Source organism: Tachyglossus aculeatus, chromosome 9, assembly GCF_015852505.1.
Source record: "Tachyglossus aculeatus isolate mTacAcu1 chromosome 9, mTacAcu1.pri, whole genome shotgun sequence".
Lineage (NCBI taxonomy): Eukaryota > Metazoa > Chordata > Mammalia > Monotremata > Tachyglossidae > Tachyglossus > Tachyglossus aculeatus.
The window spans coordinates 26513016-26657194 of NC_052074.1; the positions used below are offsets into that span (position 1 = coordinate 26513016).

Genomic DNA, 144179 nt, shown 5'->3' on the forward strand with positions numbered 1-144179 from the left:
GGGACCGTCTCTATATGTTGCCAACTTGTACTTCCCAAGCGCTTAGCACAGTGCTCTGCACACAGTAAGTGCTCAATAAATGCGATTGAATGAGTGAGTGAATGAATGAACTCCTCTGGGCCTCATTTCCTCACTTCTAAAATGAGGATTAAACACCTCTTATCCCTCCACTTTTGACTGTGAGCCCCGTGGGACTGTGTCTGACCTGATTATCTTGCTATCTACCCCACTGCTTAGTACAGTGCCTGGCACAGAATAAATGCTTAACAAATATTACCGCTAAAAAAAAGGCAATACCAGTCAACCATAGTCACTCCACATTCCAACAAATATTGTCCCTGATATGCTTTCTAGACTGTGGGCTCATTGTGGGCAGGGAATGCATCTGTTTGTTGTTGTATTGTACTCTCCCAAGTGCTTAGTACAGTGCTTTGCACACAGTAAGTGCTCAATAAATATGATTGAATGAATGAAAGAATGATATATTGGATTTTTGCTGGGAAGGCCAGTATCTCAGTCATTTTTTTAAATGGAATTTGTTAAGCAAATTCCTCTTCTTCTGGATTAGAAGAAGAGGAATCGTCATTCCTCTTCTTCTGGATTAGAAGAAGAGGAATCGTCTTCTTCTGGGTTAGAAGAAGAGGAATCATCTTCTTCTGGATTAAAAGAAGAGGAATCTTCTTCTGGATTAGAAGAAGAGGAATTGTCTTCTGGATTAGAAGAAGAGAAATCTTCTTCTTCTGGATTAGAAGAAGAGGAATCTTCTTCTGGATTAGAAGAAGAGGAATCTTCTTCTTCTGGGATTATAACCCTGTGTTCTATCCACTAGGCCATGCTGTTTCTCTGGCACATAGTAAGTACTTAACAAATACCTCTGAAAGAAAAAAAAATATGTCCGGACTATTGGGCCGAGAGGTGGTCAGCCATATAACCCAGACGTCCTTGCTGTTGATGAGGAAGGTAGGATAGTAGGAGGAGGAAGGCCTGTTGGGGATTGGAGTTTCACTGCTAACCTCAGCCCTGGAGTGGGGTTATTATGCATCGTCAGTGCAGTGAATCAGTGGAGAGACCTAGCCTAGTCCCTGACTACAGAGCCCACTGTTGGGTAGGGACTGTCTCTATATGTTGCCAACTTGCACTTCTCAAGCACTTAGTACAGTGCTCTGCACACAGTAAGTGCTCAATAAATGATTGATTGATTGACTGATTACAGAGATACCCTCTCCTACGTATACAAACACAAATACATAGGGGCTGGTAATAATTATAATAATTCAGGTATTTGTTAAGCGCTTACCATGTGCCAGGCACTGTACTAAGTGCTGGGGTGGATACAAGCAAATCGGGTTGGACACAGTCCCTGTCCCTCATGGGGCTCACGATCTTGATCCCCATTTTACAGATGAGGTACCTGAGGCCCAGAGAAGCGAAGTGACCTGCTCAGGGTTACACAGCAGACATGTAGTTTCCAAGTGCTTAGTGCAGTGCTCTACGATCGAATGAAGTGGCGGGGCTGGGATTAAAACCCATGACGTTCTGCCTCCGGGGCCCGGGCTCTATTCATTATGCCATGTTGTTCCCAGCAGACACGCATGTTTTATCAAAACTCTTTCTGAAGCAGTTTAGACTGTGAGCCCTATGTGGGACAGGGACTATGCCCAACCTCATAACCTTGTATCTATCACAGTGCTTAGAACAGTGTTTGCTACATAGTAAATGCTTAACAAATACTGTTAAAAAATAAACAAGGAAACAAAAAATAGTTCCATGCCTTCCTTCCCAGAATTCCAGCCCCTGCATGGCATGCGCCTAGCAGCCTGAGCCCAGGGACCAAAGTCATTTTATCAGTCCACCAATTCATGGTATTTATTGAATGCTTTCTGTGTGCACAGCACTATACTAAGCGCTTTGGAGAGCATAGTACAATAGAGTAGGTAGACACAATCACTGCCCATGAGGAACTTACAGATAAGAAGGGAAGACAGACATTAAAATGAATTCCAGCTGGATAGGTGCATAAGTGCTCTGGAGCTGGGGGAATAATAATAATAATAATAATGATAATGGCATTTATTAAGCACTTACTGTGTGCAAAGCACTGTTCTAAGTGCTGGGGAGGTTACAGGGGATGTAGGCAAGGAGTCGGCAGAGAGAAAGATGCACGGTGAGTTGTTTGGTGGTAGAGGAGTGAAGTATGTGGGTTCGGTGATAACAGGAAATCAACGAGGTGGGATATGAAGGGGAGAGTAATATTTGAAGGGGAAAGTAATGTAGAAAGGAGAAAATCCCCCTGGCTTGGGGTCTCTTCACTCAATAAGTACAAATTAATAATCATAATTGTGATGTTTGTTAAGTCTTTACTATGTGCCAAGGACTGGGGTAGATACAAGGTAATTAAGTCACAAAGTAATAACCATAATTGTGATATTTGTTAAGTCATTACTATGTGCCAAGGACTGGGGTAGATACAAGGTAATTAGGTCACAAAGTAATAATCATAATTGTGATATTTGTTAAATCTTTACTATGTGCCAAGGACTGGGGTAGATACAAGGTAATTAGGTCACAAAGTAATAATCATAATTGTGATATTTGTTAAGTCTTTACTATGTGCCAAGGACTGGGGTAGATACAAGGTAATTAGGTCACAAAGTAATAATCATAATTGTGATATTTGTTAAGTCTTTACTATGTGCCAAGGACTGGGGTAGATACAAGGTAATTAGGTCACAAAGTAATAATCATAATTGTGATATTTGTTAAGTCTTTACTATGTGCCAAGGACCGGGGTAGATACAAGATAATTTGGTCAGATGCACACCAGTTCTGTAAGGGGCTCACAGTCCGAGAGTGAGGGAGAATAGACATTGAATCTCCATTTTACAGGTGAGGAACAGAGAAGCTAAGGGACTTGTCCTAGGTCGCACAGCAGGCAGATAATAATAATAATAATAATAATAATGATAATAGGTGGCAGACCCGGGATTAGAACTCAGATCTCCTGACTTTCACGCTCTTTCTGCTAGGCCATGGTGCTTCTCAAGGGAAGAAGGCACCTTGCTGCTCCCCAGTGTATAAACATCCTGTTGTCCTGCTTCAAACTAATATCGCCTTCCGCTCAGGATGAGGAGCTGAATAATACGTTACAATCACAGCTCCGGAGTGGGGAAAACAGGAAACTCCCAAGTGCATGGACACCATTATTATAAACAGCCTTCGAGCCGCACCTCTTCTCAAGTGAACCAGGAGTTTCCTCTGTCCTTCGAAATGGCTTTCCATTCTGAAGAGTCACTTACTTCACAAGAGTATGTCCCCCAGGAACATGCACTAGAGTAGCGGACCAGAGCCTCTTGCTCCATGCTCTCCCAGCTCAAACCAACACTTATCCTCTCCTAGATCTTTTCTTTATGGTATTTGTTATGCATTTTCTATGTATCGAGCACAGTTTTTTTTAAACAATATTTGTTAAGTGCTTGCTTTGGGTCAAACACTGTTCTAATCGTCTGGATACGTACAGGTCAATAAAGTCAGATCCAGTCGCTGTCTGGCATGGGGCTTATAGTCTAAGCAGGAGGGGAAAAAATGTACTGACTTCTCCATTTGCAGTTGAGGAAACTGAAGCACAGAGAAATAAGTGACTTCCTCAAGGTCACAGAGCAGGCCGGTGGAGATGGTAGGACTAGAATGCAGGCCCATGTTTTATCCACTTGACTTTCCTGAGCATTTCATGAGCCAGCCCTTTTTGGGAAGTGGTGGGATTGTTCTGAGGTAACAGAATAATAACACAATCTGAGGGATTTGCTAGGCCCTTACTCAGTGCTACGCCTTGTAATAAATATAATGCAATCAGGTCAGCAGATGCCGTCCCTGCCCGACATGGGGCTCACAATCTAAGAAGGAGGGAATCCTTTCTGAAGAATTGAGCTCTAGGTTGTTGGGATTTGTTGTCTAAGAATGCTTGGGGGACAGACCTTCCAGGACTAAGGTTCTCCATTTCACTTGTCTGAGGAGAGCCAGGTTTCAGATGAACAGCCTGACGCAAGAGAGAAAGAGGCGGAGAGGCACAGAAAGGAGAGAAAGAGGGAGAGAAAGAGAAACAGATATAAAGAGGGGGGAATAAAAAGAGAGCAAGAGAGAGAGAGAGGAGGGGTAGATGCCAGGAATGCTGTCCTCCTTATTCAAAGACTAGACGGGACAGACAGGAAAGAGTGGGCCTAACCAGTGGGATTTATTAAAGAGAAGGGTCTTGAGGGAACAGGCTCCAGAGACAATATCCTTCATGGTCGCCGTTACCATTTCTGCCCCCATCCCCGCCCCTGACCTGTGCAGTGTGTTCTAGGTGGGCCATGGCGTCACAGGACTCGGCTCCTGCCAGAGAAACCCTCACTCCTCCAGTCGGGAACATGGTGGAACAAAAGGGCAGGTCAAGTGACCAGTGGAAGCCAGGGTCACCCCATCCCTCAGCCGGATCAGGAAGCTGACTGCATGAATAGGTCTGGCTTGGGACCCTAACAAAACAAGGACCAGAATGGGTTTCCGCCTCCCCCACATGAGGCGATAAAAATATCAGGGGGCCAAGTGGCTGTTGCTTTGCCATCCATCACTTTGGAACATTTCCATTCTCCTCGGCGGTCCCCACCTTCCCTCCCACAGGATCGCACAAAGGCCTCTCGGCCGCCATTTCATCTCCTTCTCCCTGTGGGAACAATAGCCCGGAATCTGAAGCTGCAAGGGTCAAGGTCAAGGCATCTGCCATCTGAGATGAGATCCTCAGTGGAGATGCCCCTTCTCCCTAGCCTACTTTCCAGGGTAGGGCAAAGTATTTCATTCTCTGTCTCACAGATGCTAAATGCCCATAGAGTGCCTCAGTTACCTCATCTGTAAAACAGGGATTGAGACCGTGAGCCCCACATGGGGCAGGGACCGTGTCCAATCTGATTTGCTTGTCTCCACCTCAGCGCTTAGTACAGTGTGTGGCACATAGTAATTGCTTAAGAAATACCACAGATATTATTATTATCATTATTACCTATAAACTAGATGCTCTGAGTGCTTAGCTTATCCTCTGCTTTCCCAAGAGGTGAAAGTTGTAGGAAGTACAGTTGAATGATTGTTTTAAAATGGTATTTGTTAAGCCATTGCTATGTGGCAGGTACTATTCTAAGTTCAGAGGTTGATAATCATTATAGTAATAATTACTGTGTGATCTGTTAAACTCTCACAATGTTTCAAGCACTGTACTGAGCACTGGAGTAAATTCAAGCTAATCAGGTTGGACACAGTTTTCACACTGTTTTCCACTGTCACTCTTCGGTTGCGGCCGATCTCCTCTTGTGGATGTGGCCGTATAGGATTCAACCCATCAATCAATCAATGGTTTTCATTGAGCGATTGCTGTGTGCAGAGCACTATACTAAGTGCTGGGAGAGCACAAGCTTACTGTATGCAGTGCCCAATACTAAGCACTTGGAAGAGCACTATACAAGCCAGCTGGCCAGAAGGTGAATTTTCCCTAGTAACGTCGTGATGGGATCATTCATTCAATTGTATTTATTGAGCTCTTACTGTGTGCAGAGCACTGTACTAAGCACTTGGGAAGTCCAAGTTGGCAACATCTAGAGACGGTACCTACCCAACAGTGGGCTCACACTCTAGAAGGAGACAGACAACAAAACAAAACATATTAACAATATAAAATAAATAGAATAAATATGTACAAATAAAATAAATAAATAGAGTAATAAATATGTACAAACATATATACATATATACAGGTGCTGTGGGGAGGGGAAGGAGGTAAAGTGGGGGTGATGGGGAGGGGGAGGGATCAGAGGAAATGAACTGTCACTGGATGACGTTTGCATCATCTGAGAAGCAGGTGAGAAGCAGCGTGGCTCAGTGGAAAGAGCCCGGGCTTTGGAGTCAGAGGGGATGGGTTCGAATCCCAGCTCCGCCACTTGTCAGCTGGGTGACTTTGGGCAAGTCACTTAACTTCTCTGTACCTCAGTTACCTCATCTGTAAAACGGGGATTAAGACTGTGAGCCCCTCTTGGGACAACCTGATCACCTTGTAACCGCCCCAGCGCTTAGAACAGTGCTTTGCACATAGTAAGGGCTTAATAAATGCCATCATGATTATTATCACTGTCTGTCCAATGATGTTATCTTGTTTTCTTGGGAAGGAAGGGGGGCAATTGGGGATTCAGTGCCTGTTCAACCTCCCACTTGGACTACGAGCCCCATGTGGGACCTGATTATCTTGCATCCAACCCAGTGCTTAGTACAGTGCTTAACAAATACTACTATTATTATTATTATTCTATCATTATTAGTGTCTTTAAAAAGGAAGATCAGCTAGACATAGATAGGCATGGTAATAGTGCCCTCTGGCGTCACAAAGAGATCATCATCATCATCATCATCAATCGTATTTATTGAGCGCTTACTATGTGCAGAGCACTGTACTAAGCGCTTGGGAAGTACAACTTGGCAACATATAGAGACAGTCCCTACCCAACAGTGGGCTCACAGTCTAAAAGGGGGAGACAGAGAACAAAACCAAACATACTAACAAACTAAAATAGAATAGATGTGTACAAGTAAAATAAATAGAGTAATAAATAGAACTGTGGTGAGTCTCTTACTCCAAAGCATTTATCCAATAGTTTATAATAATAATAATAATAATGGTATTTGTTAAGCGCTTACTATGTGCAAAGCACTGTTCTAAGCACTAAATTCAGGTTAAATGGTGAAAGCGACTAAATGATCCAGTAATTGATCCCGTAGGTGTCCCACCCAGTTCATAGTAAATATTACTCCTGCTTACTCTTAATCTAGTCTGTTGTAGTGTACTCTCCCAAGCACTTAATACACTACTTTGCACACAGTAAGCGCTCATACGATTGACTGAATGAATGATCTGTAAGCTCCTTGTGGGCAGAGATCTTCTATACCTATCCTTGAGTGTTGTAGTTTCCCAAACCCTCAGTATAGGTCTCGGCAGGCAGTAAATAATAATAATAATAATGATGGCATTTGTTAAGCACTTACTATGTGCGAAGCACTGTTCTAAGCGCTGGGGGGGAGATACAAGGTGATCAGGTTGTCACACGTGGGGCTCACAGTCTTAATCCCCATTTTACAGATGAGGGAACTGAGGCTCAGAGAAGTGAAGTGACTTGCCCAAGGTCACACAGCTGACAAGTGGCAGAGCCGGGATTCGAACCCATGACCTCTGGCTCCGAAACCCGGGCTCTTTCCACTGAGCCACGCGGCTTCTACGTATTTATTTTATTTATTGAGTAAATTTATTGAGTAAATGCTCAATAAATGCCACTGATCAGTCAATTGATTCTTTAGGAATATAGGGTGGATGTGACAATAAGCTTTCCTTTATTCTTTTTTTTCCTGGAGTGTGAGAATCCAGGTAAAGGTTCTTCAGATTATTTGGGACCCAGTAAAGCCAGAATTAGAACCCAGGTCCTTCTTACTCCCAGACCTGTGCTCTATCCACTAGGCCATACTAGTTCTCTTGTCATAATAAAGCTCGACCCAAGATGTTGAGCCTGGGAGTCCGAAGGGCCTGGGTTCTAATTCCAGCTCTGCCACTTGTCTGCTGTCCGACCTTGGTCAAGTAATAATAATGATGGCTTTTATTAAGCATTTACTATGTGCAAAGCACTGTTCTAAGCACTAGGGAGGTTACAAGGTGATCAGGTTGTCCCGGGGGGGCTCACAGTCTTAATCCCCATTTTCCAGATGAGGTAACTGAGGCAAGAGGAGTTAAGTGACTTGCACAAAGTCACACGGCTGACAATTGGCAGAGACAGGATTTGAACCCATGACCTCTGACTCCAAAGCCCGTGCTCTTTCCACTGAGCCACTCTGCTTCTCAAGTCGCCTAACTTCTCTGTTCCTCAGTTATTCACTCATTCAATCATATTTACTGAGCACTTACTGTATGCAGAGCGCTGTACTAAGCACTTGGAAAGTACAGTTATCTCAATCTGATGATCTTTTATCTACCCCAGCACTTAGTACAGTGCCTGGCACTTAATAAGTGCTTCACAAATACCATTTTTTTAAAAAAAGCTCCTTAATCCCAAAGTCCTATGAATTCAGGGGCCATTCACTTCCTGATCTCTGTTTTCCTCATTCCCACGCTCGGAGAAGCAGGTTCTTTATGTATTCCGGCTTCCCAAACCTGTTACTTCCTTTTTCTTGCTACATTATCCAGTCATCCAAGGAAAAATAAAGCGAGGTAAGTTAAAGCTAGATATTGCCATGGCTTAGTACGGTCGTTATCATTATCGTCTATCATTTTTCTGTCTTTGCAGCACTGTCCTCTAGTAAGTGTTTCAGGAAATGTCTGTTTTGGAGCATTGTTCCTTAATTGCCTTTTTGGTTTGCTCTTTTGACCTCAGGAAGCAGCATGGCCTAGTGGATAGAGCACGGGCTTGGGAGTCAGAAGGACCTGGGTTCTAATCCAGACTGCACCACTTGTCTGCTGTGTGCCTTTGGGCAAGTCACTTCACTTCTCTTTGCCTCATTTATCTCATCTGTAAAACAGGGATTAATCAATCAATCAATCGTATTTATTGAGCGCTTACTGTGTGCAGAGCACTGTACTAAGCGCTTGGGAAGTACAAGTTGGCAACATATAGAGACAGTTCCTACCCAACAGTGGGCTCACAGTCTAGAAGGGGGAGACAGAGAATGAAACCAAACATATTTACAAAATAAAATAAATAGAATATATATGTACAAGTAAAATAAATAAATAAATAAATAGAGTAATAAATATGTACAAACATATATACATATATACAGGTGCTATGGGGAAGGGAAGGAGGTAAGATGGGGGGGATGGAGAGGGGGACAAGGGGCAGAGGATTAAGACTGTAAGCCCCATGTGGGACATGACTGTGTCCAACCTGATTAGCTTGCATCTACCCCAGTGCTTAGTGCAGTGCCTGGCACATAGTAAGTGCTTAAGAAATATCATTTTAAAAAGGAGTAACAGTAGCGATCAGGAACACTTAAATGACACCCCTCTCCCTGAAAATAACCCTGGGTTCTTGGAGAAGGTGATGGGAAATTATGGGGCCCAAACTGAGGAAATCACATTCTGTAAGGACCAGGGACCAAAGAAGGGAAGTTGATATATAGCCAAGGAAGCTGCTTCTTGCTCCCTAAATCCAATCCCTTTACCTTGTGATGGTAGAATTTGGGAAGGCTTTAAACTCTGAATTCTTGAGGGAAATCACTGGTTGTGTTTAGGGCTTCTGGGAATAGACTGGAATGTAATTTTTGTTGGTTTCAGGCTCAATCAGTCCCTTGCCCTGTGCTGACTTTGCGAGGTGATTCAGGCCTTCAAATGAGTGCCTTTTTTTTTCTATTGGTATTTTCTTAAGTGCTCACTATTTGTCAGGCATTGCACTAAGCACTGGGGCAGATACAAACTAATCAGATTGGACACAGTTCATGTCCCATATGGGGCTCACAGTCTTAATCCCCATTCCACAGATGAAGCACAGAGGAAGTGAAGCAACATAGCCTAGCAGACAGAACACAAGCCTGGGAGCCAGAAGGACCTGGGTTCTAGTCCCGGCTCTGCCACTTATCTGCTGTGTGACCTTGGGCAGGTCACATCACTTCTCTGAGCCTCAGTTACCTCATCTGTAAAATGGGGATTAAGGCTGTGAGCCCCATGTAGAAGAGAAGCAGAGTGACTCAGAGGAAAGAGCACGGGCTTGAGAGTCAGAGGTCATGGTTTCTAATCCCGGCTCTGCCACTTGTCTGCTGCGTGACTTTGGGCAAGTCACTTACCTTCTCTGTGCCTCAGTTCCCTCATCTGGAAAATGAGGATTACGACTGTGAGCCCCATGTGGGACAATCTGATTACCTTGTATCCCCCAGAGCTTAGAACAGTGCTTGGCACATAGCATTTAAGAAATGTCATCATTATTATTAAGCAGTGTGGCTCAATGGAAAGAGCACAGGGTTTGGAGTCAGAGGTCATGGGTTCAAATCCGGGCTCTGCCCATTGTCAGTTGTGTGACTTTGGGCAAGTCACTTAACTTCTCTGGGCCTCAGTTACCTCATCTGTAAAATGTGGATGAAGACTGTGAGCCCCCCATGGGACAACCTGATTACCTTCTATCCTCCCCAGCACTTAAAACAGTGCTTTGCACATGGTAAGCGCTTAATAAAATGCCATTATTATTATTATTACATAGACTGTAAACTCCCTCTGGACTGTAAACTGTAAACAGGGAATGTCACTGTTCATTGTTGTATTGTACTTTCCCAAGCACTTAGTACAGTGTTCTGCACACAGTAAGCACTCAATAAATACGACTGAAAGAATTGAATGAATGAAGGAATGAATGACAGGGACAGTGTCCCACCTGACTTTCTTGTCTCCACCCGAGAGCTTAGAATGGTGCCTGGCACGTAGTAAGCCCTTAATATTCATTCAATTGTATTTATTGAGCGCTTACTGTGTGCAGAGCACTGTACTAAGCGCTTGGGAAGTACAGGTTGGCATCATATAGAGACGGTCCCTACCCAACAACAGGCTCACAGTCTAGAAATACTTAATAAATACCATAGCAAAAAAGAATGGGAAATGACTGGTGAGGCAACAGCTGGGAGGTGTAGAGAGGACAAGAGAAATCTTTGTTAGTTTGAAATAGATGTCATTCAGGAAACTTCATTTCAATCAATCAATCAATCGTATTTATTGAGCGCTTACTGTGTGCAGAGCACTGTACTAAGCGCTTGGGAAGTCCAAGTTGGCAACATATAGAGACAGTCCCTACCCAACAGTGGGCTCACAGTCTAAAAGGGGGAGACAGAGAACAAAACCAAACATACTAACAAAATAAAATAAATAGAATAGATATGTACAAGTAAAATAAATAAATAAATAAATAGAGTAATAAATATGTACAAACATATATACATATAATACACATATACATATAATGAATATATACATATTCATTTGTATATGAATATGTATTCATTCATTCAATATATACATATTCATTTGGGGCTGGGATCTCTCCTGAGGCCCTACAAGCTTGTGTTGAAGGCAGGTTGGTCTGACACCAATGTCTAGAAAGTTCAACGAGTCATTGTGATTGTCCGTTTGGAGTAAAACTAACCCCCTCCCCAGCAAAAGATGAAAGTGAAGGAGAGAATCATTTATTTTCTCCATCTTCCAAGATAGGGTCTCAATGGAAACTGCAGCTATCAGAAGTGAATAATACGATCACCTTCCTATTCTAATGAAAGTTTCTGGATCAGCTTCAGGATCCATCTGAGTGCTTCGATCTCGTTCTGTTTCCTCATACTCCCAACTTTAGCTATTATTGTGAGTGGTGTGAGCCCGTTGTTGGGTAGGGACCATCTCTATATGTTGCCAACTTGCACTTCCCAAGCGCTTAGTACAGTGCTCTGCACACAGTAAACGCTCAATGAATACGATTGAATGAATGAATGCTTCCCTGGGATTCTTGCCCCACCTCACTTGAATGATAAATAGCAAAGGATATTTTAGTTCATGACACCTACGTGATGTGATGGTCTTCTGAGTTTTAAAAAGTAAAGATTCCCCCAGTAGATTCTCAGGATTTCGACCTTTGTTCTTGTCAGGCTTGTGGCCATGAGATGTTTAGGGGCAGAGATCAATCGATCAATAAATCAGTTTTATTTATCAAGTGCTTACTGTGCTGTGCTTACAGCAGAGTTGGTAGACATGGTCCCTTCCCATGACGAGCTTACAGTCCGGAGGGAGAGGCAGGATTTCATCTAAATGAATTACGGATATGTACACAAGGGCTGTGGGGCTGAGGGAGGGGTGAATTAAGGGAGAAAATTCAAGTTCAAGGGCGATGCAGAAGGAAAAGAGGAAATGAAGGTTGGGTCAGGGAAGGCCTCTTGGAGTTGATATGCCTTCAGTAAGGTTTTGAAGGTGGGGAGTGTAGTTGTCTGTCAGATTTGAAGAGGGAGGGTGTTCCATGACAGAAGCAGGATGTGGGCAAGAGGAAGGCGGCAAGATAGAAGAGACCTAGGTAAAGTGAGTAGGTCAGTAGAAAGTTTCACTTGCATTAGAGAAGTAGCATGGCCTAGTGGAACGAGCTGTGGTTCTAACCCTGGCTCTGCCAATTGCTTGTTGTGTGACCTTGGACAAGCCACTTCACCTCTCTGTGTCTCAGTTTCCTCAACTGTAACATGGGGACTAAAACGGTGAGCCCCATATGGGACAAGGACTGTCCCCAGGACTTAGTAGAGTGCCTGGCGTATCGTAAATGCTTTACAGACACCATAGAAAAAGTAAAATGAGATGAGCTTACTGTCTAGAGATGATGCCACTGACCCGGTTGTTATTCAGCATTCACGGCTGTGGCAGGAGTCCTTTGATCTGGGTCTAGATGAGAAAGGTATCTGATGCAATTCTGCAACAAATATAGGACTATTTAATTGCCAAAATTAGGCAGTAGCCTTCCCTGAGGGGACCCTAAGACCACAGGGAGAACCTCTGAGAAAGGTTTGGAGATGAGTTCAAGAGAGGGGTTGCTATTTGGACCTGTCCCAGTGTGGAAAGGTGGAGTAGCTTCAGGGGGCCAGATAGACATGGACCCTCATCTCCCTTTTCTCTGTGTCACCTATGCATTTGGATCTGTATACCCTTTAAACACTTGATATTCACCCCACCCTAAGCCCCCTCTTCTCCCCGGTTATAGGGCTGTTTTAAAGCTAATCAAGGTTATTATTGTGCGAGTCAAGAAGACTCTAAGAGTAGTTGTCAGGCAGGAGAACTATTTAGAGGGAGACTTTGCGCTGCTGATTTCGGCCATGCGGTTACGGTTCTGTGAAAAACCAGACTATGAGAAAGTCTGTCTCATGACAGCAGCCTAATAGGGTACAGGAAGAACTAACCCACGGCCATCAAGCTTTTCTTCTTTAACCTGCACTACCACCGCCCTCACTACGGCCTTTTTTCCAGCTGGACAACTTGGTCTCCCGGAACCATGATGTACCCATCTTGGTTGAGTTCTTTTGGGACAAGATTTAAAAGGGACATTTTTTCCATCTCCAATGACCTTTCCCTGAGAAGTTTCCTTATACAGCCCTCTTACCTGTTGTGCTTTTTGGTCTTTCCCTCTGATAATTGCTAGAAGAGAAAAAAGTTGCTTTTTCTTACTTCTTTTCCCCCGAGTCCCAAGACGCCGCCTTAAATGGAGGCCACATTGTTGTTGCTGGGGTTTTTTTTTTATGGTATCGGTTAAGCGCTTACTATGTGCCAGCCACTGTACTAAGCTCTGGGGTAGATATAAGACAATCAAGGTTGAACACAGTCACTGTCACACAGAAGACTCACAATCTCAACCCTCGATTTTACAGATGAGGAAATAAGGCACAGAGAAGTTAAGTGATTTGCCCAAGATCACACAGCACACAAGTGACAGAGTGGGATTAGAACCAAGGTCCTCTGATTCCCAGGCCCAGACTCTTTCCACTAGGCCATGCTGCTTCCAATAGCTTGGTTTCTTTTCCACGGCCAAGAGCTCATTTAATAGGAATTCCCTGCAAGGAGACTATTTCAGTGCCCATTGTCCATGCTACCTCTATGTCTCTCCTCTAGAGGATCTGAAACACTTTACCTCTCACCTTCGCAAATCTCTTTTTGCCATATTTTTCTAGGAGTCTCCAACTAGGTCACCTAAGGTAATTGAGAAGAATCATTCACTAAGGTTGAAGCTAGAAGACACAATGGGAAGGATACACAGATAGCCACTCTTCATTCTTGGGGGACTAGGAATAATAATGTAATTTGGTACCCAGCTCTCTCCTCATCTCAGTAAATGTCACTCTGTACTTCTCACATCAGAGGAATGGCTAACAAGAGAAGGAATTGGAGAGTCTGGTCTTCTCTAACTGTGTCACTAGTATGCTCCACACAGGCTGAGGGTATCCTTCTCTGAATACCGTCAAAGTTAAGAGAGCCACAACCAAGAAATCTCGCAGCACAACTGGTTAGATGCGAAGTAGGAAAGTGGTGGCATCAAGTTGAACTCTCAGAGGAAGGAAAGAACTAAGATGAGCATTCCAAAAGCTCTGGCAGATGGCCTCAGCATCAGAACATTTTGTACAACTAGGTAATGATTACCCAACACAACTCCTCAACAGACACAAAATCTCTCCAGTAGGGCAATCGAAGTTTCAGAAATGAATTTCCCCCCACCACCGCCCCCGACAACCCCAAAGCATCATCACACCCACTTAGCCTGTGAGCCCCCTTCTAGACTGTGAGCCCACTGTTGGGTAGGGACTGTCTCTATACGTTGCCAAGTTGTACTTCCCAAGTGCTTAGTACAGTGCTCTGCACACAGTAAGTGCTCAATAAATACGATTAAATGAATGAATGAATGAGCCCGATGTGGGACAGGGGCTGTGTCCAACCTGATTAAGTTGCATCTGCCCCAGCACTTAGAACAGGACTCAACATAGAGTGAGTGCTTGACAAATACCATAATTATTATTATTACATTAACTTTGGGGAAGAATCAGTGAGTCTGGAGAAAGCACTACTATTCATTCTAATGTTTTTAGAACCTGCGTGGTCTTCCCAAGTGCGGTGAAACTAGTGGCCTTAAAATCCTGAGTAGAGCTTCTGCTTTGGATTTAGCCTTGTTCTCCTCAACGTGGGGAGAAGATTCTGGTTTATAGAGACATAAATAAATAATAATAATTATAGCATCTGTTAAGCGTTTACTATGTGCCGACCACTGTTCTAAGCACTGGGGTAGCAACCAGGTGATCAGGTTGTCCCATGTGGGGCTCACAGTCTTAATCCCTATTTTACAGAGGAGGTAACTGAGGCACAGAGAAGCTAAGTGGCTTGCCCAAGGTCACAGAGCAGACAGTGGCGGAGGCGGGATTGGAACCCACATCCTCTGATTCCCAAGCCCATGCTCTTGTCACTAAACCATGCTGCTTGAGCCAAGACTTAATAACAATAATAATAATATTAACAATAATAATAATTCTGCTATCCGTTAAGCACTTACTATGTGCCAAGCACTGTACTAAGCACTGGGGTAGATACAAGATAATTGGGTTGGACACACCCCTTGTCCCACATGGGGCCCCCAGTCTTACTCTCCATTATACAGCTGAGGAAACCGAGGCCCAGAGAAGTGAAGTGACTTGCCCAAGGTCACACAGCAGACAAGCGGCGGAGTCGGGATTAGAACCCAGGTCTTCTGAGTTCCGGGCCCATGTTCTTTCCACTAGGCCATGCTGCTTCCCCTTTGGGAATGATCCACATTTTCAGTATGTGTGCTCAGCAAATTTTGAAGTGTGAATACTCCAGGTTCAGTCACTTCAAGGTAGGTGGGGAGAGGATTTCCTAGGTATTGTTCTCTAAACACTGTGGTTGGGCTGCTACTATGAAGAATGAGGTCAAACCACTTTGCTCCTATAAAAAAGATGCCTCAGGAATGAAAAATTCCCTCCTTATCATTCTAATGATCAGACCAGAGACCTGACCATTCTGGACTTCCATTACCTTCTCAGCAACTTCCTTGATCCCAGCTTTCTCACTTTCATTCTAAAATATTCCAGTTTTCTATCAATCAATCATATTTACTGAGCGCTTACCATGCGTAGGGCACTGTACTAACTGGTTGGGAGAGTATAAACAACAATTCCTTCCCTTCCTTCTTTTCTCCTTTAGCCATTTACTTCATTTTTCAAAACACTCTGCTACATCCCCTGCTCTAATAGCAGGTGTGGTATTTGTTAAGTTCTTATTTTGTGCTCAGCACCGTACTAAGTAGATTCAGGATGAGCTAATTGGACACAGTCCCTGTGTCACATGGGGCTCACAGTCTAAGAGGGATGGATAACAGGTATCAGGTGCATTTTATAGGGATTGTTACAAAGAAGGTAAGTGACTTGCTCAAACATACTCTGGATGCAAGGAGCTTAACAGGATTAGAACCCAGGTCTTCTGATTTCCAAGCCCATGCTCTTTCCACTAGACTATGCCACTTCTCATAATAAATTAACCTTTGTCGTTTCAGTCTCCTTCATTTCCTCTCTTGATTCACTTTGTTGCTCTGCCCGCACAAATATATTTCCTCTTGAACTCCCTTAATTCCTTTTCCCCACCCTGTCATGTCACCTTCTGTCATTCATTCATTCGATTGTATTTACTGAGCACTTACTGTGCCAATCTCATATAATAATAATAGTAATAATAATGGCATTTATTAAGTGCTTACTATGTGCAAAGCACTGTTCTAAGTGCTGGGGAAGTTACAAGGTGATCAGGTTGTCCCACAGGGGGCTCACAATCTTAATCCCCATTTTACAGATGAAGTAACTGAGGCCCAGATAAGTTAAGTGACTTACCCAAATTCACACAGCTGACAATTGGCGGAGCCGGGATTTGAACCCATGACCTCTGACTCCAAAGCCCGGGCTCTTTCCACTGAGCCACGCTGCTTCTCATTATACAAGGCCTTCCGTATAGCCAAAGAGCTACAGATGAGAGCAGAAAACAAATGAAACCAAGATGATAGGGAAACCCGAAATCTGTTATTATTTTGGTGATATCTGTCTGCTCCTCCTGATGCTTCTGTTCTCCATTTCTCTTCTAAAACTATAGGCTACCCATCTTCCAATTCTGGCGCCAGGCCCAGAGGACTGTGGAAATTCAATATGGAGAAAGGAACAGGACACAAAGGGCTCTAATGAGGAGACCAAACTTGAGGAACAGGCTCTTGCCTAATGATGACTAAGGTTTTTTTTACATTAGAAACGAGGGGATTATCAGTCAGAAACCCAGGGGGCTGGGGGAGAGAGGGAGGCGGAAGAGGGAAGACGGGGAAATTTCGGGGCCACAGAGGATAAGGCTCACATCTCAGCATTTCCCAGAAAAGGAGTTTGAATGAATGTTTGGCTAAGTATTGGCTCAGCCTATTTCTCTACACGACACGCAATGATCTTCCCAGCAGGAGAGTAACCTAGAAGGGGGAGAGACGTCACGTCGCAGTGTCTATTCATCTTGGAGGCTCACCTGAGTGAGAACACTCAATACTTTCCAAGCCACATAATAATAATAATAAAAATCATGGTATTTGTTAAGTGCTTACTACGTGCCAGGCACCATACTAACCCCTGGGGTGGATACAAGGAAATCGGGTTGGACACAATCCCTGTCCCACAGGAGGCTCACAGTCTCAATCCCCACTTTACAGATGAGGTAACTGAGGCCCAGAGAAGTGAAGTGACTTGCCCAAGGTCACACAGCAGACAAGCGGCAGAGCCGGGATTAGAATCCATGACCTTCTGACTGTCAGGCCTGTGCTCTATTCACTAAGCCATGCTTTTCTCCACACACACTGCATTTGTGAGAGTAGAAGTCAGAAACTTGGCAATTCAATCATCTATGTGTTAAGACCTATGGAAATCTCTCTTTCCATCAATCAATCAATCAATCAATGGTATTTATTGAGCACTTACTGTATTCAGGGTATTGTATTAAGCATTTGTAGGAGCAGAATTGATCCCTACCCTCAAGAGTATCCTTGACCACTCATGCTAGAGAACTTCTTCCATCACTTTTTTCAGTTCCATTAGTGACATTTTCCAAAGGAGGAAAGCGACATCCAGAAGGTTTGAGAAGCTTTCCGTAGGTTGATTTCAGAAATATAATAAAGTGCAGGATTGTTGCTTCCATGATCCTGCTCTGAGCCAAACCCCACTGCCTTTCATGGCAAGCATTTGGTTTTATATCAATTTTACTAAGATGCTTTTCTGTGTGTGCAGGTATGGCTGCATTAGAGTCTCGCCTACACATACAAGAATTTAAAGACATACCCAAGGTTACAGCCACCCCACGATCAGTGAATCAGTGCTATTTATTGAGAGTTTACTGCGTATAGAGCCTTTCTCTTGGTAGTGTACAACAGATATATACCAGTCTGAGGCATCGCCGTCATGATCTGATGCCTCAATAATCCAATGCAAGGTGCCAAAGCAGATAAAAACATTATTGATCCCTTTCCAGTGAAAATTTGGGCACTAAAAAGTCATGTATCAATTTTTAAGAAAGCAGATGAGTTTCTAGAAGTGATAGAAGAAGTCCTCAGCAGAAAGAGGGGTCCAGAGGTTTGCAGAGGTATTCAGGAGTTGGCCTGCTATAATATTATTTATGAAGACAAGATGAAGGCTGTTGCTAATCTAAATCGAATAAATTATACACTGAAATAAAAAAAGTTACTACATTTGGCAGAATAAGTTTCAGCTTTCACAACCTCCTGCAGTGATTCCTATTCCTCATAGACTGTGTCCAACCTGATTATCTTGTATCTACCTCAGCGCTTAGAGCAGTGCTTGGGTCATAGTAAGGGCTTAACAAGGATCATAAAAATGGTTTCTACAGTGATGTTATGCTTTGAATTACATTAAGAAAAATCAGACTAGAGTCTACTGATGCCTCTAGCAAATAAAGGAATTTCACATTACCTTTCCAGGGGATTTGGAGCAGATCTTAATTTATAACATGTAACTATATTGGAAAATAGACTCCCCAATATAGGCATTCATGATACATCCACTTTTTATAGGAAGCAGCATGGCCTAGTAGAAAGCACCCAGATCTGGGAGTTAGAGGACTTGGGTTCTACTTGTGTGCTGTGTGACTTTGGGCAAGTCGTTTAACTTCTTTGTGCCTCAGTTACCTCATCTGTAAAATGGGGGCTAAATTCTAATCCTCCCTATTGAGCCAGGGAGCCCCATCTGGGACAGGGACTGTGACAGACCCGATTATGAACCACAGCACTTAGTACAGTGCCTGGTATGCAGTAAGCCCTTAACAAGTACCATTAAAAACACACACATACATCATAGCTGCATTGTGGGGTACGATGCTTTGTGCACAAGGAATTGCTTAATAGAAATTATGAGTACAGTGCTCTGCACACAGTAAACGCTCAATAAGTACAACTGAATGAATGAATGAAAGAGGAAACTTGATCACCTTGCGTCTTCCCCTCCCCACAGCACCTATATATGTATATGTTTGTATGTATTTATTACTCTATTTATTTTATTTGTATATATTTATTCTATTTATTTTATTTTGTTAATATGTTTTGTTTTGTTGTCTGTCTCCCCCTTCTAGACTGTGAGCCCGCTGTTGGGTAGGGACCGTCTCTGTATGTTGCCAACTTGTCCTTCCCAAGTGCTCTGCACACAGTAAGCGCTCAATAAATACGACTGAATGAATGAATATTATTTGTAAAACGTAAATGACAAGTATACAAGAACATAATCCACGTCATTGTGGCTTAATAATAATAATAATAATTTTGGTATTTGTTAAGCGCTCACTATGTGCAGAGCACTGTTCTAAGTGCTGGGGGGATACAACGTGATCAGGTTGTCCCATGTGGGACTCACAATCTTAACCCCCATTGTACAGATGAGGTAACTGAGGCACAAAGAAATTAAGTGACTTGCCCAAAGTCACACAGCTGACAAGCCATAGAGCCGGGCTTTGAACCCATGACCTCCGACTCCCAAGCCGGGCTTTTTCTACTGAGCCACGCTGCTTAGTGGATAGAGCATGGGTGTGGGAGCCAAAGGGACCTGAGTTCTAATCATGGCTTTGCCACATGTCTGCTCTGTGACCTTGAGAAAGTCACTTCACTTCTCTGTGCCTCAGTTACCTCATCTGTAAAATGGGGATGAGTGTGAGCCTCATTTGGTACTGGGACCATGTACAACCTGCTCCACTCGTATCTACTCCAGAGCTTAGAACAGTGCTTGTCATATAGTAGGTACTTACCAAGCATCATAATTATTAATTATTATTATTACAGGGTCAGATAAACGGCTCATTCTCTCTCCCAAGAGAGGCGGCGGGGGTTTGGAAATATTATGTGAAAATTGCCCTCTCTGATTGTCTTGGCTATACCATTCAATATACTTATATTTTTTCACCCCAAACCTTGCCTCAATCAATCAACAGTACTCTATGCAGAACCCTGTACTAAGAGGGTGGTAGTGCGGTCTAGTGGATAGAGCATGGCCCTGGGAATCAGAAGGACCTGGATTCTAATCCCAGCTCCGCCATTTGTCTTCTGCATGAACTTGGGCAAGTCACTTAATTTCTCTGTGACTCAGTTACCTCATCTGTAAAATAATAATAATAATAATAATAGCATTTATTAAGCGCTTACTATGTGCAAAGCACTGTTCTAAGCGCTGGGGGGTTACAAGGTGATCAGGTTGTCCCACGGGGGACTCACAGTCTTCATCCCCATTTTACAGATGAGGGAACTGAGGCCCTGAGAAGTGAAGTGACTTCCCCAAAGTCACACAGCTGACGGAGCCGGGATTTGAACCCACTACCTCTGACTCCAAAGCCCGGGCTCTTTCCACTGAGCCACGCTGCTTCTCTGGGGATTAAAATGGGGATTAAGACTGTGACCCCTTGAGAGTCATGGGCTGTGTCCAACCTTATTAGATTGTATCTGCCCCAGCGATTAGTATCAACCAATCGATGGCATTTATTGAGTGCTTACTATGTGCAGAGCACTGTACTAAGTGCTTGGGAGTGTGCAATACAACAGAATTAGCAGACACGTTCCCTGCCCATAACGAGGTAGCACCGTGCCTGGGGCATTGTAAGTGCTTAATTCATTCGATCTCATTTACTGAGCGCTTACTGTGTGCAGAGCATTGTACCAAGAGCTTGGGGAAGTACAACATACCAATACACAGACACAATCCCTGCCCACAACGAGCTAACAGTCATGAAAAAATTGGGTCTGGCAGGTGCCAAAATCTTCACATGGGATTGACAACAATGATACTTTGATTTTTTGGAGCATTTTTTTTCCCAAAGCACTCACTCTCGCATGATTTAACTTGGGAGTTAGTGGATTCATTCCAAACTCTTCTGGGCCCAGCAAGCCTTTAAAGATGCTAGACGAAGGCTATGTCATGTTCCGACGCTTGTCTCTTACCTCTCTACACACATTTGCAAAGCAGGAAGTCCAGCACTGTATATATTCAGGGTCTGAAAAGGCAACATCATTCACCCTCAAATTTTCCAGAAGCCTTCCAAGAACTCCTTCTCTGCCATAAAGGTACCGTGCTGATTATCTTCTATCTAACCGAGAGTCCGTAAGGTATTTGACATACAGTAAGTGTGATTGTTGATCATTTATTTCAGTGAGCTCTACCTCCTCTCCACAACAGGGGCTTTTATTAGAAATTTAATTCACTAAAGAAATCTGCAGCCTGCTTTCCATCAAATTGACTAAATAATTCCAGGGCTATTATTTGGGAGATTTTTAATTTTTTAGTAGTATGCAGTATGGATTGTCAGTGCATTCTGAAAATTGTAACTCTTCTTTTGTTGGGCAGACATTTCTCTAGCTAAATATGTTTAAATGATTTTTTTTAGGAGAACTGAGTAAATTTAAAATGAGAAACACTGCAGCTTGATGAAAGAATCACACAGAAGTGTAGGGATACCGATAAGTCATTCGTTACCGGCAATTGTAACCGTATCTAATTCAGAACAGAACAGTTTTTTTGGATGGACTCAAATTTCTGTGATGAGCTGAATTCAGATCAAGCTAAAGTCACGACTGCTAATTTTAAGCCCTTAATTTCAAGCTTATGGATTGTAAACATCAATTTGAAACGGGCAGGACAATATCAGAAAAACAAACCTTTCAAAAATGCTCAGATGTGCCCAGATTTCATAAGCGTTCAAGATTCTTTGAGCCCTTTCTGCAATCAACTTGTGATTAAATATCTTTCTTGCAGGGGCACACAACGGTCGCTAACCTCTAGTTCCTATCGTGTAGGGAATTAAAGGGAAGCAGTCTTTTTAAAAACGATAGATCCTTTTCGTGACTCCAGATCAAGCAAGTGCAGAATCCAGTTTGCACTGCACCTGAACCCAGGTAACTTAAATATTACCGGATGGGCTGTTCTGGACTCATTTTTCCTGTCCCTCATTGCCAAGGTGACGATTATACATCCATGAGAAACACCTTGTAATGTGAGCTAGAACTAAAGAGCCAGAGGCGATAAGGCCATTCTGGAACTACAATCCTCACTTTATGTAATCATCTCTAGTAATTACCTACTCGATATGCCTTGCAGCACTTTAATAACTAAAAATAATTCCTGGGAAGTTCTCTTTGACAGGCTGAGCTATTCATTTCATTCCACTGAATTGTAAGCAAATTGAGGGCAGGGAGTGTGTCTACTTAATGCTACTGTACTCTCTCAAATGCTTGGTACAGTACTCTGTACAAAGAAAATGCTCAGTAAATACCACTGATGGATTGATAGAAGAGCTTTTTGAGCAAGCGCCACCCCACCGTGGGCTTCTAGACTTTAAGTCTGGTGAGGGTGGGGAACATAACTATCAACCCTGTTATATTTTACTTTCTCAAGCACTTAGTCCAGTGCTCTGCATACAGTAAGCACTCAAAAAATATGATTGATTGATTGTGCCTTTAGTTCACCCCCATGGGAGGAAGATGGATTGTCATTTCCCCTGACAGAATTTATAAGGCCCTTCCTTCTCTTCTGAAGGTGTGTCTCTTGGCTCCATAAGCAGCCTCCTTCCTGCAGTGTGTATTTGTGAATGCAAAACCCCTCTGAGAGGCAGAGTGGCAGGGAAAAGAGGGTGGCAAAAAGCAAAAAGCTACCGGGTTCACATGGGGAAGGACAGAAAGGATGGAGGGCAGAGCTCCACGTTGGAAGCAGCATGGCCTGTGAATAGAGCATGGACCTGGGACTCAGAAGGACTTGGGTTTTAGTCCCGGCTCTGCCCTTTGTCTGCTGTGTGATGTTGGGTAAGTCACTGCACTTCTCTGTGCCTCAGTTACCTCATCTGTAAAATGGGGATAAGAGTGTGAGCCCCATGTAGGACATGGACAATGTCCAACCTGATTACCTTATATCTACCCCAGTGCTTAAAACATGCTGGCAAATGTGCTTAACAAATACCTCTGTTTTTTGGAAAAAAACAACGAGGTTCTACTCTTTAAGAGCTGCTTCTTTCTTGAATCCAGAACACCCAGATAGATTTCCACCCTAGCGGTCTGCCAGTTTTCAGTCGGGAAGCCAACTGAAACATTTTCTTTCAATACCCACAATGTTCCTTGTTTTCCGTCACCACTTTCCAGCTCACTGTTCTGCAGAGTATTCTATTGTCATCCAATCTCCCCAGAGCGAGCCTGTGTTCAGGCAAGCATACCTTAAAAAGGAGCTTTTTTTGTCAGTAGTGGTGATGAGTTGCACTGAGTCTTCCACACTTTCTTATTTCATCCCCCTGTGACTCACACCACAGGTTGCTAGTAGATAATACATAGATTCTTGGATAAACAGATAGAGGAGAGAAACATAGACAGATAGACCCCTATATTCCCAAGGGCTGAGCACCCTTCAAAGTCAGCATGCAGATGGCTTTAAATTTGTCTTCTAGACTGTTGTAAAATTATTATGCTCAGCGTGGTAGAGACCAAAAACTCTGAGACCATTTGAGGGAATTGCATGTTCTGAAATCAGTCAACTAGAAATAGTGAGATAAATAAAGTGATATATGGTGCCCATCCTAGGAAATACTGATTCATTCTAATAGTAATAATGGTATTTGTTAAGCACTTAGTAGTATGTGTCAAGCATTATGCTAATCTTAGGGTTAGAAGGACAAAAATCAGGTCTGATACAGCCCCTGTCCTACATGGACTCAGAATCTAAGAGGGAAGGTGAAAAGGTACTGAATCCCCATTTTGCAGAAGAGGAAACTGAGGTACAAAGGAGTTAAATGACTTATGCCCCAAAACAACAGCTGGCAAGTTGGTTCTAAATAATAATGATGGCATTTGTCAAGCACTTACTATGTGCAAAGCACTGTTCTAAGCGCTGGAGGGGGGTACAAGGTGATCAGGTTGTCCCACCTGGGGCTCACAGTCTTAATCCCCATTTTGCAGATGGGGTAATTGAGGCACAGAGAAGTGAGGTGACTTGCCCAAGGTCACACAGCTGACAATTGGTAGAGCCAGAATTTGAACCCATGACCTCTGACTCCCAAGCCCGTGCTCTTTCCATTGATCCACGCTGCTAAACCCAACTCTGCCACTTGTTTGCTGTGTGATCTTGGGCAAGTGACTTAACTTATCTGGGCTTCGGTTCCCTCATCTGTAAAAGGGGGATTAAATCCTCCTTCCTCCGATTTAGACTGCGAGCTCTATGTCACACAGGGACAACGTCCAACCTGATTATCTTGTATCTACCTCATCTGTAAAATGGGGATTAAGAATGTGAGCCCCTCACCGGACACGAACTGTATCCAACCTGATTAGCCCCAGCGCTTGGAACAGTGGTTGACATATAGAAAGCACTTAACAAAATACCATTTTAAAAAAAGTGGTAGAGTGAGGATTACAATCCAGGATTCCTGACAGACCGTCCCATGCTCTAGCCGTGCTGCTTCTTAGGTACTGATGGGCCCCATCTCCATCTCTTCCTACCGTATGACAGCACAAACCTAAGAAAAAAGGAATACCAGGATCACAGATTTCATTCTCACTCCGGGCTTAATTTAACAAACTTTGGACTTAATTTAATTCTATGATTCCCCCTTGTGGCAAAGACAAAGCTAAGCAATCCCATCCCAAAGCTGCCGCAAATTGGGTTTTCCTCTTAACGAGTGCAAAGACTTGGCCAAGAGAGAGTGGAGGAGAAAGTTGAGTCCAGATAGAGTTCTTTGGTTTCGAGGACAGGACCAGTATCATCACATAAACCTATATTTATTGGGCCTCATTTTTGTCCCTCCCACTGCCAGCATCTTGCTCTCACCCTCCCAAATGCCTGGAACTCCCCACCTTTGCATATCCAACAACAAAACTCTCTCCATCTTCAAAGCCCTTTGGAGATCAAATCTCCTCCAGGAGGCCTTTCCTAGTTCATTCATTCATTCAATCATATTTATTGAGCACTTACTGTGTGCAGAGCACTGTACTAAGCGCTTGGGAAGTACAAGTTGGCAACATATAGAGATGGTCCCTACCCAGTTCCCCATAGCACGGAAGTACAAGTTGGCAACATATAGAGATGGTCCCTACCCAGTTCCCCATAGCACTTATGTTCACCCCTTATATTCTCCCCCATCCTTAATTTATTTGAGTGCCTGCCTCTCCTGCTGGACTGTAAGCTCCTTCGGGACAGGAATTGTATTTTTTGTACTTTTCTAGGGTGGGTACCATGCTCTGTACATGGTACTTAATCAATCAGTCAATACACATTTAATTTATTTGAATTTGAATGTTTGTTCCCCTTGAGACTGTGAGCTTCTTGTGGGCAGGGAACATGTCTACCAAAGCTGTTGTATGCTCCCAAGCACTTAGCACAGTAAGCTCTCAATAAATGCCACTGGTTGATTGTCTGCTTGCTGTGTAACCTTGGGAAAGCCACTTAAGTTCTCTATACTTCAGTTTCTTCATCCATTAAATGGGAATAAAATCCCTTGGGACTGTGAGCCCCAAAGATAACAGGGACACTTTCTGACTTGATTATCCAACTATCTTGTATTTACCCCAGTGCTTAACAATAATAATAATAATAATGGCATTTATTAAGCACTTACTATGTGCAAAGCACTGTACTAAGCACTGGGGAGGTTACAAGGTGATCAGGTTGTCCCATGGGTGGCTCACAGTCTTAATCCCCATTTTACAGATGAGGTAACAGAGGCCCAGAGAAGTGAAGTGACTTGCCCAAAGTCACACAGCTGACAATTGGTGGAGCCAGGATTTGAACCCAGGACCTCTGACTCCAAAGCCCGAGCTCTTTCCACTGAGCCACGCTGCTTCTCTGTGAAGGACTCATAATACAGTGTATTAATACTTAATACAGTGTAGGACTCATAATAAGCACTTAAATATCACAGCTATCATTTTTTTTTAGAGAAGACGTTTCACATAATGGAAAGAGCACATCCCTGAGAGTCAGAGGATCTGGGTTCTAATCCCACTTGAACGTTGTTTGACCTTGGGCAAGTCACTTAACATCTGCAGCGTGGCTCATTGGAAAAGAGCCCGGGCTTTGTAGTCAGAGGTCATGGGTTCAAATCCCAGCTCCACCACTTGTCAGCTGGGTGACTTTGGGCAAGTCACTTCACTTCTCTGTGCCTCAGTTCCCTCATCCATAAAATGGGGATGAAAACTGAGAGCCCCACTTGGGACAACCTAATCACCTTGTATCCCCCTCCAGCGCTTAGAACAGTGTTTTGCACATAGTAAGTGCTTAATAAATGCCATTATTATTATTATGTGTCTCAGTTTCCTCAACCGTAAACTGGGGATAAAATCCATTTTCTCCCTTCCCTTAAACATATTATCTGACCTGATGATCCTGTATCATATCCCAGTGCTTGGCCCATACTAAGCCCCAATCAGCTCACCCCATCCTACCTCACTTCACTCATCTCCTACTACAGTCCAAACTGCACACTCCACTCCTCTACCTCCAGTTTATCCGCTGTGCTCCAATCTCATCTATCTCCCCGCCAACCCCCTACCCACCCCCTCCCCCTAGCCTGGAACTCTCTCCCCCTCCACATATGCCAGACCACCACTGTCTCCACCTTCAAGGTGCTATTAAGGTCACATCTCCTCCAAGAAGACTTCCCCGATTAAACCCTCTCTTCCCTGGCTCTCTCTCACTTCTGCATGGTCTGAAGATCTGCCACCTTTGGACATCTGATCTTCACCCCACCCCCCAACCCCGCAGCACCCAGGTACATATCTTTAAATTACATATTATAAAGTACTTATTTATTTATATCAATGTCTGTCTCCTCCTCTAGATCCCCCTCTCAAGGTCACACCTGGAGAGTTTTCAGTACTCTACCAGTCCCGACTAGGGGAGGGAGAGTCAAGCAGAGGCCTACCTATTCCATTCCTAGCTTGGGCAGTGGCTAGCGAGTGGAAGGCAATCTGCTACAAGTCAAAACCCACCCGTGCTGGGCAGCAGCATCACGGGAGAGAGTCAAGGGCGGAGACTCAAGTTTCCTGCATGGAAGGAGGCAATGGTAAACCGCTTCCATATTTTTACCAAGAAAACTCTACGGATACACTACCAGGATGATTGCAGGTGGAAACCAGGGTGCTTTGGGAGAGATGTGGCCGTGGTGTCACTATGGGTCGGAAATGACTTGACGACGTGAGACAAGACAAGACCTCCTCTAGACTCTAAGCTCATACAGGCAGTGAAACCTGTTGTACTGTAGTCTCTCAAGGGCTTAGTACAGTGCTCTGAACACAGTAAGTGCTCAATAAATACCACTGATGATTGATTGACAAGTAGATACTACAATTATTATTATCATTATTCAACACCAACGTCATCAAGAGGCTTCTGTTCCCAGGAGGGGCCGGCCACTGGACGCATGTCATTGGAGGCCAATCCCCAAGATAGAGGACAAAAGACGTGGCTTTTTCCTCTCTTTCAGAGATGGGTCCGTGGCCTATGCTGGTTTTTCTAGCCGCCGTCCTGCAACCGTCCGGTGGAGAGGTAAGCAGCGCAACCAAATGGATAGACCGTGGGACTGGGTGTCAGAAGGATCTCGGTTCTAATCCTGACTCTGCCAGTTGTCTGCTGTGTGACCTTGGGCAAATCACTTCACTTTTATCAGGCTCAGTTCCTTCATCTGTAAAATGAGGATTAAGGCTGTGAGCCCCATGTGGGGCATGGACTTTGTCCAACTGGATTAACTTCTATCTGCCCAGTGCTTAGAACAGTGCCCGGCCACAAAGCAGGAGCTTAATAAATATGAGAATTATTATGATTATTATTTGCCATTCTTTTTGCACCTCATTCCAAAAAGATATGTTGTGGGCCAGGAATGTGTCTGTTTATTGTTATTGTACTCTACCAAGCTTTTAGTACAGTGCTCTGTACACAGTAAGCGCTCAGTAAATATGATTGAATGAGTGAATTAATGAATATGTCTGAGGGCCTCTGGACATCATCCCTGTATTTCCGAGGGCCAATCCTTGAGGATTTATCAGCTGCTTAGTAATCAGTAGGCACTCAGAGAAAACTCATTTACAGGTCAGATTCCCCCCTAACCCTCCCGATAATATTCCTCTGCAGCCACAGGGCTGGAAGATGATGTGCCATCAGATACCATCTCGATAAGCAAATCCAGGAGCAGATGTACTGATGACCGGGAATCTTGGAGGTGAAAAAGGAAAAAGTCCTTGATATCTTTGCATCTGGAGTGTGGGAAGGAAAAACGGGGGAGATGAAGGGATGCCTTCCACAATCAATTAACTTTTATCTGCTATCTAATTAGAAATTCAAAGCATTTCATCCACATCCCAGATTCCAACTCCTTTTAGGAAGAGGAAAGAGAGGTACAGAGTGGTACAAATGTTCGGTTGTTGCCTTGAAAGTTACGCACAAGTGAAGAAGCCCCGTCCCGCGTCGTTTGACCAACTAGGCACTGATCTGAGGTTTGAACTACATGGATAAAACTGCTGGTGTTGATCTGATCTGTGGTTTGGTTGTTCCCAGGACAAACAGTAGCACTAGCAGTAGTAATAAACAAATCATAGTAATAATAATAATAATAATAATGATGGTATTTGTTAAGTGCTTACTATGTTCCAAGGTAATCAGGTTCCCACGTGGGGCTCACAGTCTTAATCCCCTTTTTACTGAAGAGGGAACTGAGGCACAGAGAAGCTAAGTGACTTGCCCAAAGTCACACAGCTGATAAGTGGCAGAGCCGGGATTAGAACCCACGACCTCTGACTCCTAAGCCCGGGCTTTTTCCACTAAGCCATGCTGTTTCTCAATATTATGCCATATCGAATCCTCCTCCAAGCAGGAGATGATAGGAAGGAACAATAGGGTAGTACAGCAGAGTTATGCTGGCTCCCTCCTTTGGGCATAAAAGAACTGAGAAAGACCACACACACACCCTGAGCTATGTAATAATAATAATAATGGTATTTATTGAGAACTTATGTGCCAGGCACTGTACTAAGCGCTGGAGTGGATACACGCAAATCAGGTTGGACACAATCCCTCTCCCATATTGGGATCACAGTCTCATTCTGCATTTTACAGACGAGGTAACTGAGGCCCAGAGACGTGAAGGGACTTGCCCAAGGTTACGCAGCAGACAAGTGGCAGAGCCGGGATTAGAACCCATGACCTCCTGACTCCCAAACCCATGCTCTATCAACTATGTGATCCTGGTAAAACCCGAACAGAAGCTCTTCTAGGTTGGCATTTTGATACATTACTATTGAATTTACCTACAAAAAGACAGTGCTATCTAAATCAACCATTATCATGCTGTGTCTACAGCTCAGGTCATTCCTAAATCAACCATTATCATGCTGTGTCTACAGCTCAGGTCATTCCTGAAAGTATTCACTCTGTCTGTCTCAGGCCAAATCGAGACATAACTCTGACCCCCCAGGACCCAATTCTAGCATCAGAGTCCATTTCCTGGGAGAAGACGGGAAGATTACAGAGCGTTCTGCTCAAAGTAGAGGTGGATGGACTCATCATTGTATTTTTTTTTCAAATAGGCCTCACCAGGCTTTTCTGCTTTGTCCACTGCCAGTCCAGAGACGCAGAATACAATCGTCCAAAAACACAACTTCATAAGGCAAAGCGTGTCGCCCACGGCCAGCAATATGTTGATGATGGTAAGACACATAGCACGGGGAATCAATATAAATCCTTCACCGCAACCTCGTTTAAATTCCCTTAGCGACATTACGGAGGAGCAAAGAGGGAACTGTGTTTCAAGAATCATCATTGCAGTTCAATGTAGTGGAATAACATTGAGAGAAAATGCACTGTGCCAGATCTGGGTGGGAGTAGAATGAGTTCTTTCTCCCCTAGTCCTTCGTTTGTGGAGTCAGAACCCATCATTTGAATCGCATTGCACTGCTTCTTATTCAGGTGAGGTAACGTTTCAGGTACACTGCACCTGCCCGTTTATGTATGATACAGAATGTGCAGTCCTTGAGGCCTGGGTAGATTCAGATCGTCATAATGATAAGAAACCTGATTCATAGAAGACTGGGTGAATCATGTGATTCATCACTTCAAACACAACAGAAGTGGCTTATTCCCACTCAGGTGTCATTACAAAAAGCTCTCGGAGTGTTTCCTCACTAGCCCCTCACCTCTTTCTGTCTCCCGGTGGAAAGTCCCAAGCGCTTAGTACTGTGCTCTGCACACAGTAAGCGCTCAATAAATACGATTGAATGAATGAATCATCATCATCATCAATCATATTTATTGAGCGCTTACTGTGTGCAGAGCACTGTACTAAGCGCTTGGGAAGTACAAATTAATGAAGTGGTTCTCTTACCTGTGAAAAAATATACCAGCACTTTGGCTGTAAATGTCTCCAATCTCCTTCGATTCCAGTCATCCTTTGGGAATAAAACTGAATGGGAGTTGATGAGCAAATATCAGAAGTTAGACCCAAGAGAAACGAGGTGTGTTCCCCTGAAAAGGGACCCCATTTTGACCCCTAAAAAGTCAAGAATGACTGCAAGGAGAAAAATACTGAGAAGTAAACCAAAGCTCCCGGTTATGTGGATGTTACTGAATCAGACCGTGGTTAATCTCCTCCTTCTCTTCCAGGCACATCCCATCTGCCCCTACCCAGGGGCCCAGACTATTGTGAGGAATAAGTAACTGTTGGGTGTGCTCTACATTGTCTCTAGACTATGAGCTCACTGAGGGAAGGGAATATATCTAAAAATTCTGTTATATTGTACTCTCCCGAGTGTTTGGTATGGTGCTCTGCACACAGTAAGCGCTCAATAAATACAATTGACTCACTGATCAGAGATTTTTTGGTGCTACAGAAGTCCGCTTCCAGGGACTAATAATAATAATGATTGTGGTATTTATTAGGCACTCATACTCTGAGACAAGCACTGTGCTAAGCACTGGAGTAATAAGATTGGACATAATGGAAAGAGCAAGGGCTTTGGAGTCAGAGGTCATGAGTTCAAATCCCAGCTCTGCCAATTGTCAGCTGTGTGACTTTGGGCAAGTCACTTAACTTCTCCGTGCCTCAGTTACCTCATCTGTAAAATGGGGATTAAGACTGTGAGCCCCACATGGAGCAACCTGATCACCTTGTAACCTCCCCAGCGCTTAGAAAAGTGCTTTGCACATAGTAAGTGCTTAACAAATGCCATCATTATTATTATTATTAAGTAGGAGGGACAACAGGTAAAATGGAACATTGATTCCAGGTTCTTTTCCCTCTAGACCTTAAGATGGAGACATAGTAATAATAATAATAGTAATAATAATAATAATTGTGGTATTTGTTAAGCATTTACTATGTGCCAGGCACTGTATTAAGCGCTGGTGTGGATACAAGCAAATCAGGTGGGACGCAGTCCCTGCCCCACATAGGGTTCACAGTAGCAGGGTGGCTCAGTGGAAAGAGCACAGGCTTGGGAGTCAGAAGATGTGGCTTCTAATCCTGGCTCTACCACTTTGCTGTGTGACCCTGGGCAAGTCACTTAACTTCTCTATGCCACAGTTACTACATCTGCAAAATGGGGATTCAATCCCTGTTCTCCCTCTTAGACTGTGAGCCCCATGTGGGACCCGATTATGTTGTATTTACCCCAGCGCTTAGTACAATGCTTGACACAAATACCACAATCATAACTCTTCCTCTCCTTCAAAAGGTTCAGTTGATAATTTCCCAAACACCATTCTCAACTGAGGGATCGAACTTTAACTTCTGGGGCTTATGATGCAGGTTAGCAGATTCAAAGACAGGGGTGCCTAAGTCTGTTCTTAAAAGAACAGAAACAACTTCTAAATGTAACAAAAAAAAAAAACCCAAAGCAGCTCTAGAGAGCCAAACAGTGAACTTGAACAAGGGTTCCAAGGTTCATATTCTTATTCAATCTTGCTTTGTTTCACCAAGGAATGGAATCCTGAAGCAGCCAGGAATGCACAGATATGGGCAGAAAAGTGCAAGATGGCCATCAGCCCCACCAAGGACAGAACCACTGGTGGTAAGTGAAACTTCCACGCATCGATCACACCAGGGCATCTTATCCAGTCACCCTGGCCAGGAGATGTTGTGATTTCTTGGGGCCTCAAGAAGCCGGACCTCACCTTGCTCCCACCCAACGGGATTGTTACTGCATAATACAGCTCTCCTCCATAATTGGAGTATTTGTCAAATTCATTCATTCATTCAGTCATTCAATCGTATTTATTGAGCGCTTACTGTGTGCAGAGCACTGTACTAAGCGCTTGGGAAGTACAAGTTGGCAACATATAGAGACGGTCCCTACCCAACAGTGGGCTCACAGTTTAGAAGGGGGAGACAGAGAACAAAACAAAACATATTAACAAAATAAAATAAATAGAATAAGTATGTACAAATAAAATAGAGTAATAAATACGTACAAACATATATACATATATACAGGTGCTGTGGGGAGGGGAAGAATGTAAGGTGGAGGGGGTGGGGAGGGGGAGGTAAGTAAATGCTTACTATATGCCAAGCTCTGTACTGAGCTCTGGGGTAGCTATAACATACGCAGAGCTGACACTGTCCCTTCTTCATGGCGTTCAAAGTCTCCATCCCCATTTTACAGATGAGGCAACTAAGGCACAGAAAAGTGAGGTCACACAGCAGAGAAGTGGCAGAGCTGGGATTAGAACCCAGGTCCTTCTGGCTTCCCCCTTGTCCCCCTCTCCATCCACCCCATCTTACCTCCTTCCCTTCCCCAGAGCACCTGTATATATGTTTGTACATATTTATTACTCTATTTATTTATTTATTTATTTATTTTACTTGTACATATCTATTCTATTTATTTTATTTTGTTAGTATGTTTGGTTTTGTTCTCTGTCTCCCCCTTTAAGACTGTGAGCCCACTGTTGGGTAGGGACTGTCTCTATATGTTGCCAACTTGTACTTCCCAAGCGCTTAGTACAGTGCTCTGCACACAGTAAGTGCTCAATAAATACAATTGATTGATTGATTGATTGATTCCAGGCTGGTGCTCTATCCACTGGGCCACACTGCTGCTTAATAATAATATTAGTAGTAATAATATTAACAACAATATTAATGATCATAGTATTTGTTAACCACTTATTATATGCGAGGCACCATACTAAGCGTTGAGGTAGATACAAGATAATCAGGTCCCACGTGGGGCTCACAGTCTAAGTAGGAGACAGAACAGGAATTGAATCCTCATATCGCAGATGAGGGAACTGAGGCACAGAGAAGTGAAGTGACTTGCCCAAGGTCACACAGCAGACAAATGGCAGAGGCAGGATTAGAAGCCAAGTCCTCTGACTCCGAGGCCCAAGCTTTTTCCAAGCTGTTGCTGAAGTTTAAGATGAAGTTATCGCTTTCTGCATGATGGAAGCCCAACTACAAAGGGTGAGCAGTCTAGGCCTCCAAGTCCCTAGCTCCCCATTTCCTCACCCCAAATCTGCAGGGGCCACAGAGAAGAATCACTGTGTTTTGCTTCTCTGCTTCTTCCTTTCTGGCCGCATATGGGGAGGGATGGGAGTGCGTGGCTTCTGTTTGGCTACAGAATCCTTTGATGGCCAAAGTGCCAGCTCATCCTCGTCTTGTCACTAACATTTTTCTGACATGTCTCTGTGTCTGAAGTCTGTCTTATTTTTGTCTTTGCCTCTGCCTGCCTTGATCTTGTTACCTCACTCAATCTTAAGATTTGGGTGCAACTGACAACCCTGCTCCCCAGAGACCCCACCCCAAGTTCGCCCCCAAACCCCAGACTCTCCCCCTCCCAACTTCTCATCCTTCCCGTCACTTCCTTTTAGACAAATCGCCTCCTTTTCTCCTCTTTAGAAACCATCTGTGGTGAAAATATATTGGAGTCCAACTACACCACTTCCTGGAACGACACCATCTTCTTCTGGCAGAAAGAGCACCTCAATTTCAAGTACGGGCTGGGAGTCATCAAACCGTACAGCGAGATTGTCAGCTACACTCAGGTATGGATGGGAGATTTGAATCCCAGTCTACCTACGGCTCTCTGCAAGGGGAACAAGACCAGAGGGAATCCTGATAGACAGCTGGCTCACATGGGTAGCGAAGACGAGGGCGGAAGCCTGCTGGGTTACGGAGCTATGGCACGGTGATCTGGTTACTTTGGCCGCGCACGGATTCAGCTCTTAAAAACTCTCGGAGATATCTTGCATCTCTACCCTCCTACACACATGTTGCTCTCTAAGCCTCAGAGGGAACACATTCGGCAGGGATGAGAGAGGCCAAATAGTTCCGGGCAAACAACTAGCACAGGTTTTTGATCCGTAATTATAGCTGCAATGTATTTATTTAGATTAACGTCTGGCTCCCGCTCTAGACTCTAAGCTCTTTGTGGGCAGGGAATATGTCTACCAACTCTGTTATACCATAGTCAGTCATTCCTGTTTATTGAATGCTTATTGTGGGTCGCGCACTGTACTAAGTGAATGGGAGAGTATAAAGCAACAATAAACAGACACATCCCCGGCCCACAATGAGCTTACAGGTTACAGCGGACAGAAAATTGCTCTCCCCTACTTCTAAGCCTTAATGAAGGCACATCTCCTTCAAGAAGCCTTCCCCGACAAAGTCTTCCTTGCCCCTTCTCCCGCTTCCTTCTGCGCCGCTCTTACTTGCTCCTTCATTCATCCTCCTCCCATCCCCATAGCACATATATGCATCTGTATAAATCTATAATTTATTTATCTATCTATTTATTTATATTATTGTCTCTCTCCCCCTCTAGACCGTGAGCTAGTTGTGGACGGGAATGTGTCTGTTTGTTGCTATACTATACTCTCCCAAGCATGTAGTACAGTGTTTTACATACAGTAAGCACTCAATAAATACAAATAAATGAATGAATAATAACTGTGGCATTTGCCAGGCGCTCAGCATGACCTAGTGGATACGGCATAGGCTTGGGAGTCAGAAAGATCTAGGTTTTTTATCTCGGTTCCGACAGTTGTCGGCCATGTGACTTCCCACGCGCTTAGTACAGTGCTGTGCACACAGTAAGCGCTCAATAAATGCGATTGAATGAATGAATGAATGAATGTGACTTTGGGCAAGTCACTTGCTTCTCAGGGCATCAGTTACCTCATCTGTAAAACGGGGATTAAGACTGTGAGCCCCATGTGGGACATGGACTTTGTCCAACCTGCTTAGTTTGTACCTAGCCCAGTCCTTGGCACATAATAAGTGCTTAACAAATACCATTATTATTATCACTGTCGTTATTATAATTATTATAATTTATGCCAAGCCCTGGGGTAGATACAAGCTAATCACACCAGACACAATCCCTGTCCCATATGGGGTTGGCCGTCTAAGGAAGAGGGGAGAACTGGGATTTTCCAGATGAGGAAACGGAGGCACAGAGAGGTTAAGCAACTTGTCCAAGGTCACACAGCAAGCAAGTGGCAGAGCAGGGAAAAGAACCCAGGTCCTCTGATGCCCTAGGACGTCCTCTTCCTGCTCGGCTACGCTTTCAACTGGAAACCTTCCAGAGGGAAAAAATCCTGAGCCATAAACTCTCCTCAGACTGTGCTTTCAATTGAGGAGACTAGCTAAGCTGAGTGTAGGCACTCAGTGGGTAATGTCTGTTGTGTGCTTTTTCCACAGATGATTTGGTACAGTTCTTACGAGATTGGCTGTGGCGTCGCCTACTGTCCTTCAAGTCTGTACAAGTATTTTTATGTCTGCCATTACTGCCCAGCGTATGTATCAACTGTAGGAGAGATGATAAGATTACCTGAGGTGGTTGCACCCTTTCTCCTTTAACTGGCTTGCCTAGTCACACCAGGGAAGGAGAAAGCACTCGATCATTTTGGAAAAGAAGAAAGAAATTGCATTTACAAGGGCGGTCCTGAGCTAGGCGGCCAGAGATGTCGGAGTTAAAGTCAGGGGTGGCTGCTAAGTTTTTAAAAACCAAAAAGTTTCTAGAAAACTAACGGTTGGGAGGCCAGGGCAGGGTGAGCTGACGTTGCGTTTATTGTTATATTGTACTCTTCCAAATGCTTAGTACAGTGCTTTGCACAGAGTAAGCCCACAATAAACAGGCCTGAATGAAGAATGAAAGAAAGCTGACTTACCTAGTGAATCCTCAGCACACAAAATTAAACACAAATCAGTAAACAGGAAGTGATTCCCACTAGATTGTAAGCTCCTTGTGGGCAGGGAGTGTGTCCATTATATTGTTATATTGTACTCTCCCAAGGGCTTATTACAGTGCTCTGCACTTAGTAAGTGTTCAATAAATACGATTGACTGGCTGACCAGGCTGAAGCTGCGGAGCGGTCAGCAATCCGGCAGCTGCTGCCTCTAACCTTATTTTGGCTAACCGCCAAATAAGGAGACCATCATCGTATTTTGGGGAACACTAAATTGGTCAGGAGGTGAGGTGAGGGACCTTCAGTGGGGCCAGACTGAAAAGTCACTAAAGGGAAAAGGGGGATGGGGGAGAGAGAAAGAGAGAGATGGGGAAAGGGGTGGGGAGGAGGAGACAGAAAGACAGCGATAGGGAGAAAGAAGGGACAGAGAAGTGGCAAGGTGGGGGATAGAGAGAGGGAGAGAGATAGGAGAGGGAGAGAGATAGGAGAGGGAGAGAGATAGGAGAGGAAGAGAGATAGGGAGAGAAGGGGAGGCATAGGGGAAGAAAAAAGGGAGAGAGAAGAGTGCAGGTGGAGGAGGGAGAAAGAGATGGGGAGAAAGGATGAGAGAGAGGCAGAGATGAATGGGGGAAGGGAGAGATAGAGGAAGAGAGACAGGAGAAATAGTGAGAGGAGCGAGATAGAAAGGGAGGGAGAGAGGAGTAGAGAAAGCAGGGGAGAGAGGGAATTTGGGGGAGAAAGATAGATGGGGAACAGAAAGAGGGAAAGAAAAAGAGAGAAAAACTGTACGCTTGTTATGGGCAGGGAATGTGTCTGTTAATTCTGTTATGTTGTACTTTCCCAAGTGCTCAGTTCAGTGCTCTGAACATAGTAAGCATTCAATCAATACGAATGAGTGGAAAAGAGATGAGAACAGTGGGGAAAGAGCCCAGAGAAGAGGACAGGAAAAAGGATGGGCAGGGTATGCGAATAAAGAGAACATAACAGGGAAACAGAAACACTCAGGATCTGGTGTGATGCACCCAAATATGCACACCCACAGTCACATACATGCAAACACACACACGTGCATACAGATAGGTATGATCGTATGTCTATACACACCCAGTCTCGCTCTCATACAAACCCAAAGACCCAGGCACCCAGAGTCCCATCCACAGGAGTGGTAGAAATGTGGTACTTACTGAACACCCTCTGGGTACCAGACACTGTACTAAATGCTTGAAAGAGCAATGAAAGCACAAGGAATATTCCCTGCCCCAAGGCATTTGTATAAACTCAGAGGTGCTCACCCTTCGTGGGGAGGAGAGGAATAATAATAATAATGATGATGACATTTATTAAGCACTTACTATGGGCAAAGCACTCTTCTAAGCGCTGGGGTGGTTAAAAGGTGATCAGGTTGTCCCACGGGGGGTGGGGGGGCAGGCTCGCAGTCTCCATCCCCATTTTACAAATGAGGTAACTGAGGCCCAGAGAAGTTAAGTGACTTGCCCAAAGTCACACAGCTGACAAGTGGCAGGGCCGGGATTTGAACCCACGACCTCTGACTCCAAGGCCCGGGCTTTTTCCACTGAGCCAAGCTGCTTCTGAATCATCACAGGGGATAGTGTGTTACTTCAAGGCATACATACATGCATCACCCTGTGTACTGTATTGTCATTTGCAAGTTGAGGGCTGGTAATGCATGAGCACCCTTTTCTTGATTCATTCCTTTTGATTTCTAGAGGGAACAAGCAGGACATGTTGGCTTTCCCTTACAAAGCTGGTGCCTCTTGCGCTGACTGCCGGAAAAATTGCCACAATGGACTGTGTAGTAAGTTTAGAAATACATCATTCCCTCTCAATCTCTCTCTAACCAAAGCATGGCCAAGCAAAAATCCGAGATGTGAATCGATTTGACTCTTGGCTGTACATGTCTACCAACTCTGTATAGTACTCACCCAAGCGCTTAGTACAGTACTCTGAGCATAGTAAGCGCTCAATAAATGCTACTGAATGACTGACTGACTGCCTCTTCCCAAATGTTTGCCCTCTCCAATGGAGTTGGATCTGAAATCAATCCATTGATCAATCAAATTTATTGAGCTCTTACTAGGTGCAGAGCACTGTACTAAGCACTTGGGAGAGTACAGTACGACAGAATTAGCAGATACGTTCCCTAACCATACTGAGCTTAAAGTCCAGAGGGGAAGACAGATATTAATATGAATGAATAAATAATTCATATTATATCATTTAAAGATATGTACGTAAGTGCTGTGGGGAGAAAGTACTGCCTTGGGCATCTGGATTCAAATTCCTTTGGCGCTATTAACCAAACAGTTGGGATGCTTCCACCTGCAGAGATAAATGTGCTTGAAAGATGTATTCTCTTTGGATCTATCCCAGGGGAAGAATCGGAATGCTAATGGACCACAGTGCAAAATGTCTCTCAGTTCTTAGGGCAGGTCTTCCACTATTGGTAGCCGAAAGCAGCTATCACTACCAGGACTACTTAATTCATCTTCCATTCCAGCAATCGGCATCATGAACTGCTAAAGCAGTAGCCCTCCCTTCATGTGAACTAAGCCTTTATGTAAAAAATGGGGGTAAACCCGTGGTAATAATAATAATAATAATAATAATAATAATAATAATAATAATGGCATTTAGTAAGTGCTTACTATGTGCAAAGCACTGTTCTAAGCGCTGGAGAGGTTACAGGGTGATCAGGTTGTCCCATGGGGGGCTCACAGTCTTCACCCTCATTTTACAGATGAGGGAACTGAGGCCCAGGGAAGTGAAGTGACTTCCCCAAGGTCACACAGCTAAGTGGCGGAGTCAGAATTCAAACCCACGACCTCAGACTCCAAAGCCCGGGCTGTTTCCACTGTGAGGTCTGTATTTATCCCAGCACCCAGGATTTTTGGGATGCTTCGAAGCAGAATGCAGGGGGAAAAAAAAGATCAAGTACTTAGTTTTCCTGAGATACAGGACGTTCCTGGTGGAGCGTGCACGGTCCTGGGAGTTAGAAGGACCTGGGTTCTAATGCTGTCTCTGCCAACTGCTTGCTGTGCGACTTTGGGCAAATCATTTAACTTCTCTGGGCCTCAGTTTCCTCAATTGTAAAATGTGGATTAAACACCTGTTCTCCCTCCTACTTAGACTGTGAGCCCCATGCAGGACAGGGACTGTGTCTGACCTAATTAACTTGTCCCTAACCCACCGCTTAGAAAAGAGTTCACACATAGTAAGAGCTTAACAAATACCTTAATAAAATGCTTCAAGCTTATCATTTAAATGGCAGAAAGGCCCTCAAATTGCATAAGATTTGCCACTTGCCCCTGTGTGGTTTAGTCTATAATAATAACAATAATAATAATAATAATAGCATTTATTAAGCGCTTCCTGTGTCTATGCTGCCACCAGATTCAAGATGGCTTAATCTGCAGTCTCCCTGTTCTTCGAGAACAGAGTTGTGAAATAGCTCTGGGCTCAGCTTCAGTAGTAGTAATGGTACTTATTAAGTGTTTACTGTGTGCAGAACACTGTACTAAGTACTCCGAAAGAATACACAGGTGGGAGTTAGGCATGGTCTCTGTTCCTTGGCAGGGGTTCACAATCTAAAATCTGGAAATTTGAGTTCACATCCTACTATTCCTGGGGATTTCTGCTTCAAGAAAATTCGGGGGGTGGGGGTGGGGGGAAGTGTTGGCCTAATGATTTTTAAGGTGGGAACATCATTTAAGTCGCTGGACACTTCTGGATGCAGTGTCTGGCTACCACTGATGAGTCTTTGGTATGGATGCAGCAAATGTCAGCAGATGCCACTAATTGCCTTTTTCAGAGCACAGCAGGAAATCCACTTTTGGCGCTCAGCTCTGCTTTTCAGAATCTTGGTTTCTGTCACCCCTTAGCTGTGAGCCTCAAAAATTAGTGCCAGATGCAGAGGGGGCCAGAGGTACAGCGAGAATTCTGGATACACACACTTCCTAGTACAGAATATAATAATAACAACGACAATAATAGTAACAATAGCAATGATAATTTAAGGGCTTACTATGTGCCAAGCACTGTACTAAGCACTGGGATAGATACAAGACAAGCAGGTCCCACATGGGGCTCGCAGTAGGAGGGAGGTAGTGAATCCCCATTTCACAGATGAAGAAAGTGAGGCACAGAGAGGTGAAGCGACTTGCCCAAGGTTACACATAGCAGATGCATGGCAGAACCCGGATCAGAACGCAGGTCCTTTGACTCCCAGGACCCTGCTCTTTTCAAGTCTCCGATCAAAAAGTTTCACTATTCACTAAGTGGCAATTTTGGAAGGCCATTATGTAGGAGTATAAGGGACAGAGATCATGTCTAATTACCAACTGTGCAATCTCTCTCCAGTGCTTAGTACAGTGCTCTGCACACCATAAGCGCCTAATGAGTACTATTATCTTTACTATATACTTATAAGTGGAGAAAAGCTGCAAAAAATCCTCTAGAGTCAAATTTTCTCCTAGAGTTCTTCCTCAGTAGCAACTTCTCTGGTGAACAGTGAATTCTCCAGTTATATCACGACTGGAATTATCCGTAAAATCTCAGAGAAGTTCTGTATTTCTGGACTTAGCCCTAGAGTGATGGTCGCTGAATATTTCCCACGCGATCAATAAATAATGTGAACTTTTCCATTGGGGTTGGTGGAGGTGAAAACAGATCTTGAAGAAAATTAATGGGAAAGAAAATCTATATGCACTAGTGATGGAATACATACATGATATTCAGGAAAGGAAATAACGTGCAGAAATATGTAGAAACTGTCTTCCTTTAAGAGGTTAACATTGCTGTATGCTTTCTTTCAGCAAATGCTTGCAAACACACTGACAAGTTCTCCAACTGTGGTCCACTAAAAGAAAAACTCACCTGCAACTTCCCCGCAGTCAGAGAAAATTGTAAAGCTTCTTGCCAATGCCCTTCTGATATAAAATAGATGAAGTTCTGAGTCTCTGCCATTTCAGACGAGCATTGTCTTGGAGCAAAGATGGGATCTGTGCTTTAAGAAGCAAAATAAAGCAAGTCTCCTTGTGCTGTCAGTCTGGATTTTTTTCTGGGTGAACCTGAAAAGAAGTTGTAGTCCCTTTTTTTTACTCTGCATCGTTCATTCATTCGATCGTATTTATTGAGCGCTTACTGCGTGCAAAGCACTATACTAAGAGCTCGGGAGATTGTACAATATAACAACAAATAGACACATTCCTGCCCCAAATGAGCTCATCGTATGTGTAGTCCTGCAAAAATATTAATAAATCTCCCTCTTGGGTCACCTTTATACATGAGTGAGTGAAAAAAGACTTGTATCCCCATGACCATCATCATCATCTCTCCTTTTGCTTTCCAAAAACTTTCGCTTGACATTTTTAGCAGGTGAATTCAGACTGAAGAATGCATCTGCTTTATTGTATAATAAATTCTGGCTTGCTAGCTTTTGCTAGTGCTTTTTTTGATCACTGGAAATCCAATAAACTTCTTTTCTGCCTGTTCCAAACCCCTTCGGTCCTAAAGGTAAGTAAGCATATTTTCTGGGGCTCAAAGTGGGACAAGGGTGGAGCCCAAATTTTTAAGGGTATTGGGGGAGAAAATGCAGCGAAAGGAGACAGACAACAGAGACAACGAGAGATTACCAGAGAAACAGGCAAAGAGAGTCAGAGGCAGAAATTCTGGTAGGGACAGGACCAAAAGATGGGCAGTTTAAAGGAGACAGAGAATGATGTGTAATGCAGGATTAATACACACAAACACAAACACACAAATGAAGGCAACATAAGGGTGTTCCACTTGCAGCCAAGAGTATTGGCAGACTCAGACAGGGGCCAGCTTCAGAAAGAAAAGGACCACCCATCTTCAAAGGTGCTATTCAGAAGGAGGAGCAGGCAATGGGGTAGACTCACGACTCTGAAAGGATTTTCCATCCGAACTTTCAAAGCCCTGCCCTTTTGAGGTCCACTAATTATAAGGTGGTTTCTGTGGCATTTGTTAAGCGCTTACTATGGCCAAGCACCGTACTAAGCTCTGGGGAAGACGCAAGATAATCAGGTCAGATCCAGTCCCTGTCCCACACTGGCCATTAAAATTGTCAGTAGATTGCATGTGTCATTATGATTATTATTATTATCATCATTATTATACTTGTCAGGTGCATATTATGTGCTGAGCACTGTACTTGTGGTGGGGTAGATACATGATAATCAGACTGGACACAGTCACAGCCCCACACAGAGTTCACAGGATTCATTGTACTCTCCCTAGAGCTTAGTACATTGCTCAGCAGACAGTAAGCGCTCAGTAAATATGATTAATTGATTGATTGAACCTAGGCACTCTGACTTACAGGACCAGATACTTTCCACTAAGTCAAGCTGTCTCAAGTTTCCATGGACCTAACGAGTAACCTTGCTTCGTTATAGTAGAAGAGCATCTCTGTCTAAAATTAGGAATTCAATGCTTTCTGCAGAAGATGAGGGAGGAAAGGGGCTTAAACCACATCCTGACTGTTCCAAAAACGAAGCTGAGATGTGTTGCTCCCTGTTCCTCTACAGGATAAGCTCGCTGCTGGATTTTCAACTCCTGGAGGGCAGGCATCATAGCTTTTATCTCTACTGTGCTCTTCCAAGAAGAACTTGGGTATTTGTTAAGTGCTATGTGTCAGGAACAGTACTAAGCGCTGGGGTAGATACAAGCAAATCAGGTTGAACAAAGTCCCTGTACCAATTAAGAACTTGGGTATTTGTTAAGTGCTATGTGTCAGGCACTGTACTAAGCGCTGGGGTAGATATAAAGGAGGCCTTCCCAGAATGAGCCCCCTCCTTCCTCTCGCCCTCCTCCCCCTCCCCATCCCCCCGGCCTTACCTCCTTCCCCTCCCCACAGCACCTGTATATATGTATATATGTTTGTACAGATTTATTACTCTATTTATTTATTTGTTTGTACATATTTATTCTATTTATTTTATTTTATTAATATGCTTTGTTTTGTTCTCTGTCTCCCCCTTCTAGACTGTGAGCCCACTGTTGGGTAGGGACCGTCTCTAGATGTTGCCAACTTGTACTTCCCAAGAGCTTAGTACAGTGCTCTGCACACAGTAAGCGCTCAATAAATACGATTGAATGAACGAATGAATGAAGCAAATCAGGTTGAACAAAATCCCTGTGCCACATAGGGATCACGGTCTTCACCCCCGTTTTAAAGATGAGATAACTGAGGCACAGAGAAATGAAGTGACTTGCTCAAGGTCACACAACAGACAAGTGGCAGAGCTGGGATTAGAACTCAGGTCCTCTGTTTTTTAGGCTCACGCTCTTTCCACTAGACCGCACTGCTTCCTGAGCATTTAGCGCAATGCTCTGCACACAGAGGGCTTTCAAAAAATACTATTGATTGACTGAACCCTTTGATAGGAATCCTCTGCCGCATCTTGCCAGTAGGCTTTGAAACTGCCTAGGCTAGACTCCTATCTGATCTCAACAGCTGAGCAAGGTTGTGTCATTGGAGTTTTCTCACACTTATCTTGTCTCCTGCAAGGTCTTGTTCATGGGTGTGTCAAAGCAGATATGATTTTATGGGTGTGGGAGGGGTGTCGCCTTCTAAACTATTGGAACTCAACTTTCCAAGTGTATCTTCCACTGTTTGTTTTTGATATCCATGACGGTTCCCTCTGTTCCATGCACCATTTTTCCATTTCTCCTCTACTTAATGCCGGTGAACCGAAAGTGCAGAGGGGAATCAATCAATCCATCATTCGATGGTATTTATTGAACACCTACTATGTGCAGAGCACCATATTAAGCAGAGAAGCAGCGTAGCTCAGTGAAAAGAACACGGGCTTTGGAGTCAGAGGTCATGGGTTCAAACCCCGGCTCCTCCAATTGTTAGCTGTGTGACTTTGGGTAAGTCACTTAACTTCTCTGTGCCTCAGTTACCTCATCTGTAAAATGGGGATTAAGACTAAGGGACAACCTGATCACCTTGTAACCTCCCCAGCGTTTACAACAATGCTTTGCACATAGTAAGTGCTTAATAAATGCCATCATCATCATCATCATCACTTGGGAGAATACAATACAACAGAATTAGCAGACCCTTTCCCTGCCCATTACTAGCATACAGAGCCTAAGTTTTAAGACGCTAGCTTATAATAGGCATCAAGTTTTATTAGTTTCTCTGGGGAAAAAAATGCATTTTTAGGCTCTAAATCGCTTAAAAGAGGACACCTGTCCAGACCCTCAAACAGCAGAGACTTCTCTGAGTTCGCTAGAAATGAGGCACCAAATTAACAAAATTTGACCATTCCATCCCTTCACTTTCTTCTCCAACAGAAAATCATAAAAATGACATAAATATCCCGAAAATGTTCATCACAAATATCCCCAAAATGTTCATATTTGCCGACAAACAGTACCAAAAAATGGGCTGCTCTACATCCTGCAAGCAGGTTTTGAGGCTTTAATTCAGCAGAATTCATTCATCCATTTATTCAATCATATTTATTAAGCACTTACTGTGTGCAGAGCTTGGGAAAGTACAGTACAACAATAAAGAGTGACCAACCCTGCCCACAACGAGCTGGAGAAATCTCAGTTATGAATTTTAAGGCCCAATTTCATCTGTATTCAATGAATTAGAAACAATGTGCCTAATCCTTGGTTGTTCTTAATAATCATTAGTTATTCCTTCCTGTACTTCTGTTGTCCTTCAATCGATGTGGGCCTCTCCTGTCATCTAGTGGATGGAGAATGGGTCTCCTCTAATGACGGGATTATGTTTTTGCAGAACCCAATGTGATACAGAACCTAAACTGTAGCATTCATCCCATATCCGATGTCCTGTGCACACAGACATAACTGTTTCTTCTGACCCAGCATACCACTGCATCCAAACTGATGCAGACTGCCCAAAGTTGTACTTCCCAAGCGCTTAGTACAGCGCTCTGCACACAGTAAGCGCTCAATAAATACGATTGAATGAATGAATGAATGAATATTTCATCTTTCTGTCCACCACTCCTGCCCCCGACCCAACAAACTGCAGATTGGAGAAAGATCAAAAAATCCAACACCAAATGACCAACATCCAAATAATAATAATTGTGACATTTGTCAAGTGCTTACTACATATCAAGCATTGGGATAAACAAGATAATCAAGTCGGACACAGACTCATTCAATGTGTTATTATGATCCTGAAGTAGGTTCCCAGTTTAGACAACTGTTGGGGTGAGATCATAGGGCATTGTCAGGCCTAGAAAAATTAAGAGGTTCTCCTATTAACCACCAAGACCACTTTTTCCCTATATTTAATAGCAAGATCAAATCTTGTTTCCCGTGAACAAGGGAGGACACAGAGTCCTGCAGGAACTTTCTCAAACAATTCCATTCGGGTTTGCGTTTCTCACACAACCTGAGCGTGCCCAAAGCATCCTGGTCGACTCCCAAGTGGCTGAGCATGTGCGTGACGGAACGGGCTTTGAAAACGGAAATGAATATTTATACGTGCGAAACCTCGGGTAACACTGAAGCATTCTTACCTCACTGAGGGTCTCCCATTCAGCAGGCTCGTTATCTGGTCTGCAATCGGCTCAGGAGCCTTGCACAGTTTAAGGGAAAAGCCACGTGCAGAAAGAGAAAACTTGCTGTCATCTCAGGTAGAGACCCATGTTTCCATAACTTCTTCCACATGAACTGTGTGGCCCAGCTAGGGTCAAACTGGTGGTGAGGAAATCATAAATCCACTCATCTGAGGTGGCAATCTTGGCCATTGTTGGGATTCCCGTGATTTAGAAGCTGTTTCCTGTTCATTGAGAAGTTTGCAGGGAATATAACGAGGGGGTTACAAGAACAGCTTCCTTTCTGCTTCCTCTCAGCTCCCAAAACACAATCTACTGGGTCCCTACAGTCCTGAAAGTCCAAGGGCTGGGGACAATGTGCCCATCCACGTTGTCCAGTTACTCCACAATAATTCCACAGGAAACGGAACTGGAGATGGGGAAGTGGATCAGGGTACAGTTTGAGGCAGGGAAATCATTCCAACTTTAGATCCTGGAGGTTGGCTTGTGAGGAACGAATGACCACCTAAGTCAGAGGTTCTTGGGCCCACCCTGGTTGGCATCAGAGTTTCTCTCCACCTGTGAAAAAAATACCTTATCATCATCAATGGTGTTTATTGAACACTTACTGTGGGCAAAGCACTGTACTAAGTGCTTGTGAGATTACAATATAACAACAAACAGACACATTCCTGCCCACAACAAGCTCACAGTCTAGAGCTTTCAGACACCAGAGTCCTTGCAGTCTGTCTTCTATTAGGCCAAGGAAGTGTTAGAGTTACGTTCACCGTCGGTAGCTTTCTCTTTGGCTGAGAAGATGGCATAATGAGCCAAGGTCTTATCCCTAGAGAATTCCGGTCTCACTGCTTGAGCTGTTTAGAAAATCCTGAGGACAGATTTGGGAATCCTGGGCCCCCAGATTGGCCAAGGTAGACCACCTTTTCCCTATCCCCACTGAAGGACTTGGACGTTTGATCCTCACGCTCCTTAGAAGATTCTGTAGTCAGACCAAGCCACAGGAATTTATTTTGGGGCTTGAAATTCCTCTCCATTCCTTTCTTTACAGTATTTGTTAAGTGCTTATTATGTGCCAGGCACTGTACTAAGCGCTGGGGTAGATACAAGTTAGAAGCAGCATGTCAGAGAAGCAGTATGGCGTAGTGAATAGAGTACGGGCCTGCGAGTCAGAAGGCCACGGATCTAATCCCGGCTCCGCCACTTGTCTGGTGTGTGACCGTGGTCAAGTCACTTCACTTCTCTGTGCCTGAGTTACCCCATCTGTAAAATGGGGAATGAGGCTGTGAGCCCCACGTGGGACAGGGACCGCATCAAATCCAATTTGCTTGAATCCACCCCAGCACTTAGTACAATGCCTGGCACATAGTAGAGAAGCAGCCTGGCTCAATGGAAGGAGCCCGGGCTTGGGAACCAGAGGTCATGGGTTCTAATCCTGGCTCCGCCACTTGTCAGCTGTGTGACTTTGGGCAAGTCACTCAACTTCTCTGTGCCTCAGTTACCTCATCTGTAAAATGGGGATTAAGACTGTGAGCCCCACGTGGGACAACCTGATTACCTTGTATCCCCAGCACTTAGAACAGTGCTTCGCACATAGTAAGCGCTTAACAAATGCCATCATTATTATTATTATTATAATTGTCAGTTGTGTGACATTGGGCAAGTCACTTCACTTCTCTGGGCCTCAGTTACCTCATCTGTAAAATGGGGATTAAGACTGTGAGCCCCCAGTGGGACAACCTGATCACCTTTTAATCTCCCCAGTGCTTAGAACAGTGCTCTGCACATAGTAAGTGCTCAATAAATGTCATCATTATTATTATTATTTAAACATGAGACAAAAACACAGATGAGGCATGTATATTTCCTCAAACAGTTCCACGGCTCCCAGAATCCATAGATTCCCTTCAGCACAGCTCAGGTCCATGAACCCTAACAAAGTACACCAGATGTGAAAAGATAGGGTAAACAGAGGCAAGTAAGGAGTTTTAAGTTGCAGACTCTGAAAAGTTCAGAAAACAACATCTGGGATGTTGTAACCAGCTAATGGAGGTCTCTAGCAAAGCCTTTCACCTCTGCCTCTGCCCTAGGCTGGGTCCAATCTGCCCACCTCACCTCACCTGAAAGGTTCCTACATGTTTCCCACCCCCAGCCCTCTCCTCTCTCCTCTAGCGTCAGCATATGGACTGTAACCATTTAAAGGCAGAAGGTCGCTACAATCCCCCGGGTTGTACATCTGCTGAGATCAGCTGGATCCCAGCCCCAACCGGCTGGAGACTTTTGATAAAATGTCCTGGCAGGAGGTCAATGGAGAGCAGGGCCCGAGGTGGAGGGTTGGGGGAGGGAAGGTGGGAAAGAGGAAAGGGAGGAAAGCGAGGAAAGGAAGGAGGGGAAGGAGGAAAGAGGGAGGGAGGGAAGGAGGAAAGAGGGAGGGAGGGAAGGAAGGAAAGAGGGAAGGAGGGAAGGGAAGGAGGAGGAGGAGAGACAGAAAGAAGGGGAGAGGGAGGGGAGAGGGAAGGGAGGGGAGGGGGGAGGAAGGAAGAAGGAAGGGAAGGAGGGAGGGAGGGGAATGAGGGAGGGAGGGAGGGGAAGGAGGGAGGGGAAGGAAGGAAGAAGGAAAGGAAGGAGGGAGGGAGGGAGGATGGTAAGAAGGGAGGGAGAAGGAAGGAAGAAGGGAAGGAGGGAGGGAGCGAGGGGAAGGCAGGAAAAGGAAAGGAAGGAGGATGGGAGGGAGGGAGGATGGTAAGAAGGGAGGGAGAAGGAAGGAAGAAGGGAAGGAGGGAGGGAGCGAGGGGAAGGCAGGAAAAGGAAAGGAAGGAGGGAGGGAGGGAGGGAGGATGGTAAGAAGGGAGGGAGAAGGAAGGAAGAAGGAAAGGGAGAAGGAAGAAGGGGAGGAAGGAGGGAAGAAGGGGAAGAAGGAAGGGAAAGAAGGAGGAAGGATGTACCATGAAACCTCTCACTTTCCCTAGGGCCTGGCCTTATCTCCGAAGGTCAGCTGGGCCTCATGTCTCCTATCCTCTGCACTAGTCACTCTCCAATTCTGATGGGGGCTGGCCAGGGTGGGAGATTGACAGGTAACCTGTCTACCAACTCAGGTTTGTGACTTTCTTTTTAATGGTGTATAATTTAAGTGCTTACTATGTGCCAGGCACTACAGTCAGAACAGTTAATCAGGTTGGACACAGGCCGTGTCCCACATGGGATTCACAGTTGTAATGCCTGTTTTACAGATGAGGTAACTGAGGTGCCGAGAAGTTAAGTGACTTGACCAAGGTAAAGTGGCAGAGCTAGGATTAGAACCCAGGTCTTTGGGCCTCTGCTCTATCCATTAGGCCATGATGCTTGTCTATGTTGCTTCTCAATCAATCAATTGTATTTATTGAACATAAACTGTGTGCAGAGCACAGTACTAAGCAGTTGGGAGAGTACCACACAGTAATGTAACAGACACGTGCCCTGTTCACAGTGAGTTTACAGTTTAGAGGGGGAGACAGACATTAATATGAATAAACTACAGACATAATAATAATAATTTTGGTATTTAAGTGCTTACTATGTGCAAAGCACTGTTCTAAGCTCTGGAGAGGATACAAGGTGATCAGGTTGTCCCATGTGGGGCTCACAATCTTCATCCCCATTTTACAGATGAGGGAACTGAGACACAGAGAAGTTAAGTGACTTGCCCAAGGTCACACAGCTGGCAAGTGGCAGAGGTGGGATTTGAACCCATGACCTCTGACTCCCAAGCCCGGGCTCTTTCCCCTGAGCCATGCTGCTTCTCTGTGATATGTGCATTTGTGAGAAAGAAGGGGAGAGGGAGGGGAGAGAGAAGGAAGGGGAGGAGGAAGGAAGGAAGAAGGAAAGGAAGGAAGGAGGGAAGAAGGGAAGGATGGACAGAGGGCAAGGAAGGATATATGCATAAGGGGTGGGAGGTAAATAAAGGGAGCAAGTCAGAGCAATGCAGAGGGAGTGGGAGAAAAGGAAATGAACACTTGGTCAGGGAAGGCTTCTTGGCGGAGGTGTGCTTTCAATAAGACTTTGAGGGTGGGAAGAGTAATTGTCAGTTATGAAGAGGCAGGATGTTCCAGGCCAGAGGCAGGTCGTGGACTCTTTGTGGCTTCTTTGTTATGTTGCATTCTTCTAAGTGCTTAGTACAGTGCTCTGAACATAGTAAGTGCTCAGTAAATATGATTGATTGATTGATTGATCTCAATAGTCTTCTTTCCTTTGATGAGATCCAGAGGGAAATGAGCATCAGTCAACAATAATAATAATTGTAGTATTTGTTAAGTTGTTAAGAGAAGCAGCGTGGCTCAGTGGAAAGAGCATGGGCTTTGGAGTCAGAAGTCATGGGTTCAAATTCCGGCTCAACCGACTGTCAGCTGTGTGACTTTGGGCAAGTCACTTCACTTCTCCGGGCCTCAGTTCCCTCATCTGTAAAATGGGGATTAAGACTGTGAGCCCCCCGTGGGACAACCTGATCACCTTGTAAGTTCCCCAGTGCTTAGAACAGTGCTTTGCACACAGTAAGTGCTTAATAAATAAATCAATCAATTGTATTTATTGAGCGCTTACTGTGTGCAGAGCACTGTACTAAGTGCTTGGGAAGTACAAGTTGGCAACATATAGAGACAGTCCCTACCCAACAGTGGGCTCACAGTCTAAAAATAAATGCCATCATTATTACTATTAAGTGCTCACTTTGCGTCAAGCACTATACGGTTATGTGCTCAGCACTGGGGTAGATTCAAGATAATTGGGTGGGACACAATCCTTGTCCCACAGAGGGTTCCCACTCTAAGTAGGAGGGAGATTGGGAATTCAGAATCCATTATTCAGTCATTTTAATACGCTGTGCTTTCTTCTTACCTTCTGGCCTATAGCTTCCCAAGGCTGGAAATAGAGTGAGAAACCCTTTCAATTTTAAAAGATGCTAAGCCAGTCTGACCTCCAAGCCTAGTGGTTATAGGCAAGGTGGGAGGAGAGATAAAAGGTGTTTAAACAGTCAGCCCGCACTGTCTGGGTCACTCTCAGGGGAGTACCAGAAGCATTTCCTGATTAACTCGTAATAGTGCAGTGCCCAGCACAAAGTAAACGCTTAACAAATACCACTTGAAAAAAAAAAGAAGCAAGGCTTTGGGGCATCATAGTCTTAGTAGAAGGGGGAACAGGTATTTAATCCTCACATTACAGTTAAGGAAACTGAGGCACAGAGAAATTAAGTGACCTGACCAAGAGCACACAGCAGGCCAGGATTAGGACCCAGGTCCTCTGGCCCCCAGGCCCGTGCTCTTTCCACTAGGCCATGCTGCCACTTAGGATAAACTTACTGCTTCCTGGAATAAATAACTAGTAAAATCTATTTATCGCTAAATAGAGTACCTCCAATTCACCTCCTTTCTCATCTGTGGTTGTAATACTTGGGCAACCAGGCAGCATCAGTTTGAGGCCTTGACTCAGTAAAGGACTTTGCCAATGTTGATTTGCACCCTCCCCTCTACTAGAACAATTCCAGGATAAAGGAAGGAATTGTAGTGATGGTGCTGAATGGTTTGGCATCTCACACCCCTCTCTGTATACTCCTCATTTCAATTCTTTGGTGCCTATTCTAGGTTTACTGTCTCCCACCCGAATAATAATAATAAAAATAATAATGATGGTATTTAAGTGCTTAGTATGTGCCAAGCACTATTCTAAGTGCTGGGGTAGATACAAATTAAGCAGGTTGGACACAATCCCTGTCCCACATGGGCTCACACACTTAATCCCCATTTTACAGATGAGGTCACTGAGACCCAGAGAAGTAAAGTGACTTGCCCAAGGTCACGAAGCAGACATGTGGCAGAGCCAGGATTAGAACCCAGATCCTTCTGACTCCCAAGCCCATGCTCTATCCCCTAGGCCATGCCGCTTCTCATCTTGTCCTCTATCACATTTGATTGTTGGAGTATTTTAAAAAATTGAAACAGTGTTAATATAATCAGGTAATTGCTACATCCACCTGTCAATTAACTAAACCAGAGTGCTTTCTTTTGGGCAGTACTTCTTAATTGACAAGAACATATTATATGTTGCCAACTTGTACTTCCCAAGTGCTTAGTACAGTGCTCTGCACACAGTAAGCGCTCAATAAATACGATTGATTGATTGATTGACAACTGCAATTATAAGATTGCCATTCACCTAAGAAACAGATTAATCCCATGGATTGTAAGCTCACTGAGGGCAGGGAATGTGTCTGTTTATTGTTATATCGTACTCTCCCAAGTGTTTCGTACAGTGCTCTGTATACAGTAAGCGCTCAAAAAATACGATTGCCTGACCTACCGAAGCTTAATCTACCAACTCTATTATACTGCACTCTCCCAAGCATTCAGTACAGCACTCGACACATACAGTAAGCACTCAATAAAAATACGATTGCCTGACCTACTGAAGCTTAATCTACCAACTCTATTATACTGCACTCTCCCAAGCATTCAGTACAGTACTCGATACATACAGTAAGCACTCAATAAATACCATGGATTGATTGTCCTCTGAGGGACAGAAGCTTCTCTCCAGATCCCAAATCAGAATTATTTTGGGTGCACCCTGGCCACCATCGGCAGAAAATTCTGAAAAAATGGTGCCTTAGAGAAGAGCTCAGAGGGGTTCTCCAAGCCGTGCCTCTTGGCCAACAATTACGAGGACTGGCATCTTTCTCCACACTTCATAAAGACTGCAGCCGTGCTCCAGTAACGGGAATCTACTTACAGTGAGATGTCCCTCCCAAAGTGGGTGGGACACAAGAAACAGTCTTCATTTTTTTTTTTATGCCGTGTCATTGGGATGCACTGAACGCCCAGTCTATTTCCCCTCGAAGCGCAAATCCCCCGGTCTTTATCAGCTCGTGCAGCCCTTCGAGTCCTCAGTATGCCTCTACCTTTTGCCACCAACATGAGGCTCAAATTGCCCATCCTGGCCATTGGCTTGGAACTAGCCATGATTATTTTGTTTGGGATATTTGTCGAATACGATAAGGACCAAGACATCGGCCACCAGCCCAACCGCACCAGGCATGACAACCGGTTTCTTGCGCTCTACCCCTGTAAGTATACGCTATTTGGATGATGATGATGATGGCATCTGTCAAGCGCTTACTATGGGCAAAGCACTGTTCTAAGCACTGGGGGGATACAAGGTGATTAGGTTGTACTAACTTGTACTTCCCAAGTGCTCAGTACAGTGCTCTGCACACAGTAAGTGCTCAATAAATACGATTGAATGAATGAATTAGGTTGTCCCACCTAGGGCTCGCAGTCTTAATCCCCATTTTCCAGGTGAGGTAACTGAGGCACAGAGAAGTGAAGTGAGTTGCCCCAAGTCACACAGCAGATAAGAGGTGGAGTCGGGATTAGAACCCATGACCTCTGACTCCCAAGCCTGGGCTCTTTCCACTGAGCCATGCTGCTGGTTAGGAGTCTTAGCAAGGGATCCGGTTATTTGGTCTTCTGGGCTGTTTATAGGGTTTGAAGAAACACTAGGTTTATATGTTATCATCTATGCTCTACTGTCCCTTTTTATGGTGGTATTCGTTCATTCATTCATTCATTCATTCGTATTTATTGAGCACTTACTGTGTGCAGAGCACTGTACTAAGCGCTTGGAAAGTACAAGTTGGCCACAGAAAGAGACGGTCTCGACCCAACAACTTGCTCCCAGTCTAGAAGGGGGAGACGGACAACAAAACAAAACTTGTAGACGGGTATCAAAATCAAATAGAATTATAGCTATAGACACATCATTAACAAAATTAATAGAGTAGTAAATATATACAAGGAAAATGTTCATTCATTCATTCGTATTTATTGAGAGCTTACTTTATGCAAAGCACCATACCAAGTGTTTTGGAGAGTACAATATAACAATAAACACACACATTCCCTGCTCAAAACGAGCTTACAGTCTAAAAGGGTACGTGTTAAAGTGCTTATTATGTGCCAGACACTATACTAAGCACTGGGGTAGATACCAGATAATCAGGTTGGACACAGCTCCTATCCTGCATGGGGCTCACACTCTTATTCCCCATTTTACAGATGAGGTAACTGAGGCAAAGAGAAGTGACTTGCTCAAGATCACACACCTGACAATCTGACTTTGGGACCCATGCTCTCTCCATTAGGCAACACCGCTTACCCTCAACCAATACTAATGTGATTAGGCACAGAGCGGAAGCCAGGACCTTTATGTTTACAGCTCTGTTAAAATCATATCTCCTGATTACACTGAAAACTGGGAAGCAGCGTGGCTCAGTGGAAAGAGCCCGGGCTTTGGAGTCATTCATTCATTCATTCAATCGTATTTATTGAGCACTTACTGTGTGCAGAGCACTGTACTAAGTGCTTGGGAAGTACAAGTCGGCAACATATAGAGACGGTCCCTACCCAACTGCGGGCTCACAGTCTAGAAGGGGGAGACAGAGAACCGAACAAAACATATTAACAAAATAAAATAAACAGAATAAATACGTACAAATAAAATAAATAAATAGAGTAATAAATACATACCCACGGTCAAAGGCCATGGGTTCAAATCCTGGCTCTGCCACTTGTCAGCTGTGTGACTTTGGGCAAGTCACTTCACTTCTCTGGGCCTCAGTTCCCTCATCTGTAAAATGGGGATGAAGACTGTGAGCCCTTCGTGGGACAACCTGATTACCTTGTATCTACCCCAGCGCTTAGAATAGTGCTTTGCACATAGTAAGCGCTTAACAAATACCAACATTATTATTATTATTATTATTATTGTTATTATTATTATTATTATTATTATTATTATCTCCTCTAACCTCTCACTCCTTTTCTTGGCTCAGTGGCAAGAGCCCGGGCTTGGGAGTCAGAGGTCATGGGTTCGAATCCCGACTCTGCCACATGTCTGCTGTGTGACCTTGGGCAAGTCACTTCACTTCTCTGAGCCTCAGTTCCCTCATCTGTAAAATGGGGATTAAGACTGTGAGCCCCACATGGGACAACCTGATCACCTTGTATCCCCCCATCATCATTATTATTATGATTATATATATATATATATATATAATTGTTATGTGCTTACCATGTGCTAGGCATCATACTAGACATTGGGGTGGATACAAGCTAATCAGGTCAGACACAGTCCCTGTCCCATATGGGGCTCACACTCTTAATCTCCATTTTACAGATGAGGTAACTGAGGCACAGAGAAGTGAAGTGACTTGCCCATGACTACATAGCAGACAAGTAGAAGAGCCAGGATTAGGGTTGGAAACAGTCCATGTACTACAAGAGGCTCACAGTCTTAATCCCTATTTTATAGCTGAGGTAACTGAGGCACAGAGAAGTGAAGTGACTTGCCCAAGATCACACACCAGATAAGTGGCAGAGTTGGGATTCGAACCCGGTCCTTCTGACAGCCAGGCCCGTGTTCTATCCACTAGGCCATTTTGCTTCTCACTTTCCCATCCTGTTCACCCTCCCTTCTGCATTTTCTACACACTTGAGTCTGTGCCCCTTCAGCATTTCGATTCTCACTTCTCCCCCAACCCCCAGACCTTCTGTATCTGTCCTTACAGTCTTCTGCTTCCCTTATCTGTCATTTTTTTAATGCCTGCCCTTCTGATTAAACTGAAAACTCACCCCTCGAGGGAAGGGATCCTGTTTACTTATTCTATTTGAAGTAAAGACCAGCTGGAGGCTGAGCAAAGTGAACTTGGGTGTAACAGGGATTGTAGATGCCAAGTAGGGACCATGAAACATAAACTGGAAAGTCCCTGAATGGAAGAGAGAATTCAGCATTATATCACTCCATCTCCACGATGCTTTATATCTTGTAGCCACTTGAGTCTGTGGAGAAAACTTTCTGTATCTGCTAAAACTTAGTGGTTTAAAAGCTTATAAAATAAAATCTGGCCCTCAACTAACACCAAAGATGTCAAAATTTGAAGTCTGGAGGTCTGGGAGGAGAGAAGAAGATTGGTGAATTCAAGTTTTTCCCTTGGTTTAGAAAGCCGGTCTGGGGAAATTAATATTGTTACAATGTCTCGGGACCGATGTCAGTGTCCTTTTCTATGTTTAAATGGAAATTTCAGTCAAAACGAACAGCATTTCCTGAAAGAAAGGATCTAAACCTGAAGAGGTGCAGTCCAGGAAACACAATTATGTCACTGGATTGTCTGTTGGAGTTATTTCTTATTATTTCATTCTTGGTGGATTTAGGAAGCAACGACAGATCATCATCATCACCATCAATCGTATTTATTGAGCGCTTACTATGTGCAGAGCACTGTACTAAGCGCTTGGGAAGTACAAATTGGCAACATATAGAGACATTCCCTACCCAACAGTGGGCTCACAGTCTAAAAGGGGGAGACAGAGAACAAAACCAAACATACTAACAAAATAAAATAAATAGAATAGACATGTACAAATAAAATAGATAAATAAATAAATAAATAAATAAATAAATAAATAAATAAATAAATAAATAAATAAATTCACATCATTTGATTCGAGTCAAGGTGACACGCCAGAGAGTAATATCAGGATTTTTCTTCGAGGAGAGAGCAGGAGATTGACATGACCTCAACCTTTTTTGAGAGTTGTTTCCTCTCCCTGCTCTGCTTGTTCTCTCTCAGAGAGCTGACTTAGTCCCGAGCTCACCCAGAGGGAGGGGACAAAGGAGACTGATTCCACACCTCTTCAGCAATCAATCAATCAATTATTGGTATTTACTGAGTTCCTACTGTGTGTAGAGCACTTAGGCCTTCCCAGACTGAGCCCCTTCCTTCCTCTCCCCCTCGTCCCCCTCTCCATCCCCCCCATCTTACCTCCTTCCCTTCCCCACAGCACCTGTATATATGAATATGTGTTTGTACATATTCATTACTCTATTTATTTATTTATTTATTTTACTTGTACATATCTATTCTATTTATTTTATTTTGTTAGTATGTTTGGTTTTGTTTTCTGTCTCCCCCTTTTAGACTGTGAGCCCACTGTTGGGTAGGGACTGTCTCTATATGTTGCCATCTTGTACTTCCCAAGCGCTTAGTACAGTGCTCTGCACACAGTAAGCGTTCAATAAATACGATTGATGATGATGATGATGCTTGGGAGAGTCCAATACAACAGAGTTGGTAGACATGATTCCTGCCCTCAAGGATTTCTTCATATTCTAGTGAAGGGTTGGCAAACAGCATGGCATAGTGGATAGTGCTTGGGCATGGGAATCAGAACGTCATGGGTTCTAATCCTGGCTCGTCTACTTGTCTGCTATGTAGCCTTGGGCAAGTCACTTCACTTCTCTGTGCCTCAGTTACCTCATCTGTAAAATGGGGATTAAGAGTGTGAGCCCCATGTGGGACAGGGACTGTGTCTGACCTGATTTGCTTGTATCCACCCCAGTGCTTAGTACCTTACCTGGCACAAAGTAACCACTTAACAGATACCATAATAATAATTATTATTATTAAAGAGGAGGACAGAGGCTTCAGAACAATCAGTCAATCAATCGTCTTTATTGAGTGCCTACTGTGGGCAGGCAGCTATACTAAGTCTTAGGAGCATACAATGCAATGAAAAAATGGAGGCATGAGATACGGAAGGGATAAAATGATCAAGATAAGAAAGAGGAGGAAGATAAGGAGGGGGAAAAGAGACTTGGCGGCATTATTATTTATAATAATAATAATGATGATGGCATTTATTAAGTGCTTACTATGTGCAAAGCACTATTCTAAGCGCTGGGAAGGTTACAAGTTCATCAGGTTGTCCCATGGGGGTCTCACAGTCTTCACCCCCATTTTACAGATGAGGGAACTGAGGCCCAGAGAAGTGACTTGCCCAAAGTCACACAGCTGACAATTAGTGGAGGCAGGATTTGAACCCACAACCTCTGACTCCAAAGCCCGGGCTCTTTCCACTGAGCCATGCTGCTTCTCTAATGGTTATTCATTCATCCATTCAATCACATTTATTGAGCACTTACTGTGTGCAGAGCACTGTACTAAGCGCTTGGGAAGTACAAGTTGGCAACATATAGAGACGGTCCCTACCCAACAGTGGGCTCACAGTCTAGAAGGGCTATGCCTACTACTATCAGTCAATCAATCAATCACTGCTATTTATTGAGCTCTTACGGTGTGCAGGGTACTGTACTAAGTGCTTGTACTTCCCAAGTGCTTAGTACAGTGCTCTGCACATAGTAAGCACTCAATAAATATGATTGAATGAATGAATGCTTGGGAGAGTACAGAGTTGGTGGACTTGTTCCCAGCCAACAATGAGCTTGCAGGCTGCTACTACTATTATTAGTGATAGAAGAGCCTTTTCTGAGTTCCTAGCAGAGAAAGGGACTCAACTGAACCCTACGGGATATCTCAGGGGATAAAAGCAGGGAAAAGATCCAGCAACTGATAAGGAGGGGGCAGAGAACAATGAGAGTACCATGTTGGCCAAACCAACGTCAAATAGGGAAGCAGCATGGCCTCGTGGGAAGCACACATGCCTAGGAGTTAAAAGGACCTGGGTTCTAGTCCCAGCTCTGCCATTTGTCTTCTGTGTGACCTTGGGTGAATCACTTCAGTTCTCTGGCCTCATTTGTAAAATGGGGATTGACACTGTGGGCCCCATGTGGGACATGGACTGGGTCCAACCTGATTAGTTTTTATCTAATAATAATGATGGCATTTGTTAAGCGCTTACTATGTGCAAAGCACAGTTCTAAGCGCTGGGGGGATACAAGGTGATCAGGTTGTTCCACATGGGGCTCACAATCTTCATCCCCATTTTACAGATGAGGGAACAGAGGCCCAGAGAAGTTAAGTGACTTGCCCAAAGTCACACGGCGGACAAGTGGCGGAACCAGGATTAGAACCCATGACCTCTGGCTCCCAAGCCCAGGCTCTTCCCACTGAGCCCATGCTGCTTCTCTTATCTACCTTAACATCTAGAACAGTGCCTGGTCTCATAGGAAGTGCTTAACAAATACCATTAAAAAAATAATGTTTCCAGGAGAAGAGAGTGGCCAGCAGTGTCTAAAGGCAGCCAAGAGGCGTCTACTAGCCTGGCACAGTAGACAGAGTATGGGTTTAGGAGTCAGAAGGTCATGAGTTCTAATCCCGGCTCCAACACGTCTTCTGTGTGACCTTGGGCAACTCACTTTACTTCTCCGTACCTCAGTTACCTCACCTGTAAAATGGGGATTGAGACTGTGAGCCCAGGTAGGGCAGGGACTGTGTCCAACCGGATTTGCTTGTATCCAACCCCGCTTTTAGAAGAGTGCCTGGCACGAAGTAAACACTTAAATACCACAATTACTATTATTATCAGGACAAAGCAGTCTTGGCTTTGACTAAGGGAAGTAACTGGAGACCTTGGAGAGGCCAGTTTCAATGGGACAATGGAGGAGAAAATCAGATTTCTGTGGGTCAAGGAGAGAGTTGGTAGAGAAGAATTGAAAGCACTGGTGCCCTACAACCCATTCCAGAAGTTTGGATAGGAACAGGAATAGGGAGATGGGGATGGAGCTGGAGGGTGAAATGGAAATCACAGAAGCCTTTTTTTTTTAGTATAGGAGAGACTTGAGCATGGAGGAAGGACACGGCAGAGAATTTGAGGCTGAAGATGCCAGTAAGGAAAGGGAAGAGGGTGGGAGCAAGTGTTTCCAAGAAGTGGGAGGAAATGACATAGAGAGTATAGAATTTGAGAGTTGGATGGAGATCTTGAAAGACAGCTGAGAGCAATTTGTGGAACAGTTGGGGAGAAGAGCATTGAGGAGACAAGAAGAAAACTGGGGAGAGTTCATTCATTCAGTTGTATATATTGAGCACTTACTGTGTGCAGAAAACTATACTAAGTGCTTGGGAGAGCACAATACAACAATAAACAGTCACTTTCCCTGACCACCGCGAGTTTACCATCTAGGGAGAGAGACGGACATCAATACAAATAAATAAAATGACAGACATATAGATAAGTGCTCTGGGACTGGGAGGGGAGAAGAACAAACAGAGCAAGTCAGGGTGACACAGAAGGGAGTGGGAGATGAGGAAAAGCGGGGCTAAGTTTGGGAAGGTCTCCTGGAGGAGATGTGCCTTCCATAAGGGAGAATAATTTTCTGTCAGGATTGAGGAGGGAGGGCATTCCAGGCCAGAGGCAGGACAAGGGCTATGGGTGGGCAGCGAGACAGGAGAGATGGAGGCCCAGTGAGAAAGTTAGCACTAGAGGAGTGAAGTGTGAGGACTGGGTTGTAGAAGGAGAGAAGCGAGGTTGAGGTAGGAGGCGGCAAGGTGTTGAAGTACTTTAAAGCCAATGGTGAGGAATTTTTGTTTGATGCAGAGGTGGATGGGCAACCACAGGAGTCTTTTGAGGAGACAGGTGACGCGTCCTGAACGTTTCTGTAGAAAAATGATCCGGGCAGCAGAGTGAAGTATGGACTGGAGTGGAGAGAGAAAGGAAGCTGGGAGGTCAGCAAGGAGGCTGATGCAGTAATCTAAGTGGGATAGGATGAGTGACTGTATTAACGTGGTAGCAGTATGGATGGAGAGGAAAGGGTGGATTTTAGTGATGCAAAGGTGGGACTGACAGGATTTAGTGATGGATTGAATATGTGGGTTGAATGGGAGACAGGACTCAAGGATAACACAAAGGTTATGGACTTGTTAGACAAAGAAGGATGGTGGTGCCATCTACAGTGATGGGAAAGTCAGGGGGAGGAGAGGTCAATGGGGGTCAGAGAGGAATGAAGAGAGGAATCAATCCATCAGTAAGTGGTATTTACTGAGAATTTACTGTGTGCAGATCATTGTACTAAGTGCTTGGGAGAGTATAATACAAAATAATTGCTAGAAATGTGGTATACAAAGCCAGAACTCTTCTAACACAGAGATGAATGTATTCCCTCCAGGCTCTAAGCTCCTTGTGGACAGGGAACGTTTTTATCAACGCTATTATTCTGTACTCTCTCAAGAGCTCAGTAGCATGCTCTGAACACATTAAGCACTGAATAAATAAGATTGATTGATTAATAAATGCTGTTGGAAAGAAAGAATGAAGGTTATTAGTAGAGGCTGCATAAAGTCAATAAATTATCACTTAATTACTAGGATTAAGAAGAAAAACACTTCTTCCTGATATGAAAAACAAACTCAAGTGAAAATTGAAATTACTGTGTTCTTTGCCCATCTGTCCAGAAAAGATATAGCCTGGAACAGTAGATTATCCCAGTCTACTGTCTATTAGTCTAAAATATCATAATCCTGCTTCTGTGCATCGTTATCAACCCCAGAGAGAGGTTCAGTGGTGAAAAAGAAAGGCTATGGATTTCTCCCAGCTTTGTGCTCACTAAGGGGGTGTTCTCCAGGCTAGGACCTGGGTTCTAGTCTTCTGTGTGATTTGGGGCAAGTCACTTCACTTTTCACTGCCTCAGTTCCCCATCTGCAAAATGGGGATTCACTACCTGTTCTCTCTCCTACTTAGACTGTGAGCCCCAGTAGTAGTAATCCAGACTAAACTATATACAGTAAAGTTCTTGGTTCCTTCACCCTCCTTGCTCTGTTCTTGTCTTAAAATAAAAGTTTTAATGCAAGATGCCTTTTTTTCAAGAGAATCATAGAGTGGAGGGAATCCTTGGAACTATCCTTTAGATCACAAGCTCCTTGAGGTTGTGTCTTTTGCTCTGAATGTATCCTCTGAAATAGTTAGCACAGTTCTATGCACACAGTAGGTGCTCAATAAATAACTGGATGAGCTGCTGCATGTCTTTAATCCTCCCCCGCTAGACTGTGAGCTCCTTGCGGACAGGGAATGTGTCTACCACTCTGTTGTAATTTCCCAGTACACTGCAGACAGTAAGCTCTCAGTAAATAGGATTGATTGATTCCCCATCCCCGTAGGCATAACTGGACCTAAGTCTTCCCTGAATGACAGTTATCAATCCTGTTCACCAGCGGTGCTATTGAAGGACATTTTCTGTGGGCAGACACTATTCCTAACTATGGTAAAGAAGGGAGATTGCCTCCCTCAGGAAGCCTGTTCCCATCATTCAGGAGAAGATTGCATCCCAGCACTGGGGGGAAAACAGGAAGAAGATACTGACATCCTTAAAGAAAGGGGAAAGATTGTCCCAGACAAGCAGATACTGACATCCAGAAAGAAATACTGCCCCAGACACAGAAAACGGGGGAAGAACATGTGGTGGTGAGTGTGGAGTGTGTGCGGGAAGGGAGAATAAAAGCACCTGAACAAAGAAAGTGGGGGCCAAGAGAGTGAAATGAGTGAGACACCCAAGCAGTCAACTCTTGGAAAAAGAAGGCACAATTCGATGCCGGCAACAAAATGAACTGAGTGATAAACTTGAAAGAGGAAAGCAGAGGAGAAGCAGAGGAGAAGGGCTGCTTGCTGGTAGTTTCTAAAGTTCACGTAGGAAGAAAGGAAGGGATTCCTAGGTCCAATTCCTCCCAAGTGTGGAGTTGACAACTTGACCACTGAGCTAATTCCCCACATTCCAACTTCTGGGAAGAACCCAAACTATCACTGTTCTGCACCCAGTAAGCACTCAATAAACACCACTGATGGGTTGATTTATTGACACGCAGCTAGGCACTCACACTATGTGGCACTAAATACCTCCAAAACACACACATAAGTATTTTTCCCCCTCTAGACTGAAAGCTCGTTGTGGGCAGGGAATGTGCTGTTTATTGTTATATTGTACTCTCCCAAGCGCTTACTACACTGTACACTCTCAATAAATATGATCGAATGAATGAATGTGAATCCCCATTAGGATGTAACCCACATCTAGAAGCATGATGCTTCTGGTCTCGTTCTGTTGGTCTTCCCAGAGGCAAACTGGCAAAATCTCAGTTTCCTCTTCTGTAAAAGGGGAATTGAGTACTCTAGACTCCTTGTGGGCAGGGACTGCGTCTACCAACTCAGCTTTATTCTTATGTTGTACTCTCCCAAACTTTTAGTACTCTGCACTCAGTACACAGTAAATGCTCAGTAAATATGACCGATTGATTGTTCTCCCCTCCTACTTAGATTGTGCACCCCATATGGGACTGGGATTGTGTCTGGCCAGACTCTCTTTTGTCTAGCCCAGTGCTTACTACAATGCTTGGCACCTAGCAGGGGCTTAACAAATACCACCACCTTAGTTGCCCCAAATGGGAGCCCCTCTGGGCAGTTGGGTTGATATCAAAAATCAAGAGGTCACCAAATTCTCAGAGTGCTTCTGGAAAACCTGTTCCTCTCCACGGGCCAGGGAACCCATGATGCCAGACAGAGAAATCCTGATTATAATGGTGCTATTGGTTAATAATAATAATAATAGTGGCATTTATTAAGCACTTACTATGTGCCAAGCACTGTTCTAAGCACTGGTTAAGTTCTTCCAATGGGCTAAACAGTGTTTACCAAGTGCTGGAATAGATAAGAGATAACCATGTCGGATACAGTTCCTGTCCCATATGGGGCTCAGAATCTAACTAAGAGGGAGAACAGGTATTGGGTCTCCATTTTGCAGATGAGGAAACTGAGGCCTAGAGAAGTTAACTAACCTGCCTAAGGTCATGCAGGAGGCAAGTGGCCTAATGGATAGACCACAGACTTAGGAGTCAGAAGGACCTGGGTTCTAATCCCACCTCTGCCACTTGTCTGCTTTGTGACCTGGTGCAAATCACTTCATTTCTCCTTGCCTCAGTTAATGGAGATTAAGACTGTGATCCCCTTGTGGGACATGGACTGTATCTAACCTGATAACCTATACATATATGTTTGATTCTCTTTTCCTAGATTGATAAATGCCGACTTCAGCACTGCCAGCGCTTTGATATCATTTGGAGCCGTTTTAGGGAAAACAAGTCCAGTACAGATGCTGGTTATGGCGATTATGGAGATCACCGTGTTTGCCAGCAATGATTAATTAATGATTAATGAATTCTTTCATTCATTCAATCGTATTTATTGAGGGCTTACAGTGTGCAGAGCACTGGACTAAGTGCTTGGGAAGTACAAGTTGGCAACATATAGAAACGGTCCCAACCCAACAACAGGCTCACAGTCTAGAAGGGGGAGATGGAATACCATAAAAAAAGAGGTAACACGAATGCTTCATTTACTTCTCCTCCAGTGTTCCAAGATGTGCACGTGATGATATTCGTCGGGTTTGGCTTCCTCATGACCTTCTTGAAGAAATATGGATTCAGCAGCGTGGGATTCAACCTTCTGATCGCCGCCTTGGGTCTCCAGTGGGGGACACTGATGCAGGGGCTTTGGCACAGCGAGGGAAGAAAATTCCACATTGACATCCTAACGTAAACAGACCTCTCTTCCTCCCTCTTTTATCAATCCATCAATCATTCAAGAAGCAGCATGGTGTCATGGCTAGAGTACGGGCCCGGGCGTCAGAAGGTCATGGGTTCTAATTCCAGATCCACCACTTATCAGAGAAGCAACGTGGCTCAGTGGAAAGAGCCCGGGCTTTGGAGTCAGAGGTCCTGGGTTCAAATCCCAGCTCCGCCAATTGTCAGCTGTCTGACTTTGGGCAAGTCACTTCACTTCTCTGGGCCTCATCTGTAAAATGGGGATTAAGAATGTGAGCCCTCAGTGGGACAACCTGATCACCTTGTAACTTCCCTATTCATTTATTTATTTTACTTGTACCTATCTATTCTATTTATTTTATTTTGTTAGTATGTTTAGTTTTGTTCTCTGTCTCCCCCTTCTAGACTGTGAGCCCACTGTTGGGTAGGGACTGTCTCTATATGTTGCCAGCTTGTACTTCCCAAGCGCTTAGTACAGTGCTCTGCACACAGTAAGCGCTCAATAAATACGATTGATTGATTGCTTAGAACAGTGCTTTGCACATAGTAAGCGCTTAATAAATGCCATCATTATTATTATTATTATTGTCTGCTGTGTGACCTTGGCGAGTCACTTCACTTCTCTGGGCCCATCTGTAAAAGGGGGATTGAGACTGGGAGCCCTATGGTGGACAGGGACTGTGTCCATCCCCATTATCTTGTATCTACTCCAGCGCTTAGTACAGTGCCCGGCACATAGGAAGCACTTAAATGCCATAGTTACTATTATTATTATAAGTACATAAGAGGTGTGGGGCTGGGAGTAGGATGATTATCCAACCTCCAAAGGTCACAGATCCAAGTGCCGAGATGAGGCAGAAGGGAGAGGCATTCAGGGACTAATTAAAGAGGAAACTCACTGATCCTCTTGAAGCTCCACTTTTTATAAAGTGGGAAAGTGGGAGATGAGAGATTCTTTCATTTCGGGTCTCTCATCAGGGCTCACTTGCTTTTTTTCTCTGACTGTCAATAGCGATATGAGTTTGATTCTCTTTTCCTAGATTGATAAATGCCGACTTCAGTACTGCCAGCGTTTTGATATCATTTGGAGCCGTTTTAGGGAAAACGAGTCCAGTACAGATGCTGGTTATGGCGATTATGGAAATCACCGTGTTTGCCAGCAATGAACACCTTGTTGCAGAAAAACTGCAGGTAAGATGGACCACCCCCACACTCTGCAAGTGGATCAGCGCTTAGAACAGTGCTTTGAACATAGTAAGCACTTAGCAAATGCCAATATTATTATTATTATAGAGCACAAGACAGCAACCAAAATGAAAAACCTGAAAGTAAGGCCATGCCAAAATTCCTGTATTTCACAGTACCTCTAGTTGCAAGACCCCAGGCTTGAGAGTCAGAGGACGTGGGTTCCAATCCCGGCGCCACCACTTGTCTGCTGTGTGACCTTGGGCAAGTCACTTCACTTCTCTGGGCCTCAGTTCCCCCATCTGTAAAATGGGGATTGAGACAGTGAGCCCCACGTGGGACAGGGACTGTGCCCAACCTGATTTGCTTGTATCCACTACAGTGCCTGGCACACTGTCGGCATTTAACAAATACCACAATTATTAGTAGTATTATTAAGCAAGACTGCTAATGGGGCTAGTGACTTCTACATGATGCAGTTTGTGTTTACCAAGGAAGGGAAGCAAACCTTCCTAATTAGAGAAGTCTGGAATTAAGATGGGAGTTCATTCATTCATTCATTCATTCAATCGTATTTATTGAGAGCTTACTGTGTGCAGAACACTGTACTAAGCGCTTGGGAAGTATAAATCGAGTTCTCAACCATGGTTCATCTGCTCAACTGAAGAAGGACGTGAGCTTCCACTGCCTCACTCCTATCCTCTTTTGGGTCTGTGGGTAGTGTTCCCTCAAATTGATCCTACACTGTGAACCCCATGTGGGGCAGGGACTGTGTCCAACCTGATAAGTGTGTATATCCCCCAGGGCTTAAAACAGTGTGAGCACAACACAAATTCCATAAAAATACAACACAGATATAAAAGAGATTAAATACTATCTGAACATTTTGAGTGATTTTTTTTACATGCTCACTTCTAAAGAATCTGAAGAATGTCCCTTCGATCCTGTCTCTCCCTTTCAGGCTCAAGATACCGGGGCATCGATGATCATTCACGCCTTTGGGGCCTATTTCGGTTTAGCAGTTGCAATCGTCCTGTATCGTCCCAATCTGGAAAGGGAGCCTGAGAACAAAGCGTCTGTGTATCACTCTGACTTGTTCGCCATGATCGGTGAGTAGGAACGGGCTCTTCCAACTTCAGTGGGGACAGTGGAGATGACCCCAAAGCAAAGAGAAGCAGCATGGCCTGGTGGATAAAACCCAGGCTTCAGAGTCAGAAAGACCTGTATTCCGATCCCGGCTCTGCCACGTGTCTGCTGGGTGACCTCGGGCAAGTCACTTCACCTGTAAAATGGGGATTAAGACGGCGAGATCCACGTAGGACAGGGGCTGTGTCCAACCTGATTAACTCGTAGCTACCCTAGTGATTAGTACAGTGTCTGGCACAGAGAAAGCGCTTAACAAATACCATTAAAAAAAAGATTGCCAATGGAAGCTGTGACCGCTAGCCGATAGTTGAAGATATAAAAAAAGTTAGGCTCCTTTGGGAGTCACAGGTGACAGAGCGCAGAGTGGAGAAGCAGCGTGGACTAGTGGAAAGAATAATAAAAATAATAATAATGATGGCATTTGTTAAGCTGCTTCAAGAGAAGCAGCGTGGCTCAGTGGAAAGAGCCCGGGCTTTGGAGTCAGAGGTCATGGGTTTGAATCCTGGCTCCGCCACATGTCTGCTGTGTGACCTTGGGCAAGTCACTTAACTTCTCTGAGCCTCAGTTACCTCATCTGTAAAATGGGGATTAAGACTGTGAGCCCCACATGGGACAACCTGATCATCTTGTATTCCCCCCAGCGCTTAGAACAGTGCTTTGCACATAGCAAGCGCTTAGTAAATGTCATCATTATTATTATTATTATTAAGCACTTACTATGTGCCAAGTACTGTTCTAAGCACTGCGGGAGATACAAGGTGATCAGGTTGTCCCACGTGGGGGCTCACAGTCTTAAACCCCATTTTACAGATGAAGTAACTGAGGCTCAGAGAAGTTAAGTGACTTGCCCAAGGTCACACAGCAGACATGTGGTGCAGCAGGGATTCGAACCCATGGCCTCTGTCTCCAAAGCCTGTGCTCTTTCCACTGAGCCATGCTGCTTCTCTGAAGACAACAGACCTGGACATCAGAGGACTGAGGTTCTAATCCCGGCTCTGCCCTGCGCCTGCAGTGTGACCTTGGGCGAGTCACTTAACTTCTCTGTGCCTCAGTTCCCTCACTGCAAAATGGGGATTCAATACCTATTTAGAATGTGAGCTGCACGTGGGACCTAAAGAACTTGAATCTGCCCCCGCACTTAGTACAGTGCTGGACACAAAGTGAGTGCCTATATGTTGCCAACTTATACTTCCCAAGAGCTTAGTACAACGCTCTGCACACAGTAAGCGCTCAATAAATACAATTGAATGAATGAATGAATGAATACCCCAGTGATTATTATTAACCAGGTACAGTGGATTTTCACACATTTACAATTAGTGCTTACTTCTTGTTTTGTCCACAGGTACCATTTTCCTGTGGATGTTCTGGCCCAGTTTTAACTCCGCCATCGCTGAGGAAGGAGAAAGCCAGTACAGAGCAATCGTCAACACTTACCTCGCTCTAGCGGCATGTGTTCTTGCTGCGTATGCCTTATCAAGCCTTGTGGATCAACGGGGCAAGCTCGATATGGTAAGCGTCGAGAAGCAGCGTGGCTCAGTGGAAAGAGCCCGGGCTTTGGAGTCAGAGGTCAGGGGTTCAAATCCTGGCTCCGCCAATTGTCAGCTGGGTGACTTTGGGCAAGTCACTTCACTTCTCTGGGCCTCAGTTGCCTCATCTGTAAAATGGGGATTAAGACTGTGAGCCCCCCGTGGGACAACCTGATCACCTTGTAACCTCCCCAGTGCTTAGAACAGTGCTTTGCATAGCAAGCGCTCAATAAATGCCATCATTATTATTATTATTGTTCTCATTCATTCTGTCGTATTTATGGAGCCCTTACTGTGTGAAAAGCACTGTACTAAGCACTTGGGAGAATACAATATAACGGTAAAGACACATTCCCTGCCCACAACGAGCTTACAGTCTAGAGGGGGAGGCAGACATTAATAGTCTCATGTCACCAAAAATCACAGCCAAGATCTAGCCGCAATGAACTCCTTTGGGGCAGGAAATATGACTACTGACTCTGTTGCATTCTTATTATTGTTGGTATTATTATTAGATTCAGGCACTAATACAAGGTAATCAGGTTGGACACAATCCCTGTCCCACATGGAGCGCACAGTCTTAATCCCCATTTTACAGATGAGGGAACTGAGGGACAGAGAAGTGAAGTGACTTGTCCAAAGCACATAGCAGACAAGTGGCAGAGCCAGGATTAGAACTCCCTTTTGACTCCCAGGCTTGCGCGCTATCCATTAGGCAACGCTGCTCCTCAAGCTTAGCACAGTGCTCTGCACACAGCAAGTGCTCAAAAACCGCTGCCAAAACTCAAATCCACTTACATTCTCACCCAAAATGGGGACCGAACTGAACAGAAAGTTTCCCCCAGGTCATGGAGAGACTATCCCAGATCTTTGGAAAACTCTTTTTCATGAGACATTGACCCCAGGAGGGGAAGGGTGCTTATGGTGTGCAGTGCACTGTAGTAAGCACTCAGGAGAGTACGACAGACACAATCTGATAATAATAATAATAATAATGATGGCATTTGTTAAGCGCTTACTATGTGCAAAGCACTGTTCTAAGCACTGGGGAGGATACAAGGGGATTAGGTTGTCCCACTTGAGGCTCACAGTCTTAATCCCCATTTTACAGATGAGGTAACTGAGGTCCAGAGAAGTGAAGTGACTTGCCCAAAGACACACAGCTGACAGTTGGCGGAGCCGGGATTCCAACCCATGACCTCTGACTCCAAAGCCCATGCTCTTTCCAATGAGCCACGCTGCTTCTCTATCCCTACCATCTAGGAGCTTACAATCTAGATATAATAGAGATGAGAAGCAGTATGGTCTAGTGGAAAGAGGACGGGCCTGGGCGTCAGAAGGCCTGGGTTCTAATCCAGTTCTGCCATTTGCTTTGGGCAAATCAATTTATTTTTGCCTCTATACCTCATCTGTAAAATGGGGATTAAATCCTCCTCCCTCCTATTTAGACTGCGAGCCCCATGTGGAACAAGGAGTGTATCCAACCTGATAAATCTGTATATCCCCCAGGGCTTAGAACAGTGTGAGCACAACACAAACACCATAAAAATACAACACAGATATAAAAGAGATTAAATATTATCTGAACATTTTTAGTGATTTTTTTACATGCTTACTATGTGCCAGGCATTGAACTAAGCCCTGAGGTAATAATAATAATAATAATGATGGCATTTATTAAGCACTTACTATGGGCAAAGCACTGTTCTAAGCACTGGGGAGGTTACAAGGGGATCAGGTGATCACGTGGGACAACCTGATTACTTTGTATCTACCCTAGTGCTTAGAACAGTGCTTGGCACACAGTGAGCGCTTAACAAATGCCATGATTATTATTATTATTATCAGGTTGTCCCATGAGGGGCTCACGGTCTTCTTCCCCATTTTACAGACGAGGTGACTGAGGCCCAGAGAAGCTGACTTGTCCAAAGTCACACAGCTGACAAGTGGCGGAGCCGGGATATGAACCCCTGACCTCTGACTCCAAAGCCCGGGCTCTTTCCACTGAGCCACGACAAGCTAATCAGTTTGGATTCCTCCATGTCCAACATGGGGCTCAAAGTTTTAATCCCCATTTTGCAGTTGAGGTAACTAAGACAACTCAACTTTTAATGTCACAGAGAAGTGAAGTGACTTGCCCAGGGTCACACAGCAGGCAAGCGGTCAATCAGGATTTGAACCCAGGTCCTCCGACTCCCGGGCCCATTAGACTATACTGCTGCTTATTATATTTCAACAGGCTAGTGAATCCCCTCGGATGGATTACCCTGTCACTCTGTTCATCTTCCCTCTAGACTGTAAGCTTGTTGTGGGTCGGAAATATATCTACCAATTCTGTTACAGTGTACGCTCCCACGGGCTTTGTACCGTGCTCTGCGCACATGAAGTGCTCGATAAATACAATTGATTTTCTCTGCTCTCCCAGGTTCACATTCAAAATGCCACCCTAGCAGGAGGGGTGGCCGTGGGCACTTGTGCTGACATAAATATTCACCCTTTCGGAGCTATGTTAATTGGCAGTATCGCTGGCATCGTCTCTGTCCTGGGATTCAAGTTCCTGACGGTAAGCGTGAGAGCCCTAAAACTGTTCAGCCTTTAATTCTCTGATCAGTTCTCTAGTGATTTCTATTACCCCAGACGATTTTCTCCACAGATTAGGAACTGAACCAAAGCTATGGCTAAATTAGCGCACACACTTTTAAATAGTTCCTTGCCGTTTCAGGGCACAGGTGCCCACTTTTCATTTTGTGTGCGGTAGTCACGGAAGAAGTGGGGACTGTGAGGTGGACCAGCTTCAACGTGCTAACGGGCCCGAGAGCCAACATTTTGGATCTGTTTAGCCCTGATGGGAAACTCTCAGACCTTGTCAGGGACTTGGGATAAGTGAGACTGGAAATATGACTCAAAAAGCTGTGGGGAAAATTTCCCCCACCACCCCTGTGGGTTTGGTATTTAAGGGCTGGACAGAAAATGTAAAAAAATGTTTGTTGTTTTCATTTTAGCCAATTTTTGCATCGAAACTGAGAATCCAAGACACCTGTGGTGTGCATAATTTACATGGTTTGCCAGGAATAATCGGGGGCCTTGCCAGCATTGTGGCAGTAGCCATGGGAGCTACTGACAGGTGAGTCAAGAAAGGGATTTTTTTAAAGTTCTGCTTGGAGTTTGGAAAATCTAGTGATGGTATGACATTGTGGCTAGCCAGAAGAGGGTGTTATTCTGCACTATATATTATAATATTCTATATTATGTCCTATTATTATGCATTATTGTATTATGTATTATATTATACATATATATTATATTATATTCTATATTGCTCTATGTTATACATTTCCATAACCATTCTTCTTGTTCAAAAATGGCATGATACTGTACTAACAATGCTGCAGGTAAGCACACTAGAGACACAGCACTAATGGAGATAAAATGGAAGATATTTCAGGGAAACCTGAAGGCTTCATACATATCCCTGGGTCCAGTATGCCCAAGTGCCATGTTTGATCATCTGGGCTCTAGCTCATCCACACCACTTTGCCATGCTTTCTCTCCAGTTTGAAGGATGTGGCTTTTACAATGCATCCTCCTCACCTGTCTGGAATCTAAGGATGGGTTCAAGCCCCCTGTGTTTGGAATGGCTCCTCTCACTGGGTGATTCCTCATTCCATCACAGGGGCCTGGATTTGAGTTCATCTCAATGGGCGCCTCAATGAAACAACACTACTTCATGAGCTGTTTTTCTCCCTGTTTCCCCCTTATTAGACTGGGAGCCCCCTGTGGGGCTACCCCAACGCTTAGTACAGTGCTTGGCACATAGTAAGCACTTAACGCATACCACATGATTATCATTATGGGCAACACTTCATTTTTGTGCCAATGAGTGGCATTAAGCAAATTCCCCTTTGATGATCACTGAAAAAATTCCAAATCTGTGTTTTGTCTCCTTGCTTCCAACACAGTAGAGGACTTTCTCCTCAGGCTTCCTGTAACGCTTCCTGCTAGAGCTGACCAAAGCGTGTCTGTTTATTGATATAGTGTACTCTCCCGAATGCTTAGTACAGTGTGTGTTAAGCATTCAGTAAATACCATTGAATGAACAAATGAATGAAGGGAAATGTAATAAACGTGCATGTGTTGGGGGGTCAATTGGGTTAGCCTTTATCTGCACCTTTCCAACAGGGCTCTCTTACATCTTTAAGAAGGCAGGTAGGTACAAGAAAACAAGGATGGAGGAGAAAGGAGTTGGGGGCCATTGGAGAAGGATGTGAAGAAGGGGGGGCCAAATACTGAGGCACAGGACCACATATTCTGTTGTCTTTGGCTCCTTAGAACTACCGTAGCCATGCAGGCAGCGGCCTTGGGATCCTCCCTGGGAACAGCCATCGCCGGAGGCCTGCTCACAGGTCAGTAAACCCAAGGAGCTAACCGCCTCTGCTTGATCTAACAGAAACGTCCAGTCGCAATTTCCCTCCAGAACATTTTCAACTGATAATTCTCCTCCTTCCATTAATTTTCCCCAAACCCCCGGAATCAGTGTCTGTGAGTTAAAAGTGTCTGTGTCTGTGAGAGAAGCAGCATGAGCGTGGGCCTGGGACTCAGAAGAAGGTCATGGGTTCGAATCCCGGCTCTGACATTTGTCTGCTGGGTGAACTTGGGCAAGTCACTTCACTTCTCTGGGCCTCAGTTACCTCATCTGTAAAATGAGGACTGAGACTGTGAGCCCCACATGGGACAGGGACGGTGTCCAACCCGATTTACTTGTATCCACCCCATCGCTTACTGCAGTGCCTGGCACATGGTAGGTGCTTAACAAATACCATTAGAAGGGAATGGAACTAATGTCAGTTACCAAAGTGCCTTTACAATACAGGACTTGGCTTCTCTAATAAGAACCTATTCCCTGAGCCTCACTCTCATCTCTCACCGTTTACCTCTATCCGCGCCTACCTGAAACTTTTTCAAGCTTCTTATCCAACAGAAAAGCACTCTTCCCATCTTCAGAGCCCAACTAAAATCATATCCCCTCCAGGAAGCCTTCCCTGACTAATCCCTCATTTCCCCACACTATTTTCCCTCCCAACTGCATCACCTAGGCATTTTAGTGCTTGCCCCCTAAGTACTTAGGTACTCACCTTCCTTGCCCCAAGCACTTGGGTATATATCACTATACTTGGTTACTTCCCCTGCCTGTGATTTGTTCTAATGACTGCCTCCCCCACTAGATTCTACTTTATATTCTACTCTCCCTAAATCTTATTATAGTGCTCTGCGCACAGTAAGCCCTCAATAAATACCACTGATTGATTGATTGATTGATTGATCAACCCCCATCTCTTTGCTGCCTTCTAATTTACAGGTAAATGATATGAACATATTCTTAAGACTTCTTAAAAAGAAAACTATGTTGGGCTGGCTCTTTATTCTCATCTATCAATCAATCGTATTTATTGAGCGCTTACTGTGTGCAGAGCACTGTACTAAGCGCTTGGGAAGTACAAGTTGGCAACACACAGAGACAGTCCCTACCCAACAGTGGGCTCACAGTCTAGACTGTAAGCTGCTGTGGGCAAGAGATTGTGTCTACCAACCTGTATTTTACTTTCCCGAGTGCTTAGTACAGAGCTCTGCACACAGAAAGCACTCAATGAATACCATTTTTTGATTGATTGATTGATTGATTGATTGATTTCCCACTGTTGGGAAGTTCATGAGCTTTCACTCCATGGCTTGGGATTATAGCTCCTGAATTTGCCTTCCTCCAAAGGAGGAAGCAAAGGTTAACTAAGCAATAACTTCAGCAGGCTTTGCTCTGCAGACCGACAATAATAATTAGACTGTGAGCCCACTGTTGGGTAGGGACTGTCTCTATATGTTGCCAACTTGTACTTCCCAAGCGCTTAGTACAGTGCTCTGCACACAGTAAGCGCTCAATAAATACGATTGATGATGAAGATAGACTGTGAGCCCGTTGTTGGGTAGGGACCGTCTCTATATGTTGCCAACTTGTACTTCCCAAACGCTTAGTACAATGCTCTGCACACAGTAAACCTCAATAAATACGACTGAATGAATGAACAATAATCATAATAATGATGATAATAATAATGATGATGGTATTCGTTAAGCGCTTATGTGCCAGGCATTGTACTAAGTGCTGGAATGATTATGAACAAATCAGGTTGGACCCGGTCCCTGTCCCACACAGGGCTCACAGTTTCCATCCCCATTTTACAGATGAGGGAACTGAGGCACGGAGGAAGTGAAATGACTTACCCTAAGTCCCATAGCGGATACATGGCAGAGCTGGGATTAGAACTACATCCTTCTGATCCCCAGGGCCATGCTCAATGCTGTTGGGTAGTAGTGGATGATAGCGGTGGTTGTAATTATGATTACTCTGTGAAAACAGGTTTCCTTTTTCAGCTTCATGTTATCTTTCTTCCTCCAGGACTCATTCTCAAAATACCGATTTGGGGTCAGCCACCTGACCAAAATTGCTATGACGACGTCGTTTACTGGGAGGTCTGTATACCGTTCTGAAAAACTGTGTACATTGGCTAAGCTGGGCCAATTTTGTCCTTGTCAAGAAGTGGAACAGACTCACAGCCTGCCAGTCTCCACCCCTCCCTGACCACCTATCCCCCCTGAAGAGCCAGCATGGTTGCCCCCAATTTACAGAGGAAGAAATTGAAGTCTAGAAAATCCCCATCTGACATTGAGACATATAACACTCCATCCTTTTTTAAAAAATGCTGGAACTAGAGAGGACTAAAACAAAATAAAGAGGGTGGGGTGGGGTGGGAAACAGATAACAATAAGGCCAAGATTGGCAGGGAGCCACTGAAACATCACAGTTTGGGCTGAACAATAAAGTGTTGGATCCTTAAACAATTACAAAGGTTCAGTGCTAGAGTCACTTCACAAATTCAACCTGCTTTAGCTCACCGAACATGCTCCATAGAGGCTTTCCCAGTGTCCCTCTCCCCTGTCAGCCAATAATGTTGCAATAATGAAGAAGGTTAAAAAAAAAATCATCCTTAGAGCTCCCGTCATACTCCGAGTGCTGTGCATAAGTTAGAGAGAAAATCAGGGGAGAGGGCAGAGAGGGTGAAAGAAGAATGAAAGAAGGATGAAAGAAGAATAAAGCTCGTCCACAAAAAAAAAAAAAAGGATTTTGGATGTGGGAAGTAAAGGCACCAGCTCCAAGTTTTAATTATATGTGCATGATGATTGGTGACCCAAAATTGTCATTTATTTCATGCAACACCAGATGTGTAACACTAAACTAACCTTTGAGAAGCAGACCCAGGACCAATCCTCTGTCTGGTCTTCTTTGCAGGTCCCAGGGGTGGAAGAATATCATGATCATACCCTCAAACACGATGATCACACCCTCGAACACAATGATCAGGATGAAGAGTAAAAACAAATCCCGGTCACCAGTCTCTGGGCCAGTGAAATCACTCCAGATTTAAGCTGCCAAGAACAAAACATCTTCCAGACGTTGTTGCCAACAGGAGCACCCAACAGACAAACCCTGAGCCTCAGAAAGCCAGTGGCAGAATTTCACTCAGCCCTGCAGACTTCCTGTGAATTTTCATTTCTGGTTCTAACTGAAGCCAGGCAACCTGGGCTGTGGATTCTTCACATCTCTGCCCAGTCCTTCATGAATTTTGGTGCATAATGTTGTGTAAATCCTACTGGTGGCTGCTGTAAGGCAACTCCAGACAACACCATCAGTAAGGAGGATTGTCTTAGAATCTACACTTCAAGAGGGCAGGTCTTATTCCCAAGTATATTCCCCTTATCTCCTGGCATGTGATGGAGGCTCAGTGAATTAAGCAATTAGTTAAACCAAATACCCATATATGTACATACACAACTGATTATTCAGACAAATGTTTTGGTCTGTGATGAAGAGATTATGTATTCTTTGTTAGTGCTATAGTTCCAAATTTCCTTTGTAATGACTGTTTATTATTCTGCTTGGATAAACAAAATCCCTTTTGGGCAACCTAAGAATATTTTTTTATCACATGTTCACATTTTGAAGAATTTTGATTTGATTCCGGTCCATTTTTATAGATTTTCAGATGATCGATGAAATAAAATATAACTTTCATTTTTTAGCTTTATTTCAAAATGTAAAAAAAAAAAATTTCTTGTTTAAAACAATGAAGGCTGTGAGTAAATTCCACTGACTTCATCTGGGAATAAAAAATGAAAAACAAAGAGAATGAGGCTGGATTCTTTGATTTAAAAGAGAATGCTTATCGAAGTGAACCTCGGAAAGAACTGTTTAGATAATAATATCATTCACATTTTACTCCTAAAGAGTTCGAAGTGCTTGACAGGCATTATATCACGAGTTATTGCAGTTATTTCCATCATTATTCATTCAATCATATTGATTGAGCACTTACTTTATGCAGAGAACTGAACTAAGCGTTTGGGAGAGTACAATATAACAATAAACAGTCACATTCCACAATGAATTTTATTACCATCCCCGGTATTAACTGATTACTTACTAGGCTCAGAGCACAGTACTAAGTGGTATGATTTGCTTAAGATCCCATAGCTAGTCAAATGCAAAGCTGGCACTAGAACCCAAATTTTTCTAACAATTCCCCCGTAGTCAGTCTGTATTTATTGAGCACTCACCGTGTGCAGAGCACTTTACTAAGCACTTGGGAGAGTACAATATAACAGTATAACAGACACGTTCCCTGCCCACAACGACCTTACAGTTTAGAGGAGACAGACAGTAATAGAAATAAATAAATTACAGATATGTACATAAGTGCTTTGGGGCTGGAAGGGGAGAGGAATAAAGACAGCAAGTCAGGTGACGCAGAAGAGAGTGGGAAAAGATCACAGTTACAATAAATCAAAACCCCACAAAACACCATAGCTCCTAAACACCCTCTCTGCCCTGAATTCCAGAATATAGACTGTGTCTTCTCTGTCTCAATCAATCAATCAGTCGAACAAGGTATTTATTTACCGCTTACTGCGTGCACAGCACTAAACTGAGCGCTTGGGAGAGTACAATACAGCAGAGTTGATAGACACACTCCCTGCCCGCAATGCGCTTACAGTCTGGAGACCAACTTATATTCTCCTACAGCAATCAATCAATTAATGGCATTTTTCTTTGCTTCTTTCAAAAGTTTCTTATCAATCCAGTGAATGTAGAAGTATTTACTAAGCCCTTACCCTTGGCAGAGCACTGTATTAAGTTCTGGGGGAAAAAAAGTGAGTGGTGACAGTTAAACATGGGGCTCTCAATATGAAAATAAGGTGCAAAACGGTTTGCTGACATGGAAAATATATGCAAATAAAAACATATATATAATATAATATTTAAATATATAAAGGAAAGACCAAATCATCAAATTCAAAGTCTAACAAGTACAGTGGAAAAGGGGAAGAGCAGGGGCCTTTAGGGTTATCAAGAGTGTAGTCACCACCCAAACTCACACCCAAGCTAAAGAAGGAAACACCCTTCACTCTCACGGGTTCCCTTGTTTGTAGCTGAGTTACTTACAGATTAGCTTGTCTACCCTGTGTTTCTTACCTTGGCTCATAGCACTTTCTCTAAAAGATACTTCCAACTTTTTATCCAACCTCTTCTTTCCAAATCCAGCTTCTACCATCTCACTGATCGCCCCAGTGTCTCTCCTCAGCCTGCCTCTCTTCCTTGCATGCAATGTGATACCTTTTCCTCTTCCTCTCCTGAATTCACTCCATACATATAAGCTTGGACCAACCCTGGCTCACCTCTAACGTGGGCTTTTGAGACTCCTCCTCATGAGATTTTTTTGCTGCTGGCACTGCCCCTTTCCAGTTGATCCTGCTGCCAAAGTTGTCTTCTCTGCCCATCTCTTTGTTCATCTCCCCCGCCTCACACACACTTCTGATGTGGAAGATCAAACTTGGCTTTAAAGCTTTTTTATGGTATTTATTAAGTGCTTACGATATGCCAGGCACTGTACTAGGTGCTCGGGTAGATACAAGTTAATCACGTTGGCTCATTGACTCAATCCCATTTTGCTGAAGCAAAGATGAGTACTTGGAAAAGCAGCATGGTTCAGTGGAAAGAGCCCGGGCTTTGGAGTCAGATCATGGGTTCAAATCCCGACTCCGCCAACTGTCAGCTGTGTGACTTTGGGCAAGTCACTTCACTTCTCTGGGCCTCAGTTACCTCATCTGTAAAATGGGAATTAAAACTGTAAGCCCCCCTTGGGACAACTTGATCACCTTGTAACCTCCCCCAGCGCTTAGAACAGTGCTTTGCACATAGTAAGCGCTTAACAAATGCCATCATCATCCTTCCAGACTGTGAGCCCGCTGTTGGGTAGGGACCGTCTCTATATGTTGCCAAGTTGTACTTCCCAAGCGCTTAGTGCAGTGCTCTGCACACAGAATGAATGAATGAATGAATACTTGCCCAAGGTCTCACGACAAAGGTCTGCTTCAACCTTCACAAAATGGCTAAAATCCACACTTTTTGTCTCCATAAAAACTGTTACTATGTTAATCCAAGCATCTATCCTCTTCCTCCTTGATTACTGTATCAACTTCCCTGCTGTCCTCCCTGCCTCATCATCATCATCAATCGTATTTATTGAGCGCTTACTGTGTGCAGAGCACTGTACTAAGCGCTTGGGAAGTACAAGTTGGCAACATATAGAGACAGTCCCTACCCAACAGTGGGCTCACAGTCTAAAAGGTGGAGACAGAGAACAAAACCAAACATACTAACAAAATAAAATAAATAGAATAGATATGTTCAAGTAAAATAAATAAATAAATACATAGAGTAACAAATATGTACAAACATATACATATATACAGGTGCAGTGAGGAAAGGAAGGAGGTAAAATGGGGGGGATGGAGAGGGATGGAGGGATGGAGAGAGGGAGAAAGAGAGGGATGGAGAGCCTCCTGTCTCCCTTCACTCCAGTCCATACTTCACTCTGCAAAACTCTCCAGAAACATTCAGGTCATGTTTCCCTATTTCTCAAGAACCTCCAGTGGTTCCCCATCCACCTCCACATCAAACAGAAACTCCTCACCATTGGCTTTAAAGCACTCACTCTCACCTTGCCCCCTCCTCCCTCACCTCACTACTCTCCTACTAGAATCCAGCCTGCACAAGTCGCTCCTCTAATTGCCAACCTACTCACTGTCCCTCGATCTTGTCTTTCTCACTGCTGACCTCTCGCCCACATCCAGGCTCTGGCCTGGAATACCCTCCCTTTTCATGTCTGGCAGACAATTACTATCCCCTGCTTCAAAGCCTTTTTGAAGGAACATCTGCTCCAAGATGCCTTTCCTATGTAAGGGATCTTCTACTTTTCCTTTTCTTCCAATTCCTTCTGACTCTCAAGCCCGTGCTGTTTCCTTGAGGCCACGCTGCTCTTCCCAAACCTCTTGAATTTTCTTTTCTCTTTCCCTGCCCCTGCTCTCTTTAGCAACCATTTCCTCCCTCCTCTCACAGACTTTGCCTGAAATAACTCCCCCCATTCAAGCAACTCCCCCAAATCCCTTCTCCGTTTTGAAGCCTTCTCTCCTGACTAACCACAGAGAAATAGCAACTTTCTAATAGGCATTTCCCATTCTACAAGAGTAGGTACCTCTGCCTAAATATTAAAAGATAATTTATCTTCTTCTCAGTGTGTCCCATTGCTTGTCATAAGTACCTCTGCCTAAGTATTAATAGTTAGTTATTTATCTTCTTCTCAGTATGTCCTGTTGCTTGTCATAATTGTCATCTCCTGGAGGGCAAAGGCCCTGACTAACTCTGTCAGAAAAGAATTTGGAAAATCATTTACTAAAGCACTCTAGTAAATGCCTTTTTAATTATAATGATGACAAGGCCGATCTTGATGATGAAGATGAGAAGCAGCATGGCTCAGTGGAAAGAGCCCGGGCTTTGGAGTCAGTGATCATGGGTTCAAATCCTGGCCCCGCCACTTGTCAGCTGTCTGACTTTGGGCAAATCACTTCACTTCTCTGGGCCTCAGTTACCTCATCTGTAAAATGGGGATTAAGACTGTGAGCCCCACGTGGGACAACCTGATCACCTTGTATTCCCCCCAGAGCTTAGAACAGTGCTTTACACATAGTAAGCACTTAATAAATGCCATTACTATTATTATTATTATTATTATTATTATTATGAGAGAAGAGCCTATGTTTGGATAAAAGGGAAATTAGATTTTTAGCATCTCTGCCAAAAGAATGTCATATTAACCCTTGCCTGCCATCTACCAGGGCCCTTCGCCTTCTATCCATTGCTGAATTGTACTTTCCAAGCACTTAGTATACTTCTCTGCACACAGTAAGTGCTCAATAAATACGACTGACTGAATGAATATCCAATTCTTAGCTGCTGTCCAGTCTTTTTCAATCATGAGCACAGAATTGTGTAACAAGGCCTTAACAGTTTTTCCTAAGGTCTTATTGGAACATTTGGACTTTTAAAATGGTATTTGTTTAGTGCTTATTATGGGTCAAGCACTGACCAAAGCGCAGGGGTAAACACAAGTTAATCAGGCCAGATAGAGTTCCTGTCCCACATGGGACTCATATCAAGTAGGAGGGAGAAGGTAACTTCTTAATGTAAAAATATTTTCCAAATCCTTCAAAAGCTGCAGATTTATCAGTAGGTTTGAGGAAGTATGGCTGCAAATTCAACAAAACACCCTCTTCTCTGTATGCCTGGTTGAAGTATTTTCACAAAGCAGAAACTGTGCCATTCTTTGAGTCAGTCTATACACCATCTGGCCCGGGGCAATATGCCTAGGAATGCTTCCACAGCATTATTTAAATCCAACTTGACTCAATTGGATATCCTCTTTCTGGGAATGTTTTTATATCTCTTTTTTGGCATATAAATCTGGGAGAGAAGCTGTAAATTGTAATTATTACCTGGAATTACAGATGGCTGGAAGGAGTTTTTGTTTCATTTATCAACATTAGGTTTGCCTTATAATTCTGTGGCTTTTTACTTAGCAATTAGAAGATCCCTTACATACTGGGAAAAAGCATAAGATTATGTGTTGTTCCCAATGAGAGTTCACCAACTTGAGGAAGACCCTTATTGTTCTCTGTGAGAGGCCAGCATGGTGGACCATAGGACTATTTATTTTATTTTGTTAGTATGTTTGGTTTTGTTCTCTGTCTCCCCGTTTTAGACTGTGAGCCCACTGTTGGGTAGGGACTGTCTCTATATGTTGCCAATTTGTACTTCCCAAGCGCTTAATACAGTGCTCTGCACACAGTGAGCGCTCAATAAATACGATTGATGATGATGATAGGATACTACAGTTTTTTGTATTTTCAATTTTCTGGAAGCAGAATTGCATAGTGGATAGAGCACAGGCCTGAGAGTCATAAGGGCATGGGTTCTAATCCCAGCCCCGCCACTTGACTACTGTGTGGCCTTGTGCAAGTCACTTCACTTCTCTGTGCCTCAGTTACTTCATCTGTAAAATGGGGATTAAGACTGTGAGCCCCATGCGGGACTGGATCCAATCTGATTTGCTTGCATCCACCCCAGTGCTTAGTAAAGTGCCTGGCACATAGTAAGTGTGTAACAAATACCACAATGATTATTATTCTTATATAAGCCCGTTGTCTTCCAGACTGTGAGCCTGTTGTTGGGTAGGGACTGTCTCTATCTGTTGCCGAATTGAGCTTTCCAAGCGCTTAGTACAGCAGCATGGCTCAGTGGAAAGAGCACGGGCTTTGGAGTCAGAGGTCATGGGTTTGAATCCCGACTCCGCCACATGTCTGCTGCGTGACCTTGGGCAAGTCACTTAACTTCTCTGAGCCTCAGTTACCTCATCTGTAAAATGGGGATTACTACTGTGAGCCCCACGTGGGACAACCTGATCACCTTTATCCCCCCCAGCGCTTAGAACTGTACTTTGCACATAGTAAGCGCTTAACAAATGCCATCATCATCATCATCATCACACAGTAAGTGCTCAATAAATACGATTGAATGAATAATAACTGTGGTAATAATAATAATAATAATAATGGCATTTATTAAGCGCCTAGTGGTACACCTAGTTATAAATACTCAAACACAAGCTAAATCTTTTCCAGTATTACCAGTGCAAAAATAAGGGAGAGGAAAAATAGGGATTCCTATGGGTTTATTTCTATGAATGTCTGTCTCCCCATCTAGACTGCACGCTTGTTGTGGGCAGGGAATGTGTCCACCAACTCTGTGGTACTATGCCTGAATCCCAGCTCGACTACTTTTCTGCTGTGTGACCTTGAGCAAGTAACTTCATTTCCCTTGGCCTCAGTTACCTCAACTGTTAAATGGGGATTTAAGACTGTGAGTCCCATGTGGGTCATGGACTAGGTCCAACCTGAAGTCCGCTGTGGGCAGGGATTGTCTCTCTTTATTGCTGAATTGTACTTTCCAGGAGCTTAATACAGTGCCCCGCACACAGTGGCTGCTCAATGAATCTGATTGAATGAATGGATGGATGATTATCTTGTATCTACCCCGGCGCCTAGTAAAAGTGCCTGGCACATAGTAAGCTCTTAACAAATACCATAAAAAATAAATAAAAAGCATTTAGTTCTGTGTTCTGCACACAGTAAGTGCTCAATAAATATCACTGTTGACGGGTAGCTCACAAATAGTTTACCGTGGGCTCAGTGCTGAAGCCACTTGCAACTCCCTAAAGCAGCATGTCTGAGTGGTTAGAACATGGGTTTAAGAGTCAGAAAGACTGGGCTCTAATCCTGCCTCCATCAGGTGTCTGCTGTGTGACCTTGAGTAAGTCACTTAACTTCTCTGTACCACAGTTACCTCATCTGCAAAATGGGGGATAAGACTGTGAGCCCCATGTGGGATAGGGACTTCGTCCAACCTGATTAGTTTGTATTTTAGTGCTTAGTTCATGGCATGGCTGGTGCTTAGTTCATGGCCTGGCACATAATAAGCACTTAACAAACACTACATAATAATGATAACATTTATTAAGTGCTTACTATGTACAAAGCACTGTTCTAAGCGCTAGGGAGGTTACAAGGTGATCAGGTTGTCCCACGGGGGGCTCACAGTCTTCATCCCCATTTTACAGATGAGGTAACTGAGGCCCAGAGAAGTGAAGTGTATATATGTATATATGTTTGTACATATTTATTACTCTATTTATTTATTTTACCTGTACATATCTATTCTATTTATTTTATTTTGTTAGTATGTTTGGTTTTGTTCTCTGTCCCCCCTTTTAGACTGTGAGCCCACTGTTGGGTAGGGAATGTCTCTATATGTTGTCAATTTGTACTTCCCAAGCGCTTAGTACAGTGCTCTGCACATAGTAAGTGCTCAATAAATACGATTGATGATGATAAAGTGACTTGCCCAAAGTCACACAGCTGACAAGTGGTGGTGCAGGGATTTGAACCCATGACCTCTGACTCCAAAGCCCGGGCTCTTTCCACTGAGCCACGCTGTTTCTCCATAAAAAAAGTACATAAAAAGTACTACATAAAAAAGTATGAGGGGAATCTTCTAAAATTTTCAACTCTCTAATTTAGGAATAGTCTACAAGACTGTAATAAATAAAAGACTATATAAACATATAAAGACTATAGTCTGTAAGAAATAATGTTACCAGATTAGACTCACCTGTATTTGTGCAGTCTGTTGAATGAACTGAATGATTTCCTGGAAAGTCCTTCGATATCAACACTCCAAGGAGGAATTTGATTGCCGACACCATTATGCCGTTGCTTCTTGGAACACCTTCCGTGACCAGGATGTCCAATTCTCGAGACTTTTAATCTTGGGCAGTGAAAATGAGAGACTCATAAAAGGTCTTGGGATCATGGTAATTGTCCCAGTTTGTCACTCACTGCTAGTCTCTCTGTAATCCTTTCAGCAAATAAAAGATTTTTTTTAAAAAAAAAGACAAAATTGTCATCTTCTACCTGCGGAGCTTCACGTAGCTTCTGGGCCCAGACCAGAGCAAATGCATTGTACAATGGATTGTTTGTTAAAACTTTAACCTGTAATTGACTACCTCACATGATCACCTCGCCCCATCTAGACTGTAAAATTGCTGTGGGCAGGGAACCTGTCTACCAACTCCTTTGTACTGTACTCTCCCAAGGGCTTAGTATAGTGCTCCGCACACGGTAAGCACCCCCAAGATATTATTGACTGTTTGATCACCACCACCAAAAATCTCACTTGAAATTATTCTTATGAAGTACAGCAACATGTCTGCTTAGCAGTGGGCAAATGACAGGGCAGTGAATTATCATCCTAATCCTTTCAAATATGGAACTTGCTGTTCCAATTTGTTACTCACGGGTAACGCGGAAATAACAATCCTTCTTAGGCTGACTTGTCGTATGCTTTTGAGTCGTCTTCGACCCATAGTGACGCCATGGACACATCTCTCCCAGGATGCCCCACCTCCATCTGCCATTGTACTGGTAGTGGAGCCATAGTTTTCTTGGTCAAAATCATGCAGTGATTTACCATTTCCTCCTTCCACGCAGTAAACCTGAGTGTCCACTCTCGATTCTCTTTCATGCCATTGCTGCCCAGTACAGGTGAGTTTTTCCTTGTAACAGATGGCCTTCCACTCGCAGGTCACTCGCCAAGCTAACAGTGGAATGTGTTGCCTCTGCTTGACTCTCCCTCCGGTAGCCGAGACTGGTAGAGTACTGGCAACTCTCCAGATGTGACCCCGAGGGGGAGGTTGACTTAGAAAAAGGGAATTAAATGGTAGAGAATGGAATAGAATGATATGGAAATAGGATGGGATGGGTTGGAATAGAATGGAAGGGAGTGAAAGGGAATGGAATGGGATTGGATTGGGTAGAATGGATTGGGATGAAATGATTGATGCAAATGACTGTAAAATGCTGGGTAAATGTAAGTTGGAAGTTGGATTGCTTCTTTAATGCATTTATTATAGGTCTATTAACATTCTTGTATAATTTCAAACGGTGGGAATGCATTAATAAGCAAATTACTGGGGTACTTTATCCCTTGCTTTCAAGATAGAATATCTCCTGTGCTTTGAGTGCTGGGAGGGGAGCCCTTGAGTGAGATACTAATGAGGAAGTCATGGTATCAGCAAGGAAGCAAATCAACTCCCTTTAGAACAATATATTCATAATAACCAATAAACTTCAGTGGCTGGCGTCCAGAAACACCATGGAGGATAGCTAGCAAAATTATGGAGATCACCTTGAACTTGGATTGTTTGTTTCATCTTTTCTAAACAGGTAAGTGTAAGAATTGCCTTGTCTTTTATTCTCTCTAGCTGTTCAATATATTTCCTACTCTGGGATTCCTTTCAGGAACTCAGGATTGTTCTAGACTGTGAGCCTGTTGTTGGGTAGGGATCATCTCTAGATGTTGCCAACTTGTACTTCCCAAGCGCTTAGTACAGTGCTCTGCACACAGTAAGCACTCAATAAATACCATTGAATGAAAGAATTGTTTGTCTTTATAAGGATGGCACCTAAATCACCTTCAAAACTTAGATCCAAATTAATTCATTCATTCATTCAATTGTATTTATTGAGCGCTTACTGTGTGCAGAGCACTGTACTAAGCGCTTGGGAAGTACAAGTTGGCAACATATAGAGACGGTCCCTACCCAACAGTGGGCTCACAGTCTAAAAGGGGGAGACAGAGAACAAAACATGGTAACAAAATAAAATAAATAGAATAAATATGTATAAATAAAATAACCAGTGAAGCTTAACTCATGTGTTTCTCATCAAAGGAGGTAAATGGAGTTTCTTTAGCCTAGTAATCATCACTTACCTTAATTCATGGCATTAGCATGAATGTCTCACCAGGTTTCAGGTCAAACCAGCTGAAAAGTGGAGTGCTACAGGGAAAGAGGGCTTTTTCATGCTTTCCTGGGGATTTCTACAGAGCTTTTTTTATCAGAGTTCCATGAAAAAAAATAAGTCCAGAATGAAATGCTCAGATTTAATTCCATGCATCATGACCTAGTGGAAAGAGGAGTTCCATGAAGAAATAAATCCAGAATTAAATGGTCAGACTTAATTCCATGCATCATGACCCAGGATTCAGAAGGGCCTGGGTTCTAATCCCAGTTCCGCTACTTGTCTGCTGCCTGACCTTGGACAAGACACTTATCTTCTCTGTGCCTCAGTTACCTCAGCTGTTAAATGGGGATTAAGACTGTGAGTCCCATGTTAGGACAGGGACTGTGTCTAACTAGATTAGCTTGTATCCACCCCAGCACTTAATACAGTGCCTGGCACCTAGTAAGCGCTTAACAGATATCACCATTATTACAGTGCCGGGCATACAGCAAGTGTTTAACAAATGTCATTAATAAATAAATAACGTATTCTGGTGTGGCCCTTTGGGCTATTTTTTTTTTTATTTATCCTTCATAACACATTTTACTGTTTCAGCAGACAGTCAAACCTGATGAACAAATAAGTGAGAACTTTAGGGCCGCCTGAGTGTCCTCTTTGCTCCTAGGACAGATTTCACTTCTTCTCCAGGTTGGAGAATTCTGCTCATGATGAAGTAGCTTCACATGCAGAGTAAGGTCCCCTGCTGGGAGAGGAGAATTAGGTTTACCGAAATTCCATATTTGATGCAAACTGTGAGTCTTTGAGGACCTAAAAATGCACTAAGTTGTAAAATCCTTGAGGGCAGGAAATAATAATAATAACGGAAATGTCTTCCAACTCCACTGTATTACTCTAGACCACAAGCCCATCATGAGCAGGGATTGTATCTACCAACTCTGTTGTATTGCATTCTCCCAAGCACTTAGTTCAGTGCTCTGAATCTAGTAAGTGCTCAGTAAAATATGATTAATTGATTGCTATTCTCCCAAGCATTTAGTACGGTGGCTTGCACACAGTAAGCACTCGAGAAATTCCACTGATTGATTGATTAGCAAAAGGAAAATGGAAAGATTCTGGGAAGATATTGTGGTAAGAAAGGGAGGGAAAGAGCTAAGAGAAATTGGGGAAGAGGATCTTGAAACATCTAGCCAGAGATAATAATAACAATGATGATGGTATTTGTTAAGCGCTTACTATGTGCAAGGCACTGTTCTAAGCGCTGGGCACAGAGATGATTGAATTGTTGCTAGGACCAGAGTTCTGGGAAATCTGGGAACAAGGAAGGCATAATGTGCATCACTCCTGTAAAGGTAGTAGCAGTGGTAATGGTATTTAATAATAATAATAATAATAATAATGGCATTTGTTAAGCGCTTACTATGTGCAAAGCACTGTTCTAAGCGCTGGGGGGATACAAAGTGATCAGGTTGGGGCTTACAGTCTTAATCCCCATTTTCCAGATGAGGTAACTGAGGCTCAGAGAAGTGAAATGACTTGCCGAAGGTCACACAGCAGGCATGTGGCGGAGCTGGGATTCGAAACCACGACCTCTGACTCCAAAGCCCGGGCTCTTTCCACTGAGCCACGCTGAGCTCTTACTGAGTACAGAGCACTGAACTAAGGTACAAAGATGGCAAGTAGATAGAGTCCCTTGTCCCTCCGGGGGCTCAAAATCTAAAAACATTTCCACTGAGCCACGCTGAGCTCTTACTGAGTACAGAGCACTGAACTAAGATACAAAGATGGCAAGTAGATAGAGTCCCTTGTCCCTCCGGGGGCTCAAAATCTAAAAACATTTCCACTGAGCCACGCTGAGCTCTTACTGAGTACAGAGCACTGAACTAAGATACAAAGATGGCAAGTAGATAGAGTCCCTTGTCCCTCCGGGGGCTCAAAATCTAAAAACCTTTCCACTGAGCTACGCTGAGCTCTTACTGAGTACAGAGCACTGAACTAAGATACAAAGATGGCAATTAGATAGAGTCCCTTGTCCCTCCAGGGGCTCAAAATCTAAAAACCTTTCCACTGAGCCACGCTGAGCTCTTACTGAGTACAGAGCACTGAACTAAAATACAAAGATGGCATTAGATAGAGTCCCTTGTCCCACCGGGGGCTCAAAATCCAAAAACAGGGGAGAGGGGACAGACGCATAGGAGAGATCAATCAATTAATCAATCAGTGATAAATATTAAGGAAAAATAAAGGCAGAAAACAACTTTAGTAAGGTACCCTGCCTAGAGGAGCAGAATTTCAGGTTCTTTGTAGCTTGGAGTCCACAGTCAAGGCAGCAGCCGCCCCTCCAGTGTTCCTGAGGTTTGGCAGAGTCAGTCACAGGGGAGGTGGAAGGCGGTTTGGGATGGAGGTTCCTCAGAGCCGGTGTGGGAGGGGATCCGGAGGAGGTAGTGGGGCATTCCGCTGGAAGATGAAGCTAGAGGCCTCTGAGAGCTGCGACGCGGGAAAGCAGACAGCAGAAGATCCATGGTGGAGAGGTCTAACATGTGCTCAGTGGAGGCTATGTCCAGGCAGAAGGCCCACGGTGCACAGGGCACGCAGGGAGCAGAACTCCGAGAGCTGACATGGGAGACGGCAGACATCCGGAGGACACTGTAGGGAACATTTAAGGAAGTTGCGGATTTTCTATTCTTTCCTTCGGGGAAAACCAAGCAAATCCCTTGACATCCTTGACGTCAGCAGCAGGAACAACCCCTCACATAGATGTAATAATGTGGTGACATAAAGTAATTTAAGCGGTGGAATTGAGGTATGTTGCACATATCCTCATACTTCACACAGAGAAGCAGCGTGGCTTAGTGGAAAGAGTCCAGGCTTGGGAGTCAGAGGTCGTGGGTTCTATACTGCCTCCACCACTTAATAATAATAATAATGATGGCATTTGTTAAGCGCTTACTATGTGCAAAGCACTGTTCTAAGCGCTGGGGGGGATACAAGGTGATGAGGTTGTCCCACGTGGGGCTCACAGTCGTAATCCCCATTTTCCAGATGAGGTAACTGAGGCTTAGAAAAGTTAAGTGACTTGCCCAAGGTCACACAGCAGACGTGTGGCGGAGCCAGGATTCGAACCCATGACCTCTGACTCCAAAGCCCGTGCTCTTTCCATTGAGCCACGCTGCTTCTTAAATTGTCAGCTGTGTGACTTTGGGCAAGTCACTTGACTTTTCTGTGCCTCACTTACCTCATCTGTAAACTGGGGATTAAGACTGTGATCCCCACATGGGACAACCTGATTACCTTGACTCTACCCCAGCACTTAGTGCTTGGCACATAGTAAGTGCTTAACAAGAACCACGATTATTATTATTATATCCTTTCTCCTTATATTTTTAAATGTTCCAGTGAGGAAGGGCAGAAGGCATGCTACTTGGTAGGCCTTATTCAGTGGGGAAGCTCATAACTATAGAAACTTAAAGTAGCGCCGATTTGGGTGGGTTTCATCAGTCTTCATTTTCAAAGGAGGCACCCTGTGAAAATAAAAATAACACCCACATTAAAGAACCTCTTTCTCTTGCCTTTAAGTGAACAGTGCTTTGCACATAGTAAGCACTTATAAATGCTATAAAAAAAGTGATGTGACTAGGTTCTGGATTAACCAGTGACCTAGAATAATTAATAGCAATGCAAATAGACCAGACGGTGAGCCCATTGTTGGGTAAGGATTGTCTCTATCTGTTGCCGAATTGTACTTCCCAAGCGCTTAGTACAGTGCTCTGCACACAGTAAGCGCTCAATAAATATGATTGAATGAATGAATGCTCTGCACAGAGTAAGCTCTCAATAAATACGATAGAATGAAGGAATGAAATGAACAAGCCAGAATGTGCTCCATAAATGTCAACAATGGACACATAACAATGGACATGTAAGTGTCAACAGGTAAGGAAAAGGTTGCAAAACATATGTAGGGATAAGAAGGTGTATAATAGTAATATTAATAACTGTGGTATTTGTTAAGCACTTACTATGGATACATTCCCTGTCCTACATAGGGCTCACCATCTAAGTAGGAGGGAGTGGGACTTAATCCCCATTTTACACATGGGGTAACTGAGGCACAGAGAAGTTAACTGACTTTCCCAAGGTTACACAGTGAACATGTGGCAGAGCTGGGATTAGAACCCAGGTCCTTCGACTCCCAAGCCCATGCTCTTTCCACTAGTACATACTTTTCTCTTTATACAAGAGCTCTTGTCTTTGTCCATATTAAGAACTATGACATCAAGGAATCTTACTCTCCTTCTCCATCATTCTTCTGTTCCTTATCTTTTATAATAATGGCGGTATTTGTTAAGCGCTTACTATGTGCAAAGCACTGTTCTAAGCACTGATATTTTTATTGTTTGAACTTTTCCAATTGCTCTTATATTGTGAGCCCCTCATGGGCCAGAAATCATATCTAATTCTTACTATTATAGTTTTCCGTGCTTTTAGTACAGTCATCCTTCTCAAGACTGTTAACTCCTTGTGAGCAGGAAATGTGTCTACCAACTCTGTTATATTGTACTCTTCCAAGCGCTTAGTACAGTGTGGCCTAGTGAATAGGCGTGGACCTGAGACTCAGAAGGACCTGGCTTCTAATCCTGGTTCTGCCACATGACTGCTCTGTGACCTTGGGAAAGTCACCTAACTTCTCTGTGCCTCAGTTACCTCACCTGTAAAATGGGGGTTAAGATTGTGAGCCCTATGAGGAACAGAGACTGCGTCCAACCTGATTTTTTTGTATCTATCCCAGCATTTAGTAGAGTGCCTGGCACATAGTAAATGCTTAACAATTTGCATATAGTAGGGACTTAATAAATGCTATTACTACTTCCCCTTCTCCCCTCTTTTACCATTACCCTTGGACCCAGACATTATTTGCTCTGGGAACTTTTTTTTGTAAAAAAATGCACTAGTTTCTTTTAGGGTTGAGCCTTGGGGTCAGATTAAATGACAGTGATAGTATCATTTATAATTATGGCATTTATTAAGTGCTTACTATGTGCCATGTATCGTGCTAAGCATTGGGGTAGATACCAGATAATCAGATAAGATACAGTTTTTGTCTCACATAGAGCTCCCATTCAAAGACGAGGCAACTGAGGCCCAGAGAGATTAAGTAACTTCCCCCATATCACACAGCAAGCCAGTGTCAGTGCAAACCAGAGTCTCCTAACTCCCCAGGCCCAAGCTCTTTTCTACCAAACCCCACTGCCTCCCCACTTTACATTTATATTATAAATGAAAGTTAAACATTTGGGCTTTATGAGTTCCCAAAAGTACATTTTGTCAAATGTTTAATTTTCCAGTCATTTTTATGGCTTGTTTTAAGGAAAATGTAGTCCACATGCTGTTGATTCTTTCCCAGGGCACCGTGTCCCGGGGGTCATTTTGATCTATTTTCACTAGGAACAACTTAAAAATTTCTATTTTACTCCCTCAAAGACCAAGATAGTTGGAATTGATTTGAAATGCCAAACCTACTGATTTTGAGACATTCTTGCAAATGGCCAGTTTTTTCCCCTCCTTTTACCCAATGTACCTCAACTCCTCCACAGAAATGAGCCTGAGTACTTTTAACTGATTTATATGCCAAGGAAAATGGAATCCAAACATTTTCCATTTGCTTACCTTTTATTCATCTGTCAGAACCAAGTCCTGTACAATCAACTGATTTATTGAGTTGCTTACCTTTTATCCATCTGTCAGAACCAAGTCCTGTACAATCAATCAACTGTATTTATTGAGCATTGTACTAAACCCTAGCTGAGTACACTAGAATTAGGTGACATGATCCCGGCCCTCAAGGAGCTTACAATATAGTAAGTGAGATAGACACTAAAATAAATTACAGGTAGAAGGAAGAGGGAAAAGGGTACATGTACACATTTTAGTGCTGAAAGTACAATACGTACCTTTTCTTACAGACTCACCCTTAATCTTTGCTAATTGAAATCCCACTCCAACTCCAAAACGCTAGAACTCGGTTTGAAACTCAGAACCTGCAAGCCTTGAGCATATTGTCCCAACTTGGAGATGACTCATAAAGTCACAGGAAGCATCCTTCCAGTTAGAATGAGCAATTGAATGTGTCAAGTTGTAGGGCATGAATTCCAAAATTTAGCGTGTTATGAGCATGAGCTCATCGATCTCTCTCTGTCTCTCAACATTTCTAACACATTTCTCTATATTCCATAGTGAACCAGTTTTTCAAGGGATTTCTCATCTCTACATCTCATCTTCTCTAGAGAAGCAGTGTGGCTCAGTGGAAAGAACACGGGCTTGGGAGTCAGAGGTCATGGGTTCTAATCCCGACTCCGCCACATGTCTGCTGTATGGCCTTGAGCAAGTCACTTAACTTCTCTGAGAATCAGTTACCTCATCTGTAAAATGGGGATTAAGACTGTGAGCCCCATGTGGGACAACCTGATCACTTTGTATCCCCCCCCCAGCGCTTAGAACAGTGCTTGGCACATAGTAAGCTCTTAACAAATACCATCGTTATTTATTATTATTCTCAGAAAAGGACCCCAGTGCGGTAGGATCAGCTGACTCTCAAACTCAGCACCAAACCCAAATGTCATACATCGACCGGTTGCGATTCAGAGATCAGCTAACATCCTGCTGACAGGCTTGGATGCAATCTTTAAGATTCCAGAAGTCATAAAGAGAGCAATCCCCATGCCGAACCCAGAAGGAACACTAGATTGAAACAATGATCCCATCATCGTGATAACAGTCCACCTCTGCAGAACCTGATGAACACTGTGGAGGTTAAAATACAGCCATGCAGACAGAAAACAGAAGGTACGCAAATCAAACACAGTTTCTGTCCCTCAGGGAGCACACAATCTAATAGGTCTCTTATCCCCATTTTGCAGATGAGGAAACTGGAGCCCAGGAAGGTTAAGGGACTTGCCAAAGTGACTGAAGTGGGATTTGAACCAAATTCTCCTGACTCCCATTCTCACACTCTATCCAATAGCCCCTAGTTCAATATTACTCTGTTACCTCTCTGATGAAGTTCTTGCTAAAGTGGCCTAGTGGATAAATCACGGGCCTGGGAAGCCAGAGGATTCCGGCTCCAGCACTTACCTGTGGTGTGGGCAAGTCGCTTCATTTCGCTGTGCCTCAGTTTCCTCAACTGCAAAATGGAGATTCAATACCTACTCTCCTACTTATACTGTGAGCCCCATGTGGAACAGGGACTCAGTTCAACCTGTTTAACTTGTGTGTAGTTAACCCTGTCCTTAGAACAGTGCTTGGCACATAGAAAGTGCCTAACAAATACCATTAAAAAAAGGGAAGGTAGTCCAGGAGAACAAACAACATATCAAAAAATAAAGTCAATATGGTAGAGCTTGAGAAGTCTGTTATAGAGAGGGACCCCTCATTGTATGTAATGTTCCCTCCTGGATATCATTGATGAAATATTTATTTTTAGGGAATCCAAATCATTCCTTTACTGGCCTCTGTCCTTCAAGAATAAAGCTAATGGGAAAAGCCAGGAATATTCAGTCCTGAGCATTTTCTCACCCCCAAAGGAAAATTAATCAAGAGAAGTATTTTCATGCCCTTTATAATAGGTAATGCATTTTTATTAGTCTCCCTGGGTGTGCGAGAAGTAGTTCAGGGAGCAAATAAACCCAGAGAGGGTTGAATAGGAAAGGAAGAGTGGGTCATTTGAAATCATTCATTCAAAAAACAACTAGGACTATAGCGATTCTGCTAGATAAATCCTAGTTTCTCAGCCTCAATTCAGGGAATCACTAAGCTAACTGGAATAAAAAATGCAAACCACATCTGAAAGCAGTCACGACAAAAAGATTGCAAGTCATGTACATTCAGAAAACTGCCTGAATTCTCCTATTACTCTATTTTCAAAGCTGAATTCTCGGTTTTCCTGACTTAACTAGGTTAGTTTATTGCATTTTGGATTAGGGCAGGTGTTCCGTCTAGTTGAAGTGTTTTGCTCCTAATCCCTCTGTACCTCCAGCTTTGCCAGGCACAGTAAATTTCCTTCTCTCTGTACCTGAGTTGAATCCACTATTTTCAGCCGCCTTCATCTCTCCTGCTAAATGACACTTGACTCCTGAAATGTGCTTTCGTAGGTGTTAGCCAAAACCATGTTTCTGTGAATCAATTGAAAATGTAATGTATGAAACTTTGCAGTGTCCTTCAACAAATGACACTTAAAAGACTTTAGAACCTTGTCCTTATGTATATATTGATGTATTTATTCCACTTATGTTTTTACTTTTTCTCCATAGTTTGACTGCTAGATTCTTTCTCCTGCTTTCATTCTTTGCAAATGATGTGTGAGAGTCTCTCTCCCAGGTGATTGTAAGGTCCTGGAGATCAGCGATGGTTTCTTTTACTTCTATTATACTCTCTTGGGATATATCCTAGAAGCAGTGTGACCTTTTGGAAAGAACGGGAGCCTGGGAGTTGGAGGGTCTGAATTCTAATCCTAGCTCCGCCACTTGTCTGCCATGTGGCTTTGGCCTTCTCTGTGCCTCAGTTATCTCATCTGTAAAATGAGGATTAAGACTGTGAATCCCATGCTGGATAGAGACTGTGTCCAACCCGATTTCCTTGTATCCACCCCGGTGCTTAGTACAGTGCCTGGCACACAGCCAGTACTTAACAAATACCGGAGTTATCACTGTTAATATTGGTGGTTGCTATTTAATGTTGCAGTAGTAATGTCATTTATTACATACTCAAGAGATGGGAAATATTGTGCTAAACACTGGGAAAATTACTAGGTAAGCAGATTAGACCTTTCCCACATGGGGATCCAAATCTAAATGGGCAGTTGGGGGAACTGTATTTCCTGAATACCCTCCTGAATAGGAGATACAGAGAAACATTTTTGCAAACTGGGTGAATGTATTTGGGGTTTTTCCTTATGAGTATCTTAAAAAGAGTTGGACATGGTGATGAGCCAATAAAACTGGTGAGCAAATTTTAGTTTTCTTCCAACTTCTGGTCCAAAAAAAGAATAAGCCCTCTTACGAATGTGTCAATCAATCACTAGTATTTATTGAGTGCTAACTGTGTGCAGAGCACTGTACTAAGTGCTTGGGAGCATACACTACAACTGGGGGGTAGATATGTTCCCTGACCACCAAAGCTTGCGGACCTCCATGACCTGATTTTCAAATTCATAACGGTTTTCATTTACTTGACTGTTTACTGGTTGATGCTACTGTTGTATTGTACTTTCCCAAGTGCTCTGTGAATAGTAAGTGCTCAATAAATACCACTGGTGATGATGAAGATGACAGTGCAGGTGCTGGAATAGATTAAGAATCATTCCAATTAGATTTTATTGGTGATTATTTCAGTTGGTGTAAAACATTGACAATTAGCATAGTTGGCTATGGGGACTTCTTGATTTTTTTCCCAGACATTTGGTTTTGTTCTTCTTCTTTCATCATCTGAGTTAAATATATATTTGTGTCAATGCCCTTTGTATTTGAAGAGGAGACTGCTGTTTATAATTACTGACGATACCAAGATGTTCACTGAATCATTCTCCTTTGTTTTCTTCTCTGATGAAAAGATTACAGTTTCTGCCCCCCTTCCCATCTATCAAATTCTCTGACAAGACCTGACTCAGACGGCAGGAAAGTGCTGCAATTTTGTTTTCCTTTAGCATTTGTTGACTCTGTTTTTGAGCCTTACTTATGTCAAGACTTTTAGGTAATGCAGTACTGCCATTTCTGGAACACATCGACTTCCAGATAGACAAAAAAACTTTGTTAGTTGTAGTAATAATCATAATAATTGTATTTGTTAAGCTAGGTGCCAGGCACTGTACTAAATGCTGGGGTGGATACAAGCGAATCAAGTTGGACACAGTTCCTGTTCCACATAGGGCTCACAGTCTCAATCCCCATTTTACACATGAGGCTCAGAGAAGTGGAGTGACTTACCCAAGGCCACACAGCAGACAAGTGGAAGAGCTGGGATTAGAACCCATTATCTTCTGATTCCCAGGCCCGTGATCTATCCATTACAACATACTACTTCTAGAATGGTAGGATTTATTTTAACAATTTATTTATTTTCACTCAACTCTTTGCTCATTTACAAATTTACTTTATCCCTCTCGACCGCTTTTTTATTTCCTGCTACGAATTATCTTCATGGCTCCCCGGATTATTTGCCACAACCTAATATTAATAAGTCGTGTGTGATGTTTATGAAAGAAATATCTGTTTTTATAGGGATGGAGGGGAGGGAGATCTTTATACCCTGAAAGCATTCATTCATTCATTCAATCGTATTTATTGAGCGCTTACTGTGTGCAGAGCACTGTACTAAGCGCTTGGGAAGTACAAGTTAGAAAACACTCAGATAAAGGTGGATGTTGAATTACTACTACTGCTACTACTACTACTATTGAGCCCGTTGTTGGGTAGGGACTGTCTCTATATGTTGCCAAATTGTACTTTCCAAGCCCTTAGTACAGTGCTCTGCACACAGTAAGTGCTCAATAAATACAACTGATTGAATGAACAAATACTATTAATTATCATAACCACACTTTGAACTTCAAAGGGTTGGGATTTCCTCAGCTTTCTCAGAGGATCCAGGTGCAAAAAAATTCATCTCTCCTCCCCAACAGGAATTAAAGCTGATTTGCTTCGAGTAGGGGCTTCGTTTTCGGCCAAACGAAAACCCCAAACTCCTTCTCTCGGGAGAGCTGTTTCACTCCACTATCTCTGACAACTCACTCTGCCTCTGCTGCTGTTTTCGTATCTGGAAAAGGGTGCATTTGTCCCGGCCTGCCGGATTGATGATCTGGGATGAGAAATCAACAATGAGTAAAACCCTCTGTAAAGCAGAGACTTGACGTACGGGACCTTATCCATCAGCAGCAGTGGCATCATCAGTATTATACTCCACAGTATTATACGCTATTATCAGTATTACACTCCACAGTATTATATTTACTTTTCCTTATTTGGTCACAGTGAAGAAGACCTTTCTCAATATCCATTCCCCTGATTCAACACTCAGCCTGCCTGCGGCATGCAGTGACTCATACCTGAGAATTTCTAAAATCCCACCAAAAGCAGTCTGGCCTTGGCCTTTTATCTGACTGTAGATTTCTCTGAAGCGGCACATCGCCTTTAGGATTATTATTATAATTATCATTATTACCACCAATAACACCATTAATGTTATTACTCTCATTACAGGGAAGAAAACGTCACAGTCATTAGAGCCTGTGACTTTTTCTGCTAATAGTTCTTCCCCAGCCTCCCCTGTCTCACTCCCCTCTGGGGTTTTCTGACCCACATGTTGGAGGGGGGGGACATTTGAACAAAACTGGACTCCCACTTGCTTTCTCCATTCTCCCGGAAGAGGTGAATTGAATGGCATTCATGATTAAACATAGATGAGTTATGTAAGTCTGCCCCTAGAAAGATCGAAACACTTGGAAATCCCATTCCTTCCTTTCAGGCTGGAGGGTGGCACTTGGTATCAGTCGGTCAATCGATGGTATTTATTGAATGTTTATAGTGTACTGTACTAAGCACTTGGGAGAGTACAAAACAATAGAATTAGCACAGTGTGGCTCAGTGGAAAGAGCACGGGCTTGGGAGTCAGAGGATATACACGGTAAGCGCTCAATAAATACGATTGATGATTAATTGATGTGGGTTCTAAACCCAACTCTGGCACTTGTCTGCTGCGTGACCACTTAACTTCTCTGTGCCTCAGTTACCTCATCTGTAAACTGCAGATTAAGACTGTGAGTCCCACGTGGGACAACCTGATTACATTGTATCTGCCCCAGTGCTTAGAATAGTGCTTAGTACAAAGCACTTAACAAATACCATAATTATTATTATTATTATTATGAGCTTGCAGTCTAGAGGGGGGGGAGGTAGACATTTAGCCTTTCCCCAAAGAGTGTTTTACTCCCATCCAGACTGCTCATCAGAAGGAACTGATCTAAATAGCTGTCATCTTAATTCATGGAAGTCAATATATTGAGACGCAGTGTGGCCTAATGGATAGAGCATGGGCTGGGAGACAGAAAGACCTGGGTTCTAATTCTGACTCTGCCACCTGTCTGCTGGGTGACCCGGGGCAGGTCACTTCACTGTGCCTCAGTTATCTCATCTGTAAAATGGGGATTAAGACTATGAGCCCCATGTGGAACAGGGACTGTGTCCAATCTGATTAATATTATTATTATATTATTAATTGGCAGCCAGGATTAGAATCCAGGCCTTCTGACTCCTATACCTGTGCTCTTTCCACTCGGTTATACCACTTCTCTTCATTAGTGAGCAGTGTTAATAAATATGTGTCCTTGAGACACAAAGCAATAGAAACACTTGTGAGCTACAAGAAGGATTTCTCTTGAGGACTGAAATGTTTGCAAAGTTGCTTGCCAACAAATAAATAAAAAGAAACCTCTTTGACCAAATGGCTGTCATGCTATTTCAATCAATCAGTGGGTTTTTTTTTTTTTTGAATGCTTACTGTGTGCACAGCACTGTACTAAGAGCTTGGGCGTGGCTCAGTGAAAAGAGCCCGGGCTTGGGAATGGGTTCAAATCTGCCAATTGTCAGCTGTGTGACTTTGGACAAGTCACTTCACTTCTCTGTGCCTCAGTTCCCTCATCTGTAAAATGGGGATTAAGACTGTGAGCCCCACGTGGGACAACCTGATCACCTTGTATCCCCCCAGCACTTAGAACAGTGCTTTGCACATAGTAAGCACTTAACAAATACCAACATTATTATTATTATTATTACCTCAGGACTTAGAACAGTGCCTGGCACACAGGAGGCACTTCACAAATACCATTTAAAAAAAATAACAACTTCATGTACTAAATTCATGAAGAATGGTCTGAACCGAGGTATTTTGGTGCGAAGCAAGTAGAGATGCCCAATCCAGTCAGAAAAGGATTTAGCCAAAATGCTCATTGTGGGCAGGGAATGAGTCTGTTTATTGTTATATTGTACTCTCCCGAGTGCTTAGTACTGTGCTTTGCACACAGTAAGTGCTCAATAAATACAAATGAATGAAATACGACTGAATGAATGAAAAGAAAACAAAAGAAGTATTAGCAATTACTGGAGGCAATTTTCTATATTCTTTAACAAATTCCACCTCCTTAATTCAACCATCTCTTTAGTACTTGAGAAATGCTTGAGAAGTAGCATGGCCTAGTGGAAAGAGCACAGACGTGGGAGTCGAGGATCTGGGTTGTCTGCTGTGCAATCTTGGGTCAATCACTTAACTTCTCGGGGCCTCAGTTACCTCACCTGTAAAATGGGGATTAAGACTGTGAGCCCCACGTTGGACTGTGTTCAACCTGATTAACGGGAAAATACCCCAGTCTTTAGTACAGTGCCTGGCACATAGTAAGCACTTAACAAATACCTTAAAAAAAATGCCTGGGCGTCCCATGTGGGACATGAACTGCGTCCAATCTGATTACCTTGAATTTAGTGTTTAGTACAGTAGCCGATACATAATAAGCACTTAACAAATACCACTTAGAAAAAACAGCATTTTTAACAGTAAAACAATCCAGTTCTTCTAGAACATGGGAATTGCATTCTCAGAAAGTCTCACATTAAGGTAAACTGAAGGGGCAGTACTTACAGAGTCCGATCCTGCAGGCTTGCATACAAGTCATTCCTTCTGTCGCGGAGACATCCTCTAACCCAGTGGGCTTGCACTGTCAGGCAAACTTTCCCTACCTGCAGTGTAACTATTATAGCTTAAGTTCTGTCAGAACTAAATGTCCTCTTGACATAAAGCATATCCAGAAGGCATCCCTTTGGATTTAAACAGGGCTTAAGAGGCGGTGTTCATCTGGGCGCGTTCTCCATGGATAGGAATGATGCCTCTTGAACTTTTTTCTTCTAATCTCCTTGAACACTAAGCAGCAAAGGAACTGAGAAGATGTTTCAAGAGACAAGTGGGAGGAAAAGGATTTTGTAAATTTATAGTCCCATCTTCCCTTTCCTTCCCTTTCTGTCCTTTTGATAAAATAACACCTACTTTCTGTGTTTGAGGCTGCACAGATAGAAGCCTCTGTCCCTGTACACCTCGAGAGTGAGGGAGAAGATTGATTGAGAATATAGAAGCAGAAAAACAGAGGAAAACAAACAAGCTTCTTCATTCGGGCTTCTTCAGAGGAGTAGTGTGGCCTAGAGGAAAAAAGAGCACAGGCCTTGGAATCAGATGATGTGGGTTCTAATCCTGTCTCTGCCACTTGCCTGCTGTTTGACCTTGGGCAAGTCACTTGATTTCTCGGTGCCTCAGTTTCTTCATCTGTAAAATAGGGAATTCAATAACTATCTTCCTCCTACTTAGCCTGTGAGCTTCCTGTGGAGCAGGGACTGTGTCCAACCTGATTATTGCATCAATCCCAGCACTTAGAACAGTGCTTGACATATAGGAAGCACTTAACAAATACTATAATAATTATTATTATTCCAAAAAAGCTCCCAGTTGATGTTAACTGATTAATCTCATTTTGGAAACAACTTTCTCCGCTTTCCATTCATGTATAGGACTTGGATCCACTCTAAGAGTGCTTCTCCCTGAAGAGAGCTTCCTCCTTAAAGTCCTCTAAATTTTACCCTTCTCTTCCTCCCTGGAGGACAAGCATTTTTTAGATTTTACCAGGAATCTGAGGCCAGTGATCTTTAGAGAGTCAAAATATCCTGTCTTCTCTGAGATCATCGCTACTCGTTCCTCGGAAACTTCACCGCTTCCTTCTCTCCAGGGTAAAAAGAAAACCGCCTCAAACCCAGGGCTCAGAAATGGAGTCAGAGTCTCTCCCATGGTTCGAAATGAGTTTCCCCTGGGGTGAGTTTTGAAGCCGGCAAGACGGAGCAACGGTGATTCCTCATCTAGTTCCACCGACTCCTCGTGGCTTCCCCGTAAGTCCGGAAAGTAACAGCCGTCATGGAACGCTCTTCCGTTCTGGTAGTCATCTGTCCTCTCGTCCATGCCGTCTGGAGGATCTCCTGCTTCACCTGGTAGTCAACGACCCTGACGAGCAGGGAGCGGGGTGGGCCTGGGGGCTTTCGTGGCAAGTCTCTGGGGGGCTTTCCAGGGAGAGTGTCTAGACCGTGATCTGACTTTTCCTCTCTCAGCAGGAAAGAATGAGGGAAATCCGGACTTGGCTTTCGTTTATCCACCTCGTCGGGCCCATCAAGCCCCCCACTCTCTCTTTTTCCAAAGTCCTCGTGGAGCCCTTGCCGCCTCTCTGGGTCAAGAAGAAAAAGCACTTTATCTCTGACCCTACGGTGTGGCTCCATGCTTCTGCCTTTCCGGCCCCCAGCAGCCTCTCCCTCTCCCCCTCTCCTCCGGATCCCGTTTGCTTTTCCGGGCTGAATCCAGTTCCCCGAGGGCAGGAGGCAGTCTCATGCCTCGGCTTGTTTTGAAATTCTACTCAGCCGGGCTGTGCTCCCACCTCATTCCTTGTCAGTCTTTTAGATGAATCAACAGGGCTTCTCTCAGCTCTGCATTCCTCACCTAAATGCTGGTTTCTCTTATTGGTTTTCCCTTATCGATCCTTTTTCTGGGATTTAGACGGCAGCCGTCACCGATGGGGTTGGGGATACTGTCTGCTTTATTTTTCTCAGTCAGTGGAATGCTGTTTCTCCATGAGGGCCTCAGAGTTCTTCTTTGTAGATTCGGGGTGAAGATAACAGGACCTTTGCCTCAGAGGAATGTGAAGAGGATTCCAAACAGAATTGCTGGTGTGTGTTTGGAAAGCCTCAGAGACGGGCCCTTGGTAAACACAAGGACTGCCATGCTTTTTCTCCAACACAAAACCATCAGTGAGCTTGTCATTTGCAAGTAGGAGCAGCGTGCCCTAGTAGAGAGAGCCCAGGCCTGGGATTCAGAAGGACCTGGGTTCTAATCCAAACACTGCCACTTGTCTGCTGTGGGACCTCGGACAAGTCACTGAACTTCTCTGTGCCTCGGTTTCCACATCTGTAAAATGGGGATTATGACTGTGAACCCCATTTGGGACATGGACCGTGTCCAAACTGATTACATTGTATCTACCCCAGTGCTTAGAACGGTGCCTGGCACATAATAAGTGTTTAACAAATATCATAAGAAAGTACAAGGGCTCTTCACACAGTAAATGCTCATAAAATACTGATGATGATAAAAAATTAAGAACTACCTGCTGTAGCAGTAATAACAGTATTTTTTAGGTGCTTACTATAAGCAAAGTATTGTACGAAACACTGGGAAAGGAGTACACGGATGATAACAACAACAATTGTGGTGTTTGTTAAGCACTTACTATGATCAGGCACAGTCCCCATTTCACAGTGGGACAATGGGTATTTAATCCCCATTTTGTAGATGAGGAAACTGAGGCTTCAGCGTGGAACCTCCATCCCGGCCCGTCTCACCCCATCCTGGCAGGACAGAGAAAAGCGGCCACAGCGGGAGCCGCCTCCTCAAAACCTCGGGAAGACTGTGGCGATGGCTACTGCTGAAGTGATCACTATGGCCGCGGTGGTGACTGTGGTCTCTGAGCCGTGAGGAGCCTGAAATTCCGCTCCTTAGGACACAATGCCTAACTTCTACCCGGGCTTCTCTTCCAGTGCTTAGTACCCTAAACAGAGAAGGTGTTCAATAAATACTGCTACTACTACTATACTTCCACTGCTGCTGCTGCAGCTGCTACTAGAAAACTGGCCAGAGTAAGGAAATTAGGAAGTCCATTAAAGCAGGTCAGGTGCAAATAGAATATTAAGCAGATTCAAAAAGAAAAAGAGGAGCAATTTATGGGCTTTCAAAACCAAGTTTCTTCGATATTTCAAAAGTAAGAAATTGGTCTGAGAATTAGTGGGGGCCCCTTAAGGATCATGGAGAGATCACGGATCATGAGACGCAGCTTGACTCAGTGGAAAGAGCCCAGGCTTTGGAGTCAGAGGTCATGGGTTCAAACCCTGGCTCTGCCAGTTGTCAGCTGTGTGCCTTTGGGCAAGTCACTTAACTTCTCTGTGCCTCAGTTACCTCATCTGTAAAATGGGGATTAAGACTGTGAGCCCCCCATGAGACAACCTGATCACCTTGTAACCTCCCCAGCGCTTAGAACAGTGCTTTGCACATAGTAAGCGCTTAACAAATGCCATTATTATTATTATTATTATTATTATTATTATTATTATCATGGAGGAAATGTTGCAGAGGAGAAAGAGAGATAGCAGAGAGACTTAATGAATTCTTTTGCTTGGCCTCTACTGAAGATGGCTGGTCTTGCCCTTGACTATGTTAGAGCCAGCCCTATCTGAATACCATTGATTGACCGATTGAAACATGACCTAGGGATCTATTGAATGGTTAGCCTCACTTCTAAACCTGGCAGATGGGTAGATGAACCCATGACTTGACTCATTTGGCTTTGTTAATAAAAATAATAACAATAACTGTGGTATTTATTAAGTACTTACTGTATCTCAAGCACTGTACTAAGTGCTGGGGGAGACACAAAATAATGAGGTCCCACAGGGGGCTCATGGTCTAATAGGAGGGAGAACGGATAGCGAATCCCCATTTTGCAGTTGAAGGAACTGAGGCCCAGAGAAGTGAGGTGACTTGCCCAAAGTCACACAGCGGACAAGCGGTGGAGCTGGAATTAGAACTCGTGACCTCTGATTCCCAGATCCATGCTCTTACCACCACGCAGTGCTGCTTCTCTTTTCAAGTCATCCCCTTCTTTCATCCAACGCCCCTCCCACCTCATCGCTCTCCACCATACTGCCTGCAATCTAGACTGTGAGCTCATTGTGGGCAGGGAAAATATCTGCTATATTGTTATATTTTACTCTCCCAAGTGCTGATACAGGGCTCTGTGCACAGCAAACACTCAATAAATACAGTTGACTGACGGTCTCCTGATATACCATCAGAGACCACCCAACTCATTTTCCCCTGCCTCCAAGGGTGGAGGGATGAAGAGGGGAGGGATACTGAGTCATCGTTTTTTGCCATTATCTGGTCTAACAGTTCACCCAACTCCTCTGGGATAGGGGGCAAGATCCAGGGGAAGAAGGAGATTATGAGACAGTGATGATGCTGAGAGACGGGTGAGAGATGGACAAGGAGAGAAGAAACGAGGGAACCTATCTATCAACTCTCTCATATTGTACTCCAGCACTTAGAACAGTGCTTTGCACATAGTAAGCGCTTAACAAATACCATCATCATCATTATTATTACTCTCCCATGCATTTAGCACAGTGCTTTGCACACAGAAAACGCTCAGAAAGTGTCATTGATTGATTGAAAAAGCAGAGAAATTGCCTTCAAACCCTCTTCCTGTCTCTCTCTTTCTGATACTCATACCCTCTGCTCTCTTTGTGTCTCTCCATGAGTACTCATTTCTATCTTGGCATCTGTCAGTTCCTTCCTTTTTTTCTTCCCCTGCTCCCACAGAAACGATCCCTCTTCAAGAACACAGCTCTCCCCTAAGTGGTAAAAGGTGAGGACAGTCCTCTAAGATGGTTGAGAGAGGTCATTACAGAGCAAAGAAGCCTTTCTCCTGCAGCCCCTGCTGATAAAAGGCACAGGGAAAGAGCCAAGTGTCATTCGTACATGCATTCATTCAATCTTATTTATTGAGCACTTACTGTGTGCAAAGCAATGTACCATTACCTGGTCTAACAGTTCGCCCAACTCCTCTGGGATGGGGGGCAAGATCCAGGGGAAGAAGATTATGAGACAGTGATGATGCTGAGAGACGCATAAGAGATGGACAAGGAGAGAAGAAACGAGGGAACCTCACTTTGTACTAGCTTTGGAGAGTACAGTAAGCGTATTGGGTAGAGCACGGGCCTGGGAATCTGAAGGTCATGGGTTCTAATTCTGGCTCCATCACTAGTCTGTTGTGTGGCCTTGGGCAAATCGCTTCTCTGGGACTCAGTTACCTCATCCGTAAAATGTGGTTTGAGACTTTGAGCCCCTCGTGGGACAGGGACTGTGTCCAACCCGGTTCGCTTGTATCTTCCCCAGCGCTTAGTACAGTGCCTGGCACATAGTAAGTGCTTAACGAATACCATTATTAACATAACAATAAACAGACACATTCCCTGACCACAGCAAGCTCACAAACCAAGCCAAAGGTCTACAATTCTCAGGAATTGAAGGCGATACGGAATAATAATAATAATAGTAATAATAATAATAATAATAATAATAATAATGGCATTTATTAAGCGCTTACTATGTGCAAAGCACTGTTCTAAGCACTACAGAAGCAGGGGCTAGTCCAAGCTATCCCTGGAGGCTCATTTGACTGTTCTCGGGCTCCATTGTTGGGAGCACGGACAATATATCTATCGATCGTATTTACCCAGTGCTAATTTTGTGCCAAGCACTGTACTAAGCACTGTCCTGAGGGACAGACTTTTAGGGTCTGACAGGAGGGTGAGGCCACGGAAAAACTCCATCCAGACTACAGGCGGGCCGTAACAGATAAAGCCGGGGGGGGTGAGGATGATCCTGTAAAAACGGCAGGGCAAAAACTTGGCGTCCAAGGACTTGAGGAGGGCGATGGATGGCGCGTTGTCTTCGAAGACGTTGCCCTGAATGGGGAAGCCCCTACTCTGTAACTTCCTGGCCAGCGTGGTGGACACGAGGCGGCTGTAACCCCTCTTGCGATGCTCTGGAAGGGTGTAACTGTGACACATCGTGGAAAACTGGTCCGAGAGGGCCCAGGAGACCGGCTTCCCATTGTCCCCCAGGACGCACACGCTGGGGAAGTGGCGGACGAGTTCGGCGAGGTACCTGAGGCACCGATCATTCCCGCCCCGGGACCAGGTGCTGTTGAGCAGGTCGGCGTCGGCCGGACTCAGGGAAGATAGGCGCGGGGCGGGGCTGGTTCTGAGAGAAGACAGGCGAAAGGTTAACAGCATCACAACGTCGAAGAGCAGCGTGGCCTAATGGACAGAGCACGACCCTGGAGTCAGAAGGAACTGGGTTCCAATGCCGGCTCCATCCTTCACCTGCTCGGTGACCTTAGTCACTTCTCCGGGCCTCAGTTTCCTCAATGGCAAAATGGGGATTCAATAGCTGTTCGTCATCTTACTCCGACTGGGAGCCTCATGTGGGACAGGGACTTTATCCACCCTGATTAACTTGAATTTACCTCACTGCTTAAAATAGTGTTTGACACATAGTAAGCCCTTAACAGACACAATTTAAAAAAAGAATCACAGGACAGGGGGTCATCTGATCCACCTCCCTAGACACCCCTAAATCTTATTCTTGACTTTCCCACTTCCTTGCTCCTCGCTCACAGCCTTTCCCCTTCAAATCTGCCTGACCAAAATCCTACTGAAAATCTACCTCCTCCAGGAGGCATTCCCTAACTCATTTCCACATTCTGATTCTAATAATACTAACAATGATGATCTTTGTTAAGCGCTTACTATGTGCCAAGAACTGTTCTAAGCACTGGGGGAGATACAAGGAAATCAGGTTGTCCCACGTGGGGCTCACGTGGGGCTCACAGTCTTAATCCCCATTTTACAGATGAGCTCACTGAGGCCCAGAGTTTTACGTGACTTGCCCAGTGTCACACAGCTGACAAGTGGCAGCGCTGGGATTAGAACCCATGACCTCTGACTCCCAAGCCCGTGCTCTTTCTGCTAAGCCATGCTGCTTCTCTCATCCCTTAATCCTTACATGTTTCCTTCACTTATTACTTCCATTTCCTCACCTGTAAAATGGAGATCCCGTACCTGTTCTCCCATTTATACTGTGAACTTTGTGTGAGACAGGGACAGTGTCTCATCTGGTGAGCCCACTGTTGGGTAGGGACTGTCTCTATATGTTGCCAATTTGTACTTCCCAAGCGCTTAGTACAGTGCTCTGCATCACAGTAAGTGCTCACTAAATACGATTGATGATGATGATGATGATCTGGTGGTCTTGCCACTCTGTTATATTGTACTCTCCCAGGAGCTTAGTACAGTGCACACAGTAATACAACTGATTGATTGATTATATCTACCCCACTTATTACCACAGTTTCTGACACACTGTCAGCACTTAACAAATACCATTATGATTCTTGAGCCATTATTTATTCATTTTTCCATACTTTGGCTATCGGTTGTTATATCTACATTTTTCCTTATTCTCCCACTGTATGTATACAGTTTAATATCTGCCTGTCCTCCCTCTCACACCGTAGGCTCCTGAAGATCAGAGACCCTGTCTTTTATTTGAATTGTTCTCTCCCAACAGCACAGTCCAGTGCTCTGTACAGAGTGTTCAATACATCATCAATCGTAGTTATTGAGCACTTACTTTGTGCAGAGCACTGTACTAAGTGCTTGGGAAGTACAAGTTGGCAACACATAGAGACAGTCCCTACCCAACAGTGGGCTCACAGTCTAAAATAAAATACATGCCACTGAAAAAAATGAATGAATGAACCATCAGCCAACAGTATGAGCACTTATTGTGCACAGAGCACTGAACTAAGCGCTTGGGGGAAACTAATATAACTGAGTTGGTAGATGCATCCCTTGCCCACAAGTACTAAGTGCTGGGGTAGATACAAGCTACATGGGAACGGCAAGAACACAACCCTCAGATCACTAGAGGGGTGGGTGTATTCGAAGATTTTTCAAAGTCATTTGACACCTTCAGCAGAAGAGGCTGATCAACCATGAGGAAGATAGACATATTTACTATAACGATTTTATTTTTTTTTTGAAATTTAACCACCTGAGGGAAGGCCAAAAGCTTACTATCTTTATTCTCTATTGCTTACCATTTCATTTCAAATGGTATTTGGTAAGCACTTACTATGTGACAGATACTGACTAAGCACTGGAATAGATACAAACTAACCAGGATGGACATAATTCATGTCCCACATGGGACTCCCAGTCTTAATCCCCATTTTACAGATGAGGCAACTGAAGCACAGAGAAGGTAAGCAATCTGCTCAAGTTCACACGGTTGACAAGTGGAAGGGCCAAGATGAGGATCCAGGCCCTTCTGATTCCCAAGCCTGGGCTTTACCCACTAGACCACGTTGCTTCCCAGGAAATCTGAGTCCTCACATCATCACCCCAAGGACTTCTTTGGGAGCGAACCCAGTCCAAAGCCCAGGAAGATGAACTTACCGAAGTGATACGTCTGGGATGAGCTTTGAGTCAGGAAACTGAACTGCTTTGAAAGAGAACAGTTGCGTCTCAAACTGCTTAGAGGTGGCCACCGCCTTGGTGATGTCATATAATTCATCCTGGAGCCCTTAGTTTAGAAAGAGGTCAAGAAAAAGAGGGTTTCATTTGAAAAGCCAGAGGGGAAGTGGGTAGTGCAGATTTGTTTCAGAATTCAATTTATCTTGGACTGGGAAAATGAAGTCTTTGGGCTGGAAGGGTTGATAGTCAATCAATTGATCAGTGATATTTATTTTACACCTATGGAGTGTTGAGTTCTGTACTAAGCACTTGGGAGAGTTGCACAAAAAGCAGAAAGACACCGTTCTTTCCCTCAAGGGATTTTTTAAAAATAATATTTGTTTAGATGTATAATCTAATGCGGGAGGTGAACAGAAATAAAGTATTTACTAATAGAGGAAATAGGAGGATAACCAAGGATATTCATTCATTCAATCGTATTTATTGAGCGCTTACTGTGTGCAGAGCACTGTACTAAGCGCTTGGGAAGTACAAGTTGGCAATATATAGAGATGGTCCCTACCCAACAACGCACTCACAGTCTAGAAGGGGGAGACAGACAACAAAACAAAGCATGTGGACAGGTAGGAGCATGAATATATCAGGCTATAATGGCTAATTAATAATTGGATGTACAGTTGAATATAGTTACATTACTATTCATTCATTTATTCATTCAATCGTATTTATTAAGCACTTACTGTGTGCAGAGCACTGTACTAAGTGCTTGGGAAGTACAATTCGGCAACCTACAGAGATGGTCCCTACCCAACAACAGGCTCACAGTCTAAAAGTGGCGAGGTTAAGGAAAAATATCTCAGTGTTTTTGGGTTGACACAAATTGGGGTGTTAGAGGAGGTGGGATTCTCGGAGGGTTTTGAAGATAGGAAAGCTGGGGTTTGGTAGATTTGAAGGTAAGGCAGTTCCGGACAGGGGAAGCAGTGTGAGCAAAGCTGAGGAAATGGGAGACTCGGGAGTAGGATACAGTTAGAAGGTGAACTTCCAAAGGACAGAGTGTGAGCCCTTTCAAACCATTCTCTTGCCTCTCGGCAGGATGGCACCTAATAACAATAACTGTAGCATTTGTTAAGCACTTACTTTGTGCCAAGCACTGTACTGAGCACTGGGGTAGATCCAAGATCATCAGATATCACAGAAGTAGGAATAAGAACAGGTATTGAATGCTGAATCCCCATTTTGCAGTTGAAGGAACTGGGGTAAGTGAAGTGACTTGGCCAAGGTCCCACAGCAGAGGTAAGTAGTGGAGGCAGGATTGAACCCAGGTCCTCAGACTCTCAGGCGTGTGTGTACTAGGCCTCTCTGCTTTTCTTAGATAATCCAGTCCAAGTCTCCCGGAAAGGAGATTCTACAATGTCCATTCCAGAGTTTAATAAGACCCTGAAGTTTTGCTCTACATTGTCCCAGCTGAAGTGGCAGCGGAGGAGAGTCACGGTGGGCCTACCTAACTCTCCCGTCTCACTGTAACCGGGATGCTTTTTGCTCCTTTAAAACGTCCATCCAGAATGGCAACTCGGTCGGTTTGTATCAAGGAAGTCATTTTCACCTATCTGGCTAAAGAAACCTGCAATTATTTCCCAGTAAATGCACGTCAGCGCATCAACTCAAAGCACACTGCCCAAGCAATGAATACACAGTTCAGGTCTGCTATGGTGATCCATTGGAATAAGACCATTTGAAACCATTTTGATTTTATTCTTCTTCAATCCTCTGGGCTTAGAAATAGGAGCTAAAGTCAACCTTCCAGCCCTTTCAGGTAACTTTCTTTCCTGGTCTTATACTGTGCCCGTTCAAACTTTTCCTCTCATTTCCCAACTATCTTCTCTCAAGTGGCCACTCCAGTCTTAAGAACTCCCTCAATAAGCTTTGGTTACAGATCCAGTAGTTTCAAAGAAAACTCTCCATGGAATTGACCCAGTAAACAAAAGAAACTCATTAATTAAAGTTTTCTTTTTCCCCTGAAGGTATGGTGTGGCTCAGTGGAGAGAGCACCGGCTTTGGAGTCAGAGGTCATGGGTTCAAATCCCGGCTCTGCCAATTGTCAGCTGGGTGACTTTGGGCAAGTCACTTCACTTCTCTGGGCCTCAGTTACCTCATCTGTAAAATGGGGATTAAGACTGTGAGCCCCCCGTGGGATAATCTGATCACCTTGTAGCCTCCCCAGTGCTTAGAACAGTGCTTTGCATGTAGTAAGCGCTTAATAAATGCCATCATCATCATCATCATCATCATCAAAAATCTGGGAATAGCCATTAGCTATATTAGAAGGTGGAAAGAGTAGTTTAATGTTAGGAGAAGCAGATTTACTACTTTTTTATGGTATTTGTTAAGCAGTTACCATGTGCCAGGCACTGTATTAAGCTCTGGGGGTAGATACAAGCTCTGTACTAAGCTCTGGGGTAGATACTATCATTATTTTTGTTATTATTATTCAAGAAAATCAGATTGGACATGGTCCCTGTCCCACACTGAGCTCCCAGTTTCAATCCCCATTTTACAGGTGAGGTAACTGAAGCCCAGAGAAATGAAATGACTTGCCCAAGGTCACACAGAAGACAAATGATGGAGCTGGGATTAGAACCCAGGTCCTTTGGACTCTCAGATCTGTGCTCTCTCCACGCTGCTTCTCCAGTTCAATTAGCACAGCTAAGTAGGGATTGCTTCCCATCTGATCACCTTTGAAAGCTTAAAAAAAAGGACAAAGCAAGGGAACGTTTTTTAAAGGCTACCACTAATGTCCACTCCTGGAATTCACCTTGTATCTGAAAGACTTGCTTCCAGTTGAAGACGTTCGGATCTCTTAACATATCCTGATAAATCCTGGCATCCTTGTAGAAGACCGCATAGGCGTTGGTGTAATGGTCTAAGTTGTCAGACTTGGCCTGGAGAAACACAAAAATATGCCACACCTCAAAATATCCAACCCGGGAGGGAAAGCCAAGTCTAGACTTCAGGGCTGTCCTGATTTGAGTTCCTCTTTGACTTCACTCCTCTATCACCAACTTTCTCACTGTACTTAGGTCTCGTCTATCTCACCGCAGACCCCCGTCCACAGCCTACCTCTGGCTTGGAACTCCTTCTCTTTATTTATTTATTTATTTTACTTGTACCTATCTATTCTATTTATTTTATTTTGTTAGTATGTTTGGTTTTGTTCTCTGTCTCCCCCTTCTAGACTGTGAGCCCACTGTTGGGTAGGGACCGTCTCTATATGTTGCCAGCTTGTACTTCCCAAGCGCTTAGTACAGTGCTCTGCACACAGTAAGCACTCAATAAATACGATTGATTGATTGATTGATTCTCTATTCATATCTGACAGACAATCACTCTCCCCACATTTGGAGCCTTATTAAAAATCACTTCTAGTCCAAGAGGCCTTCCCTACTAAGCCCTCATTTTCCCTATTCCCTCTCCTTTCTGCGTCATCCTGTTTTGTATCCTCCATTCATTCAATCATATTTATTGAGTGAGGGTAGAGCACTGTACTAAGCGCTTGGGAGAGTACAGTATTCACCCCATCCTTTGTCCAACTGCAGTTATGTATATATCTATAATTAATTTTAATGTCTGTCTCCCTTTATAATAATAATAATAATAATGATGACCTTTATTAAGTGCTTACTGTGTGCAATGGGGAGGTTACAAGGTGATCAGGTTGCCCCATGTGGGTCTCACAGTCTTAATCCCCATTTTACAGATGAGGTAACTGAGGCATAGAGAAGTTGACTTGCCCAAAGTCACACAGCTGATAAATGGCGGAGTCAGAATTTGAACCCATGTCTTCTGACTCCAAAGCCCGTGCTCTTTGCACTGAGCCATGCTGCTTCTCTAGACGGTATGCTCCCTGTAGACTGGGAACATATCCACTAACTCTATGCATTATTATATTGTACTCTCCCAAGTGCTTAGTACAGTGTTCTGCGTACAGTAAGAATGAATGTTCCTGAACTGCAGAGCATGATGTAAGTATTCCCTCCTCCTAACATTGATACTTATTTTAAATATCTTTCCAAAACTTAACTGAAGAAATTTAGCAACTATGAACCACTGAATTTACGTAGACAGGTAAATGGAAACTGATTTAAATAGTGAGCCCGTTGTTGGGTAGGGACCGTCTCTAAATGTTGCCGATTTGTACTTCCCAAGCGCTTACTACAGTACTCTGCTCACAGTAAGCACTCAATAAATACGACTGCTTGAATGAATGAATGAATGAGCACGTACCTGTCTCTGACGCCGGGTGACAACCGCTCTAAAGTCTGGCCACGAATCCACCACCACTTCCTTCTGAAAAGGATTTCCGCGGTTGATGATCATCACCGCTCCATACACCTGAGCCAGGGAAGTCAGAGAGAACACAGGAGATGTGCTTGTTGGCAACCCCTGCAACGTGGCCTAGTGGAGAGAGCAAGAGCCTGACAGTCAGAAGGACCTGGGTTCTAATCCCGGCTCTGCATTTGTCTGCCGTCTGACCATGGGGAAGTCGCTTCACTTTTCGGCACCTCCGACACCTCATCTGCAAAATGGGCATTAAACCAGTGAGCCCCAGGTGGGACATGGACTGTGTCCAACCTGATTAGCTTCTATCAACTCCAGCGCTTAGTATAGTGCCTGGCACATAGTAAGCATTTAAATACCATTATTAAAAAAACAAAAGAAAACAAAACAAAAAAAACAAGGTTGCAGATGGTGGAACGATTATACATTCCTGTCCTGCTGAGCAGTCTAACTTCCATCACAGACATAAATCAGCCCTTCTCCTCCCCAACACCAGCCCAAGACACATCATCCCCCAGCTCCTTATCCTAAAGTTCCCTAAACAGCTTATTATTATATAATAATGGTATTAATAAGGGTATTTGTTAAGTGATGACTATGTGACAAGTGATTACTCTGTGTATTAAACACTGGGGCAGATGCAAGATAGGTCAGACACACCACGTACCCGCTGTGTGACCTAGGGCAAGTCACTTAACTCTCAGTGCCTCAGTTCCCTCATCTGCAAAATGGGGACTCTATATGCACCTGTATATATGTATATATGTTTGTACATATTTATTACTCTATGTATTTATTTATTTTACTTGTACATATCTATTCTATTTATTTTATTGTGTTAGTATGTTTGGTTTTGTTCTCTGTCTCCCCCTTCTAGACTGTGAGCCCACTGTTGGGTAGGGACTGTCTCTATATGTTGCCAACTTGTACTTCCCAAGAGCTTAGTACAGTGTTCTCCACACAGTAAGCATTCAATAAATATGACTGAGTATTGGGGAGAAGTCCTGAGATTCAGCGGGAGGGGGGGGGAATCAGGGCGGCTCAATGGAAAGGTGATAATCCCCAAACGAAAGGCCTTTCTGCTCGATTTGAACTAGACAACAGAGTGAGTGTCAACCCTTAAACCGCTCACCCCTGGGGCACTACCAGGTGGTTATAACAGCATGGGCTGTTTGGTGTCATGTTGCCTTCCTGTAATAATAATAATAATAATGGCATTTATTAAGCACTTACTATGTGCAAAGCACTGTTCTAAGCGCTGAGGAGGTTACAAGGTGATCAGGCTGTCCCATGGGGGGCTCACAGTTTTAATCCCCATTTTACAGATAAGGTAACTGAGGCCCAGAGAAGTGAAGTGACTTGCCCAAAGTCACCCAGCTGACAGTTGGCGGAGCCGGGGTTTGAACCCGTGACCTCTGACTCCAAAGCCCGGGCTCTTTCCACTGAGCCACGCTGCTGTAACCACCCCACCCACACCCTGTTGGAACCAGTTGTGTGGCAGAGGGAAGCAGAGTGGCCTAGTGGGAAGGTTACAGGCCCGGGAGTCAGAAGGACCTGAGTTCTAATCCTGCCTCCACCACCAGTCTGCTGTGTGATCTTGGGTAAATCACTTCGCTTCTCTGGCCCTCAGTGCCCTTATCTATAAAATTAGGGACTAAGACCATGAGCCCCTTGTGGGACATGGACTGTGACCAAACTGATTACAGTGCTCAAGCGCTTAGTACAGTGCTCTGCACACAGTAAGCGCTCAATGAATATGATTGAATGAATGAATTAATGAATTACTTTGCATCTGCCCCAGAGCTTAGGAAAGTGCCGGGCACAAAGTAAGAGCTTAACAAATGTCATAAAAGAAAAAAGGAGGTCAGAGTCCTAGAACCTAATACCCTCCGACCAGACTTGTAAATCCTTGCAAATTCAGTTGTATTTATTGAGTGCTCACTGTGTGCAGAGCACTGTACTAAGCGCTTGGGAGAGTACACTATAGCAATAAACAGACACATTCTCTGCCCACAGTGAGCTTACAGTCCAGAGTCTACCAACTCTGTTGTATTGTAGTCCCCAAAGTGCTTCATACAGTGCTCTGCACACAGGAAGCGCTCAATAAATACGAATGAATGAATGAATGAATGAATGAATGAATGAATGATATTGCATCTGCCCCACAGCTTAGGAAAGTGCCAGGCACAAAGTAAGAGCTTAACAAATGTCATAAAAGAAAAAAGGTCAGAGTCCTAGAACCCAGTACCCTCCAACCAGACTCGTAAACTCCTTGTAAATTCAGTTGCAGTTATTGAGTGCTCACTGTGTGCACAGCACTGTACTAAGCGCTTGGGAGAGTACACTAGAGCAATAAACAGACACATTCTCTGCCCACAGTGAGCTTACAGTCCAGAGTCTACCAACTCTGTTGTACTGTAGTGCTTCGTACAGTGCTCTGCACACAGGAAGCGCTCAATAAATAGCACCGACATTACCTTGAGGGATCTGGGGAAGCTTTCCATCAACATCTTCTCCAGCATCCATAGCTTGTGGGAGCAGTTCAGCAGCTGCATCTTCTCCCGGAGGCCCGGCGAGCCTACGCAGGAAGAGAAATAACAAGTTGGGTTCTTGCTCACTTGCGCTATGCCGCTTGGTCATAGAAGCTTTTCCACTTTAAACCCACAGGTCTCACTCATGCTCGCTTCTTATTTGGAAGACGCCAAGACCCGTCAGTGAATATTTAACCTACTCTCGTGTGTTTGCTCCCATAAAGAGCCCACTGTTGGGTAGGGACCGTCTCTATATGTTGCCAACTTGTACTTCCCAAGCGCTTAGTCCAGTGCTCTGCACACAGTAAGCGCTCAATAAATACGATTGATTGATAAAGGATCCCTTCCGATTCCCCTTAATTTTACCTCATACCCACTCAGGGTCTCCACTCATTCATTCATTCAATCATATTTATTCATGAATCAGATTCATTCAATCTTCTAGACTGTGAGCCCGCCGTTGGGTAGGGACCGTCTCTATATGTTGCCAACTTGTCCTTCCCAAGCGCTTAGTCCAGTGCTCTGCACACAGTAAGCGCTCAATAAATACGAATGAATGAATGAATGAATATTTACTGAGCGCTTACTGTGTGTGCAGAGCACTGGACTAAGCACTTGGGAAGTACAAGTCGGCAACATATATAAACAGACAGTCTAGTCTGTTTGTATCCACTGATGGGCACAGAGCAAATGCTTAACAAATGCCAGTTGTTATTATTATCATTACTAATAACCTAAAATTATTATTAACATTAATGATGCTAATAATTATAGCAATAACAGGGAGTCAGGATTACAACCCAGGTCCTTCTAATTCCCAAGCCTGCGCCCTAACCCCTAGGCCACGCTGCTTAACGCCGGTTAATTGGGAAAAAGTATTTTCTGCATTTGCTTATGGGGACTTGAACACTCAAGAGTAATGAAACTCTCAGAAAGCTTTCGGTTGTAATTATTTTCCTTGGCACACGCCACAGGTTAGAGATGCTGCTATTAATGTATTAATGCTATTAATGTACTAAGCTATTAAGCGCTTAGTACAGTGCTCTGCACACAGTAAGCGCTCAATAAATACAATTGATGATTAATGTCAATCTAGCGAAGGGCTAACGTAACTTCTCATCACTCCTGTGGATTTTTCCAGATCCGGTGGAGGGGGAAGAAGGATCACTGTGATCTCAGGAGACCCTGTGGGATTAAAGATGGGGAAGCATTTAGAGTTCTTAGCAACAAAGGGACTCTGCAGATCCAAGATTGAGAATTACTGTTGGCAATCTGAGATAACGTGTCTGTTGTGTGACCTTGGGCAAGTCACCTAATCAATCAACTGCACTGATTGAGCTGTTACCGTGTGCAGAGCACTGTACTAAGTTCTCGGGAGAGTACAATATAACAGAGTTGATAGACCCGTTCCCTGCCTAAAATGAGTTTGCAGTCTAGAGAATTTCTCTGTGCCTCAGTTATCTCATCTGGAAAATGGGGATTAAGACCGTGAGCCCCATGTAGGAAATGGACTGTGGCTACTAGGAGAAGCAGCGTGGCTCAGTGGTAAGAACATGGGATTTGGAGTCAGAGGCCATGGGTTCAAATCCAGGCTCTGCCAATTGTCAGCCGTGTGACTTTGAGCAAGTCACTTCACTTCTCTGTGCCTCAGTTCCCTCATCTGTAAAATGGGGATGAAGACTGTGAGGCCCCCGTGGGACAACCTGATCACCTTGTAACTCCCCAGAGCAAAGAACAGTGCTTTGCACATAGTAAGCACTTAATAAATGCCATTATTATTATTATTATTACCTTGCTCAGTGTGAATATTCCCGGGCATTTTAGTACAGTGCCTGGCACATAATAAGCACTTAACAAATATTATTATATATATAAAGTAAATTGGTCACTGCTCCCCTAGTGCTCACAAGGCAGGTAAATCTCACAGGCAGACTGTAAGCTCATTGTGGGCAGGAAATGTGTCTATTTTTATACTGTAATAATAATAATAATAATGGTATTTGTTAAGCTTGTATTATGTGCAAAGCACTGTTCTAAGCGCTGTGGAGGTTACAAGGTGATCAGATTGTCCCACGGGGGGCTCACAGTCTTCATCCCCATTTTCCAAATGAGGTCACTGAGGCCCACAGAATAATAATAATAATAATGGCATTTATTAAGCACTTGCTTACTATGTGCAAAGCACTGTTCTAAGCACTGGGGAGGGTGCAAGGGGATCAGGTTGTCCCACGGGGGGGGCTCCCAGTTTTCACCCCATTTTCCAAATGAGGTCACTGAGGCCCACAGAATAATAATAATAATGGCATTTATTAAGCGCTTAGTACAGTGCTCTGCACACAGTAAGTGCTCAATAAATACGATTGATTGATTGATTGATTAAGCGCTTACTATGTGCAAAGCACTGTTCTGAGCGCTGGGGAGGTTACAAGGGGCTCAGGTTGTCCCACAGGGGGCTCCCAGTTTTCACCCCTATTTTCCAAATGAGGTCACTGAGTACTCTCCCAAGTGTTTAGTACAGTGCTCTACACATAATAAGCGCTCATATATACGGTTGAATGAATGAATGACTGAACGAAGGGCTAAACTTCGATGACAAACACCCATGTTAATGAGCACTTTAAACCCTTCTTCTCAAATGCTACACCAGGAAGGCTTTTTGTGAGGTAAGTTGGCTATTTCTTTCTTCCTTCTTTCCCCCTCCCAGCCCCATAGCACTCTTTATCTACATCAATCAATCGATCAATCGTATTTATTGAGCGCTTACTGTGTGCAGAGCACTGTACTAAACGCTTGGGAAGTACAAGTTGGCAACATATAGAGACGGTCCCGACCCAACAGTGGGCTCACAGTCTAGAAGGGGGAGACATCAATGTCTAACTCCCCCTCTAGACTATAAGCTTGTTGTGGGCAGTGAATTTATCCCCACAGCACCTGTATATATGTTTGTACATATTTTTTACTCTATTTATTTATTTATTTATTTTATTTGTACATATCTATTCTACTTATTTTATTTTGTTAGTATGTTTGGTTTTGTTCTCTGTCTCCCCCTTTTAGACTGTGAGCCCACTGTTGGGTAGGGACTGTCTCAATATGTTGCCAATTTGTACTTCCCAAGCGCTTAGTACAGTGCTCTGCACATAGTAAGCGCTTAATAAATACAATTGATGATGATGATGATATCTGTTATATTGTACTCTCCCAAGCCCCTGGTATAGCGCCCTGCACACAGAAAGTGCGCAATAAATACGATTGACTGACTAAGGTCTATCTGCAGCTTTCCCTCTGGTCCCTATCAACCTTTAAGTGCAAACTATTTTACCTCTCGGGTTGCCTCATATATCCCACTTTAAAATTCTAATTAAAATTAGCCCTTTTCCCACGTCAACTGTGGAAGGGAGAGTGATGGAGATTTCATTTTTCTCTCTCTAAACCTAAGCCGTTCTAATAGCTGAGAACCACTTTGCCCTTCCTGTTTCCCTTCTCCGCTCACTCCTGGTCCCCATAGTAAGCAGACGACTAAGTATCACTTTTCCTAGGTAAATTCATACCTGATGCGGGAATTTCAGCCAGAAGTTGGTATCCCCTGGACTGAGGGGTGGCGGCAAATGTATCGTCCGGCGATTCTTCTGTGGGAAGGTGAAGAAAAGAGAGTTGACTAGTTGTTGGTCCCTACTAATTGGTCTTTCAGGAGGAGGGAGAAGAGGAATGAGGAAAGCCCTCGCTGACAAAGAAGGAGGGATGACTAATTAATAAGGAAAGAGTGAAAAGACCCGTCTAAGGGGATAAAAACATTTCCTGCTCGTAGTGAAAATCAGTCTACGCCTTCTCGATTGCCTCAGTAACCCTTCTGTCTCTGGAGGTGAGCATTTTTCTTCTCCCTCAGTCTCTGTCTCGCTCGTGAAATCCAATTTACTGAATGATTATCCATTTCCTTGTAAATCTAGGATTCTCTGGACATAGAATGGAGGAGGTGTGTGCTGAGAGGGGAGAATGTTAAGAAGAGAGAAGGGAAAAGTAATTTCAAAGAGAAGCAGCCTGGCCTAGTGGGAACAGCACAGAACTGGGAGTCAGAAGGACCTGGGTTCTAATTCCAGCTCCATCACTTCTCTCTGTGTGTCCTTGGGCAAATCACTTCACTTCTCTGTGCCTCAGTTACCTCATCTGTAAAATGGGGATTAATACTGTGAGCACCATGTGGGATTGAAGATGACAGGGACTGTGTCCAACCTGATTAGCTTGGATCTACCCCAGCCTTTAGAACAGGGCCTGAAATATTTCTTCATTCATTCGATCGTATTTATTGAGCGCTTATTGTGTGCAGAGCAATAGTAAGCGCTTAACAAATGCCATAAAAAACACAACCCCCCCACCAAAAAAAAAAAAACCCTAAACTCTACAGTTGGCAAGGGAAATCTGCATTTCTATCTCTTTGCACAGCACATTGCCAGTTAAACTGTGGAGAGATCTCAAAGGGACACTGAAATTGTCTCAATTCCCAGAGGCAGTCTCAGGGGAAAGTCATGTTTACCCACCACTTTTGATGTCATCCTTTCAGCCCAGTGCAAAGAAATGGGGAGGTTTGATATTTTCTTTCAAGCAAGGAAATACACTGGCATCCAGCATGGAAGCAGCGTGGCTCAGTGGAAAAGAGCATGGGCTCTGGAGTCAGAGGTCATGGGTTCAAATCCCTGCCCCACCAATTCTAAGCTGTGTGACTTTGGGTTAGTCACTTCACTTCTCTGTGCCTCAGTTACCTCATCTGTAAAATGGGGATGAAGACTGTGAGCCCCCCGTGGGACAACCTGATCGCCTTGTAACCTCCCCAGCACTTAGAACAGTGCTTTGCACATAGTAAGCGCTTAATAAATGCCATTATTATTATTATTGTTGTTATTATTATTATTATTATTATTATCATCATCCTCCGGAGCTCTCTCTCCCAAGGGCTACTGCCCAATAATTATCATCACAAAAAAAGAAAAATCCCTTAGTCTTCTTTTTTATGGTATTTGAAAAGCACTTACTATGTGCTGGGCACTATACCAATCAGTCTTCATCCTCATTTTACATATTTGGTAACTGAGGCCCAGAGAAGGGGCTTGCCCAAGATCACACAGCAGAGTGGCAGAGCAGGGATTAGAACCCAGGTTCTTCTCACTCCCAGGTCTGTGCTCTATCTACTAAGCAACACTGCTTCTCTAGCCTTGCTACTCCCTCCTCTCTGTCCCAGCTCCAGGGAGCAGCCCAGGTGACTTTCTCCCCATTCCCCCTTATGCAGCTGATGCAATCGATTAATTGATCAATCACAAGTATTTCCAGCGCTCAGAACAGCGCTTTGCACAGAGTAAGCGCTTAACAAATACCATCATCATAATTATTATTATTATTGCAAGCTTACCGTGTGCAGAGTATTCTTTTTCTCCTGGGACTGAGGGATCCTCGGTTGTCTCTGGGAAGACACTGCATCAGTGTTAGCACCAGACTGAGCTTCCCGATTTAAATAATGCCCTTTTCACATCTGGCTGATGATATAATAACCCGGGTTCAGTCCCAAGGTCCTGACCCACCGGAAAAACCCTAACCCTTTTTGTCTCTTGGGAATGTTTTTATGTAGAAATGGCACAGCCCAAAGAAGAGATTTCCTCTCTCTTTTTACCTATATTGTGTATTATTATTGTAATCGCTTAGTACTTATTATGCAGCAAGCACTCATCTAAGCCCTAAGTCTGTTCCTCATGAGGGTTCACAATATAAGAAGCAGGGAGAGCAGGCATTGACTCTCCTTGATGGGGAAACTGAGGTACAGAGAACCTGTGACATGTCCAGGTCGTGCGGCACGCAACTGGAAGAGCCCAGCGCTAGCAGCATGGCCTAGTTGGAAAGAGCACAGGACTGGGAGTAAGAAGATCTGGGTTCTAATCCCAGTTCCACCAGTTGTTTGCTGGGTGACTTTGGGCAAGTTACTTTACTTCTCTGTGCCTCTGTTCCCTCACCTCTAAAATGAGGATTATATGTTCTTCTCTCTGATTCAGACTGTGAGCCCCATGTGGAACACGGGCCACGTCCAATTTGATTATCTTTTATCTAACCCAGTGCTTAGTTCAGTGCCTGGCACGTAATAAGCACTTAACAAGTACCATTTAAAAAAAGAAAGAAAAAAAAAAGTTAGAACCCAAGTCCTCTGACTCCCAAGCCTGTCTTTTCCCACTAGGCCATGCTGTTTGTCATTTAAATCCACATCCCAAAAACGATCAATTCAGATAACTAGATAGAGAAGCAGCGTGGCTCAGTGGAAAAAGCCCGGGCTTTGGAGTCAGAGGTCATGGGTTCAAATCCCTGCTCCGCCAATTGTCAGCTGTGTGACTTGGGGCAAGTCACTTCACTTCTCTGGGCCTCAGTGACCTCATCTGGATAATGGGGATGAAGACTGTGAGCCCCCCGTGGGACAACCTGATCACCTTGTAACCTCCTCAGCACTTAGAATAGTGCTTTGCACATAGTAAGTGCTTAATAAATGCCATCACTATAACTAGCTTGAAACCATGTACAGCCATGTGAACGACTTGACTACCTTTTAATCACCCCAATGCTTCGTGCACATCAGTAAATACTTAAATACCATTCCAAATGTTCCCTATTTCTCTAACAGCATTCCGTGCAAAATGTATGGAGGCCCAGTGGAAAGACCACGGGACTGAGAGACCGAGAGTGAGTCACTTAACTTTCCTGAGCCTAGGTTTCAAGTGCAAAATGGGGATAAAATAGATTGTGAGCCCATTATGGGGCAGAAACTGTGTCCAATCTCATAACCTTGCATCTTACCCCAGCGCTTACCACCTGGTAAGCTGATTTTCTATTTCCAAGGGATGAGTGATTTGAAAATTAAAATTAAATTGTTTAAATTTATTATATATTTATCATATTACTAGACTAATATTAATATATTATATTAGTGTATATTATGTTTTTAAAACTAAAATATTCACACCCCTTCCCACCTTTCCCTCCCTTCATCGGAAAAGGATAGTGGATCTCAAATCCTATGATATTTCTCCGATACCGAATAACAGGAGCATGGTTCAGCTACTGGTTAAGTCCTCTGAAATGATTAGGCCGGATTCTGAAAATGCGCCCATAGCAACCATTCCAAGGCTTCTAATCTCTGAGGTATTACAGGGATGAGTAAATTAATGATCACTGTTTGCTTCATTTACTGCTTGCTTCTAACCAGTAAACAAGACGATGGTGGGTCTGTACCGGGTTAGATGTCCGCTAAGCAATAATTTCAACGGAGGGGGCATGTATTCAGCTGAGAAACAAATTAACACGTGAAAACTTATACCCAGAAAAAGTCAGATGCCAACGGGGAATTGAGTAACTTGTTTTCTTTCCTACTGCTGAATGGGCAACCGACAATGAAACACGAGACGCATCCTGAGTCTTTGTTTTGGCAATAATACCTAGATCCTTCACAGAGAAAACCCGATTAATCAAAACACTTTTTGTACCAGGTGCAAATAGGTTTCCTTTTACAGTGAATGGCCGATTCCCACCATTTCATTATATAATTAGAATTTTGCTCTGGCCTGTCCATTTTTACTGACGCCCTTTAATTTAATAAATCAGATATTTATAATAATTCAATTTAATAAATCAGATACTGTGTCTTCTACATTTGCTGGTGTACAAAACAAGAGATTTCTACATTAAGAAAATATTTTATTTCACAACACACTGAAGCGGCACGGTTTCCTGCCATCCACCTGCTCCTATCTGCTCAAGGGATTTCCTTCTGAAAGCATGCCATGCAAGACTCCTGTGTTTAAAACCAGATTTCAAAATGTACAACTTCAGTGACAGCCCACTCACAGAGTTTTAAATAATCATACACTTTAATAAACTACCCTTTGATATCAAATCTCCCGGGAGCTACACTTCTCCGAAAATCTGTCTGTGAAAAGGACACGGAGATCTCTTCTGTCGCCGCATCATAAGCGCTTAGTACATGGCTTTGCACACAGTAAGCGCTCCGTAAATACAAGTGCACACAACTGAAGTGTGAGTAGAGCAGAATAGGACTTCAGTAATCGAACACGCGATCGCGACCTATAACTATTCCTTGACAATAAAATGATCCAGCCCTGTAAATGAATGGATCATGCCATCCGCCAAAAAGCAAAATAAGGTCACCAGGTAGGGCGATTCCAATTCTCACATTCCCCACATTTCTCCTGGAAGCTGACTCACCTTCGACCCTCCTCATCAGACGAGGGGGAAAAGTGACCATGCTTGAACTCCCAAAAACTGAGACGGGAGGAGAGGGGGTTTCAAAAGCAGGGGATCAGATCGGGGAGAACCTCAGAATCCAGCAGGTCACGGCAAAGGCTCTGAGATCCACAGCAGCAACGTTTAAGAGACGCTCACGGTACCGTGCTTCATTTGCCGGGGTTACAGAGCATCTGGCTCCCTTTGGAGCCGCCGTGGCCTAGCCTGAGGCCCCCCCAGCTGGGTAAGGCTTGCCCCCTTTTAGTTGTGTAGCTCTAGATAAAAAAAAGCTGAAACGACAAGTCCCACAAGGATACCCTTCTGAAGACTGGGCGGTTGGATTTTCACTGTGAGCCACCCAAACTCTGAAGAGGACCCAGGGGCCAAGGACACCGGTTTACGGCCTCCAGACCGACAGAGCGGCTTGCAATTTTCAGAGCTTCTTTTTCCCTTCGGTGGTAGCGTAAAAATATTCCCCTGGGGTCAAACGGGCTTCGCTGGCTTTAGGCATTTTTGGAAATATGGCGGAAACATTTTATTCAGTGACTTTTCAGGAGCTTCTTGTAGGCTTCTTCCACAAAAGTGAGCATGTCTTTCATTTCAGCTGAATTCTGCATAGTGTGTAAGTCCTTCAGAAGACCTTCATGGTTTGGGATCCTCATCAGTATTTCTTCCTAAGAGTCAAGGAAACCAAGACAGGCATGAGGGGGGATCACTTTCTCTGAAGATGCTAACTTTTGTGAGGCTTCTTCTCACCTCTGGCCCCACCAAAGTCTATGTCATAAGGTTCTACAAAACCTAGAAATCTCCATTCCGCCCTGAAACAGCCCTACCCAAGCAGAGTCTTCATGCCAGTGTCCAAGCAATCGGTGGCATTTATTGAGTTCTTACTGTGTGCTGAGCACTGCGCTAAGTACTTGGGAAAGAACTATAGTAATGATATTGGTTAAGTGCTTTCTATGTGCCACTCATTCGACCGCATTTATTGAGTGCTTACTGTGTGCAAAGCACTGTATTAAGCATTTGGGAGAGTACAATATAACAACAGACACATTCCTGCCCACAACGAGCTCACGGTCCAGAGGGGGAGATGGACATTAATATAAATAAATAGATCAATAAATAAATTACAGATCTATACATATGTGCTGTGGGAGTGGGAGGGATTGATTGATTGATTGATTGATTGAGGGAGGATGAAGGAAGGAGCAAGTAAGAGCGGCACAGAAGAGAGTGGGAGAAGGGGAGAGGAAGGCTTAGTCAGGGAAGGCTTCTTGGAGGAGACGTGCCTTCAATAAGGTTTGGAAGTGGGGGAGAGCAGTGATCTGTCTGATTTGAGGAGGGAGGGCTCTTCAGGCCAGAGATAGGATGGGGGCGAGAGTTTGGCGGCAAGATAGATGAGATCGAGGTACAGTGGGAGGGTTGGTATTAGAGGAATGAAGTGTGCAGGTTGGGTTGTAGTAAGAGTAGCAAGGTGAGGCAGGAGGGGGAAAGGGGATTAAGTGCTTTGGAGCCAATGGTGAGGCATTTTTGTTTGATGCGGAGGTGGACGGGCAACCACTGGAGTTTCTTGAGGATTGGGGAAGCACGGTCTGAACATTTCTGAAGGGAAATGACTCGGGCAGCAGAATGGAGGGTGGACAGGACTGGGGAGAGACAGCAGGCAGGGAGGTCAGCAAAGGAGGCTGATCCAATAATCACGGCAGGATAGGATAAGTCCTTGCATTAATGTGGTAGCAGTTTGGATGGAGAGGAAGGAGCGGATTTTGGCTATGCCGTGGAGGTAGAACGGACAGGGTTTAGTGATGGCTTGAGGTTTGTACGCTTGTACGTATTTATTACTCTATTTATTTACTACTCTATGTATTTATTTTATTTGTACATATTTATTCTATTTATTTTATTTTGTTAATATGTTTTGTTTTGTTGTCTGTCTCCCCCTTCTAGACTGTGAGCCCGCTGTTGGGTAGGGACCGTCTCTAGATGTTGCCAACTTGGACTTCCCAAGCGCTTAGTACAGTGCTCTGCACACAGTAAGCGCTCAATAAATACGACTGAATGAATGGCTTGAATACTTGGAACGAGACAGAGGAGTCAAGGATAATGCCAAGGTTACGGGCTTGGGAGACAGGAAGGATGATGGTGCCGTGAACAGTGATGGGAAAGTGAGTGGGAGGGACAGGGTTTGGGTGGGAAGATAAGAAGTTCAGTAGGAAGATAAGATGTTCAGTGTCAGGCACTGTATTAAGCTCTGGGACAGATACAAGATAATTAGGTTGGACACAGTTCATGTCCCACATGGGACTCACAGCCTTACTCTCCATCTTACAGATGAGGCAACTGAGCCCCCGTTTTCCTCCCCCGCTCCCCATCCCTCCGGTCCTACCTCCTTCCCTTCCCCACAGCACCTGTATATATGTTTGGACAGATTTATTACTCTATTGATTTTACTTGTACATATTTACTATTCCATTTGGTTAATGTTGTGCATCTGGCTTTATTTCTATTTATTCTGATGACTTGACACCTGTCCACATGTTTTGTTTTGTTGTCTGTCTCCCCCTTCTAGACTGTGAGCCCGTTGGTGGGTAGGGACCGTCTCTATATGTTGCCAACTTGGACTTCCCAAGCGCTTAGTGCAGTGCTCTGCACACAGTAAGCGCTCAATAAATACGACTGAATGAACGAATGAAGTGACTTGCCCAAGGTCACACAACAGACAAGTAGCAGGGCTGGGATTTTGACTCCCGGGACTGTGCTCTATCCACTAGGCCACGCTGCTTCTGCTCCCGAGTTAAGAAAAAGTCACGCGGTATCGTTGGCACGCGCGTAACCGTTTTTTGTGACAAGGCGATGCACTGTATCTTGACAGGCTAACACTGTCGGAGGAATATAGTGTTGTGAAGGCAAGGGCGATAGCAGAACTGAGTGCACTGGAAAGATCTGTCTGGCTAGAGGAATATTTTTAGGAGGACATCAATTAATTGCCACCTTCTGGGAAGTTTCAACCAAGGAAAGTCCAAGACCTCCAGTTTATCAAAAGGGATTTAAATTTCTACGGCTTCCTTCTAGTTTTGTCACTGACAGAGAAATCTGTGCCGATTAGCTCTTTTTACCTGAAGCAGAGGTGCTTTAAAACTTCTTTCAGAGAGTTCTGGTACAGTGACGGTCTTACTATGATCCATCTGAGACATCTAGGAAAGAGAAAATTACCGTTCAACGAAGTGAGAGCAAACAGATTCCTTCACTCTCTCTCTTCCTCTCTGCAAACATTCAGAAAGCCATTTGTTCATTCCATTGCATTTATTGAGCACTTACTGCGGGCAGAAAACTGTACTAAGCACTTGGGAGAGTACATTATAACAATAAACAGACATACTCCCTGTCTACAACCAGCTCACTGAACCAGTAAGAAGACTTAACCGGACTGAGGTGCGGGAACAAGAATAAATTTCCCCCAGCCCTTAGGATGGGGAACAGCGATAACAAATCCTGCTTCAATTACCTGTTTCGCCTTGTCCTCCTCGTCTTCCACCTCATCCTTAAGAAACTGAATTTTGGCCTGGAGGCTTTGGATTTCTTCACTCATCAGGTGTACGGCCTCTACTACTTTGTCGACTTCTTTCTAGGTAAACGATAAGAAACGTGACAACCTCTCATGCAGCGATCCAGGAGCTAATTCCTTTCACAAGTAGATTTGTTGGAGGTGCTCAACGATGACCGACAAAAACCGGTAATCAAAATCGTTCGTGCTCTGAAATTTTCATAGTACTCCAGGGACGATCTCAAGACGCACTGATGTGCCACCACATCAGTGGAGAAGCAGCGTGGCCTCGTGGAAAGAGCACGGGCTTAGGAGCCGGAGGACCCGGGTTCTAATCGAGGCACTGCCACATGTATGCTGTGTGACCTTGGATAAGTCACTTACCTTCTCTGTGCCTCAATTCCCTCACCTGTAAAATAGGGATTAAAGCTGTGAGCCCCATGTGGGACATGGCCTATGTGCGACCTGATGGCCTTCTAGCTACTCTAGCATTTAGTACACTGCCTGGCATGTAGTAAATAGTGATAGTAACAGTAATAGTACTATAAAAAAACACAATACAGTTTTGCTATTTATTAAGCACTATGCCAAGCACTATGCTAAGCACTGAATAAATATGGCATGAAGAATTCAGACAAGCGCTGTGTCACAAGATTTTCAGAGTTTAAAAACTGCAACAGACATTTTCCTCACCAGGCTTCAGGGGTCTAATCCATTTGGCTCAAATGGTAAGACTGGGTTACTCTCCTTTTCCTGCTATTTAATTTATTTTGAAAACCACTGATTCCTATCTTCGTTCACTATTTTTTCAATTCTTGGATAAGTTAGTATTATAAGGACTAGAGGCCTTGCATTAGAGAATCAGTCGATCAATTAATGGTATTTACTGCGTGCTTACTGTGTGCGGAGCACTGAATTAAGCGCTTGGAAGAGTCCAATACAAAAGATTTGTTAGACATGTTCCCTGCCCACAGTGAGTTTACAGTGTAGCTGGGGAGACAGACATTATTATAAATACTTTATAATCTATCAGAGGCCTTGCTATCAATCAATCAATCAATCGTATTTATTGAGCGCTTACTATGTGCAGAGCACTGTACTAAGCGCTTGGGAAGTACAAATTGGCATCACATAGAGACAGTCCCTACCCAACAGTGGGCTCACAGTCTAAAAGTGGGCTCACAGTCTAAAAGACTGTGCTAGACATTGCTCATAAATTCCTGTGCTCTTTTAGCTTGGGTGAGGGGGTCAATCACTGACGCTATGTTGGTAGTGGAGAATAGTTTAAACTTATAATACTTATAAGAATACTTTATAATCTATCAGAGGTCTTGCTAGACCTTCATCATCACCATCATCAATCGTATTTATTGAGCGCTTACTGTGTGCAGAGCACTGTACTAAGCGCTTGGGAAGTACAAGTTGGCAACACATAGAGACAGTCCCTACCCAACAGTGGGCTCACAGTCTAAAAGGGGGAGACAGAGAATGAAACCAAACATACTAACAAAATAAAATAAAATAAAATAAAATAGCTCACAAATTCCTGTGCTCTTTTAGCTTGGGTGAGGGGGTCAATCACTGACGCTGTGTTGGTAGTGGAGAATACTTTATACTTATAAAAATACTTATAAGAATACTTTCTAATCTATCAGAGGCCTTGCTAGACCTTGCTCATAAATTCCTGTGCTCTTTTAGCTTGGGTGAGGGGGTCAATCACTGACGCTGTGTTGGTAGTGGAGGGGGGATAGTCTCTAAGATTGGTGCCTATCTTTTAAACTTCTAGGTAATTTATTATAAACTAGTCACTTCTATCAGAATAAACATTTCACTACGCTTTGGAGTTAGACCCCAACAAGAGAATTAGGGATCATTTTTTTTTAATGGTCTTTGTTAAGCTCTTCCTACTAATAATAATAACGATGGCTTTTATTAAGCACTTACTATGTGCAAAGCACTGTTCTAAGCGCTGGGGAGGTTACAAGGTGATCAGGTTGTCCCACGGGGGGCTCACAGTTTTCATCCCCATTTTACAGATGAGGTAACTGAGGCACAGAGAAGTTAAGTTGCTTGTGCAAAGTCACACAGCTGATAGTTGGCAGAGCCGGGATTTGAACCCATGACCTCTGACTCCAAAGCCCGGGCTCTTTCCACGGAGCCACGCTGCTTACTAAGCACCGGGGTAGATACAAACTAATCAGGTTGGAAACAGTCCATGTCCCACCTGGGGCTCACACTGTGAATCCCCATTTTACAGAGAAGCCAAATGACTTGCCCAGGGTCACAGGGCAGAGAAGTGGTGGACCCAGGATTAGAACCCAGCTCCTTCTGACTCTCAGGCCCACGCTTTAATAATAATAATAATAATTTTGGTATTTGTTAAGCGCTTACTATGTGCAAAGCACTGTTCTAAGCGCTGGAGAGGATACAAGGTGACTCACAGTTTTAATCCCCATTTTACAGATGAGATAGCAGAGGCCCGGAGAAGTGAAGTGACTTGGCCAAAGTCACACAGCTGACAAGTGGCAGAGCCGGGATTTGAACCCATGACCCCTGACTCCGAAGCCCATGCTCTTTTCACTGAGCCATGCTGCTTTAACCTCTAGACCATGTTCTTCTGACCACGTAACACTATCTGGATTGAGCAGCACCTGGTCTCAGAAGTAACAGCTGTGCACATAAATGTGTGCACAGAGTCAGATGTGGTGAGTAGTACAATGTGGGTTTCCCATTACGGGGGTTTTTGCAAGAACATAAGCCCTATCTCACAGGGCAAGCTAGGTGTATTTCCTATTACAAATACCCTATATTAATGTTGGTCTAGCCCACGTGTAATAACAGGAATCCAGTTAAAGGCTTGGATGAGTTTTTTTTTAAATGAAGCTGATTAATCAGGGATATACTGTTCCCCAAAACTCCTCCAGTAAATCCCACCCAGGGTTCTCAACCTTACTGCCCCATAGCCACAAAACTGGTTATCTAACTTCAGGAAAAGGATTTAGTTTCGGAAAAACCACCCGCCAGCTATGCAAACAACTCTGCCAAGTGGCTTTTTTTTTAATTCCACTTTTATCTGGAACTACAGTTTCTCTTCAAGAGGAAATCTAAGATGCAAAACTCCTCGATGAGAGGTTAATGGTTCGGTATAATCGAGAACAGCTTATGACACTCCTTTGGATTGACTGAAGTCTTACATTCCAGAAAAATCTGTGCTGAGCCCTCCCGGGAGGGAGTGGGATTAAATGGGCTTGATTTAGAGCAAGCTCTGATGTTTATGTATATGTAGTAGCATATATATGTAGATATCTATAATTCTATTTATTGCTATTAATACCTGTTTACTTATTTTGATGTCTATGTATTTATAATTCTATTTGTTTATACTGATGCTATTGATGCCTGTTTGCCTCTTTTGATGTCGGTCTCCCCCCTTCTAGACTGTGAGCCCGTTGTGGGCAGGGATTGTCTCCCTTTGTTGCTGAATTGTACTTTCCAAGAGCTGTGACAGAGTGGGAGGAGTTTTAATTTAAAGGCCTCAATTCTTTGAGACTGCTTGGACGGCTTTGGTCTCCAGAGAGTCACCGCGTCAGGCAGATTGGTAACAGATCCGGTATAACGAACTCTGGGATTGAGGACCAGTATTGGGCTTGATCACCTTGTAAATTTGGCCTAAAAACAAAAACAGGAATGCTACATGGGTAAGACTCTGCAACTTCTTCAGAAATCACTGATGAGTCCTTAGGGGAATTAGGGATTAATGTGGCCCACTGGAGAGAGAACAGGAGGAGCAGCTGAAGGAGAAGGAGCTGTGTTCTAATCCCGACTGTGCCACTTGTCTGCTCTGTGACCTGAGGCGAGTCGCCTCACTTCTCTGTGCCTCAGTTACCTCATCTAAAAATGGAGATAAAGATCGTGAGCACCATGTGGGACTTGGACTGTGTCCAACCTGATTAGCTTCCATCTACCCCAGTGCTTAGTACAATGCCTAGGAGGTGCTTAACAAATAGCATAAAAAGAGCCCATACAGGCCAGGTACATATGATCCCCAATTACCTGCAGTAATTCCAAACTCTCTTCATTGGTTTTCAGTTGCTGAACCTCCACCGCCTTAAGTTTCTGCATTTTTTTCAGATTCTCCAGCTTTCTTGGAGGGATTTCCAGGGTTTCGCATAACGTAAAAAGTCTAAATCAATGAAAAGGAAAGTGTGACTGGTTTTATCGCTTAAAGCATTCCAGAGAAAAAGGACTGAATTGAAGGCACTCCAAGCCTAGAAAACCAGAGCAACAGACTTCATATTTAACTGGTGAGATCAAATGTGAATAAGGACAATCTCATCAAAGCTACACGTGGCACTACGGAGTGACTAATAAAAGTCCAATTAGGCAGAATCAATTTTGGGCCGAGCAAATGACGCATCTCCTCTTTGCTGGCGACTATTATACTTGTAAACGATGCAGCCAAGTTGATATGGTATATACGTTGCCAACTTGTACTTACCAAGCGCTTAGTACAGTGCTCAGCACACAGGAAGCGCTCAATACGATTGAATGAATGAATATGGTACAGGAAAAAAACTCACATCTCTCATTCCTACAGCCATACCTTTCCTTCAAGCAGTTGAGGTGACTTTGAATATTTTCTTTATCCTCCGTTTTCCGACTCAAGACAGACCTAGAATGGAAAAAAAAGAGCGATTCCCAGCAAGAAGAGTTCAGTGGCACTCACGCTCAAGACTTTTTCTCTCAGATCGACTCCCTTCTCTCTGACTCCCATCCGAACCTCTGCTCATCACCTGCTGGCAGTGGGATCCCCTCTTCGATAGTTTCTGATCCGATTATCTTGCATCTACGCCGGCACGCGGCGGATGGTAAAGTTTAATAAATACTGAAACGCCGGAGAGCACTGTCTGCTGGGAATATTGCATCGGTAGGGAAGATTTCTAATCGAAAGACCATGTGGGGTGTTACCAGACATGGGGCGCGGTGACCGTAGTGGCTAACAAGGTCAAGGAGCTGTGGCCGAGCACCGGAGCTAGGCTCTGGTCACTTTGGCCGTACGTGGGGCCTGTGTGTAAAAAATCTCTGGGTGCATTTGGCAACCTGCTCCACTTAGTTATCGGCCACCAGTGCTCTAGGGGGAATGTGGCTGGTGGGAATGACAGACTAAAGATGGTGCTTGGCACATTCTAGTCAATCTCTTCAAGCAAGTTCTCAGTTCGGGAGGCTCGATACCACGGCTTGTACCTCACACCTCATACAAGACTCCATCACAATCATCATCCCTCTCTCAAGTGCTTATTGGGCACAGAGGGCGTTCAGTAAATACAACTGCTTATTGTAAATAAATACTGTAAACACAACTGCTGGTCAGACTGAACTATCATTCATTCATTCATTCAATCGTATTTATTGAGCACTTACTGTGTGCAGAGCACTGTACTAAGCGCTTGGGAGGTACAAGTTGGCAACATATAGAGACGGTCCCTACCCAACAGCAGGCTCAGAAGCTGACCAGGCCAGGGATATTCACCCCACAGGACTAATGCATCTCGGTGAAACTTTATGTACATAAGTAAAATTCAATGGTGCTTATGGGGCAACCAGAGGAAGGTTGTGGGTTCTAATCCCGGCTCCGCCACTTATCTGCTGGGTGACCTTAGGCAAGTCAGTTCACTTCTCTGGGCTTCAGTTTCCTCATCTGTAAAATGGGGATTGAGACTGGGAGCCCCACGTGGGACAGGGACTGTGTCCAACCCGATTTGCTTATATCCACTCCAGTGCTTGGTACAGTACTAGGCACACAGTAAGCGCTTAAATACCAGAATCATCATTATTATTATTATTATCCACTGGATTTACCGAGGAAAAGCTCACAATTATTAGAACAGTGCTTTGCACATAGTAAGCGCTTAATAAATGCCATTATAATTATTAAATTATGCTGTCATCACAAGGATTTTCCATTTTACTCCTCTAAAGGCACAGTGATTTATTGAAAATCACCCTAGAAAACCATTCTAGGGTTTTCCTCATCACTTGTTTTGCCCTTTTTGGTCTCTTTCATTCCAATTCAATAATATCTAACTGCCACTTCTCTCCCATCTCAGCCCCTAAACAACCCCCTCAGTGGTTTGCTGGTCACTTGGAAATTCCCCTGTACTGTCCTTATTTTGGTCTGGTCACTAGCTAGAGGTCAGCCCCACAGCATGGCTGCCAACAGAAGGTATTGTAGAAACATGCTGGATTATTTCCATAGGCATCCAATGAGGTCTGGCTAACAACGCCAGCATATACGGCCTTCAATAATGAAGCTAGAAGAATGGGGATTTATGGAATGGGAATTTCTGCAGAAAGTGGAAAAGAGTGACCCGAGGCGCAAAATGGAAAGCCCGCATACTCACAGAATTACAGAATCCATCATGGCTTGCAAATGCTCCTTACTCTCGTTTGTAAGAGGCTTCCATTTTACTCTTTTCTTGGCGACTAATTTGACCTTTTTAGAGTTTGGACGCATTTTCTCTGTTGGAGGAGAAGAGAGACATTTAATGTAATCAAACGCTTACGATTTCTTGCCTAGAAGATGAAAATAAAGAATTCAAGGAAGCAAGTGAACTAAAATGATTAATCTTACAAAACCGAAACTACTACTCATATTCATTGTTTGGAGAAAGTCCTGTAGACAGATAAGCCGAGTCTTGCTGTAGTCAAGGATTTCTCTTCCCTGAACCCTGGCAATGAGACTCGACAGCAGGAACCCTAATTTCAGCATGGGAACCAGGAGAAGTGACAGCCTTCCAATGCTTTCCTAGATTTCCAACACTTCCTTTCCATCTGACAAAAGTGAAAATTAATACTCAGGCAACCTATTCCAGAAAGAGAAGATATTTTTAAATGTTTCCTAAAGAGTGCCATTTTTTTAAGAAATGAAGTCTTAAGAGAAGGAATAAAATTCTTTTAACTTCTGTAAAACATCTTACTCTAGATTGTAAACTAGCCTGTATTCGCTGGCAACAAGTCACCAAATCTGCAATGCCCGCTAAATTTCTGGAATTGACGACTGCAGGAGAAGACTGAAAGGAGAAAGTGAATGAAGAATGTATTACCTTCAGAAGACAGACTCCTTGGTCGTTTCTTGGCTTTTAGGGTTGGTTGATTGATCTGGGTAATAAAAGGAGCATGTGGTTTAAAAATACCTTCAAATTGGAGCAGGGATTAACCAATGTTTCTCTGAGCATGTGGCAACTGGATAATTTCTCAGTAGATAGGATAGTGATTACTGACCTATCCCCAGCCAATTTTTAATAAAAGATTAATTCTTAAGATCAATGTGAAATGATAGCACCAATGTTTCTCTAAGCATGTGGCAATTGGATAATTTCTCAGTAGATAGGATAGTGATTACTGACCTATCCTCAGTCAATTTTTAATAAAAGATTAATTCTTCAGATCAATGTGAAATGATAGAAAACAGTAGAATAGAGAGCTCTTTTCTGTTGTGTTGTTCTTCATCTATGTTGACTGATGAAGTATTACCGAATCAAGTGGGAGCTCTCTTAAACATAAGAATCAAGAGTTGCAGATATAATTTTCCAAACTTCTGAAACCTCCCTCCCGCAAAAAAATGATCATGCCGCACTTTTTTTCCAGTGAGTTTTGGACTGCATTGAGAACGAGCATCCAAAGAAGAACAGAGGGTCATTTTCCATTTTTCAACTGAATTACCATTAGCCTGATTCTAATTTATTTCACGTCTTGATCTCAGGTTGACTGTTCTGACTGTTCTGCACCCAGTAAGTGCTCAATAAATACGACTGATTGATTGGTTCCCTGTGAGGTTTAGCCTTGGGCTGCTGATCCACCGCACATCAGTCTTGATATGGGTTGAAATCAAGATCTTTCAGGGCTTGTACATAGCAGGTCGGGGAGTAACTGAATTAATGGAGGTGGGGGGAAAACACCTATGGGGAAAAAACACTGCCTCGCTTTCTCCGCTTCTTCATTGTTCCGACGAATTCGCCTTAGAAGCGGCCTTGGAAAAAAAAAAAGAAGTCACATGAATGTGGACTCAATTTGACCTTACTAAGCCCCGGTGAAAGTTACAGGGAGCCCGAGGCCCAGAGGCGGGCAATAGAAATCAAAGAAAGCAGAAGAAGCAGCGTGGCTCAGTGGAAAGAGCCCGGGCTTTGGAGTCGGGGGTCATGGGTTCGAATCCCGGCTCTGCCAGTTGTTAGCTGTGTGACTTTGGGCAAGTCAGTTAACTTCTCTATGCCTCAGTTCCCTCATCTGTAAAATGGGGATTAAGACTGTGAGCCCCCTGTGGGGCAACCTGATCACCCTGTAACCTTCCCAGCGCTTAGAACAGTGCTTTGCACATGGTAAGCGCTTAATAAATGCCATTATCATTACTATTATTAGAAGTAGCAGCTTTATGGGTTCAAACAACAGACAATGGATTTTCCCAATGGAGAAGCAGCTTGGCCTAGTGGGTAGCTCATGGGTCTGGGGGTCAAGAGGACCCGGGTTCTAATCCTGGCTTTGTCACTTGTCTGCTTTGTGACCTTGGACAAGTCAGTCGCTTTTCTGTTCCTCAGTTACCTCACCTGCAAAATGTGAGCTATATGTGGGACAGGGACGCTAGCCAACCTGATTAACTTGTGTGCACCCAGCGTTTAGTACAGTGCCTGGAAAATGGTAAGTGCTTAACAAATGTGACATTTCTCCCAGCTCTCCCTATCCTCAAGACCCTTCTGAAATCTGACCTCCTCCAGGAAACCTATCCTCCTTAATTTTTTTTTTCTCCCCAGGTCATATTCACCTAACTAACCGCCTTCTGTACTTCTGTACTTACAACCGCCTGTAGCAGTTCTGTATATATTCATTCAATCGTATTTACTGAGCGCTTACTGTGTGCACAGCACTGTACTAAGCGCTTGGGAAGTACAAGTTGGCAACATATAGAGACGGACCCTACCCAACAGCGGGCTCATGGTCTAGAAGAACTAATATCCATTTAGATACTCACTTCTATTTAAGTCTTTATTTATCTGTAGTCACTTTCTACCTGTACTTCATACTTCTCTCCTTTGCTAGATAATAAAGTCCCTGAGGACAAGGATGGAGACATCTAATGCTATTTCCCTAGTACTTCATGCACTGCTCTGCTCACAGCAGGTACTCAATGCCATTAATACAGATAAATGAATTTAGATTAAGTCTTTAGTGATCTCGCTCTTCAGAAAAGCAGTGCGGACTAGTGGAAAGAGCATGGGGCTGGGAGTTAACTCCAGGGCAAACTTGGGCAAGTCACTTAATTCTCTATGCCGCGGTTCCTTCAGCGGCAAAATGGGGATTCAACCCATTCTCCCTCCTACCTCGGCTGTGAGCCCCGTGAGGGACTTGATTATCTTGTATCTACTCCAGAAGGAGGAGGACGAGAAGGAGGAGAAAAAGAAATAATTAAGCTAGACTTTCAAAGTCGTAATATTTAATGCCTTGAAACTTCTCGGTGAAAGTAAAGGGGAGAAATAGATTTCACCAAGAACACTTCGGTGGGGGGTAAATTAACCCAGGACGTTATGCAAACTGAAAAATCACAGTAAATTGAAGAAGCGCTTGGAAAAGTAATAGACGAAAGGTCTATAACGGGTCATTAACAGAGAAAAGTTAGGGATGCTGAAGGAAGAAGCGGGGATCACACATTATGACTCTGTTACCATCTGGGGAGATCTCAAGGAGAGCAACTAACCCATTTTCCCTCTAAGCATATTTTCCCTGTTGTCACTGTGGGCAGAGACGCTATTATACTGTACTCTCCGAAGAGCTTAGTAATAATTCATTCATTCGTATTTACTGATGTGTGCAGAGCACTGTACTAAGCGCTTGGGAAGTACAAGTTGGTAACATGTAGAGACGGTCCCTCCCCAACAGTGGGCTCACATTAAGCGCTGGGGAGAGTACAAGGTGATCAGGTTGTCCCACAGGGGGCTCAGTCTTCATTCCCATTTTACAGACGAGGGAACTGAGGGCCAGAGAAGTGAAGTGACTTGCCCAAAGTGACACAGCTGACAATTGGCAGAGTCGGGATTTGAACCCATGACCTCTGACTCCAAAGGCCGTGCTCTTTCCACTGAGCCAAATATGTACACATCCTGCAATCATCATCAATCGTATTTATTGAGCGCTTACTGTGTGCAGAGCACTGTACTAAGCGCTTGAATAATACGGAGGGTTTAAGCTCCTTAAGAACAAGAATGGCACCTCTCACTAGCACAGTGCTCGGCACACAGTCATCACTCAAATACTATACCATGGATTAATTCATTATTGGGAGACAAAATCAGAATACTGGTGGGGATAGACCATTGGTCGGACCCAAGAACCTATTTTGTCTGTCCTTGTGTCAACTGTCAGACCAACTCAAATATGCTCCAAGGAGTCAAACTATTTAACTAAGAGTTTACTGACAGCATTTTAAGATCAAAGTTCTCTTTTATTTATCTTTTACAGTAATTAGAGAAGCAGCGTGGCTCAGTGGAAAGAGCCCGGACTTTGGAGTCAGTGGTCATGGGTTCAAATCCCGGCTTCGCTGTCAGCTGTGTGACTTTGGGCAAGTCACTTCACTTCTCTGCGCCTCTGTTCCCTCATCTGTAAAATGGGGATTAAGACTGTGAGCCCCCCATGGGACAACCTGATCACCTTGCAACCTACCCAATGCTTAGAACAGTGCTTTGCACATAGTAAACACTTCATAAATGCCATTATTCTTATTATTATTGCTATTATTATTATTATTTAGGTACAAATTGCCCTTTTGTGGTCAAACATAATCATTTCGGGCATGGCTGTCACTTCAGTGACTTCTAACTGATCTGCCCACCTATTTCTTGAAGATAAGACATTCATTCATATATCCTATAGTCCCCCCCCGGCCCCCCAAAAAAACACCTCTTCCTTTCAATTTTGCATACAAAAGTAACAGGCTGGAAGTGTGATTTTCAAAATTCAATTTATTTCCGAATGGCTCATTTGGTATTTTCATTACCTCTTGGCCTGACCTCTCACCCGCATCGCCGACACCTTTTCTTGGGGTTTTTTTGAGCTGCTGAGGCTTACTCTTTGATGTACCTGCTCTGCCAGGCATCTCTGATCTATAAAAGAGAAACAAATACAATTATTTGTATTTGCTTAACAAATATTATTATTATTATTATTCTCTGGGCCTCAGTTCCCACATCTGTAAAATGGGGATGAATACTGTGAGCCCCATGTTGGACAACTTGATCACCTTGTAACCTCCCCAGTGCTTAGAACAGTGCTTTGCACATAGTAAGCGCTTAACAAATACCATTATCATTATTATTATTCTCTGGGCCTCAGTTCCCACATCTGTAAAATGGGGATGAAGACTGTGAGCCCCCCATGGGACCACCTGATCACCTTGTAACCTCCCCAGCGCTTAGAACAGTGCTCTGCATGTAGTAAGCGCTTAATAAATGCTATTATTATTATTATTATTATTACAAGTTGTCAACACAGAGAGACGGACCCTACCCAACAACGGGCTCACGGTCTAGAAGGGGGAGACAGACAACAAAACATATTAACAAAATAAAATAAATAGAATAGTAAATATGTACAAGTAAAATAAATAGAGTAATAAATCTGTACAAATCCCCTCATCATCATTAGTTGAATGCCCAGCCCCGGTGCAGGCCGGGAGTTGTAGTTCCACTCCCCTCATTCATTCATTCATTCATATTTATTAAGCACTTATTATGTGCAGAGCACTGTACTAGGCGCTTGGGAAGTACAAGTTGGCAATGTACAGAGATTCGTTCATTCATTCAATCAATCGCATTTATTGAGCGCTTACTGTGTGCAGAGCACTGTACTAAGCGCTTGGGAAGGACAAGTTGGCAACATACAGAGATTCATTCATTCATTCATATTTATTGAGCGCTTACTGTATGCAGAGCACTGGACTAGGCGCTTGGGAAGGACAAGTTGGCAACATACAGAGATTCATTCATTCATTCAATCGTATTTATTGAGAATTTATTGTGTGCAGAGCACTACACTAAGTGCTTGGGAAGTACAAGTTAGCAACATATAGAGATTCATTCACTCATTCAATCGTATTTATTGAGCGCTTACTGTGTGCAGAGCACTGGACTAAGCGCTTGGGAAGGACAAGTTCATTCATTCATTCAATCGTATTTATTGAGCGCTTACTGTGTGCAGAGCACTGGACTAACAGCTTACTGTGCGCAGAGCACTGGCTTAAGTGCTTGGGAAGTACAAGTTGGCAACATATAGAGATTCATTCATTCATTCATTCATCCAATCGTATTTATTGAGCCCTTACTGTGTGCAGAGCACTGTGCTAAGCGCTTGGGAAGTATAAGTTGGCAACATATAGAGATTCATTCATTCATATTTATTAAGCGCTTACTGTGTGCAGAGCACTGGACTAAGCCCTTGGGAAGGACAAGTTCATTCATTCATTCATTCAATCACATTTACTGAGCACTTACTGTGTGCAGAGCACTGGACTAAGCGCTTGGGAAGGACAAGTTCATTCATTCATTCAATCGTATTTATTGAGCGCTTACTGTGTGCAGAGCACTGTGCTAAGCGCTTGGGAAGTACGATTTGGCAACATATAGAGACAGTCCCTACCCAACAGTGGGCTCACAGTCTAAACGGGGGAGACAGAGAACAAGACCAAACATACTAACAAAATAAAATAAATAGAATAGATATGTACAAGTAAAATAAATAAATAAATAGAGTAATAAATATGTACAAACATATATACATATATACAGGTGCTGAGGGGAAGAAAAGGAGGTAAGATGGGGGGATGGAGAGGGGAACGAGGGGGAGAGGAAGGAAGGGGCTCAGTCTGGGACGGACTCCTGGAGGAGGTGAGCTCTCATTAGGGCCTTGAAGGGATGAAGAGAGCTAGCTTGGCGGATCCCTATGCAGCAGACAAATGGCAGCAAACCTGGTGACTCCCAGGCCCGTGCCCTATCATTCATTCATTCATTCAATCGTATTTATTGAGCGCTTACTGTGTGCACAGCACTGTACTAAGTGCTTGGGAAGTCCAAGTTGTCAACATATAGAGACAGTCCCTACCCAACAGTGTGCTCACAGTCTAAATGGGGGAGACAGAGAACAAAACCAAACATACTAACAAAATAAAATAAATACAATAGATATGTACAAATAAAATAAATAAAAAAATAGAGTAATAAATACGTACAAACATATGTACATATATACAGGTGCTGTGGGAGGTCAGATGGGGGGACGGAGAGGGGGACGTGGGGGAGAGGAAGGAAGGGGCTCAGTCTGGGAAGACCTCCTGGAGGAGGTGAGCTCTCAGTAGGGCCTTGAAGGGAGGAAGAGAGCTAGCTTGGCGGATCCCCATGCAGCAGACAAATGGCAGCAAACCCCGTGACTCCCAGGCCCGTGCCCTATCCCTATGCAGCAGACAAATGGCAGCAAACCTGGTGACTCCCAGGCCCGTGCCCTCTCAATCAATCAATGAATCAATCAATCGTATTTATTGAGCGCTTACTGTGTGCAGAGCACTGTACTAAATGCTTGGGAAGTCCAAGTTGACAGCATATAGAGACAGTCCCTACCCAACAGTGGGCTCACAGTCTAAAAGGGGGAGACAGAGAACAAAACCAAACATACTAACAAAATAAATAGAATAGATATGTACAAGTAAAATAAATAAATAAATAAATAGAGTAATAAATATGTACAAACATATATACATAGATACAGGTGCTGTGGGGAAGGGAAGGAGGTAAGATGGGGGGACGGAGAAGGGGACCAGGGGGAGAAGAAGCAAGGGGCTCAGTCTGGGAAGGCCTCCTGGAGGAGGTGAGCTCGCAGTAGGGCCTTGGAGGAAGAGAGCTAGCTTGGGCGATCCCTATGCACCAGACAAATGGCAGCAAACCTTGTAACTCCCAGGCCCGTGCCATAACCCTTTGCAGCAGACAAATGGCAGCAAACCTTGTGACTCCCAGGCCCGAGCCCTATCAACCAATCAGTCAATCAATTAATCAATCAATCGTATTTATTGAGCGCTTACTGTGTGCAGAGCATTGTACTAAATGCTTGGGAAGTCCAAGTTGACAGCATATAGAGACAGTCCCTACCCAACAGTGGGCTCACAGTCTAAAAGGGGGAAACAGAGAACAAAACCAAACACACTAACAAAATAAAATAAATAGAATAGATATGTACAAGTAAAATAAATAAATTAATAAATAGAGTAAAAAATATGTACAAACGTATACATGGTGCTGTGGGGAAGAGAAGGAGGTAAGATGGGGGGATGGAGAGGAGGAAGAGGGGGAGAGGAAGGAAGGGGCTCAGTTTGGGAAGGCCTCCTGGAGGAGGTGAGCTCTCAGTAGGGCCTTGAAGGGAGGAAGAGAGCTAGCTTGGCGGATCCCTATACAGCAGACAAATGGCAGCAAACCTTGTGACTCCCAGGCCCGTGCCCTAACCCTTTGCAGCAGACAAATGGCAGCAAACCTTCTGACTCCCAGGCCCGTGCCCTCTCAATCAATCAATCATATGTATTGAGTGCTTACTGTGTGCAGAGCACTGTACTAAGCGCTTGGGAAGTCCAAGTTGGCAACATTCAGAGACAGTCCCTACCCAACAGTGGCCTCACAGTCTAAAAGGGGGAGACAGAGAACAAAACCAAACATACTAACAAAATAAAATAAATAGAATAGATATGCACAAGTAAAATAAATAAAAAAAATAGAGTAATAAATATGTACAAACATATGTACATATATACAGGTGCTGTGGGAGGTAAGATGAGGGGACGGAGAGGGGTCGTGGGGGAGAGGAAGGAAGGGGCTCAGTCTGGGAAGACCTCCTGGAAGAGGTGAGCTCTCAGTAGGGCCTTGAAGGGAGGAAGAGAGCTAGCTTGTTGGATCCCCATGCAGCAGACAATGGCAGCAAACCTTGTGACTCCCAGGCCCATGCCCTAACCCTATGCAGCAGACAAATGGCAGCAAACCTTCTGACTCCAAGGCCCGTGCCCTATCAATCAATCAATCGTATTTATTGAGCGCTTACTGTGTGCAGAGCACTGTACTAAGTGCTTGGGAAGTCCATGTTGGCAACATATAGAGACAGTACCTACCCAACAGTGGGCTCACAGTCTAAAAGGGGGAGACAGAGAACAAAACCAAACATACTAACAAAATAAAATAAATAGAATAGATATGTACAAGTAAGATAGAGTAATAAATATGTACAAACATATATACATATATACAGGTGCTGTGGGGAAGAGAAGGAGGTAAGATGGGGGATGGAGAGGGGAAAGAGGGGGAGAGGAAGGAAGGGGCTCAGTCTGGGATGGCCTCCTGGAGGAGGTGAGCTCTCATTAGGGCCTTGAAGGGAGGAAGAGAGCTAGCTAGGCGGATCCCTATGAAGCAGACAAATGGCAGCAAACCTGGTGACTCCCAGGCCCGTGCCCTATCCCCATGCAGCAGACAAATGGCAGCAAACCTTCGAAACTCCCAGGCCCGTGCCCTATCAATCAATCAATCAATCAATCGTATTTATTGAGCACTTACTGTGTGCAGAGCACTGTACTAAGTGCTTGGGAAGTCCAAGTTGGCAACATGTTGAGACAGGCCCTACCCAACAGTGGGCTCACAGTCTAAAAGGGGGAGACAGAGAACAAAACCAAAAATACTAACAAAATAAAATAAATAGAATAGATATGTACAAGTAAAATAAATAAATTAATAGAGTAATAAATACGTACAAACATATATACATATATACAGGTGCTGTGGGGAAGAGAAGGAGGTAAGATGGGGGGATGGAGAGGGGAACGAGGGGGAGAGGAAGGAAGGGGCTCAGTCTGGGAAGGCCTCCTGGAGGAGGTGAGCTCTCATTAGGGCCTCGAAGGGAGGAAGAGAGCTAGTTTGGCGGATCCCTATGCAGCAGACAAATGGCAGCAAACCTTCCGACTCCCAGGCCCATGCCCTAACCCTATGCAGCAGACAAATGGCAGCAAACCTTGTGACTCCCAGGCCCGTGCCCTAACCCACCTGCAGCAGACAAATGGCAGCAAACCTTCTGATGCCCAGGCCGTGCCCTATCAATCAATCAATCATATTCACTGAGCGCTTACTGTGTGCAGAGCACTGTACTAAGTGCTTGGGAAGTCCAAGTTGGCAACATATAGAGACAGTCCCTACCCAACAGTGGGCTCACAGTCTAAAAGGGGGAGACAGAGAACAAAACCAAACATACTAACAAAATAAAATGAATAGAATAGATATGTACAAGTAAAATAAATAAATTAATTAATTAATAGAGTAATAAATACGTACAAACATATATACAGGTGCTGTGGGAGGTAAGATGGGGGGATGGAGAGGGGGACGTGGGGGAGAGGAAGGAAGGGGCTCAGTCTGGGAAGGCATCCTGGAAGAGGTGAGCTCTCAGTATGGCCTTGAAGGGAGGAAGAGAGCTAGCTTGGCGGATCCCCATGCAGCAGACAAATGGCAGCAAACCTGGTGACTCCCAGGCCCGTGCCCTAACCCTATGCAGCAGACAAATGGCAGCAAACCTTCTGACTCCAAGGCCCGTGCCCTATCAATCAATCAATCGTATTTATTGAGCGCTTACTGTGTGCAGAGCACTGTACTAAGCAATTGGGAAGTCCAAGTGGGCAACATATAAAGATAGTCCGTACCCAACAGTGGGCTCACACTCTAAAAGGGGGAGACAGAGAACAAAACCAAACATACTAACAAAATAAAATAAATAGAAAAGATATGTACAAGTAAAATAAATAGAGTAACAAATATGTACAAACATATATACAGGTGCTGTGGGGAAGGGAAGGAGGTAAGAAGGGGGGGATGAAGAGGGGGATGACGGGGAGAGGAAGGAAAGGGCTCAGTCTGGGAAGGCCTCCTGGAGGAGGTGAGCTCTCAGTAGGGCCTTGAAGGGAGGAAGAGAGCTAGCTTGGCGGATCCCTATACAGCAGACAAATGGCAGCAAACCTTGTGACTCCAAGGCCCATGCCCTAACCCTTTGCAGCAGACAAATGGCAGCAAACCTTCTGACTCCCAGGCCCGTGCCCTCTCAATCAATCAATCATATGTATTGAGTGCTTACTGCGTGCAGAGCACTGTACTAAGCACTTGGGAAGTCCAAGTTGGCAACATTCAGAGACAGTCCCTACCCAACAGTGGGCTCACAGTCTAAAAGGGGGAGACAGAGAACAAAACCAAACATACTAACAAAATAAAATAAATAGAATAGATATGTACAAGTAAAATAAATAAAAAAATAGAGTAATAAATAC

At 43.9% G+C, this 144179-nt stretch overlaps 4 protein-coding genes and 1 non-coding gene across 5 annotated transcripts in view; 3 read left to right on the forward strand and 2 right to left on the reverse strand.

Moving 5' to 3' along the window:
* The first annotated feature begins 26929 nt into the window (after positions 1–26929).
* Positions 26930–27067, forward strand: LOC119932776. Its single transcript, XR_005452510.1, has one exon. It is a non-coding gene; the product is annotated as a small nucleolar RNA SNORA7 (small nucleolar RNA).
* A 506-nt stretch (positions 27068–27573) lies between these two features.
* Positions 27574–41234, forward strand: LOC119932047 (serotriflin-like). Its single transcript, XM_038750863.1, has 9 exons — positions 27574–27625; positions 28216–28303; positions 29524–29623; positions 29667–29786; positions 32054–32144; positions 33971–34116; positions 35774–35868; positions 37989–38077; positions 41094–41234. Exons 1-9 carry the CDS (start codon positions 27574–27576, stop codon positions 41219–41221), a joined length of 909 nt encoding a protein of 302 aa, XP_038606791.1. The 3' UTR covers positions 41222–41234.
* Positions 41235–52760: 11526 nt separating this feature from the next.
* Positions 52761–75474, forward strand: RHAG (Rh associated glycoprotein). The gene is made up of 10 exons (XM_038750864.1): positions 52761–52935; positions 63999–64182; positions 65232–65382; positions 66338–66485; positions 67868–68034; positions 70477–70614; positions 71054–71175; positions 72381–72454; positions 74500–74573; positions 75391–75474. The coding sequence occupies exons 1-10, from the start codon at positions 52761–52763 to the stop codon at positions 75472–75474; spliced, it is 1317 nt and encodes a 438-aa protein (XP_038606792.1).
* Positions 75475–105263: 29789 nt separating this feature from the next.
* Positions 105264–115020, reverse strand: GLYATL3 (glycine-N-acyltransferase like 3). Its single transcript, XM_038751888.1, has 5 exons — positions 114943–115020; positions 112412–112519; positions 110943–111069; positions 108113–108239; positions 105264–105854 (listed from the first exon to the last, which is right to left on the reverse strand). The coding sequence occupies exons 1-5, from the start codon at positions 115018–115020 to the stop codon at positions 105308–105310; spliced, it is 987 nt and encodes a 328-aa protein (XP_038607816.1). The 3' UTR covers positions 105264–105307.
* Positions 115021–122616: 7596 nt separating this feature from the next.
* CENPQ (centromere protein Q) overlaps positions 122617–144179 on the reverse strand; it is a 36632-nt gene continuing 15069 nt past the window's right edge. The window contains exons 2-9 of the mRNA XM_038751863.1: positions 137850–137955; positions 133912–133966; positions 133210–133327; positions 131412–131480; positions 130862–130991; positions 126770–126889; positions 126381–126458; positions 122617–123938 (exon numbers count right to left, since the gene is read on the reverse strand). Coding sequence (XP_038607791.1) covers positions 123804–123938; positions 126381–126458; positions 126770–126889; positions 130862–130991; positions 131412–131480; positions 133210–133327; positions 133912–133966; positions 137850–137955 — 811 coding nt within the window. The 3' untranslated portion in view covers positions 122617–123803. The remainder of the gene's footprint in view (positions 123939–126380; positions 126459–126769; positions 126890–130861; positions 130992–131411; positions 131481–133209; positions 133328–133911; positions 133967–137849; positions 137956–144179) is intronic.

Excerpts from the sequence above, each read along its gene's own strand:
- LOC119932047 (XM_038750863.1), top strand. The coding sequence starts at position 27,574 with ATGGGTCCGTGGCCTATGCTGGTTTTTCTAGCCGCCGTCCTGCAACCG. Across the intron at positions 27,626-28,215 it reads CGCCGTCCTGCAACCGTCCG|CCACAGGGCTGGAAGATGAT; the intron begins GTGGAGAGGTAA and ends ATTCCTCTGCAG. Across the intron at positions 38,078-41,093 it reads TTGCCACAATGGACTGTGTA|CAAATGCTTGCAAACACACT; the intron begins GTAAGTTTAGAA and ends GCTTTCTTTCAG.
- RHAG (XM_038750864.1), top strand. The coding sequence starts at position 52,761 with ATGCCTCTACCTTTTGCCACCAACATGAGGCTCAAATTGCCCATCCTG. Across the intron at positions 65,383-66,337 it reads TTGTTGCAGAAAAACTGCAG|GCTCAAGATACCGGGGCATC; the intron begins GTAAGATGGACC and ends TCTCCCTTTCAG. Across the intron at positions 66,486-67,867 it reads TGACTTGTTCGCCATGATCG|GTACCATTTTCCTGTGGATG; the intron begins GTGAGTAGGAAC and ends TTTTGTCCACAG.
- GLYATL3 (XM_038751888.1), bottom strand. The coding sequence starts at position 115,020 with ATGCAGCTGCTGAACTGCTCCCACAAGCTATGGATGCTGGAGAAGATG. Across the intron at positions 112,520-114,942 it reads GCTTCCCCAGATCCCTCAAG|GTGTATGGAGCGGTGATGAT; the intron begins GTAATGTCGGTG and ends TCCCTGGCTCAG. Across the intron at positions 105,855-108,112 it reads ATCCCAGACGTATCACTTCG|AACCAGCCCCGCCCCGCGCC; the intron begins GTAAGTTCATCT and ends GTCTTCTCTCAG.